Below are 144,179 nucleotides of genomic sequence, written 5' to 3' on the forward strand. Positions count from 1 at the left end.
GATCCTTGATTTAAAAGATGAAAATGTGAAAAATCTACTATTTCATAATGTTAAAGAAATTAAAAGAAATGCCTGGATACCCTTCGGATCCGGATTCCTCTACACATACAGACACTTAACATAAAAGTGTAAACGACTACAAAAGTACTGTGAGGGATCCTGATACAGAACTATTTATAGGTAATTCACTTTTGTCTTGTTTTTGTATTTCAGCGTAGTGTTAAACTATGCTACAATTAAAGAAAACACAAATTGTCATGTCTTTAAGTTGTCGTGTGACCCTCGGATGCCATAACGTGTCTTAATCACCAACGACATGCTTAATTCTGCGTGAACATGCACCAGAGACGAGGACGTACCAACTGCAGTCTGCCGGCAGACAGGTGTAATGTCTTCACTGCTACGGCCTTTACAGTCTGTCACTCTGCCAAACGCAGCGGCCCGTAACCTCAATCAGCCTCGGCTCACACACAGCTTATGGCTGTTGACAGATGTAAACCACTTTTTTCTCTTACCGGTTTCTGAAAACCTGCTAGAAGCCCAAAGGGTCATGAAACACACATAGCCCAACGGCAGCCGTGCAAAAACTTTAAATCCAAGCGAGGAGAAAGCTCCCTGAAATTCAGTCGGACATATTTCTGTGACAGCTGCATTATTCTGCTGGACAGCGCGTTAGAGGGAAACCTCCGAGTCATCACTTATGAGCTGTCACTCACAGGCGAACATAGGGTTTTCAGTCATTCATTATCTAAACCTGAAGCAGTGCAACACCTTTTTCTCACAGGGGAAATCAATCCCCCCCGCTCTCATGTAGTGTCTGCCATTGTAATGATGACCATGCATCACTGTCAAGCACACCAGCATGTATTGGCTAGTTTAGCAATTAAGCCCGTGGAAGCTCAATTAGCCCTGAGCTGGTGAGAGGCAATGCCCGTTTCTCTGGTTAATTAATGACTGAATAAGAAAAGTAAGCCTTGGTTTCACTAAGTTGCATTTTGGATGGAGACTCCAGAGGGAAGCTTTTCTTGCCGCTGCCGCCATCGCCACCCCCCCGCTCAGTCTCGGTGTTTCTTCCTAATTCACCCCCGGTCCCATGATTTGAAGTCATAATCCCACTTTAATCTGGCGTAATTATTTCCTCTATTAAGCATCACAGAGATCCTGAGAACATGGGCAGGCCTAAGCTTGTATGTTAACATCAAGGTGATGTTCAGGCTGAACTCATGCTGCAAAAAAACTACTGTTATTAGGATTTATATTATTCTATTGATGGCATTTTATTTGTTTATTCATTTTTACTTTCATTTCATCTTCCTGATCATCAACTATAGGTCTATTCTAGTTTGTGAATTAATAAAATGACTCAAGATTTAACGACCAGCCTTCCTTAAAAAGGCTTAGAAACACCAAGAAACATCATAATCATTATTATAATTATTATTTTATTACACAGCGGTTGGGGAGGGGGGGTGATTGGCGGTGGGAGTGGCCCTGCTGACGGCCACTGAAGTGGAGCGAGGGCGAGAACAGCAGCTCCTGTGCAGCGCTGACATGAGGGCGACAGGGTGCGACCGGGTGAGCCATCAGACTGGAGGGCGCACAGGTAGTGATCTTTCACTTTCTCACACAAAGACACACACAAACGCAAACCTGCGCACACTTCATGCAACACAAAGACAGATCAAATGTCACCACCACTGTTGGGACTAGTACAGCTTTATAAATGGTTAATAGAAAGTTTATAGATGCTTTATTTATCAGTTTCTGGTGCTGATCCTCTTTATTTCTTAATGGAGCGTTTAAGGATCCGGCAAATCAAACATCATTCTTCTTAATGGCTTATAACTGATCTACAAAGGGCTTATAAACCGTAACGAGTTACAACTAATAATACATTTTCATTCAATAATCAACTTTTGGGTTGCCAGGTTGTGAAAAGTATAAAGTTTATTCTAAACTCTTGACATTTTATCAGGGACTATTAAATGATCTTGTGTGGCTTCCACAAAGTAAGTAGTCACTTAAATCTCTCTGATATACATTAGATATAAATTAAGTTCACTTCCTGGCGATGCAAACACTATTATTACTGTTTTATTACTTAGTTTCAAAGTAATAATACAAATTTGATTAGCATCACCATTAGTTTAAACTGTATAACCATTATAAAGAAGCTGAAGCATGTTTCAAAATGCTATACACTTTTTTTGGTGAAAGATAAAACACACAAACAGTGCAAACTTGCATCTGCACACAAATTCTGTAAAGCACACAATGGAAGACATTTTCCTGAGTGGACATGGTTACTTACACACCGGCAGATCCAAGCAAACACACAAACACACAAACACACACAACCTGGATTTGTTCTTTTACCTCGATCCTAAGAGCACTGCCTACCTGGAGCATCTCTGCTCCATTAGATGTACCTGACTCACATGAATGCATTTCTGCATCAACATGTGGACAGTATGATAGTTTCCTCCCCAAATACAAGTGTACAACTGATATCTCAGCCGCAGACGAGATACACTGACGCTGACAGCAGCTCAAACTGAGAGTGTTGGAAAAGTTCAAACTTTGAATAACTTTCCCCGAGGGGGGGGTGGGGGGGAGGTTCAGTAAGTGGTCTGCGTATAGGGCGTTCATCACGGCTGCGTTATGCATGTTCGGAAAGATGCAATGCAATATTTAAAGCATGACAAGACATAAAATAAGGTTGTTAATACTTCAGAACTTGGCACCAAATGGGTCTTCGAGCTACTTGTTGGTCACTGACTTTCATACAGTGTCCATGACTGCTACATCTTGTACCTATGTCTCGACTTCATTCCAGTACGACTGCACACGTGTACACGCCTCGCTGCTTGTCCAGAGCGCCTCCCTGGGGGGTCACAGTGGCAAGGAGAGGGGGATTTCACGCTTGACCTTCCCCTCACAGCTTGGTGAGCCCCTGCACTCTCGCCTTGATTCTCTTGACCTACTTGGTCATCCTGGAGCAAGCCACTTTTAATACCTACATCTAACTGAGCAGCACGCTCTTCCCCTCTATCTCTCTCGCTCTCTCCCCTCTCATGCACGCACATACACATCTGTCTCGCACATCTGTCTGTTGGTTTCTCCCTCCGCGGGGCTCTGGCTGTGCCCTCCGACTGTGACTGATGCAAACGTTTGGAGATAAAGGTTTAATCCCTTTGTGCCAAATAATGTTTTTGAATTCTGGGAAAACGCATTTCCCCAGCTCTCTCCGGTCCTTTTGTTTGTATTTTAATCTAAATCTCTCGGGATCTCTCATGTGTGGAGACAACAAGTACACACACACACGTTATTCCTAACAATTCTGCAGCTTTTATTTCCTGGAGAGGATGTCATCGTTTTCAAGCGTTAATTTGTTGCTTTAGAAAAATTCGTAGAATATCACCACAAGTGTCTCAGTGTGTAAGACTCCACTGATCACAGTGCAGGCTCTCTTTGTGCCTAACACAGGAGATTCCCCTCCTCTTCCTCATCCTTTCTCACACTCCCTCACCCCCAGAGGTGGTGGCTGGAGCGTAGGTAGCACTCAGCAGAATCCAGAGCGCCAGTGTCTCCCCCCTACGAGCACCACTTAAGGCCTCCTGTCTCACACTGCAGCCCCACCGCTAGTTGGGAACCATTTTCTACTCAGATGGGGGGAAACAAAGACATGCAAGTGCAGGAGGAAGAGGAGGAGGAGGAGGCTGTCGGTGTGTTTGGTAAACAGCGAGAAAGCCGAAAGGGAGCAGCCACTTGGGAGGAGAGGAGAGGAGAAGGGGAAGTGGAGGAGAGGGAAGGCAACAAAAAGGGGGATCGAATGCTGAGGACTGACTGAGTCGGAAGCCGGTAAAGAGTTGAGCGAAGGAAATTGCAGGGGCTTCCATGTCACAATCCACAGAAGGGCTGATCACAAAGGAAGGGGAGGGCACACCTGGCACTGGACAAACACGTGTGTGTACGCAGACACACAGCTGGAACTGTACATGCTGTCCTCCGTGTTGTGGATGCATCCTCCTGCACATACAATGCAAAGCGTCACAGATTAGAAAGGGCAATCATTCATTCCAGCTCATTCAGGCATTGCTCCTGCAACTATAACACACTCCAGAGAGAGTGCGCCCCCTCCTCAACACCACACAACACTCTGTGAGTACTTCAGTGTTACCCTGAGCCTCGCACTATTTGTGGGTATGAGGGTCAAACCCGTAGATGACAAAGTCCTCATATCAAAGCCCACACACTCCCAGTTGACCCAGCGCTTCCCCCTGACCCTGTTGTTTTATTTGAGCCCTAATAACTCTCCTAATTAAAGCCCCTTCCTATTATTTTTCCCTCCACTCCCCTGTAAAAGGCCTGGGTTTCAAAGTGCTAATAAAATAAACTGGAGGGGGCCCGTTTCTTTATTTGTATGTGTGTGAAGAGTGTGTGGGAGAAGAAGGCAGGGAAAAGAGGGGGGTGGTTGGAAGGACAGAGGTTCTGGGTTCAGAGGGGGGTAAAAGAAACAGAGGTCAATGGAAACAAAGGGGAGTGAGACCCCGGGGTCAAGCTGCCTGGTGTCCAGTCACCGGGCTGGCGTTGTTGCAGGGCAAATGGTCCCGCTTGTATAATCGCCGGGGTATGTTTTGTCCACGCAGCGTAGGATAGAATATATCACGGCGCTGACAGACGAACAATAGATCACGTTTTGTGGAAGTCCGAGTGGAGCCTTCACAGCTCCTTTGAGTGAGACTGGTACATCTGGAAGAGCCGGGCTTATCCGTGGGTTTACTGGCCTCGCGTATTGCTGACCCCTTTGACCCGGGCTGCAGTCCAAACAATATCGCTTATGGGTTAATATTGGACTGAAAGACGCCCTTTAGAGGGGGCATCCGTGAATCATCCCCTCAGGAACAAATGGGAGAGAACCATTACAAGAGCGTTGCGTGTTGTTGGGGGATTACGAACAATTGGCTATTTTCAGACAGAGAGAAAGTGAAAGAATTCACTCATCTCATGTTGGAGGCTTTGTCCAACAATTTCTATTCAATTAATTTCTCAGAAACCAACAATCATTCACAAACACATTTCCCTCCTTGATTTGTCGGCTGTGCAGAGGTCAGAGAGTGAAAGGTTGGTAGAACAAAAAAATATAAAATAAAAATGTTTGTACCAAAATCCATGCTAATCCATTGAGCAGACTTTGAGATATTTCCATACCAGTAAAAACCTCCACCTGCAATTAGGACTAGGAAAAAGTCGTTAAGGTTCAACCTCTGTAGAACATGACTTTTCCTTCCATAAAACCAAAAGCATTGATAAAACCTGAGAAATGATATCTAACACAACTATTCAAGCGTGTCATTTAATACTGCGGGGCAGCAGGTGCAAAGTGACACCGATGACCACACGAGAAAACATGATGCTAATCAATTTTTTTATGATATTTGAAGCTCAGCCATAAACATGCTCAATCTCTGTTAACTCTCCCTTTGGTTTTATGATGATAAACATGTCGGAGTGGAGGTTTATGACTGTGGCCGGGTCTGTGTGCAGCGACTATAAAAGCAGCTATGTGAATATCATCTGCTCTGTGGGTCCGCTGCAGGGTCCTGTGTGCTGGCTGTCATTCAAACCCCACAAAATAATCTAAACATGGGTGTTTGAATAACTTAAAACCTCCTGACTAAAACATCAGCCCTGAGTAATACCCATGGGGAGAAGCAATAACATAATATGGCGATATGATAGTAGCTTCAGCCTGTGCATGAGATATAAACGTGATCATATTTGGTGTTGAGTGCTCCAGGGGGTTAAGTGAATGTAATCCTTCTTGAGACACAATGCCAAAGCAGGAGGGGAAAGTGGAGGCAGAGAAAGTCATGTGTCAGGGTTCAGCCGCGATGGAGCCCGAGAGGCTGAGGGAAACTTCGGGGGAATCAGGAAACCGAGAGGAAACACGGAGCACGTTCAGCTCAGCTACACAGAGAACAAGCTGTTTAACAAGTTGCATGAAAGTGGATAAAGAGAGGTCAAAAGAAGTTTATGATGAAAGTGTGCAAACTGAGTCATGGCTTGCACAGAAAAATGATTGACAGGAAGGGGGAGAAGGAGGGCGGGGGCACCGTGGGGTGTGGGAGGTGTTTTAAAGGGGGCTGGCTCTTCTAAGGGTCTGTGACTGACACTCTAGAAATGATCAGAACATTTGGAAATGTTTTTGACAAAAGGTAAACATAGAAAAAAGCCAGTGCATTGACCGGTCTTGTCACTTTGCATTAGGAGCCAGGGTCTGTGGGGATTTCTTTAAGGGCCAATTATCAACCACCCGCTTGGAAAGGGCCGTTTGTTCGGCATTCTGTACATGAGTCATGACATTTAATTAAATATTTTTTACCAGTAAATTCAATTTAAACTGTATAACGTGGCCTGGAGGACTTTTTCCATAGGGGGAATCGGTCTTGCATCACACCAGGGGTTCCCATTTGTTGGTGGCGTGGTGGGGCCCAACGTGATATGTTTTCACGGGCCCCGAAATGTCTGCCGGCGCCCCTGATGGAGGGGGTGCACCAGGAATGAGACACAGGTTCAAAGCTAGTGAGCAGGATTGGAGAGATCACAGGGGTTGAGCATAAAGGTTGAGAGGGAGTTGAAAGAGGGTAAAGAGGGAGCCCAGAGAAGGCCTTGAAAGAGTCTTATCTGTGACCCATCTGTCTTGACATGCACACTCCTCTGGTTAGTGCCCTGGAGGGGAGGGAAGGGAAGCTGCATGCGTGTCAGTAACTGAGTGTGCAGGGCTTAGGGCTAAGGCCTTGGCCTGTGCCTGTGCACTCTGGCCCGCGAACCAGCCTAACCAGCCCCATACCTTAACACCCCCCAGGAGAAACTCCCATGACTTACTGCTGCGATCATGTGATAGACTGAGCTGCGCCAGGGGAAACAAAAAACACACATTAACAAAAAAGGGGCTGACACACATCAGTGCAGGTACAGATGTTGCTTTCTTTGACTATTCATTTTTTCATCCTTGCTGTCAGCTGACTTGTCACAAAGCTCGTCAGTAGTCTAATTCCTCTTTGGTCTTTTGGGGAAAGAGACCGGAGATCACCAGGTCTGAGGCAGGATGATGACCACATGGGAATTTAGGGAATTTCTTGCATTGAAAAGGGTGAAAACAAAAGATCAGTGTTTGAGATATCATCAATTTTGATTATGTTACTGAGATAAAAACAAACTACATAATCGATTAAAGCTCTAATTAGAGATATTTCTTGTTCACCTTGAATTACTTTCACAATTTTGTCCTCGCTTGGGGAAACACTTACTTTCATTTAAAAAAAAAAAACTAATAGCACATAGAGCTCATATCAGTTGCCTGAAATACCCTGATTTGGTCATTAAGATCTACTAATTATTTCCATGGAAACTATGAAAAAGTTACCAAGTTATGTGGAAATCTATGCAGTTGTTTTTGTGTAATCTTGTTTAGAATCCACAAACAAATGAAAATGGATTACAACATAACTTCCCTGGAGGGGTTATACATAATTTCAGCAAGTGTCTAAGTTTGTAATCCCCAGTAAATGAGAAATATACTTTAATATATTTTTTTTTTTACTGGATTCCATCGTGTTTCATTTCTCTACAGTTTGTTGATCTTCACATTCAACCTTCCATCAATACAGAGTTCAGTCTAAGTGGAATCTATGTATCTTTATCTATACATGTAAAATCATTGAAAATTTGACTTTGGTGAAGGTGGAAAAGACACTTTTAAATACCTCAACGGCTCTACCTGTGATTCTTCTGCTTCTCTCCTCAGAGGATACTCACGATCGGTTTGAGCCCATTAGAGTGAACACAAAATAAAAGTAAGAACAACACCTCGGCTGTGATTAGGACTCGGTTTACGAGCTGCTGCCGTCCTCACTTTCCAAAGCAAATATCAGTCCCAAGTTGTTTTGCATCAAACTCCAACCTCCTAAGAAGTTTGACTTGACTCGCATGTACAGCACCTGGGAGATTTACCGTAATGAATACCTGATGTGGTGAAGCAGTTAATTCCGCCTATAAAATAACTCCCTTCCTCCTTCCTGTGGGCCCCGGCTGTTGTTTATCAAACGAGGTAACGTCCTGTCATGTGACCCCCCCCCCCCTCCTCCCAACTAGCAACCCACCTGTGTGGACTTTTCTCTTAATCCCCTCGACCCCCCCCCCCCCCCCCCCCCCCCCCCAGATTTTTTTTTTTTAGCTCTGAGCTTTGAATACTTAGACTACTGAGTGTAACTAATTCTCCCACACAAGGATATTGTCTTCTCCCTATCTCTGCCTTTGTCCTTCCCTTTCAAGCCGGCTATTCATTGATTTCATTAGTTGCTGGTGTGCTGAGAGAGAGAGAGAGAGATGGTGAAAGGATGGAGGAGAGAGAGAGAGGGGGGGGCTTTCCAATTAAAAGGCCTAATAGCCTATTACCATCACCTTAAGTTCAACTCATTTTTTTACAACATGAAACCTGCGAAACATTAATCACCAGAGCAGCAGGAGAGCTTTTAAAAGCTACTCTGTGATTATTTAACTGTAATTAGGACTGATGATTGTGAGCTGCCTTCCAGAGCGGCTTGGCCTTCACAGTGTGCAGCATGGAGAACTATTTAAATTAACTATAAAGGCTGCAAGTGACAAAGTGGTTCTACTTTGCCAAATGTTGTGAGTGAACATCAGGTTTAGCATTAAGAACAACGAACGTAAAGTCTGCTGCTGCTGCTGCTAGTGCTGGGGGGGGGGGGGGTAAATCCAATGTGTTTAACAGGCTCCTCTTCCGACACACATGCTGCACAGATCTTGCAGCTGACCAGGGGGCCAGAGGACGAAGCCAGTCCCCTGGGATCACCCAACCACCCTTTCTCAGACACCCATTTGTCCCACCCCGACCCCCCCTTCTCCTCCCTCCCGGTGGATGACCCCCGCAACCAGCAGGGGTCAGCTGCGCAGAAGGGCGCCTCCTGCACCTCGGCCCTCGGTCCGGAGCCGCGTAGCGTAAATCAGAGACTGTTCATCGCGGGAACCGTGCCCTGCCAGGGGTCCCAGCCCAGCCTGGCACCATCTGTCCCTGGGCCGTGACGCAGAAGCAGCGCAACCAAGGTGGGTTCCCACTGACTCCCTGTACCCTGCAGGTCATGTGGTCCAGACCTGGGAGACAGATCCATCACCACTGGAGTCTGGTTATGATAGAAGGACCCAGGGATCAACAATGCAGCAGTTCAGCTGTGTGTGGGTGTGTGAACACTGTGGACAAATTCATAAGTATTAAGTCTTAGCTGCTGTTTAATAATACACTGAATACGTGTATCAGTGTCTCTTTATGAATACAACATTTGGCTTTTTAACTGGATAGATTTAATTAGAATATATATACACGAGTCATATACTAAAATAATCCTTTTCCCATTACACAGATGCATCTTCATGGACTCCAGCTTGATTTCATCTGCATAAAAAAAAAATCAGGTACAAGTGAATAACTACTAGAATACTCTTAGCTGGTACATCAAACATTTTAAGAACATTACTTGGGACACAAGTAGAAGTATTTTTCCACGACAACTGAAGTTCAGGTAGAGAAGCAGTAACATCTGATCACTGTCCGAGGCCCCGAGTGGGATACAGATTATCATCACTTCATAAAGTCACCGAACTAGTGACCACGCTTTGTTTTGAGTTGTCTCAGGATATCTCTTTAAAGGGTCAAAAGAAATCTCCTGATCAGACCGGAGTTGTGCAGCTGCAGGCTCCTCTCAGATTCCCACTCCGCCTGCTTGTTGAGTGATCCACTTTGCAACAGCAACACCTATTCAAGTGAGAGCAGAAGGACTTCTTGGGGAATGTGAAAAATGGAAAAGAAAAAGCAACTCAATTGTGTTTTTTACCTGGGGAAACAAATACATCATCATATATTATGTTGACTTCACCGACTCTGTAATTTTGCTGTATAACTGCCACGGAGCGAATAGGTGCTGAACTACTCACATATGTAAAGCGGTCCAACCTTTTAAGTGCAAGACAAGTCGCTGCACTCCACCTTATCACCCTTTGACGACTGGAGGTCTTTTCCCTCTCCATCATAACGGCACCTGGAATTGTGACACGTAAATCTTATCGGCAGAGACAGTCTGCGGGTCCCCGGGCGGTGCAGCCCGGCTTATTGCTTTCTCCCACAGCCGCGGCCTTGCTTCTAGCCCCCTAAGGCCTGGTTCTAATGGGCGAGCGCGGGGTCATAAAGTGGTTTGCGTTAGTGTTTTCCTTTTTCCAAACCAGTGACACCAGTTGTTCGCCCTCCTCACCAGAGCCTTTTGTGAGACCTGACAACCTGTCAATTCCAGGCGGAGGATAATTGTAGAAGACGACATGCATTACCTTGAGGTGACACCACATTCCTCTGAAGGCCTGTCTTTATGAGCCAACAATAACTTTGAATAGCTCTGCAGCAAAGCATTAAAGATTGTGTTTGGCTCTGCGGAGCGCGTCTGGTGCCGTCTCTTTCTTGTATTGAATGAAATATAAACAAATATATTTAAAAATATCTGGAGGAAACTCATCTCGCAGATAGATGATAATCAGCGTAAATGACTATTGTTGATTTAGACTCCCACTAATTCTTTCTTTTGACGTATATTTTTCTGTCTTATCGCCCTTTCAGGCTTGAGAAGGATTTTTGGCTGTCGTCAGGGTTGAGGAAAGGACAAGAAGACCTTCACAGTGACATATACAACCCCCTCGACTAAAATAAACGCCCACACACACACACACACACACGTTTAAGAGTCAGTCATTCTGAGAACAAGAGGTTCTCATTTCTGAGAAGCTAAAATATAGTAAAGCCCTAATTTACTGAATCGTAACTTAGGTGTAAAAATACTTTCTTTTGTGAACCACTGGATAAATAGTTTGATTTTAAATTGATTGACATATTGGGTGGTTTCATTTCTATGAAGTTTGTCCTTACTCATGTTATTTAATTAGTAATTTGTGTTTTCCTCAGACTACATGTTCAACCCTATGGAGAAAATGACAGCTGGGTAATTGATGTTTAACTTAAAGTGTAATAATGAAGACATCTTGTTTTTATCAGCCCGCTCACCCGCTTAAATCCATCGTATAATTTGTGTACATACCGCCCTCCTGTGTCGAGTCGGTGGTACTGACATTTTACACGTGCATAGGTGTCTCATGTAATAATTAAATAACAATTAAATAACCTCAACCTCTCGGCATTACTTTCTAACTAATAAATAATACAATTTTATTTCCATTAGATTGATGTCTGAGATACTTAGGTGAACATTTTAACTTTATTATATATGAACATAATGATGTTGAATGATTATTGGAGACTTGAAGAAGAATGTTGGATAAGAGTTATTCTAAGAAAACACTAAATCAACTTGATCTTATTGTTTTTAAATAATACAATCCAATGTATACTTGTAAAATGCTAAGGATACCACAGGTGTTACAGGAAGGTTCATGGTCCATGTAGAACGATTTAAACAATCAATAACTTTATTATCAAGTGTTGCTCCTGCCTCCCACTAAGTTTCAGTTTCTATACACATAAAAATGTTTCAGTTTCAGTACATATCTTAACTGGTTAAATAATTTTAATTAAACCCTTTAAATCACAGATTTCAGAAATGTTTTCACAACTTTCCGAGGATTCTTGTTCTTGCATGAATGTGGAAATAAGACCTTTGCCCTCTGACTTTTGGTTTGTGACACTAAACAGACAAATAGTTTTTCACTCACACAAACCACAGAACAAAGACCTAGGATCTAAATGTCAGGGCTGTTTAGGCAATAGACTCATTCCTGTCAGTCATATTAGCCTTTTACTCCAAAAAGAAGTTTAGTGTAAGCACTGCAAGCGCAAGTTGCCATAAAGTCATAGTATTTACTTTCAGGGTTCATACACATTTTGACCAATGGATTTCCATGACATTTCCATAACATTAAACCAAATTTCCATGACTGGACATTTTGTCAAATATCGTTGAATACACGAAAAGTGACAAAATGTAGTAGTTATACTAACAATGAGAATTCCAAGGCATACAGTAAACACAAGCCTGCTTATATTTTGAGCGAATTTCTTTAAAAGCATATGAATTATTTAAAACTCAGCGTAAATAAACGACATGAAAATATGAATATAACAAATTTCCATGACTTTTCCAAAACTTTGGGGATTTTGTTTTTTCCATGACTTTTCCAGGACTAGAAAAACACATTTTAAATTCCATGACTTTTCCAGTTTTTTCATGACTGGAGGAACCCTGTACTTTAAGTGTTGTTGTTCTTGTTCATGTGGCACTTATAGATATTTTAAACTACCTCATAAATACAATTGCAAACAAAATATTTACAATAAGTGTTCACACAGTTTATTTTGCAATGAAACATGTGACTACCATTAAGACAAGAGGGGTGAATACTAATCTCTGTCCCCCTCTTACTGCATTCTTCACATTTCAGCAAAGCGCTGCTTCACTGTCCAACACATCAGTCTCTTCCAGCCTTCAACTTCTCCTCCACCGTGTGATCTCCCCTCGATCCTCCCATGCAGGGCGGACTCTTTGCCAGGTTGGGGTTACTTCCCCACTGCTCAGGGGTCTTTGTCTGTATGGCCAGTGCATGAACACAGCTACTCAACTCCTCCTTCAGGGCCTCATTGACCAGACGGTGGCGCTTTATCAGCGGCAGACCCTCGAACTGGGAGCTGACAACCAGCACACGGAAGTGGGATTCCGAGCCAGGGGGCACGGCGTGCATGTGGCTCTCATTGTGGACTTCTAGGTGGTCCGGCTGTAGTGCGTCGGTTAGTTTGGTTCTGATGGAGCTCTCAACGGGCCGGCTTGGGTCCGGGGCCATGTGCGGTCTGAAGTGGGCCAGAGGCCGGTGTAAGGGGAGACTGGTGGAGGCAGAGCGAGCACAGCGGAGGACACTGGGCAGCATCAAGAGGATGTGGCTAGAGACCACCTGAGAGAGGAAGATGAGAATAAGTACTAGAGCTCCTACGATGAAGGTTGATACAGATATTAAGGAGTAAAACAATTTCTATAACAACAAATCAATATTATGAAACAATGAATTGGCAAATTAAGTTTTCAAATGAATGTTCCTCGTCCTTCAGATGTAGGTGAACTGCTGAGATCTGACCTGAGGAGCTGGCTCTCCTGTGCTGTGCTTTGGGAAAGGGTTGTTTCCCCCATGTTCAGGTCTGTGTATCCCTCACTACATTCACCTGCATGTACTTCATTGCTCTGCTTGTGTCTGGGTGTTTCTGTCTTTGGGATGGACCAGTTTGTGCCTCGGTGAACTGTACTGGGATCTGGGTGTTTATTGACTGCTCTGCACATTTAGAAACCACACATGGTGCAATAACTATTCTCACACACTCCATACAGTTAAAGTTTGAGCGCCTTTGAATATATATAGTTTTTTGCTTTGCTTATTACTGCATATGACAAATAAAACTTGAAATCAGTTTTTCAGATACTTCTGGAACATATCAGGTGCCATCTTGACCTTGTGGGCACAGCCTGAGCCTGATGGTGCAGGGTTCTGATGGTGCAGGGTTCTGATGGTGCAGGGTTCTGATGGAGTGTATATTGATCTGTCTGTCTTCTATATAAACCTCAGTCTTATGTCATCCTTCACTGCACAGCCCAGGAAGGTCAGACCTCCACCATCTTCCATCCTCCCCAGAGAACCTGATGTTGCTGTGTGCTGTGGACTGACGAGCTGGAGCTGGTCAGCACCACCAGGCTCAGTCTGTTCCCACAAGGTCAGACACTGACACCCGCTGAATTAAACACACTGTCACACGTGCACACAAGTCGGTGACTCGACTTCAAGTCACGATGAAACCTCCGTTTTACCACATTTCGCTAAAAGTTACACAAACAGTTAAGCTAGGCTACAGCCAGGGGTTGTTTGCTAGCATTAGCAGTTAGCTTCCATGACAGAAACATGGCTAATATAAAAGCTAACGGAGTCTTTGCACCTCGCGGCTCCTCAAACCATTAAACACCAGTTCATGTTTGATTCTACAGCTTTAACAATAACAGAAGAAACAAGTTATTAATAAGGTACGAAGTGATTTTAGCTGCTTTTACCTGCGAGGAAGTCAGAGGAGTCTGTGGACCGGATGCAGAACGCTCACCGGAAGTGGAGAGGACGGGATTTGTAGTTTTAAACACTAGAGTTTTGCAGCAGCAACTACAAACCTTAAAGTTTTTATTGTTGATTGATTTCAGGTACGAATGAACAGTTTAGTATTATTTTATACAGACTATAGATGTTTATCCGTTCATATTAATATGTGCACATTGGTTTTCTATTTTACTATTTCCTCTAGGTAAACATTTTATAAAATATAAACTACAACTGTAATTTCATTTTAGATCACAAATAAGAAAAGAAAAATGTAAAATGTCTGTTAATTAAGTATTTGTTTAGGTGGTTCTTACGTAGGCTTTTTAATATCTGTTATTTAAAAATAAAAATGGTTAAAGATTCTAAAATAAAATTCAGGATGACTATTACGACATTCACAAAATTCAAAACTCTGAAGCCTGTTATGTTGCTACTCTATTTACTGCAGGAGAAAGCCATTATTTTAAATTCCTGTGTTTTCAATACTATTTGTATTGAAAAGGCATATATGGTATCAAGTTCCAATGTTTTCTATATTAAAAATAATAAGTATATTATACTTGGTGTTAGTGAAAAGGTAAAAACATTTACACACATAGACAAGAAATGACCAGGATTTGCTTCATAGATTTTTTTTCCCCATTTGTTTATTCTTCATGGTTCTTAGTTAATCATTGTGATTCCAAGGGGTCGGTTGCACAACAAAGTGCAAACCCCATCCAAAATCAACAATGAAGAAAATATAAGAAAAAAGTCTCACACACCTTTTTTAACAGAACTGGTGTCGTCACATTTAGGCTAACTATGGTCCATAACTGGTATGTCACATTGATGTATTTACTTATATTTCATTCTCATTTACAAAATGCACAAAATCAAAGACAACATACAGCATTGTTCATTTACACTTCCTTTTTTATAGCATTTTCTTTTGTATTTCGTGGTTCCACAAACGGTTTCTATACTCACAAACAGTCAACTACAGTTTCTACAGCACGATACAATGACAAAGGTGATAAATTGTTTTGTTACAGTTAATTAATGGCAATGCAATCTTATTGACAAAAGCCTCGGGACCCTTGGGTTGTTTTTCCAGAGTACACACGTTGAATGTCGGCTGTTTAGTCCATGTGTGATTATTGAATTTTTGTGGACAAGGCCAGCATGTAGTGACGTGCTCCAAGTCCCAAAATAGCTTTGGAGGAGAGAATAAGAGACAAATATCCAAACACTTATTGCTTTGTTAACTTTTTGCACTCGTCATTGACTGCTGCCCAGGCAAACAGTTAATTATACAAAAAAGACCCTGTAACATAAGCTCAGATATGTACCTACGAGAGACAATCTTGACTTGGACGGAGCCTGAACTGAGTCACTGAGACTGGATTAGCATTGTTTTAAACAGCTTTTCCATATTGAACGAAACACAACAGTTACCTTGACATCGTTGTTCTGAACTCCGTGGGTGATACAGGACAACACACAGAGAGTAGGACTGCCCGTTCCAGCTCATTACTTTTCTATTTGTACAGTTAATGAGCATTAAATATATATATATATATATATATACGACCGATGTGCTTTGAAGAGGGGATCTGGGCGAATTTAGTTTTATAAACAAGAGCATCTGGACTCTTAAAGACAAGTTTTCAGAGGAGTTATGAATAATAACGATTACAAGTCCAGCTGCTCTTGTCTCACACAAACGATAGTTGAAAACCTACAAAGACTGACTGTTATATAGTATATTCCCAGGGGTGAGAAGGTTTGAAGAGCTATCTTATTAGTTATAGTTATTATCTTTTTTATTCCTTTTTATTTACATATATTCATAGCTATTACAGAGAACTGATGGTGTGATGTGTAAACTCAGGCCATATATAAAATATTTGGCAATAATTCATGAGGTGGTGGAACTGATGACACACTCATAGATTATGGCTCTGGGGTGAAATTTGAGATTAGACGGTGGGATGTCAGGGGGCAGGTCATCAAAGCTCGAAGCACCTATGTTCACAACTGCACTCGCGTTCACTGAAGATCGTCATTCGGTAGATTTTGGTCTTTGTGCTCTTGCTGAACCCTCGACGTGGTTCGTCTTTAAAACCTCTCAGGACGTGTCCGGAAGAAGAACAAGGCATGACAACTGGGCCTTGAGCAAGGCATTCACAATTGTGCATGTACGACAGTGTACTCTTAGTGCAATGGGTTGTCTATTTGTTTTCAACTGTCTCGAGTCTATGTTATGGCTGCTATCCTACAAAATGGCAGTTTGGACAAAAACAGTTTAATTAATCAGACATTTCAATGATTGTTTTTTTTCTTGTCTCTTTCGTTGCAATTGTGAACATATCACGCTTACTTGTGTAGATAGGGGGGGGGGGGGGGGGTTATGTGGCGTTATTTTTTCTGCTGCCACTCTGTGCTGTTACCGGTGTGTGTTGGGGGGGGGGGGGGGGGGGTAAATATATGACAATCAGCCCTTGGCAATGGGTTCTCAAGGTGGATCTCATGTTGTCGCTACATATGTATTAAAAAAAAAAAAGAAGCACAAGAAAACACAAGGTCCAGATTCATACCCTCATCATCGGACTGATCGATTTCCACTGAGATTAACCACGATTCATTGTGTTAATAATTAGGTTTTTACTTTGGATGCAGTATTTTCCAACAATTTCCATATTTCCTCCCGCGCTGACACAGAGCGGCTCTAATCTTTAACCCTTGCATGTCCAGTAAGTGGTCGCACCATGATCGGTTGTCAGTCTGAGACAGCTCTACCCGGCGTTCCGTTAACCAGTAAATAAAAAACAAGATTGCCAGATGTGAAATTCTAAAAAGACACAGAAAAAATAAATTAACTAATAAATAGAATAAAAATCTCAATATTGCAGAGAGGTTCAATATTGCACCAAGAAGCACACTCACATTAATATAAACATTCAGTTCACACAAAGAATTCGATTTAGATCTTACACACTCACCACACGTTGGGCCGGCACCGAAACCACTCAAACTAAAGGTGTAGCTTTTCTGTGGAACTTGTTTTTAACGCTTTTTGATTGCTTCTATATATTTTTACTCTGATGTGAACCTATCTTGTGCAGTGTGCTCTGAGGAGAGAGAGGTGAGATTCATTATGGCCTCGCTGTTAGAATAAAAGCACTGTGCAGTCTCTTGTGGATCAGAAGTCGTATTGGAGATGTGAGCCAAACGCAACATGTTCTGAGATGCTGTTTACATGTTGTTCTCTCAGTTTAGGTTACACACATACTTCCATGCAGAACACCCTCCAAGAGACAAACACCCTCTGGGAGGAGAGGTACTAACAAAAAGGCTTTTCTCACAAAGGGAAACACAATATGACGGGGGAAATGAGAGATTCTGAACATTTTCATCACATAAGGAAAAATGTTCAGGACAGTAACTCTGGCTGATGGTTGTGCTTTAAGTGAGAATGTCAACAGAAAGCTTCACCTCTGTAATGAAATGGCAGATCACAGATTTGACTCAGCATGGTTTGATCTCAATGACCCCATGACAAGAGACGTGATCAAAAACAATGTTGTAAAGGGAAAACGGGGGGGGGCTCGACTTCTCTCCCTATCGCACCCAAACAACCCTGGAATGTTCTAAAATCTATAAAATGGCAGTCTGTTCCCCGACACGAGACCCTCGGGCGACAGAGGATGAGGACGGGTCTTTGTTAAAGAGGAAACCAAGTGAGGTGGCGTCTTGGTTTGGCCTCGTGAAGTCAACAATGCTTCAAATAAAAAGGCCTAAATGTCAAAACTTTTGGATTCTACGTCCACCAATGTCAAAGTACTGAAGATGTGAAAGGTTATTTGATGAATGGAGGTGAGAGAGAACTCTGCAACAATGGCTAGTGGTCATTTTTATAAGTCTATTTGCATGGCTCATTATCAAGAGCCCCCATGGCCTCACCTCCAACCCCAGCTGTGTGTACTTATATCAGGGGGGGTGGGGGGAGTTCAATCTAAAAGTACTGTTGTTTTCCACTGATATAAATGAATACACTCTAACCCAACACCATGTTTGCCTCATGTTTTTCATCTGCAGGGATAATAAACTATTTGTCTCGAGGCTTATTCAGGCATTGTAATGGTTTGTCCCAGCTGCACTTATCTTTATAACATGTAGGGGGCACAAACCGAATAATCACCAATCCTAAGTATTTACAGCTCAGCAGATCTACTGTATGTCGCTCTCCTCTGCTCGTGCACGGACGTTATAATTATGAGGGGGGGGGGGGGGGTCAGAAGGTGGGATCTGGGAGGGGGCTCTTGAGCGGTTCGCTTCACAGTGCGGCGAGAAACTCTTCGGCCCCCCCGGGAAAAGTTGCCGGAGCCACACTCACTACTGCAGCACTTGGCCCCGCGTCTCCGGTAGTTTGAGGGCCAGGAAGCTGCCCGCCGCCAGCGCCCCTGAGGCGAAGAGGATGGGCACCGCCTTGGTTATACCCACGAACGACGTGAAGATGCTGATGCCCAGCACGGCAGCTAATTTACAGAGGGCGTTCAGGAAGCCGAAAGCTGTGCATCTGGAAGAAGAAGGGAAGACAGAGTCAGATTTGTGTTCACAGTGAAACAAGGAACAATTGAAGCAGCAGATCCATCTTTTAATTTGGACTCCACGTATGTGGCAATTTTTTTTTACATCAAAGCTGAATTATCCCAGATATGAAAGCTGCCATTTTGCAGATTTGAGGCCAGTTTGCTGATTTGGCTGATTTGGCTTCACTTTTGGGAAGAAGCCACGTCACTAATCCTTATATACAGTCAGTGTACAGGATGTGGCAACTATATGTAACCACTGGATGGAGCTACATCTCCAAGTGAAAACAGAGGTGCATCACTAAAGATCCTGCTTTGGTTGGATTATTTATACTCCACTTAAATAACAATTTATTATGTCTCATGTAAGGCTACATTTTAATAAATGGGATTTAATAACTCTGCTATTCATGTAGGGAAGAGCACATCGTGGTTCAGCCATTAGGTGGCAACAAGCCCGCTCCATGTTTTACAGCACAATGGCCCTACAAATATTCATCCATCCCCCGCAAGCCAGCCAATGACAGTGGGGTAACTCTGGTGATATCATTGAACACGTCCATCGGCACCAGCTGCCATGTCTTCACCGTGTCAAGGAGATTTCGGGGGCATGCCTCAACGGCCTACCTCTTGTCAGAGGGGTAGAGCTCCACCGTCAGCACGTCCAGGGCGTTCCACGAGGCGATGCTGATTCCTCCGAACAGGCAGAGCAGAGCGATCATGGCCGACTCGCTGTTGCCAAAGGACAGGAAGAAACAGCTGATGCAAGATATCACACTGGAGCCCGCTGTGGATAGAAGGAGGGAGGGTGTTGAAAAAGGTGGTGGATGAAGACAAGGAGGAGATTATGCACAATTGACAATCAAGTGTTTTTTTTACATTTCTACAGATGGAGCATTAAAGACAGTGCAATAAAAAGGGTGAATTAGGTGCTTTGTGGATATTATGCAGAAAAACGAATAATTTTTATGTCCTAGAGCAAGAATGAACAATCCTCTCAACTGCAAAATTGTTACTTTTATCAAAAGTCTAATATATATTAAAAACAAATGGTGATTTGAATTGATGACAAATCCTTAAAGCAGATATTAAACTATATAATGATAAACTGAGGATGAAGCTGTGAGGCAGAAATGAGTTTTGAGTTGATAGATCCTGCAAACCGAGGGTAGCAGCCTCATTTCTGAATCCTCTATATGTCATTTAAACAATGTACATGTGAAAGAAGAGACCTTGCTGGCTTTAGGTCATTAATTATATCTCACCTGGGATTTTGATATAATATCTAGAAGCTAAATGGTGAGTGGGTCGTACGTTTGCGTTTTCATGCTGGCCGTTATTTGAAATAGTCAAATGCCCCAGGCTGTAATTAAAGGTCGCTGATTAACAGACTTCACCTCCCTCTATCCGTTCTGAGTGTTGTGCCCCCCCCCGCGTCCACATTACCTAACATCCTCAGTCGTCCAATCTTGTCCATGAGCAGCGCGGAGACAATGTTTCCTGGCAACACGGCCAAGGTGCCCAGGAAGCTGACGAAGTAAACCATGTAGGCGTTGTTGTCGTCGCTGACGTCGCTGAGCAGGCAGCCCTCCTTGTTGTGCAGGAACGTGCTGTTGAGGAGTTTGCAGTTGACCAACCGGTACTTGAAGAGATCTGGTGAGAGACGAGGAGAGGGGAGGAGGCGCAGAGGAGAGGAGGCAGAACGGGAGCGGGGTTAAAGGGGTTGATCCTTAGATATGTTGCCATGATGAAGAAGTTCACGTCTTGTTCGAGCAAAGGTTAAAAACTTTACAGTTGATGCTTGAAACACGGACTCATCAACTTTAAATAAGGCCAGGTCTGCGATTCTCTGTGTCATGAACTCTCCTTCACAGGTAAGAACAGCAGAGAGGAGGAGGCTGGAGGAGCAGAGGAGCAGGAGGTCCACTCCTTTCTGTGCCAGGACCTGAGAGTCACAGCGAGGTGCAGAGAGGTGTTCTCCTGCTCTGCTTCCCTTTGCTCAGTCTCATTATTGAAACAATGCCAATCAGTTCCTACTCTCTGTACATGAAACGGCTGTTTTAATATAAAAAGTCCTGTTGTTAAAAACCTAAAACATTGATTATTTCCCAAGTTTCGTAAAATCCTCCAACTCACTCATTCCAGGAAAGGTAATTTTGTACATGGTCTAGATTCATAAAGTGCTTTCATTCAAAACTCTTTACATTACAGTTTTGCAATTTACACATTCACACACAATCATACTGTGCATTTAAGTGCCGCACTTTCTCTAACACACATCCGTCAGGGTCAGCTTCTGGTACAGTATCTTGCCCAAGGACACTTTGACACTGGGGGAAACTGGGATCGAACCGCCGACCTTCTGATTAGTGGACGACCCTCTTTACAAAGCCTCAGGTCAATATGAATTGTTGTTTCTTGTAGAAACATTAGTCTCCAGAATATGTAAATAACAGTTCCTTCAGCCTCTGGATCAGAATATGAACATGAACTAACATGTGGCTAATTCCCATCGTGCCACACTGGGATAATAAGGTCTGCCATGGCAACCATCACTCAGCCTTTAATTCTGAACAGAACAAGCCGACAGTGAAATGAGGAACCTCCTGCTCGGCCCTGATAGCAGAGCTGAGTGATTGTTTGAACGTGTGTAAAGACACAACTAACAAAGCAAAGAGGAACCTGCGTCTGCCCAATGCTTCTTTTGTGTTTGTGTGTGTGCAGCTGCAGAGTCTATAGAGACCAGTGTACTATTTCTTAAAATGTACAGTCCTCATCAGGCCTTCTGCTGGTGACACACACAAAGCTACACAAAATAATAATCAATTGATAAATTCATTCTGGTTTGCTAGGAGACGTTGAAACTCTGCAATACTGCATCGGGTGTAGAACCATCCAGTCCGTGGAGGGGGAGGAGGAGGAGGGGGGAGGGTGGAGGTGGTTTTAATGGACGAGGATCATTTGTACAGAGATGACGACACGACACTGAACTCACAACACAAAGAGTGAAACTGTGCCAATCGGTCCACTTATTCATACAGAGATATTCAAAAGATCTATAAATAGCAATGAGAGAGAAGAAGGGCAGAGAGGAGGGGTGAGATCAAATCGCACTACAGCTTTCAAATATGTTCCACTTATAAGAAACAAGGTTTATTGACATGTTTCATGAATTTTAAGCAATTGAGGAAACAATTTGTCAGCTTCAGTCCTTCAGCCAGATGTTTCTCTTCCCTGACTTCCACTGTTTGTTCGGTTCCAGCTGTTTGCACCGTACAACCCCCCCCCCCATCTCCTCCTTCACGACATTACTCTATTTGTGTCTCTCCTTCGGTAGAGACAAATAAAACTTCTCCAGTTGTTGTTCATGAGAATTCTTGTTTTCATCCTCTCTTGAACAGATTTTAACCAATCAATCATCAATCAATCAATCCATCAATCCATCAATCCATCAATCCATCAATCCATCAATCCATCAATCCATTAATCAATCAATCAATCAATCCATCAATCAATCTAGCCACACATCCATTGTTACAATATGTAAGTTCATCCTCTAGGGGTCTCTCAGTCAAATCACTAACAAAAGCGCCAGTTTAATGAGGCTGTGAAGCAGTGGGATCAGTGGGATCATGGGAGTTGGGGTCTTCACCCCCTTCGCCAAAGAAAACCGACCTGACATGACTCAGGCTCACTTTTTGTAGCAAACTGCAATAAATGATTGTGTGTGTGTGTGAGTGTATGCGTGTGTGTGTGTGTGTGTGTGTGTGTGTGTGTGTGTGTGTGTGTGTGTGTGTGTGTGTGTTTGTGTCCTACCTGTGTTGTAGAAGAGGGTGGCAATGAAGGTGCAGTTCTTGAAGAAGGTGTTGCTGGAGGTGATGTCCTCGAAGTAACACTCCTCAAACAGCGAGTCCTCAAACACCATGGACCTCATTTTCAGGTTCATGAACCTGCACACCATTAAAGACAGAGACGGAGGAATGAAGACGAAGAAGGAAACGAATAGAGAGAGAAAAAGAAGGGATTTCAGAGAGATAGAAATAAAAGTTTTTGAGTTGCAGGGATATTAAACCATTAGACCGTTAGATATTCTATTACCATAATGTTTGAATTTGAACAACACAGAGAGGCGAGGTTGGGGCTGAAGGTCAGAGGAAGCATCAAACACAGGCTTGTTAAACATGAACAGCTCTGCAGGGCTTTCATTCAATCAAAGAAACATGCAGGATGAAATATTTTTGCAGCCTTATTCATATTTTCATCTGATTTGTTGTCATTTACCACAAATAATTTGCATATTGGGAATAAATTCATACATTAAGTACTGGAAAGGTAGAAAATATGAGAATCATCAAGATATCCTTGAAGTAGTGAGTTTGACTTCACATGAACGAGTGGGTTCAGCTCACTTGTCATTGAAGTACTCTCCCTGGCGGTGGATCTGGTTCTCCAGGGTGAAGTTAAAGGTCACATGTTCCACTTTCTCCTTGGCGAAAACCCTGGTGCGGGACCCGTACTCCTGCTTCTGCAGGTACTTGATCATGTCGGGGAACCACACTGTCAGACCGTAGTAGCTGGAGGAGGAGGAGGAGGAGGAGGAGGAGGAGGAAGAGAGAGAGAGAGTTATTACTTCTGTCACAAAAAGACAAACCTCTGTGTTAATGCCCTGTCGATAACAGATGACGTCTCCGTTGTAGAGGCACAGGAGCAGTGTTACTGTGGAGATGAATATTCCAGTATCACTGAAATATTTACACTATGTCTCTGGCCTATGGGTTTAAACTGTTTATAGCATAGACATGATGGCTCCCAAAAGTCAAGCTAAAGTGATGTGATCACCCCCTGGTGGCCTGCTGCAGTATAGGCCATACACCTCTTCCATGTTAGTAGATGGGACATTGACCAAACTAAAAAGTATACGTCAAAGACGATTTCTCTAATTTCAGGTCGTTCTATCACACTGATGTTTGTTCATGCATTATAATAATATATTAACAAGTTAATAGAGAATCTCTTATTAGCTCTATGACTCAGTACTCAGTAAATACTCCCACTACTGGAAGTCTCTTAAGCTTAAATCTTGTATTTTATTCCTTTTCACTCATTTTATTCTCTCCCACAACAAATGACCCTTGTGCATCATCTGCAGCGTCTGTAAAAACAATACATAAAGCAGTTTGCAGTAAGTGTCCCATCTAGAATCATGAACCTGACATGTGCTGCCTGGTCCTGAGTTCTGTGCTACATGTCAAACCAACACACAACAACACAGAGCTGCAGACATCCTCTCACACCAGCTCTTTTCAGATGCAGCACAGTAACACGCACTGGCTGCTGCTGGTGAAGTGTGAGTCACAAACTGACCCAGAAAAACCTGCAGTGGTGCATGATGATTCAACCGGATCCTACCTGAAGGACATGGAGAACCACACGGCCATCATCATGAAGGTGGTGCGGCGATACTCCGGGGAGAAAATGGTCAGGAAATTACTCCACACCTGAACGACAACACACACACGGAGAAAAATAAAATATATATCAGCAAACATACAGCACGTGTCTATGGAAACAAACTTCACTTCATCTGCTGCAAAAGAATAAACACCATGTCCCAGAATCCCTTTCCAGACGTAGAATCCACAAACAGAGACGGACAAGAAAGCACACACACGTCCCACAGACATCCACAGAGACACAAGTCACACAAACAGAGTCTGAGTTCAAATGTAGTTTATACTTTCACTGCAGGAACATAACACATTTTATGTAACCTTTGAATATTATAGATAAAAGCCTCCATTGATTATGAAATCCATCTGTGGACATTGGTGTCGATTGGTGGACAGTTACATTCCCAGTGCACATGATGACTCAGCCTGTTTGAAAGGTATTAAATGTGTACTTTGTGGAATACGTTAAATAAGAATATTAACACCTCTCTCAGGACACAGGAGTTTGCCTATTGCTCTGTTCAAAGTTTGAAAAAAACATGCTCACCGACATTAAATGATTTATATCTTCTTTCGTGTTGGTTTAATCTAAACACCCAGAGCTGTAAATGTGAGAATATTTGAAATGAATCTATTGTATGATTATCTTTGCTCAGCTGTGCTTTCCATGTTTTCAATGTTATCGGTTGTGTGTCCTGCAAACGTTGAGAGTCACCAGAGCTAAGAGTCTATTCCTTGTTTGCACGAACGTATTTGGCCAATAAAGCAGATTCTCATTGTGATGCTCAGACTGTTTGGGGGACCGGAGTCTCTGCTGATGACCTGCAGCCCCACAGATGTTAAGACTCCTGGAGGCCACTGGGATTGCTTCCAGGGAACCTGTCCTGCTTGTTTTTGTCACTCTGCGAAATTCTGTATGGAGCCAGGAGAACTTTTTCCTCCTCTTGATTCATATTCAGACCACAGACAAGAAAGCAGCAAATGTGGGTCCTTGTTGACAAGTCTATCTTCTCTTAAATATCTATATAATGCATATCAGTGAAGTGAAAGAAGAAGCTGCAGGTTCTCGTCACCTGATGGAAAAGTGAGGTGAGCCTCATCCTCCACTTCTGGTGCCAGGCAGCACTGTCGCCCAGGTCCACCAGCTCATCCATCTGCTTCACAGTTTTGATGGTGGTCACCTGATGGGAAAAGCACCAGCATTAATTCATCTTCAGATTTAAAAATATGTTATGTCTGTCTTTATGTATAGTTATTCAGATATTCATAGTTTTTCTATTCACATTTACTCAATTCACGAGGTAATTAAAATTATTTCACAGCTTTAAAATGTACTCAATAAATAAGTGATTCACCAAAAAACATCTAGTACATCGTAGTTTATAGTCGTAGTAGTAGTAGTGTAGTAAGACAAACTCTTATGTCCCCATATGTAATTTAAGTATTAATATATAACTCTTTATTCATTAAAAACATTACGAGATAACAGTAGCTTAGCTTATCGATATGCTAATTTATGCAGCACAAAACCTGCTGCACTGCTGCACACGCCTGCAGACAAACACATGCACAGTGAGAAGACGTTTATTTTTTCATTCAGACAACGATGCTGCTTTTATAATACATTTTTATATATGGGTGAGCGTGACTTACAGAGAAGACCCTCTCCGGGTAGCCTTTGGCCCTCATGTTGGTGTCGTGCACCTGCTTCAGGATCATCCACGCCTCATCATGTTTCCCGTTCTGCAGCGTAAACAAAAACATCATGCATGAGGTGAAGCCGGGTTTTTATTTCTGTTATGGTTCTAAACATCCAGACGAGGTCCGAGAGGCGGACTGACCTCCAGGAAGAAGCGGGGGCTCTCCGGCATGGTGGTGAGGGCACAGATGGCCGTCACAGAGGGGAAGGCACACACCAGAACAAAGACACGCCAGCTGTGGAACTGGTAGGCCGAGCCCATCTGGAAGCTCCAGCCTGCACCAGAGAGAGAGAGAGAGAGAGAGAGAGAGAGAGAGAGAGAGAGAGAGAGAGAGAGAGAGAGAGAGAGAGAGAGAGGAGTGGTCAGAGTAAACAAGATGCAGCTGCAACACTTGAATTCTGTGCACACCCATCTTCCTCTATATTCACACTGTTGTGTTCTGATTCTATGCATTTGATTTCAGCTGCATTGCGGCGAGTTGTCGAACACGCTTCATTCTGCCTGATGGCCAAACTGCCTTCCTTTTATATTTTCTCTTCTATGCAACGAGACTAATCCATAAAAAACGAAATCTCATTTCTTTCAGCACATGTGAAAATAGAAATATCACTGCTGTTGAAATTAATTTAGCTGCATTGTACAGAGTGTGTGCGTTCTGAACAGTTGCAAACTGTTTTTAAAACAGTTTTTTTTATGATTATCAAGTCTGCACAAGCAGATAAAGGATTTGTAAAACATTACACATCACAATATGTGACGGCAGTTGTATATTATTGTAGTATATTAATGTGGTAAAGGCACTTTGGAGTACATTACATAGTGTCATGAATAATTCACTTCTTATGAGTAAAACTAGAATTACCACCCTGCAGTTTTAAGCCTCCATGAAACCACAGGGTTTCTGTCCCTCCTGGTGTTCCTGACAAACTGAATTCCCAACAAAATGAGTATAATCTTATAGTCCAAAAACATGTTCACAATGCTAAAAATGGTTAGGGTTAGGGTTTTGTGAGGTCACAGAGACCTTAACATTTGACCTTTGACCTCAAAACTGTAATCAGTTCATCATTCATGAAAGTTTCTACCAAATTTGTGTGTATGTACGATCAAGAATGTAGAAAACGATAATCGTTCAGCTGCTAATTGTTTTGCTTTGGATTAAAGTGTCTGCTACATGCATTGATGTAAATGTGATATGAGGAAGATCAGGCCCCCCCCTCCTCTACCTCCTCCTCCTCCTCTCTTCTGCCGCTGGTGAAAACATTTTGACTATTATCAGATTCCTCACGCAAAGCAAGAACTGCAATTAACTTATCACTGTGCCTGCACGCTCTCTATTGGTCTTCTGCAGACGGGGGGGAAACCACTGATCAAATGATTGCACCTAACATTGTTAAGGAAGCTGCTTGAAGACACAAGAGGGAATTTAATCCACTCTCTCTTTTCAACCCACTTAAACACCCGGGGATATCTCTGCATCCTCGTTTGAAAAGCACTAACTTCATTTTCTGAAAAACACAACAGCTTCTTAGATTCACGTTACTCATGATGGAAAATGAAAGTCCATGTAATTAGGACGTTCAGCTAACTGACACAACTGTTTGCTTCTCTCACCGTAGTGGGGGATGATGGCCCAGGCCATGGCGGAGGCGTAGATGCCGCCGATCATCCAGAACATGCAGAGCCAGCTCAGGTGCTCTCCTCGCTTCTCCTGGGCCAGGAACTCGGAGTAGTAGGAAAACACGATGGGGATGGAGCCTCCGATGCTGTGGAGCAAACAGGGAGGACAGGGGTGTGCAGGGAGAGAGGATTAGAAGAGGAACAGGGGATGGGAGCCACGTGGAGAGGAGGCAAAAGGTGCAGGAGATAAGGAGGAAGAAGACGGTGGTAATTTAAAAAAAGGACGCGAACAGTAATGAGATGATACAAAGGGAAGGAGGGAGAAAAAAGCAGAGAGCTGAGAAAACAGATTACATTGAGAGAAAGAGATTTCAGCAGCAGGAGCGCGTGTGTGAGACTGAGAATTTAGCAGCTTCGCACCTGATTAAACATTAAGATTAAAGCTTTAAAAGCCACTGATAACAGTCGATCTCTACGGCCTTTGTGCGTGTTCCATTACAACTGGTCACAATCTGACGGGAACCTGTTCAGATTCAAACCCCTGCACTGATACAGGAGCAGTGATTGTTAAAACTCGTTTGGAAAAGTCTAAAGTTCACTTCCACTATGGATAAGACGCGGTGAGTATTTCACCAAAGACTGTCGGTGTTATTTTCAAATCGTGGAAGGTCAACTCTCTTTTCTGAAGGTGACACCATAGACCTGTTTATAAAGATGGACGCTGTGTCTTCACTTCCTCACATTATCCCAAATTCAAGCAAAAATATCCAAGATACGAATGCTGCCATCTTAAGCATTTGAAGCTTGACATTATTCTATTTGAAGTATACTTTGACTTTTTAGTTTGTTCCATGTCCCTACCATGGGGGGGGGGACATGTGGGGTTTAGGACCTGTACTGCAACCAGCCACCAGATGGCAGTTGAGACGCTTAGGCTTCACTTTAGGGAAGCCCAGGGGTGATCGCTGTTACACCTGAGGATTATGGGTAGTGTAGTTCTTCTCCTTGACATTGCTGTTGAGCTCTACACATGCACCAAATCAGTATCTGTCCTCTGCCATGCTTGTCAAGCTGCTGCTGCTGCTGCTGCGTCTGTCTCTGACTCATCGGCCTCCTTACCCCACACCGGAGAGCAGACGGCAGAAGAGGAAGGAGGTGTAGCCCTGGACGAAGGACGAGAAGAAGGCAAACACGCTGTTGATGGAGAGGGAGATGAGGAGCGTCTGCCGTCGGCCGATCCGGTCGGCGAGGCCTCCCCACACGAAAGCCCCGACCATCATCCCCAGGTAAACAATCAGACCTGGAGGGAGGAGGGAGGGAGAGAGAGGGGGGGAGGGTTGGTGTTTATGATGAGGATAATGAGGAGGGGAAGAAAGACAGAGGGCAGGATAATAAGTTATCAGAAAACTCATTGATATTACTTCCAGTCCTCATTTCCATTTTCATTAGACGTCCAGTGCCCAGTGAATTAGCTCATTTGGCAGCTTTACTGGATTAGACCAGGATTTTGCATAAAACACACAAAAACAAGAGGAACACAGTATAACATCAGGATCGAAACTGTAAACCACGGTTCAGAGAAGGTTCTTTTCTGTGCAGATCTTTTCATACGGTGCTTCGCATGTGGAAAAACACAAGAGAAACCATTTGGGTTTCTCTTGTGTTCAATTAAAGAATAAAACAGAAAACCTACTGTTAGATTTTATAAGCGATTCAAAAGAAACATTCTGTTCATATTAAGGTGCATGATGTTCATTTGGGTTATTACTTGAAAAGGGTCACACGCAGAACTTTCTGTCCATGGCTGCTGCTCCTCTTTTCAGCCTCTGTCTGAAACACTTGGTTTTAGCTCCCGTATCTTTAATATCTTTAAGCCCCACCCCCCCCAACCACTTCTGTCCCCTCTTGAGATTCAAGGCGCCAACATGACTCACACCCTGTGAGCTTTTTCAATTGGCCTGTTTCTCCTACTCTGCCACAGAGACAGTGCTCACACACGCGCACACGCACACACACACACACACACACACACACACACACACACACACACACACACACACACACACACACACACACACACACACACACACACACACACACACACACACACACACACACACACACACACACACACACACACACACACACACACACACACACACACACACACACACACACACACACACAGCCGTATTGACATCCTGTCAACAGGCTTCACTCCGCCCGAGTCGGCAGAGACACAGTTACTGGTGAGATCTCTCCGGAGGAATAGGGAGGACAGGGGCCGGTGGCTCGGCTTGACCTCTTCGTTTAAATCGTGTTGCCACCCAGCGTGTCCCATGAACCCTGCTCCACCTGCTCCACCTGCTCCACTCGGATCAGACCATCAACACAACGCCCCCCCCTTTTTCACAGCGGATGAGTAAATACTGTTAAATCATTTGAAGAGACACCATCTGAAGCAATTATGGATAAAAAGCCCTAAAAGTCCAACAGATTAATCCCAGTGGAGTCGGTGGTGCAGGGAAACAGAGGAGGAAGCCCACACAGGCTGTAAACAGTCGTTCATCACACAGTGCAGGAGACACACTGCTGGAACCAGTCGGTCGGACACACACTTAGCTCATCAGCTGTATTGATGAGGGAGATAAAGACGAGGCTCGCTGTGAGGATTGATGGAATAGTGTGAAAAGCAAATTCCTTATCTGTGAGATGAATAACATCGCGGGGTGTGTGTTTTGATTGTGTGTGTGTGTGTGTGTGTGTATGTGTGTGTGTGTGTGTGTGTGTGTGTGTGTGTTTGTGTCTCATTCCCTCTGTTGATCATACTGTGTAAACTCTGCAGTGCTGAATTGGGGAAGAAGGTGACTTTCACTTTCATTGTTAGATTGACGGCCGAGGATTCTTGTGTGCATATGGTGCCAATATGCTTTTGATTCTGTGTGTGTGTGTGTGTGTGTGTGTCTCTGGCACGGCACAGACACAGCTGGGAGCTTCTCCCTCTGACAATAAGAGCTGTAACAATGAGGCAGAGATGATAACTGGGTTCAATAGCCTGACGCCGCATTGCAGCAGCTTCTCCGTGGACAGACAAGCTTGGTGACCAGGATTTGTCACAAGAAGGCGTCTCTTCAAATTTAAAGCTGAAGCAGTTTTCTGACATTGACAGAAACGTGTGAAGCTGTCTAACATAATGGACCCAGCTGAGACCACTACGTGCCCATCGATCCAGTGTAAAGGTTCTGTAACATGTCTGTATCGGCTCAGTCTGAACCAGAGGGAAAGTTTAAACTTTTACAGTCCACAGCATTTTTTAGGTTCACTCTCTCCGCTCTCATCATTTCAAGCCACAGCAGGTACTTGTGGATTTATGGGAAACAATGATTGTTGGTTCATTATAAAGCTGTCGTGTGCAAGAGGATGTCTGTCACCTCGGATTGTGATCTAATCGGATCTCAGTGCGTTTTATTATCTTTAAAACATACACTTCATATTCGGGGAAAGAGAGAAAAGGAGTAAAAACTGTCTCGATGCTGTGGTGAGGGCAGGCAAATCCCATTTGACATTCAAGGAAGGTTACCACCACTGCATCAGCTTGAAAACCAGCTTCAAACCAGTTTATGTCACATCTCACTTTTTCCTGTTTTCAATGTGATGAAATCAGCAGCTTAGAGAATCCGAGGTTTGATGGTGACACACATTCTGGAGACAATGATTCTGCTAATTTCAGATTTATTTATCTGGATATTTTCTTACAGAAACTCAGCTTGTACATTTTGTACAGTTAAATCATTTTCATATTGCATTTTGCTCAATCTTAATGTTATTCCAATGTGTTTTTTTATGAGTTTTTTTATCAGGTTCAAGATCTTAAGTCTAATATTTATTTGCGCCGACTTACACTGAGTAAAATATTGTATTTTGCATCATCATAATAAGGTGCTGTGCATGTTCCATTCTTCTTCTTGCAGACAGACTCAATATGAGATTTATAAATGACAGACGAGCAGGACGACAGGTTTAAGGAAAGGGAGGAGAAGCAGGAGTCTGCTGACAGCTGGGCATCTCGTCTCTCTGGAGAGAAAATGGAGGAGGAGGGTGGAGAGAGAGAGAGAGAGAGAGAGAGAGAGAGAGAGAGAGAGAGAGAGAGCACAAAAAAGGAAAGAGGAGGAAGGGGATTGGACGACGGTGCACCATGACAGAACTCCCAAAGGCTCCAGGGTAGTGTATGTGTGTGGTGCATGTGTTGTTGAACACAGAGAGGGGAAAAAAGATTGTGTCCCTCTAGTGTGTGTGTGTGTGTGTGTGTGTGTGTGTGTGTGTGTGTGTGTGTGTGAAGGAGGGGGCAGGGCAGGGGCCACTATTAATAGCCAGTTTTTCCCTTTTCTGCCAGAGTACACTGGGCTTTCTGAGCCGGGGGCCGAGGCTCGTCAGCACTGGAGGAGAACGCGGTTTCTCATCAGCTGAATTCAGACACACACGCACACACACACACACACACACACACTTCCCACTGCTCACTACTTAGAGCACCGTCGCCTCTCAGCACGACAGAGGAACGATAATTGTTTTGAAAGTCTCCACAGCCAATAGACGACCTTCAGCACAATAACACAGCTCTGATTGGTGGAAATCACTCTTGAATTGAGCTGCTTGTTTGAAACATTACCTGCATCCACATGAACCAATCCAATCCATCTTCACTATAAAACTTTAAAATCTATTGATATTGTTTTGATGGAGTGACCCCTTGAGACTGAAGCTACTGCTCTTCTAAAGGATAAGCGATAGATGGAGTTATTATTTTACATTTAACAATATAACAGGGATTCATCGTTCACTGCAGCTCATTGGCTGATATCATTTCCAGATGATCGCTGAATATTCACACTGTGGTGGAGTACGAATGATGTGTAACAAATTCCTTTGCTATAAATAGGTAGTTGTATCAAACCGGCTGCAGCCTGTGTTGTCTGCCAGCATCTCCCTCGGGAGTCGGGCCTCCCCCCCCCGTTCTCTCCTCACCCTTCATCCTTCATCTCAGCGCCTGATGTTGTGTTCGTTAAAAGGCCAAAGAGGCATCATGAAAGACAAAGGTTCCCTACAGCCTCGGGGAAGAATCGTGCACTAGCTTCTCAATAAATACAGGTTAAAGGTCACGTAGCCATGATGATCAGAGGTTGTGTAGTTTCTAACTCCTCTTGAAAACTGTGTATTTAACTGAAGCAGGGCTGGAAATATACTAAATACCCCGAATCTTATCTCCTTGACATTCAAGCTACTTGCTTATCCAGCACCTTTCCGACAGAAATCCACTTCCTGTGAAGCTGCTGCATGTGACAAACCCGTTTCATCTTCATCAAGGACAAATCAACGACAGCCCGTCTGTGCTGCTCTGCTGCCTGAAAGCTTCTGCTGGAGGTTATTGTGCAAAAACACTTCACCACAAGCATCAGTGCTGTCATTTCAAATCCTCACTCTGGTTAATGTGCTGTATGTTTCCTCTACTTGTTTAAGATGCTCGTGTTTCTGGACGATGAGATATTTAATGCTTTTTTTCCATTTGCGACTAAAGCTGCGAGTCTGTTACGTCCCGTGACCAACCACAACAGAGAGGAGTGGCTGACCAATCACAGTAGACTTGACTTCATCAGCATGGCGGCATTAAAGTGTTTCAGACAGAGGCTGAAAGAGGAGCTGCAGCAATGGACATTCTGAGGAGTGTTTTCTGAACATTAGAACATGGAAACATTTCCAAGTGATGACACAAATTCAAATAATGAATCTGAATATGAGAAGAATATGTCAGAATATCATGCATACAAAAAACACAAACACACACACTTGATGATCCTGCCACAATGCGTCAAGCTAAAGTGGCCGACACACGCGAGCAAAGCAGGAGGAAGCTCTGTTCTGAGTGTAGAGAATGAAAAGGCTGAGTGTGGGGGTGGGGGTGGGGAAGAGGATACTAGGAACCATGGGATGCAGAGAGGCACGAGCAGAAGAGGCTCACTAGCATGAGTCAGGCGTGTTGCGTAACAGGGAGAGGGGGGAGGGAACCGAGGCTGGTCGTGTCTCCCTACTGGCTCCCCCCTGGCATGACACAAACCCAGTCAGAAAGGGGGGGGGGGGTCTACTGAGGTACTTATACTTTACTTAAAGTATCTCTAACACTTTTTACTTTTACTACTTTTGGATCCTAGAGGGAAATACTGGAGTTCTTGTTCCAAACATATTTATACATTTATCTGGCAGCTGCAGTGACCAGTTTATTTCGACCTCATGAAATATTTATGAAAACAAAATTGCTTTTCTCCTCTCAGTCCTTTTCCTTTCCTACGGCACCACATGAAGTTCATGTGGCAGCAGCAGAAACCCAAGCTGGGTCTCAACTCAGCAGCCACATCCTGTGTTGGCCGAACAGAACTAAGACGTTCTGCTCTTCCTATTCAGCTCATGTCTGAAAGCAGCTTGTACATTTAAATCATAGAATTTGGAGATCTGTATTATATCAACTTGTTTTTAGGTTGTGTGGATTTCACAAAAAGACATTCAGTCAGATAGTGAGATACACGGCATCTGCTACATTCTCCGAAACAGCTTTCAGCAACCCGCAGAGAATGGGTACAAGCTTTGCATGCTGGGAAACGATTCACATCAATGCTTGATGTCTATTTTCAACTGGAAACTCTAACGTCCTCTTAATGGAATATCTCAGTGTGACAGCACACAGCAGTTTATCCACTGGAAAAACACAAACAACGTCTCTGTGTCTCTCTGTGGAGAAGAGTTTCCCTGCGTAGCTCCTGACATGTTGGCTTATAACATATATGTACGTTCTTTACATGAATTAAACCCCGTCATCTTACCCCCTTGCTCCAACATTTTGAAAGAACTCACAATCCCGTCAGCACCCAGACACACAAACAGGCCAGAGAGCAAACACCTGAATTGAATCGGAGAACATTGTGTTCGGATTGGCTGGAGTTGGTTTGATTCAAAACACTGCTGCTGCTCAGCGGCTGCACGGGCAGTTGAATCTTAAACGGCTGTAGCTCCTCGGCCAAATAGGCTGAAGAAAGGCAATTACTGCTGAGTAAGCTGCGAAGGTAACAGCCGAGATGAGACAGAGATTAAATGCAAAGGGGAGCAATAAAAGCCCACTGGAGCCACTGGGATGAAAATAAACAGAGAGAACGCACAGAAAGCAGCAGATGAGTGAGTTTTTATGGTGTTGTTTGCTGTAGCTGGATGCAAGGGAGTAATGTCTGGAGATCTTACCCAGCATGCCCTTGTTCGGCTCAGATAGACACATGTCTACCTGAGCACTGGGCAGCACGAAGCCGACCACGAAGATCTCCACGCCATCTGCCATCAGAGCCAGCCCCAGGACGAAGTAGAGCGTCCACTGGAACCTCCCGTGGCCACACTCCTGCAGGATGGTCTCGTACTGCTCGGCCAGCTCCTCCTGGTCTTTCCTCCGCTCGCTCTCGTAGGCCGACCGATCCCTGAACTGCTGCTCCTGGGCGACCGTCGGCCCGTCCAAGCCGCCGGCCTTGCCCGACTCGGCCCTCGGGATGCCCTGGTACTCGCCCTCGTAGATCTCGTCATCCTCGTCGTGTCCTTCAGTGGAGTCACTGTGGCCTTCCTCGTCATTGGCCCGGCTGTCGTTGCGGTAATGTCCATCATCGTTGCCTGCCACGCCCGCGTAGTCGTCATCGTCTTCCTCCTCGAAGCGCTTATAGGAGCGCTTCGTGTACTCGTCGCCCATTTTGTCCACGCCGCGCCCCACCTTCTTGCCGACCTGCTTCTTGGCCACTTTGGCGATGTCCTTGGCGCCGCGAAGGAAGTCTGAGCGGCTATCTCTGTAGCGCCCGTCGTCGTCCATCTTGGATGTGTCGCGGTGGCGGTCAGTTGCTGCTGAATCAGGAGGATCAGGAGCGGCCAAAGCACATGAGTGTGTGACGGGGATTTCTGTGAGCTGGTGAATTCAGCACCGCGGACAGCTCCCTGCTCCACTGCACTGTCTGAGCCTGAGGAGAGAGAGAGAGAGAGTTAGAGGGATTCAAAACAACAAAACTTTAAAACTGAGGCCGAGACGTCTCACACAAACACTTACACAACTGCAAAAGTGACAACACAACTGCAAAATACTTTTTTAACCCACAAACAACGGCTCACTTGACCACAGAAAGTAACTCTGACCATTTCATTCTCATCATACGTTGTCACTTACTTCTATTGTGTTTATGTTACCATTGTGCGGTTTTTACAGTTGTGCTGTTTCTTTTGCCATTGTGTTGTGGCTTCTTCAGCCATGATGTTGCCATTGCATCGTTGTTATGGCAGTTTTAGTTGTGGCTTTTGCGGTTGTGTTACGGCTTTTGCTTTTGTGTTTTCCATTAAAGCCCTTGTGTGAGTCGTCGCCGCACTCTAATGCATGTGAAGAGGAAGCATCTGTTGACACAATCTACAAACCAAGGCACTTAAAACTGAAACACCACCAAGGACCGCTGACATTCCCGTGGCGTTGACATTATCTGGCTCAGCACTAATGGCTGTAAAGCAAAAAAAGGACACGGCAGCTTTAAGGAGCACACGTCTGAGTGCAGGAGCTCCGTGGCCTCTACCGACTGAAGCACAGTCACTTCACATCTCTCTCCTGAGCACAAGGCAGAGTAGTGTGGCATTTACAGCAGCGCACCGCAGAGCCGACATATAATGGACCGTGCCGCGACACGTGAACGTGTAATTCACAAGCTGGGCTGCGATGTGGAGGGATAGAGGTCATTGTATATGAAAGGTAGAGACACTGATAAGGATAGTTTGAGGATTACAATCTGTTGAGTCTGATATTCATTACGAAGTCTATAGTTAGCTACACAGTAATTTAATAGTCATTTTAGGAAAGTATGAAATTAATCATTTCTGTTCTTTTAAAAGATCCTGCCATTGTTCTCGTATTATGCGTATTGATCTATAGATCTGTGTTTATCTATATCTATAGATCTACAGACATGTTTTACATCCATTTCTGCATCATTCTTTCTCATCTCCACCACCTCTATTCCTAATGTCCTCACTATATTTCCTACATCCCTTCAGTCTGTTCATTATCCTCATCGAGTGGAGGAGAGAGGAGAAAAAGCTTGATCCGAACAAAAAGAGGCCATCATGAATCTATCAGCGGGAAACCTGCTCTTTTCACCGACGCCTCCGTCACTGTGATGCTGCCTGTGTCTGGTTCACTGACGGGAACACGCTGCGCAGAGGAAAAGGCTGCGAGGACAACAAGTGGGAAAAACAAACTCAGCAGGGGAACGTCATGAGTTTCTGTGAGCGACTCACACGCTATCAATTGTTGATTCAAACTACAAATCACCTGGAGATGAAAAATGCAGTTTACTCCAAAAAATACACCTAAGGAGAACTCTATTATTTGGGGAAATACTCGTGTTTGTTTTCTTTATAAAGGACAAGGAAACAACTCTTGTTTCTGTTTGATAGATACGCAGGAAACAGTTAGCTTAGCTTAGCTTAATGACTGGAAAAAGAGGGAAACAGCTAGCATGACTTCATGCAATGGTAGTAAAATCTGCGATCCAGCACCTCTGAAGCTCATAAATTCATCCAGGGTATATTAAGTGTTCAACTCAGTGAACATTTTAAACATACTGGTGGTGAATAATAGTTTTCAATATTTATGCTACAGATGGATTTTGGTATTGACCCAATATACCACAGTCCACGGGTTGACATATTTCACTGGTTGCCACATGACAAAAAGTTATGAAGAAGAAATTGTTAAATCTTTGTCTTTTTCTTTTTCTTAATACTGAAAACATTCTTATCTTTAATCCTTAAAGAAGAACTGAACATCTGCTCATTAAACACTTCTCCTGTAGCTGCAGTGATGCGCAGATGCACGCAAAGCTGTGAAATATCCATTTCAGACGTGAACTGTGACTGGTTTACAAGCAGAGGGAACCACTTTCCCAATTCTGAACCAGAACTTCTACAGGCTCTCTACCAGGAGCCATTGTCTACTCCTCGTCTGCAACAACAACACACCTCCAGCATGCATGTGCTCAGGAGACCAAGCAGAGACGATGTGCCTCTGGAAATCAAATCTCTGGGGCTGCAGCTGCAGCTGTAGCCAAGTATTCTCGGAGCTTCCCACAGTCTGTGTAAAGAGAGCAGCAGCAGCTCAGCAGGGAAGAGAGAAGGAGAACATGTTCATTCTGAAGGAGCCGGCAGCACACAACCCCCCCCCCCCCCCCACTGACTGAATACACTGCAGAATACTGACAAAGACAACAGCAGCGTGCAACCCTGTCTGACAGACTGCTCTATTTGTTGTACATTCAAAATATAGTGTTAAAAATGTAGGTGTAAGCAGATGTAGATATTTATTCAGTTCCTCCCACTGTACAAAAATGAAGCTCAATTCCTCTGGGTACACGTAGTGACATTTTGTGGCAATGATGTCATTGGGCGTCTGTGCAGAAGTGATGACAACGTGGAGCTGTGGTTTAGACCTATCACGACTCAGTCTCTGCTGTAAATTACAACATTTCATTTCCTTTTTAATAGCATCAAATAATTTATTAAATCCAAACTCATCGGAAACATGAACACTCTGAGAAATGGTGTGAGAAGAACAACCTCTAATGACAGAACCAATCTTTGGGAAAAAGATATTGGAATTTTTAGTTTGGTCCATATCCCATCTTCTGACGAAGGAGACAGGATTTGTGACCTGTGCTGCAGCCAGCCACCAGGGGGCGATCAATATGATTTTCTTCACACACAGTCTATTGGAAATATATATCCAAAGTAGATGAACCCTGTTTTGCAGCTTAATGTCAAATGTAGTGTTTTTTCCAATGAGAAAATACTTGAAAAAAACATGATGACGGACAGATGTGTTTGACATTTTGTGTAAAACTCAAAAGGTTGTTGAGCCAAACCTGCAAACCACTGGTTCAATTAAAAACTACAGCTCTTCATCCACTTTCCATTCATTTTCTTCCGTTTCTTTTTCCCATTTTCCTTCTCTGCTTGTTTTATATTCCACTAGTGTTTTAAATGTCTTCAGTGTGGCTCAGGGAGGATCCATTAAAACTCTTTCAAGGAGAGAAGCTGCCCAAACGAATCTTGTTTCCGTTTAAAATGAAAACGCATGAGACAAACCACTCAATCTTTCCTGAACGTGTCTAACATGGTGGTGTCCACATGTGCTCTGTGTTCTTTGCTGTCTGGACGTGGAGGAAGTGATCAGACTGTCCTGACTCTGCACCAATCAATAGATCAATGAGCCATGTAATTAATATTGGTCACAATGGAGAGGCGGTGTTAAATTACACTGGATAACCGCCAGAGTAACCTTGTTGACACTTTTACTGTCGTTGTTCCTGGTCGTTAAAATGTTTCTAAACCTGTTCGCGAAAGTGCACCGAGATTTAATTACAGCAGGGAGACAACAGCAGGAGTCACAGGTAGAGAGGAGGAGGCAGAGGGGGGGAACTCTGAAAGCTTCCTGTGTCGCCTCGGGGCCGTCGGGCAGACACACACTTTACTGCCGAGCCAACATCACACGACCCAAAGGTCCTCTCCTCCGGGACATCTGACTTTCTAAGAACGTGTTCGCTGAAACTAAGACCCAAGAAGAACAGAGAACATTCTGCTGGGGGGTCTCTGCTGATCAGGAAAACACGATACGATAAATACAGAAGTTAACGAGAATGATAGGTATTTAGTCGTAAATCAAAGTATGTGACAAGTTAAACATTTAACATGTTGGGGTAAAAAAACTCAATAAAGTTCAGGCTGAATCACAGAAACAAGCATCCGGAGCTAAATCAATTTCTTCTGTTCACTGGTGATAAGAGCCTCAGTGAGTTTCTAAGTGCTCCGACCAAAGTGACTGCTATAAACCTGTTAAATGCTATTTACGAGAGTTTTTATTTTCAGCCTCACAAACGTGCCTCAGGCTTTGGATTAGATTTGGATTCAAATGCTCCAGGCCCAAGGGAGGCTGCATCGTTCCTACCATTGTAGATCTGACATAATTTGATTATCTTCACTTATCCAATCTATTATCCCTTATTTTGTGGTCATGTTATAAAAACTAGTTGTGTAGCTCTTTTGTTTCCACAGCTTCATGCCGTCACAGGCGCCATCACGAGCGAATGTGGTGAAAGACATTTGGAGCTTTGTCATCAGAGCCTCTTCCTCCGAGCTGCTCACTTCAGTTCCACTCAGGGACCAGTTCCCTGGAGTGGTTTCTTGTTTCAGGTCATTTTGTCCAGTGAGGCTCCAGCTCCACCTCCTCCACCTCCTCCACCTCCTCCACCTCCTCCACCTCCTCCTCCTGCTCCACCTCCTCCACCTGCTCCTCCTGCTCTGTGTTCCTCTCTCTGACTCTAACACGTTGTCTACATCCATCTCCGCACAGTGACCCAATCAAATCTCTGTCCCTCTCTGTGGAGCCCGGCGATTGGTCGATGCTCATTCGTCACCGTGGTCACGACCTTTACACCGGGAGACTCTTGAAGCCAATCTGAAAGCAATGCAGCAGCCCAACCCCGTCTGATTGGCCTTTCACAACCCACAGCTACTGAGAGGGGAGGGGCTGTGGGTTGACTCTGTGCCTCTGAATAACAAACACTTGACATGCAGGGAACCTGTGCAGCCAAATATCACCAAGATCACATATTCTCATACTTTCATGTTATATGAACAATGTCTTTAAATGGAACCGGTCCAATGAAGACCAGATGCTTCCGTAGAGTAATAAGAAAAGATGAGCTCAGATTGTCTTTTCCAAACTGCTCTGGCGTCTGTAATGAAGTGTGAATTGATAATAAATTAATAGTCGACGGGGGGGGCTGGCGGGTTGTTTATGCTGCTGATGAAAATACTGAATTATGTAATCCCATTTTCTTCTGGTGAGCAGAGAAGACGCCGGAGGGATGGGAAGACACAACACACACTCAGACACTAATGCAACACACAATGTGGCAGGCTAAAAGCATGCTAACAAAAGAGAGCTGGTGCAAATGTGTGGGAACAAAATGAATTACAATGTCCTGCAGCTGCCTTTAAGTTCACACTACCGAAGATTCACACAGATTTACAGAATTTAACAAGATCCAATTAGCAGACTACACAGTGTAGTAGAAACAATGGTATCAAACAAGCAAAACTCAAAAACGAGACCAACGAAACAAAACCATGAATAGGAAACATGAGGGAACAAGGAGCACTGTGAGGAAACGTCAGGGAACCGAACAGATGAAGCGATAAAGAAGACAGAGACTAAACAAACTAGGAAAGCAGAGGATTGGTCACACGTTGCATCAGTGGGAGAAGTCCAGCCCACAGTGGTGGTGGATTAAATAATGAGAAGGTACGACTCTATCACTGGTTGTTCTTTAAGTTGGAAGCTCATTCATCTTCTACACATTCTGACTCTTTGATGAAGAGTCTGTCCACATCTCAAGGATCCACCTCAGAGGAGCAGTGCAGGTTTCCAGCTGCCACTAACAGAGTCGTAACCACATTAGTCGGACTCGGACAAGACGTGTTCTTTCACACACCGGAGAATATTAACCTCGGTTCATAACTCGGGCTTAGGGCCGTCAGCATCTATCTTTACTGCACCATGAAAACGTTAAGAGCATCTGCTGAACTATCTCTACATTTCCTCTTCCACCTCAGGCCTGGATAACAGCAGCGGGACATTTCATTTAGTGGAAAACACCAGAACCGTTCAGCGGTGGACAGTTTTTTGGCAGCGAAAAGGACGAGTCGGTTACCGGCCCAGCGAAGATGGATGAGGAGAAACCACTCTCTGAATAAACTGGCTTTGATGGAATCCCAGCACACTCACAGCTCCATTTGTTCTCCTGACAGCAGGAGCTACACACAGGTAATGTCCTCTCTCCTCCCAAAACACAACCGGGGTGAAACGTCATGTGTTTATTATCTGATGCAGTCACATGACACAGGAGGGAAAATCGCACGTCCACTTTGTGTAATGATCTCTTTCCACCAAGATGTGGTCTCAGCATCTTAAAGACCAGAGACACAATAAATCCAAACAATAAATCCCCCAAATAAAATATCACTATGTCATATGTCCACTGTACTGTACCGTTCTCTAACACCAAAATAACTTTGTGTCGGCAATAAATCAACTTTAATATGAGAAACACCAAGATTTAGATTATATTTTAAAATAATAGCTTAATAACAATTTTGATGGTACAGAGAATGGAGCCTCTTCATTCCTACTCTGCACCTCGAGTGGGTCTATTCCATGAGATTTGACTCAAACTGCAGGAATCTGGCCCAGGAACTTTAAGAGTGATGCCCAAACTGTTAATTAGTTAGAAAAGAGCCAAAATCATTTAAAACCGGAATTCATCTTCACTATTCCGCAAGGAAACGTTTATAATATACAGAATTCTAAACAGAGTTTGGTGTTTTGGGGGAAGAAGCCAGAGTACGTGGAGTAAAACACATGGTGAGAAGATGCAAACTCCACAGGGAAAGGTTCAGGGTTCAAGCCCAGAACCTTTTTACAGTGAGGCTAACCACTGTTCCACCATTCCACTTATATAGGGAAGATGGGACAGTCAAATATAATCTTGAGAAACCAACAAGTGCAGAACTACCGTTCGAGAAGGCGACATTGTGACTATGAGCTCATGTGTTTACAGAAGAGCTCGATCACTCAGGACGTTTTCTACTGGTGACACACACACACACACTTCTCTGGGTGTGGCCCCGGGACAGATGTTCCTCAGGTGAAGTTCGTGCTGTGCCCTCGCAGGCGGGTCGGACCACAGCTGGAGCAGTTTGTAGAAATAAACGCAGAATCAAACAGAGTTAAACACATTCATTTGAAGATGCATCCAATTAGCAGCCCGGCGTTTACCGTCAGGATGAGTCACTCCTGTCTCCAGATATAACCTCAGCTTTCATCACCACCACACATTCGCACAACCGCCCGTATATACACAACATGCCAACACAACCTTGTGCATTAATTATCACTCTCCCATTACGAAACAAATGATTATGGCCTAGAATAGGATGAAAACAAATTGTCTGTTAAAGTTTTGCAGATTCAAGGTGATGGGTTCACCTGTTTGTAGATAAATATAATCAGGTTACAAACATAGAAGCACAATGAAACCAGCAGATCTTCACACTGGAGAAGCTGAGACGATTAAGTTTGTAAAATTTATACGGACATTGATTGACATCTATAAGAATGTTTCATCAATTTGTATTTTATATAAATAAATGCAGGAATCCCCCAAATCATCCAAATGAAAGATCTCAGTTTGAGAGTATTTCTGCGCTTCCTGGGTATGAAGGGCTCACGCACCCGCTCTGTTTGACAACGTCCCCACAAGACTCAGTCAACAAACACCCACGCTGATGGTAAAACACACCGTCTGCTGCCGTGATGGAGTCAAACTGTGACGGAGGTTTGTGTGTCGACGCTCTCGTCTTTTCTCCACTTTCGTTTACGTGCTCAATTAAATCCCGATGCTCAGTCAACGGCACAGACGCTGCGAGATGTGAGGGTGTCTGAGAGCGTTTGGTGAGAGGGAACGTGAACGTGTGCCCCAGAGAATCAAAGAATAGAAAAAGTGTGTGTGTGTGTGTGTGTGTGTGTGTGTGTGTGTGTCTGTGTGTGTGTGAAGTGGGAATGATGAGGTCACTCGTGGATCCTCCTAGCTGCAGATGGCTGCTAATGTCATGCAGCGCTGAATTCATTTCACTTGACATCGTTGATAGCTCGCTGTGACGCACGCACTTCCTCCTCTGACAGATCTGATCTGTCTCTGAGTCTCAGCACAACCCTGACTCTGATAACCGAAAGAAGACGTGTAGAGAAAACAGGGAAATCAAATATGATGAATTAATTCCCGAAACACAACAAATCCATTTTGACACAGAAAAAACTGAAACAAAACACAATCGGCGTCAACATTTATCTAATATTCACTGTCTTTAAATATTAAGTAAGTTTTTATGTTAATTTTGTGAGCGTGTGAGTTTTTTTGAGACTCACTGTCGATTTGTGATTGTAGAACATTCTTATAGTTTCTTAGAAACACAAAGCACTGCTATCATCATGGTGAGAGATGTGTTCTTGGTCATGTGTCCTGTCTGAGGTCAACTAGAGCAAAAGCAATGGAGCTGCATCATATCTCTGACTTATCCTGCTAACGAACAAACAGAAACATGAATCTAGAACTCAGAGAGCGTGAACACAGTTCCCTCATGAAACCAGATTAAAACTCTCAAGAACTGGACTTTTATCTGGATCTGCAGCTAATTGCACGACTCATATATTTCCAGTTTCTCAGGGAAATCAACGAAGATGTCGCAGCAGCTTCCTTCATCTCACAATGTTGAAGACAGGGAAGAACTTTATACAATAATATCATCGACTCCACATCCTTCCACCCAGTTTCGTATAATCCTGCAAACTACACTGAAGAAAACACAACCTTCTTTACAAAAACTGTCTCACAACTGGCCTTTAGTTCAGTTTGATGTGCTTCTTCTTGTCCTACAGTCATTTTTCTCTTCACAGTCGCGACTGGAAACCAACAGGAGAGATTCCTGTTTATCTGTCTCCACTCACAATCCAACAAGAAGCACATAAAACACTCCTGAAGTCCACAGACGTCAATAAAAACCTGCTTGTTTTCCTGCTCGGCCTCAGTTGGAGCGTTTGTCTGCTCTCATGGGTGAAGCAGGAGCGTTGCATCCTGGGTCGGGTCAGCACGGCCCACGCACCCGCTCTGTTTGACGACCTCCGCACAAGACTCAGTCAACAGACACCCACGCTCATAATAACGCACGGAGTCCGCTGCCATGATGGAGTCAGACCACAGAGGGAGATTACATTCAGCCGTATGTTCGTTTAAGATCCGGCAGCAGCAGAGGGAGACGAGGCGGCTCATCGTCTTTATATGAAACATGAACTGATACAGGAGGACGAGGAAACTGCTGAGCAACAGGAAACAAGTCGATTTAACGTACTATATATGTGACTCGTTAATTCAATCTTATTGTTTATAGGGTTTTAAATCCCTGGTGAAATATCTCAACAACCACTGGAGTGATTTTTAGAAATGAAGACATGCAGATATTCAGGGGCCCCAGAGGATGAATCCCTCTTCCACCATCATGAGGTTGTGTGACTCTAACTGTTGGATGGATTGGATTTGGTGTAGGGTTCATGTTCCAGGGTTCTAACTTGATGATGTCTCGTTGGGAGGATTTTCACTGACTCAAGCTCTCTGCTCGTCTGAGGCATCAAATATTAAATCAATATCATCCATTATCAAAATAAGAGACGCTCTCTGGAGGAGGTGGTGTAGAAACGCCCCCCCTCGCTGGTTAAGTCACTGAAAAGCCCACTAAGCTGAGGGAGGTGGAACATTTTGTACTATTTCATTGTACAGTCACACGTTTATCATTCACTGGCTCTAACTCTCCATCCTGCCCTGAGCAAAGCCTTTTTCTGAATTTGTACCGTCCTCCATCATCATCATATATTTTTTCTCTCCGCTACTCTGGCCTGATCTTCAGGGTGACTCGTGCTGAGGTTGTGTGTGAAGGATTCATCAACTATTCATGTCTTGTTTTCTTTGCACAAGGACGGAGGTGGCAGAGTCGACTCGGTCCCTCAGCAGTGAAGTATTGACGCGATAAAATAAACCGTCCACTTCCTGCTCGTCTGCGCCAACCACAGCGTGACATCTGCACACAGCCGAGCGAGGAGGGACAGTTTTATTCTGCTGCAGCATGTTCCTTCATGGCTGGAGGCCCATACAGGCCAAGTGCATGAGCAGCCTGAGAGGAGGGCTTGACGATTGGCTGATAGACTCACTGGGTCATAGCTCTGTCCCGGCTGCACGTGCACGAGGCCCCGTTGGGAGAATCTGCAGCCGAGCGCGAGTCGCGTCATTGTTCCCCTGCTCGGGGCTCGCAGCGTGCACCGTCACCCTGGTGGCACCAGGGCGGCTGGCAACACCATGTCAAACACAGTGACGTCAGCTCTCTGCATCCATTTTGGCTTTGCACGCTGCAAAATGGACTGAAGAGGAGTCAGGCTGAGGGCAGCTGAGAGAACCTGCAGCACGGGGGATAGAGACACTGCAACACAGCTGTGTGCACAACCGTTCCCACCTCATGTCTCATTACTCTCGTGTTTTAATGTTCAAGTCATTAGAATTCAACGCCAGTGCAACGTTAATTGTGCCGGGAGCTGCAGTCGCTGCATAATGTGTTTCACACAGAAGGTGTGATTGAGCAGCTGAGCTGAAGCCATTGAAATTCATTGGACAAAATTCACAATCACAGCCTCGACAGCCACAAGCATCAGATAATAAAACCATTTACACCAGATTTAACAATTTCAAGATCAGTGAATCGTCTCCTGGGAAATCGATGATCCTTCCTCCAACATTCGTGGAAATCTGCGTAAAACAAAACCTCCTTGGCTCCTCAGGAAAGTCATTAGATCGGTTTTGAAATAGAACGAGAACCTGCACTGTGGTTCTTTGAGCTAATTGGTTAAAGAACAATTTGTTAAAGTACAAATTAGCACAATGCTATTTGCTGATTAGCACTAAACACAAGGAACTGCCACAAAATTACATTAATAACCAATTATGGCTCCAAAAGACAAGTTAGGGGAAAACAGAACTATTACAGTTCACCCTTGGATAGACATCCAGGTGATGATGAGCGTGCCTGAAGCCTGGTGTCGTCATAAACCAATCACAGCTTCCCTACTGTGGACACACAACTGAGCCGGCATCCGTGCCAATTAGCCACGCGAGCAGTGACACACAATCCTGAAGAGGAGCGCAGGAAATAATAATAAGCACCTCTTCATGTCAGGCAGGAGGTCCACGAGATTTGATTGGAAAAAATAAGTACAACAACACAAGCAAAGCAAAGCAACGGAACCACAATGTCATCTTGTAGATATGTTAGTGGCTCAGTGAAGAATTTGAGCTGCTGGTGGTGGTAAATTAAGATCTGGAGGGTTCATCATGTAGAGACCAGGGATGTCTGACACCAGTCCTTCCAGGAGGTGTTGAGATATTTCACTGTGGACGAACGTGAAGGAACAACTTGGATTATTTTGAAAAAAACGAATGAAGTCCTGACAATGATTCCAGGAGTGAAATCTTCCCACTGCTGCAGGGATTATAGAGACGGATTATAAAGCTTCTTCAGGAAAAAGTCACCACACAGATTGTGTTCGTGTTCGGCACTTTGCAGATGCTCTGCCGCAGCTCTTGTCTCCCTGTGAACAGTGGGGGTGATGGGTTTTTAAGGTTTTCTGAATCAGCTTTGCTCTGGCTTCCCTGGGCATCGGAGCCATTTGTGTTTCTGCTGGAGTGTGTGTGTGTGTCTGTCTGAGTGTGTCTGTGTGTGTCACCTCATTACTGTGTAAAGTAAGAAGTGAACACTATATTTTAAAGCAGAGCTGCAGAGAAGAGGAGATGCTTTATTTTACAGGCCCCATAACAATCGACTAGAAAGGGTCTAATTAAGAGTTTTTTGTAATTAGCCACTAATTGCAGGGAAGACGATGCTCTGAGTCAGAAGACACGTTAAAGGAATGGTTTCACATTTCAAAGAAAGGAGCTAATTAGCTTAGCTGGGCACAAACACTAACAGGGGAAACTATAGGCTATTGCATAGACCTGTTGTTAAAAATGGAGGATATGACTGCTCCCCCAAAAGACTTTTGAATTTGTCCCATGTCCCATCTACTAACACAGAGAAGGCGGAGTTCATGATTGCAGCCAGTCACCCGGTTTCAATCACGAGGATTTGGCTTCACTTTTAGAGAGATGACACGTGGTCTTATCTTTATACACAATCTGTGGCAAAATTAAGTTAAACCCAATTTGAATCTCTATATTTGCAGTATTGTATTGGATCCTGTAATGTACAACTATAGAGAAAGATAAGACCGAAATATGAGCGTTTCTCGAACATTAGGTGTGTTGGTTCAGGTCAAAGAATGTAAATTAAACTCAACTTTGAATCCATTTGCATTTTATATATAAATGTACCACATCATAAAGTCCTTTCCAGAAACCTTGCTAAGACATTGAAGCGCAGATAATTTATTTTCTCTAGAATAATGAACAAATTATCAGGAAAGTTTAAAATGAAACCTTAATTATTCCTGATCGATGTTATGTTATAAGTATTTTAATTAGAAGAAGGAAAAGTGCAGTTCTCTCTCCTAACCACATGTATTTGTTTGACGACGTCAGACATGTCTCGTGCCCTAAATGCACCATCTCTTGTTAATGGAGAGTTATCGCTGCTTTGACCCCCCCCTCCCCCGATCTGGAGACGAGAGGGGGAAAGGCCTTCACTTTGCTCCGTCACATAAATCCTCAGCTGAGAGGAATCTTCACCTGCAGCATCACAGGCTACAAAATAATAAAAAGGAGCTTCCTAGAAAAACGAAGCAGCACAAATGAAGCATCTCTGATCACATCTGTGCCACTCACTGATCCAGACGCCACCTGGATGAGGTGAAGTGGATCTCAGTGTTTCTTTTCTTTATTTCAGCTCCTTCACCCGAGCACCGGTGCTGCCAGCTGCAGAGAGAGGCGAGTTGTAACTTGTGACGGGGCGAATCTCTGTGGACGGACCGGAGCACGGTCCAATCAGCCGGAGTAACGGGCAGAAAATGAGAACACCAAACAGAGCAGCTCCCCTCGCTCCTCCTCCTGCTGTTGAAGGGTTCAGCTGTGTGAACACTCCTTTAAAAAGGGACTTTTAGTCTCTAGGCCACTAAATGTTTAATAACACACTGTGTCTGTGACTGTTGTGTTGTGCTGAGCGGTGGCTCATTTACGAAATAAAATCATGACGAATAAATTATCTTCCAAATCCAGCCCTTAAAGAGCATAGATACATGATCCACAGATACACTAACATGGACACAGCTATTCTGGATTAAGACAATTGTACGAATAAGGTCATTAGGTAACACAAATACACAAATGTGAGGCGAATATTGCTGATCTCAGTTACACTCTATGAGATGTGACGCTACAGGAAGTGACTCGCTTGCACAGATTGGAAGAGAACAGGAGGAGAAGGTTTGTCACAGAGACATTCGAGCTTATGTGACATAAACAATGAATAAACAATAACAATTAAGACATGTGGAGTGTTCTAACCTCAGTTGCTTTATTTGTAATTATCTTAACCTCATTACAAAGACATGGACATATGTTAGTTAGTAACTACTCAACCTGGACATAATGTTGATGTGAGGTACAATCAGACTACTCTCGGTAAGATGTAAACAATATCTATTATGTTCTTCATATTAAGTCAATAATAGAAAATATTGTCGGGAAGGTTGTGGGTTTTCCCTCCTTCTAAACTACACACAGGAAGAAACTGATTGCTGCATTACCCCAACACAAGAGCAGGAGAACCCGCCTCCTGAGGGATGAACTGGTGATTTCTGAGTGTCTCATTCAGGATCTGCTCACAAGCACCAGTTTAAAGCGAAGAAGAAAATCAGCACTCTCAGTGGGAAGCATTTGATTGTATTGAACTGGAGCCGTCACCATATTGTTGTTGCAGCCTAATAGAGACTAATTAAGAGGCTGAGAGGGCATCAGGCTTTGACTTGTACAATCAGACACTATAAATCACACACTGTCACGAGAGGAGGGCACAGTGTCCTGCAGCACACACACATACACACACACAGACACACACTGAGCTGCAGTGATGGCTGCCACAGGAGCATCACACATTTAAAGTTGTAAATCGCATCACCTCTAAAAGACATAATTGGACATGGATCCATTTCCTGCCGCTGAATCACCACCAGTTTAAAACCTTACAAAATCAAATATAAGAACACAATATCACACAATCAACACAAAGGGGGTTTTCAGTCTCACTGACAGAAAAACCACCGCACAGCAACACCACAGAATTGCTCATCACTCCTCCTCCGTCATATTCTCCCCGCTGGGTTTCTACAAGGTCATTGTGGCGCACGACGCACGACGGGACGCACCGGCTGCACCCGCACGTTCCAGATTCTCCTGGTGTCGAACGAATCAAATGTCACCGCACACAGAGAGGAAGACTTGTATTTAATAAGGTTAAGACGCATCTACAGATTAAGATCCGTGTAGTGGGAGGAAAAGGCGGAGCTGGAGCTGGAGAGGGACAAGGGCGCCGGTGCCAGAACCCATCAGCAAACACATAAACCTGGATGCATGATGGGAAACTGGAGATATGAGGTGTTAAAAGGTATTAAACCATCACAGGCTGCTACCTCCCTCTGTCTCTACCATCAGAGTGAATCCTCTAAACTGGGATGGCTGGAGGATGGTGATCGCTTCTAACGCACAAGACCTCCCAGCAACAACAAGAGGGACGCGCACCTTTTACGCCCCCACCCCAGCCCACACCACAGTGAGAATATCTTCAAAAATCCATTACTAATAATCGATATTTTTTTCCACTCCGGCTCCACTTGTGCCTCGGTTTCCTTCGGGCACAGGTTTAGGGGTCATTACGCAGCGCAGCAAAGGCCCATGAATCGTCTTTTAGTGGTAAATAAATGTCGAGTTTGACCATAAACATGAGGAAATATTCAGAAACGTCCTCCAGCTCCTGCTTGCCCACCGGAAAACGGACACAGCGGCGAAAATTGACGCTTTAAAATGGATGTTCAGGTAAAATTTACGCATTTAGAGGTGGTTTGATTTCCTACTCACCTCTTGAGGGGATCTCGTGTCAGGGGGACCGGAATTAGCTACTTCTTTTCTTTTTTTTTTGCCTTCCTGTGCAGGGAGTCACCCCGAGTCCTGGAAGAGGAAAAGGTCCTGTGCGCTCCTGTGATGTGCACTGACGTAGCAGCACAGAGCTGCACCCTCCTCCCCCTCCGCCCCCTTACGCACCATCCTTCCTGGATGGAGGGATGGAGACACCGCCCCCTCCTCTTCCACCTCCTCTTCCTCCTCTTCCTCCTCCTCCTCCATCCCTCTTTCAGCAGACACCACTCCTCTTAGGGAAAACATGGGGGGGGGGATTGCTTGCTTTACTTTGGTGACTCTGAACATTAGAAGGTCACACTGCGCACAGGACAAGTGGAACCCGGGCTCCGCGCGTCTCCCAGTCAGAGGCTCCATTTGCACCAGTGGGTTGGTGCAGTGAACTGTGCAAGACGAGCCTCTCCCTGCACGTGCTCCCGCTCGTGCCTCTAATTGGCCTCGTTAGACAGAAAGAGAAAACCCTGCACACTGATGCCCCTGGTGGGCAACCGCGGAAGTCCCATTCATCTTGTAAGGCTGGTGTTTATATATGTGTTTGTGTTTCCGTGACTTAGTCCAGAGGTTCAGAATCAGCCAAGGACCAAGTACAAGATAGAGAATAACACATGGACCTGTGGTATAATTACATTCAGCCTGTTTCATACACAAGAGAAATGCATTAGAAATATACTCAATACACCTAAATATAACTCAATAACCTTTGCATGTTGTCTGGCAAATTGTACACTTTGGTTTTTAGGTTTTAAGCCAGTTTTTGTTTTATATCTGTTATGTGTTTCATACTTTTAGTGTTTTATCATTAGAAGTGTTTTCAGGGCTCCACCGGCTGCTGAGGAATATTTCCAGCTGCTTCAGTTTGTTCCCTGAACTGTTTCTGAAATGATCTACAATATGTTTTAATAGAGGAGGTGGTGATCCAAACAGGCAAAGAGTTAGTTTTCCTAAAATGACTTAAAGACTGTTTAAAAATCATAGAAATCCTTCATTCATTCATCCTGGAAATCGAAATGCTTCTGTACTCAGGATGTAGATACTCTCACCTCCGATGAAGCTAAAACCACAAAGTGCCCCCCCGTGCCTCCATCAGGTCGTTCAGTCAGATCCACTCGGACTCTCCAGCTGTCGTATGACTGTCACCAGGATCTAATGAGCTCCGTCATCTCGCTCCAGGCCTCCAGCTGCTCTTGTCTCTGTGGGTCATCTATTGATCAGCTGCTATCTGCAGACAGCAGCTCCTCCACCCTCACTGATGAGTGGATGTTAAAAGGGTTAAAGTTTCATTAGCATCAACATGTTCCTGAAAACCACAGCAGCAACATTACTGTAATGTTTCATCACAGTTCTCCACTGGAACATGGAACATGGACACTACCTCGACCTGGAGGACACAAGGTCCAGTGTCCTGGACTCATTCATTACTGAAGACCAAGGAATGTCTCTGCACATGAATCCTAAAGTGTGGAATCGTCCCTGGATGATTTCTAGAGATACAGGGTTGTTGAAGGAACTAAAGCTTCATGTGTTAGGGTCTCTCTTGTGTCTCTCAGGTTTACCCATGATGCAACGTGATTCACTAGGTTGAGTATCAGTTCATGTTCCTGTGTATTAACTTTATGAAATTCAGCATCACAGCTGAACGTGAGGTAAATTCTTCAATGGTTGAAATATAATTCTTAGAATTAAATTAGGGAACAATGAATTGCTTCGGATTTTGAGCACCTGTCACCACCTGGAGGTCACTTCATGTATTACTGATGATAAAAACGTCATTAACCATGAAACCAGGCTTATATAGGTTATATATATATATACAAATTATCATTATTACTATTATTATATGATCTGCTGTTTAAATGTATGTATGACTAAAATAGCTATATATATATTTGTGTGCGTCTGATCGGTGCAAATGAAAGCGCCTCAGCTGCGCCCCCCTGCGTCGACAGTGTATATTTGCAGAGGAGGAGGAGACACTAAGAGAGAAACCATCGACAGATTCAAACACACACACACAGACACACACAGACATGAAGACAGAGCTGCGTTCACCTCCTGCACAGGCCTGCAGATGATGATGAAGATGAAGATAGTGATGATGATGAAGATGATGATGATGGCGGCGGCTCACCCTGTTCACTCGCACATGTGAGACCTTTGGAGCAGAAGGTGTGTTGCTCGCTCGGTTGTGCAGCTCGTTGTGGGTTTTGCTCCTGACACAGATTCAGCTGCAGCTCCGGTGTCGTGTTGATGGAATAAGATGGATCGGGAGGAAACGTGCGTGTGGCCATGAGAGCAGGAGGCGGCATGGATCTGCTCTGGAGGATCCTCGCTGCTCTCAGCTGCGACTGCTTCAAAGACTCCTCGTCCTCGAGGTGAGAGCTCATCGTTCAATTACTCAATTTACACCCGACGATCATCCACGAGGTGTCTTCACCTCTGAGGTTCCGATAACAAACAGGATTATTGATCTCTTGTCATAATCTGAATAATCCCCAGTTGTGTAATCCTCCCTGCGAATGACATCAGGCAAAAGCTGAATTGTTATTTTAATTTTGAAATCGAGGTCAGATTTTAAACCATGATTTCGCAGTTTTTAATTCAGATTTCTTTTTTTTATATTCTAAAGGTGAAATAATCTCCATCGCTGCCCAGTTGTTATGACAGCAGGTTTTCCTGAGTCATCATTGTTCTCGTTTTCTCAGTGAGATCAGATCCTGTTACACAACCTGTCTCCTCTGAGCTGAATATCACCACAAACCATTCAATAAGCCATATGGATATTTCACTATGGACTCAGTTTATCAGTGATGCAGGTTTCCACTGCAGCTGATGAACGAAGCACAGCAACAGGCTGAGATGTGACGATTCAGTGAACCTTCACCTCTACAGTTTTATTATTGAGCAACCACCACCTTAGCTCCACCTCAACTGTGCAGATTTCAGGTTTTACCAGTTATTAATTTACTGCCATGGACAAATCACATCTTGTTACTGCTGCTGCACAAACAAGCTGTGATTCTTGAGGATATTAATGAGTAGTATCATTATTGTTGGGATTATTCAGGGTTTGTGTCTTCAAACCGTTTTAGTAAGCTGAGTTTCTTTGCTAAAATATCAGAGCAAACAGGAATGGCATGAAAACACATTTTAATTTCACGAGATCCAGATTTTTATTTGTATCAGCACCATGTTCCACAATCTCCTAGATATCAGCTCCACTGGATATGTCTGATTTGTTTCCATTATCAATTATTCTCTGAGAAATTAAAGAAAATTAGGAGAAACGCCCCTATCTCAATAATAAATAAAATCCTGGATGCACTGCGTTCCCTGGAGCCATAGAAAAATGTAACAGGTTCTTTCATGTCCCATCTTTCCACCAAGTTCCATTGAAATCGATTCAGTGAGGAACGTACACGCCCACAGATTGACGGGGGTGAACGTGTAACCTTCTTCGCTGCCACAATAAAAGCAGCTCATCCTCCTCGTGTTTGAAAAGCTGGAACCAGAAAAGCTTCAGAACATAGAGCAGCTCTCAGTAGAGCTCAGAAAGTCACCGAGGCCCAAAGGCTCCTTCAAATTCCATCAAGCTCCATCTCACACACTCAGATATCAGTCTACTGGACGGGCCTGGTTCCATCAAGATCCATAAATCATCAAATGTCAAAATCAAACATGTTAAAGAAGAAGTGATCTAGATCTGAATTTATGTTCTTAAAGTTTGAGTTCTTTCTGGGTCCATCCTTCCAACAAGTTTAATGTTTTGACAGTAAATCAAAGATCTGGATGAAACCAATCAGGAATATTTAGGAATCTGATATTTATATATGAAAATATAAACCTGGATTGAGTGTATTTAAATCTGTTTTCACGAGGGGACTCTAAGTTTAGTCTAGTTAGTCATTCTAGTAGATTATGATTGAATTACATTTCAATTTGTTTTATGTATTTTAGTATTAATTGAATCAAATCAATAAAACAATATCAACCCAGAATAACAAACCTCTAGCTCCTCCAGAGGAATAGATTATTAAAGTTCCATTCTTCCATTGATTGACAATGTCATGATTCGTTTCATCTCCTGTGTCTGGTCCTTCACATCCTAACTGTCCTGGTCCCTCAGGTCTCCCACCAAGCTGAGCTCCAGTCAGGCCGGCAGCCTGGAGAGCAGCTCCCTGACCGGCTCCCTGTCGCTGGGCCCCGACCACCCTCACTGCCAGTGCTGCATCACCTACGAGACGCGTCTGAAGCGCCTCTCCTGCGGCCACTTGTACTGTGACCCCTGCTGCGACCAGATCGTCAACCTGGCCTTCGAGGACATCGAGGGCCTGTCCGACTACCCCTGCCCCGTGTGCAAGTCCATCCGCCAGCTGGGGGGGCTGGGGCCCTCCACCTCCGGGTACCTGTGTGGACCCTACAGCCTCCTGCAGGAGCCGCAGTGCACGGGGAAGGAGCAGGGGAGTCGCTGGTGGTGAACTTTCAGATGTTGGACTCCTCGTCTCTGACCTGGTTGATTTTTTTTTAATGCTCTGCTTTGAAGACCACGTGGAGACCTTGGAACTTTAGACAAAAGGTCGTCTCTCTCTGCTCGGTCGTCTGTGGTCATCAGGTGAAACATGACGATGCATGACGCAGGTTCAAAGTGCATGTCAATAAAACAAAGGATGGAAGAAGGTTCCGTTATGTTTTGGTCTATTTTATCTCAAAATACAGCAACGCAATGATCGTTCCTACTTTTAACAGCAGGCCGGTTTTCTACCGACTAACGTCTGAAACCAGTGAAGTTCATTCCCCTGAATGTAATGTGTGGAAGTGGAGCGACTGTGAGTGTTTTGTATCTTTAGTGGTTCCTGTCAGGACCTTGTTCTTACTCTGTACGTTTCCTGTTCGTGTGTTGAGCATTTTGCACATCGACTCTCAGACTGTTTTACTCTGACTGGACATATCATGCAGGACGCTTGGATTTTAAAATATTTAATCCTACTGTACATTTCCACGCTGCTTTTTAAATGTTTCAGATAATGTTTTAAATATTTATTTTGTTAAAAAATAAAGATTGTGAGATGTGTACGAGAAGGGGACGTTTTTTTTATTCAAATTCTGGAGACACAGGTGAGAGTTTATGAAGCGATAACACTTTTTATTCATCAGGATGAAATCATGCTGATACAAAAAATATGTACATCTGGCAAATTGAAGTGAAGCTCGTACCAAAAACACATGACATCATACAAAGACACAGACAGACGGGTGGAAGGTTGAGATCGAGTGAACGATTCTAATTAACAGGTCGATGAGCTTGTGGGTTTGAATCACACCTGGAAACATCTGGAACTGTATGATATGAACATTGATGCATATTTACAAGTGAATAATTCGTAGTGCTTTTAAAGTGAGGTACCTTCAGACGTGAGAGAAGCTCAATCCTGCTTTACACCATCTAGAAAAACATGCTTATTTAAATACACAATAACCAAACACCATTCGTCCGTGATGGTGATGACGCCGGTGCATCGACTCCACATCACGCCAACTACAACCTGTTTTGATTTAAAGGCGCAGGAGCCGACAGTGAATTAAACACAGACAGACACGTCCAAGTCCTTGACCTAAATGTCGGCTGCATACTAATACACCACTAGAGGGGGGGGGGCTTCTCTTTGCTTCCAACACTAACGTTCTCATGGTAAAGTCTCATTTTCAATTCCAATGACAGACAAATGTCTCAATAAATACTAAATCTGGCCGGTAATCGCACATGACATCAAATATTGACCAATTACTCTGATCAGAAATACTTCATTGTTTACAGAGGATTATATAACTAGAGCCCTGACGTGATCCCGTCCAGACACACAGAGGTTAACCACTGAACTGAATACAGGCCTCTCCCTGCAGGAGGACAGATATGAGAGCAGAACCAAAATAGCTCTCATGCCCTAAATTCCTCGGTGAAGTCGCAGGTCGCAGCTGCTGCTCCAAAAAGAAGAGGCTTTTCAGGAATTATTGTTTTTCCAGAAACGATATTCAGCTTCTCAACGAGCTGAAGACAAGAAATGATGGTGAAAAAGACGAAGCCTGGTGGTCACACGGGTCGAAGGTGAAACCAGTGTAAAGCTTGTGTCCAGTCACTGGGTTGAGTTCTGTCAAACTGGCCTCAGCCACCACCCGACTCCACTATCTCATGTCTCTGGAACACTTTCAGGATAAGATGCTTAAAATGGACACGAGCCGTCTTTCTGTCTCGAGGCGTGATGTGACGATCACAGAGCTTCAGATCCTGCAGTTTGCTTATGAACAGTTTGTCTTAGTCGTTATTATTATTAAGCATCTTCTTTCTGCTTGTCTGCAGTTGGTTATATATTTAATTAGAGGAGAAACCTAACACCGTGTTTTGTTTCTATAAAATAAAAAACAGTTGTCACATTTCTTAAATACAGTACAGACGATAAATAGCAGAGTAAAGGGCTCTAGCGGGTTTCCTCCTCCTGCACTGGGCTGCCCCCCTGGAGTTTATTAAAATGGTGTTTGACAGGAAACACACGCCTGTGTCACCTCAGGTCTCGAGGGTCACTTTTGTTTGGGTGTCGTGTTGTGCAGACAGGAAGTGCAATGGTCTGTATCGCATGTGGGAACAGTGAAGACGAGGGTCATCAGGAAGCTATCGACCCGTTGCTCTTTGGCAGCTTGGCGTTACTGGGCACTGGGTAGTACCGCTGGTCGGGACGGGTCTCCGCTGAGGAGGAGTGTCCGAACAGGAAGGTGTGCTTGCTGCTGCCGCCACTATTGTCCCTGTGGCTTGGTCTGGAGGGTAGTGCTGCGGCTGGCGGAGGAGGAGGGGCCCTGGAGGTCTGGTGGTTGGTGGAGGTAGGAGGGGGCGCCGCCCGGGTCACCCCCGTGCCGTGAGGCCTCGAAGCCGGGAAGAGGAAGGTGCCGTTGTTGGCGTTTTGGTTCAGGTTGGTGTCGGGCCGCCGGCGCTCGGCTGGCTTGACGGGCGAGTTCTCCTCTGTGCTGGGGGACACTTGTGCCAGTTTGTCTTTGAGCAGCTGCACCTCCCGGGCGAGTCGCTCCACGGGGTGGGGGTGGTTGGCGGAGATGGGGTGGGAGAACGCCTGAGGATGGAGAGCAACACGGTCAGATTATCACTAAATCAAATCTCCAAGACCACTGGTGATGTTTGGTATTGTTTGTTGTTCCTACCTGTGCGTGGAGCGCCCCCCGGAGGTAGCACTCCCTCCACAGACCCATGCAGGGCCCCATGAGTAGGGGCAGCAACGGCTCGTAGGGGTCAAGTGGCCCTTGAGGTCCAGAGGTGGAAGCGGGGCCCTGGGGAGGCTCAGTCAGGGACCAGGACTTCAGCAGCCGCTCCAGGCCGGGCACGCTCTCGGAGGACGGCGCCCTCCGGTGGCTCTTCTTGTAGATGCCAGAGCTGCTGCTGCGCCAGGGAAGCAGGTTAGCAGGACAGGAGAAGGTTCCTCGAGAGAGGAGGACGACCGAGCCGGGGATGGTGTCAGCCAGCTGAGAGATGAGTCACGGGGGGGGGGGGGGATAAAAGGATTTAATTCAAGCAACTTACAGAAAGTAATTTCCTTCTTTCCTCCTTAAAAACTTTTGTCTTGTGGGTCTCTGACATGTTCTATAGAATGTGAGGTGTAAGAACTGCAAGGGTTAAATCTAAAATAAATATGTTGTTGATCTGCATTTCTCTAACCAGCTCAATCATGTACAGGACTGATGGTAAGTTACAGAACCATCAACCTGATTCCAAAGGGATCATCCTGAAGTAGATGGGTTTTGTTCTGTTTGGTTAAAGAGACAATTTCCCAGTAACACAAGTGGTCAGATACCGAAAACCCATTAAAATGAACTGACTATATTTTCAAACTTGTGCAATACAATGTGCTGATCTACACTAATATCTGTCAATGTACAAAACAGATCTCATGGCAGTGTCTGTTGAACTGACAGCTCCCAGTCACGGCCACCAGAGGGCGTGTTGCATCATGGGAAAGAAGGTCCCACCTTGTGTGTGTCTGGGTTTGTGTTGAGGTTTCCGTTGAGCAGCGGTTGCAGCGGTGGGGTCGGGTGGACCGGTTGAGTGAAGCAGTCTCTTCTGGGTTTGCTGTACTGCAGAGCCCAGTCCCACACGGGAGGCAGAGGAGGGTCTGAAGGGTCGGAGGAAGAGTCCGGGTGAAGCACGTCTCTCCAGCCGTTGACAGGCGTGTAGGACTGACCATTGTTCTGGGTAGAGCAGGGAAATAAATACAACTTTTAAATGTAGCAAAGAAAATGGGTTAGGGTTAAGGTTAGACCCCAAAGCCTGTGAGACCCCACAGCCCCTCTCGGGTGTTCAGTACCTGGGAGCGTTTGCATCTCTCCCGCTGGCAGTTGCCCAGGAAGCTGGTGAACAGAGGCAGGTGGATGCTGTCGTGCAGGGCCAACAGGAAGTCCTCCGTCAGCTGGAAGCGAGAGGGATGCTGGGACCACAGCTGCCAGACACAGTCCAGGAAGAGGAGGAAGACCGGAGCCTACAGGGAGGGAGAGACGGAGGTCAGAGGTCAGGTGGATGAGGTCGGGGTAGAGCCAGTTTGGTGTCTAAATGAACTGCCGTGCCCCCCAGTGGGAGGTGAGGCAGAGCGGTTGAAGGTGTCACAGGGAATCCAACACCGGACCGTGATGTCAGCGTCTCACCTCCTCTTTGTCGCTGTCGCGGTGGTAGTTGATGCGGCTGTAGAAGCGGTGGCCGGACATCACCCACTCCTTCTGCACCAGGCTCTGGAAGCCATACTGGGTCCGACAGTGGGGGTCGCACATCACCTGCACCAGGCTGGACACCACGCAGCTCATGTCCCGGTCGTCCGCCTCTGTGACAGCAAAACATGGAATAAAACCCATAAACTTCCAATATCAATATCAACCTGCCGGAGCCGTGGGAGCAGCCGGAGCGGCGACGTGTCAGGAACAATAACAGGAACACGTGGAGGTGAAAGTCGAAGGCCGGGTGGACCGGAGGTCACCTTCACCACATGTTGAGGTTTCAGTCCCTGTCACCTGATCCACCTGCTTATCAGCTGCTGATCAGCTGACACCTCGGCTCCACAACAAACAACAGCCGGCCTGCTCCTCTTCACAAGGGGGTTGAAGAGAGGAGACTTTCTTTCTCTGACAAAAGACACTCAGTGACACTACAGGGCAACTCCAGACCAGAAATACAAAGTCCAGCTCCTCTGCAGGAGTTTGATCTGAGTCATTTCTGTTTGAAGAACATCTAGTACCACTTTACCTTTTATTTACCAGAGAGGCAGCATTTCGTATCCAAAGAGCTAGTTCATGTAGCATCAGACCACTACTCACCCTGGAGGCTCATGGGCCCACTTGGCACCAACAGACCTTCAACAGTTCAAACCAGTTAAAACAAACTAAAAGCTTCATTCGACTTTTTCCTTATGTGCAAATGTCTCAAGATAAATTTATCACAATATGTTTTACTTCATGTTATCAACATGTTTTGTCCTAACTCTCATACTGACACCACCTCGTCTCTTATCGTGTTGCATGAAGGTCTATTGTCAGAGTGCATGTAGCCTGAGCGAGTGTGTGTGCGTGTCCCTGTTGCTACTTCAAGGCCAAAACCTAATGTGGGATTAATGGGAGGGACGCTCCATGAATAATGAATGGATTGAATAATATGAGCCGGGCTCTGTGGTCACGTGACTCACCTTGCAGTGCCACGGTCAGGTGACCGCCACGAAGCAAGCAGGCAACTTCTGATGCCTTCCTCAAACAGGACCTGGAGACAGAGGGCAGGTTGAAGAGATTATACATGATGGATCACATAACTGTACAAATTGTACAAACATACAAATAAGGATTTAACTATTAAGATACTATTAAAAAACAAAATACGGCAAATACTAATGTTAGAATTCTAGATGCTCAGCAACTTTAAAAACAATCTTAGTTAAAGGATCTAAATGTAGCCTCATTGGTTATTTTTACAATGCAAACATTTATAAACCAAATATCTGTTTCTGCATATTTAAAAAATTTTAAAAAGGTAATAATTACATAAAAAGTACCAGTACATATAAATAACAATTAAAGTTCAAGCTACAAAATCGATAAATGAAGGAAGTTTGGGGTATTTCTTACGACTGACATGTATAATGTTAAACTATTTAACTCCAGTTAGTTCTTAAAACGTTTTCAGGTTTCATGGTTTATTAGTTATTGTATTTTCAAGGATTTCTGGACCTGACATCACAGTTTTTCATCAGTCTGAGATGAAAACTTTCAAATAAAACTGCAAGTCATGGACAGAGCTGTTACCTTGTGTAGTCCAGCCAGTGGGTGCTCTCCAGGGTAGACAACCATTTGTCATCGGGCACCGACACAGATGTGGAGATATCTACAAGTCAAAACATGAATAAAACAGATCATATTCAGACATTATTACAACAAGAGCATGAGACATATGAGAAGAAGGAATGTGTGGATAAAAGATGACCCGACCACAGACACAACAATGAGATGAGATCTGGATGAATACATGGGACAGACCTTTAGAAATAGAGCAGGTCGACTGTGACAATACTCCAGTGAAGATCTGTGCTGTTGTGTTCCAGACATTAAAAAGATCCTTTTTCCAAAAGTCGTGTGCAAATTTGTAAGAAATACTATCAGTCAGTCAATAATAACATGTGACACTCACTATTGTCATTTTATATCTAAATCAGAACATTTAAATATGAAACCCTGCAGTTTCCTTCTTGTGAAAGAGCAGCATTCATCTATTTAACCACATCAAATCAGCGAACTTCATTAACGTCTTAAATGGAGCCCAACATGTAAAGTCATAATCATTTTGTCTTTAGCTGCTTTGAAGATACAAAACCCACCGAGTCATCACTAAAGACACCAAAACATCTGTGTGAACAATCCACTGAGCCATGAAGCGCTCGGCCACGACAGACACAGCACAGAGCTGACAAATGTGTGAACTGTGATAATCAGTGACTTATCCTGTGTGTGCGTGTGTGTCTGTGTGTGTGTGTGTGTGTGTGTGTGTGTGGGTGTGTGTGTGAAAGAGAGATGGGTCAGCATTTCAGTCCCAGGGCCAGTGGTTGTAGACAATCGTGGGTTTTGTAATCTTTGTTCTTACGTGACCCTGGAATTTGCCGTCACGACAAAAACAACAATAAAGTCTGAATCACAAACCCTGTTGTTGTGAGCTTTCACTAAGCCACCAAGACCCTAAACAACTATTTTAAAGTAATGTAATTACTTTTAAAATGTGTGTGTGACTTGAGGTAAAACAGCACATTATGACGTGCAACTTAAAACCGGTTGAGTTGTGTGTTCTGTATGTTTCCATGGGTGTTGTGTGTGTGTGTGTGTGTGTGTGTTGATGTTCTGAGCTCATGTGTTGTCCCCACCTCCCAGACAGAGGGCGCGCAGGCGGCTGTGAGCGAGCTGGATGTCGGCAGGCGATGGCAGCTCCTCTCCCAGCTCCACCACCACACACAGAGACGACTGGCAGCCGAACAGGATCATCTCCAGGTTCCTACAGAGAGCGGCACATCCAGCTGTCAACATCTGCAACCAGCCTGGGTAACTCTGAGATCTAGAGCTGTCTCGTACATGTTGTTCAGCTGCTTTTTTAGTTTATCTCTAAAGTCTGACGTTTAATTCAGAGCACATTTCCCTGATTAAACTGAAATACTGAAATACAAACTCATTAGTGAACGTTTACTTTTCTGAGGCCAACTGCAGTTTTATTGATTCATGATGAACGAGCTTCACGAGTTTCTTCTATAAAAGCTCCATCTCATGATTCAGGCTGGGATCATAACTATATTTGAACGTTTTCCAAAGTCACAGCGATTAAGGCCAAAGAATAAGTGTTCAAACGTTAATGTTACCTCTGCAATCCACATGTAAACATTCAAATAAAAGCACCAACCTGATGTCATCTTTCTCGTGATAAATGTTGTTCTGGAAACTGGCCATTCGCAGTAGATCACTGCCTCGGGGGTGTCGCCAACACCAGCGCTGCAACATGAACAAACGGCTTCAGGCTCCATGTTATTTCCCCTGAAGGAATTCATCTTGTAATTTGTGTCACAGGAACGTTAATAAGAGAGAAAAACAGTGTGGGAGAGGATTGAAGCCGAGAAAGCTTGATACTATAAAACATAATAATACACACTTAGGGAAGGATGAGTGTTTATTTGGAGAAGAAGATTTTCTCAGGTCACAACATTAAGAATCAGAATGTGTTAATCTCCCTTCAATCAAATCAGTGCTACAGCAAAGTTCCAAAGCACGAAAACCAGGAGTCAAACTTGTTTTCGAGCTTTTAGGCGCTAACAAGGTTTGTTCTATCTTTGTCCACTGTGACCTAGAAACTGTGTTTGATGCAGAAAATCCAATTGGGTGCTCTCTAATGCACTTTCAGTGGGTTTTCTGAGAAGCACAACCTTTTATAGCAAAAGGTAGAAGAAGTTCTTATCAAATACAGGAATGAGACAAACTTAAGCCTAATTTCTAAAACCCAGGACCGTATAGAAAAGAGAAATATGTCATTGTGGCTGTGAGCCAGTGTCAAAATGAAAGGTGGTAAATTGGTTGTCAGGCTGAATCAGTATGTGGAAGCTAAGTGCACTCACAGGGATTCGACCTTCGTTGAAGTGGGCGAAGCTTTTCTTCAGCTCGGTGTCCAGCACCTTGTGAGGAACCACGAGGAACCTCGGCAGGCTGAGGGGAAACAAGATGCTCGGTTTGAATCATGAAGGAGAAACAGAACAGATGTGAGAGACGCTTTGTTAATGTAACACCGACAACTGGGAGCTTTCAGAGCACATTAACTCAGAGTGGTCTCATTTGTGTTGTTTCTTCAAGACTGTTCTTGGCTCTGCCGAAAATTCGGGAACATTTGGGAAGCAAATATAAGCATCCACACATTTCTTTAAAAAACTGTTTTGTCGGTGGATATAATGTGACTCATAATTTCTAATGTTTGCCTGTTTGCTTAGGATGCAGCACATAAACCAGAAGAAGAGATCCTTTAAAACTTCATATTCAGTCACCTTCCACCTCGGGCTGAATTTACCTGGTGGACATCTCGAAGCGGTCGTTCACCGAGCTGACCCTCCAGCCACTGGTCCCACAGCGCTCCAGCTCCTGCTCCCAGTCCGAGGCCGACTCCAACCAGTTCATGTGGGCGTCTCGACGTCGGTTGCTTAGAAACTGCTTCATTTCTAGGGAACGGGAAATTATTCAAACACGTCGTTTTTTTCAGATGAATAAAACATCTTGTGCAAATACTGTTCTGGCTGTTCCTATGCAGAGGCGGCACAGCCCAGTTCATGATGATACTGTTTTTCATCATACTTCATATGAAACAGAATGCAGCTATTCTGGGAAGACGCACTCACGACACTCTGGACAAACTTGACCCGTAGGGCAGAGTTGAACTATAGGTTATCTAACAGCTTGCATTATTTATCCAGCAGCTGACAGTGAGTCCACCACAGCCTGATCAGCTTTAACATAGCATGATGTATTGTGCAGACAGGCTCGTATTTCCCACTATAGGTTGAAGAGAGGAGCCGGTGGAGTTCCTGCTACGTACAGCGTGTCCTATTCGTTGAAATAGATTCGGACTGATTCCACAACATTACATTTAACTACCGAGCCTTAATCTTCACCCAATCACTGTGGAGATCAGCCCTGGAAACCCTGAGTGAGCCTCTGTCTCAAACCACATCTCACATCTGGACATGGTTTCAAAGACACTGTTTTCATTGCGTCATCACCCGAGAGAATGTGTCTGGACTGCCAACGAGAGGATGTGAGCTTTATATGTCATTATGGGCTGCAAAGAAACCAGGATGTTTCCTGTTTAATATTCTCCACAGTATTAAAAGATAGCTGAGGGTTTTTAAGTTTGCAGGAAAAGAACAGCAGAGGGAAGTGAGTAGAAGTCAGGGCGAAACGGTGGACCCAGTTTCTTTGGGTACATTCTGTTCATTCTGGAGCTGGACTCAGTGACAATCTGAATGTGAGCAGACTTGGTGAAAAACAGGCTCTAACACATTCATGCTGTGTTCCAGAGTCGACTGGGCACGTGGCTTTCACTTCCACTGAGCGGTTATTTCATGAATATTCATCGCAGGAAAATATGCACGGAAAAAAACAACAACAGAATGATGGCGGGATTGAACGGCAAATATTTGAGTTCCTCAACCCACCATCATTTAATTTTCATAAACATCCAAACAGACACGGAGGGTATAGAGCACAAATAATAATAACATTCCTTATGGAGTTGTACCGATATATCTGCCGATTCCAAGTACTGATCGATACCAGTGCATTTAAAAAATAAGATCTTATAAAATGTATTTATCTAGCTGGATCTGTATCTAACAGTTATATGCTTCTAAGCCTGTATAGAAGTGATGATCATTTTTAAAGGCCTGACTCAGGTTTAACCCTTAAAAAAACAAATACATAAAGAGACTGAATACCCATAGCACTTTGAAAAAAATACATTTAAGAATATAAAAGAAGTACTTCCTTTATATAGATAGTAAAGTGCAACAACACTCGAAACTGATGTCTTGCATGCAGTTCATATCTCCGAGAAATAATGCCAAAGTGCTGATATTATTTTACTGGCTGAAGCGACACTACCGTAAATCTCTTCCTCTTCACCACTCTTCATCACTTTCGCAGCATCAGAGGCATTTTTTATTCTGGCATCTGTATCGAAACATCTCACATCATCTGTCAAATCGTGTAACCATCTGCTTTTTACAGAATATTGGTAGATCAGGATCAGAGTGTAGAGCTGACTGACTGATAAGGTTTTGTGTGAGAGCCAGACCAGGACTGGGTGGTTGTAAACATGTGGCTCCAAACATCACTGCACTCACCTACACTGCCCAGAGCAGCGTTCTGGAAAGATAAGACCGACCCTGGCTTCAGAGGCTGGTAGGTCTTGGCGATGGTGTAGGTTATCTGAGGAGGGAGACGACAGAGAGCGCATCAACATGACAAAGGTCGTCAGCTTTCAAACATGGAGGGCACCGCATCAGATCTGTGGCACAGATCGGCTTCTCGAGGCAAATGTCTTCAGGCTCTGAAATAACTGATGCACAGTGGGACAGTAACCAGAGCCTGGGATCGAAGCCAATACACACACACAGACACACACTCAGCCTGGGTTGTTAACAAATTCCTCCATGCGTTAGTTCTATATTTATCAGCTTGTGTTACAACTGCAATGATTTCCCTACATTCCTAGGTATAAGCCGTCGGGGGGGACACACACCTCTAGGACCTGAGCGTCAGGAGTGAGGCGGTCAAACAGGAAGCAGACGACTCGCATGTCCCGACAGTAAAGCACCAGCTCCTCCGGGGTGAACTTCAGAGAGGAGTGAGGGGTCACCAGCTTCGTCCTGTTGGGTCCCACTGCAACACACGGGAGAGACAGGTTTTAAACAAACAGACTCAAAGAGATTTATATTATTTAGCTTATATACTAACTGAATTAGCTTGTCCCTTATTATTAAACGTTTTAGCCGTAGCATTATTCCAGCAGAAAGCATAATATACTGCGCACGCCTCTGTGACTGAACCCACACAGGGAGTGTCACATAGTCGATAAATCCTGAGTCACAGCACAAATGAAAACACTTTCTTTCGGTTCCCAGTGAAATCATGGTCACATGGTTTTACTCACCAACCACAACCTTCTCTATCGACGCCAAAGCCACATCGTGATCTCCTAAAAGCACCGGGTCTGCATTGTCCTGCAGCAAGATTATATACAGAATCGACTTTTACAACATTCTCTTCACTTCTGAACGTTTACACATGAATTTCTTTAGGATTAAACTGTAAAACTATGTGTGTGTGTGTGTGTGTCTGTGTGTTGACTCACATCGGGCTTAGGAGCGTCCTGGGGCACGAAGGCCACTCTGAAGTGAGTGCAAAAGAGAGTCCCAGAGAGCCAACCTCTCCCTTCCCTGGCACTGAGCTTCTTCCTCACCATCACAGCTCTCTGGAGAACACACTCGCCTACAGTGAGGACAAAGGGCAGATGTAGATCAGAGGCTTTATGGGTAATGCACGTGAGGAAAGGGGTTTTAGTTTTCAGGCCCTGTCTACTTGTTTGTAAGCAAGATTATGCAAAAACAACTCAATAAATCAACATGAAAACTGGTGAGAGGATGCGGTCTGCATCAAGGAAGAACCAAATTAAGTTTGTGTGGACCCAGGAATTTTTTAACAATGTATTTTCCAAAACTGAAATTGATTTAATGGGTCTTGATGAAAAAAACAGGCATATTTAAGGGACTGATTTCTATGAGTTTGTGGAATTAGGTGCAGATCCAAATAAAATATCAGATCTGGAGAATTTAATCGCGGTTTCATAAGGGGCTCGGCTGGCCTGGGCCCAGAGTGCCATAAGAATTATGACTATGTTTGACCTCTCATCTTGCATAGATGAGTGTGTATCGGAGGTGGGCGGGGTAAATTCTGGTGAGTGGGAAATAACAGGAAGTGTACAGACAGAGAAACAACAGGCAGTGGAAGTTCACCGAGCGCAGGCTGGAGGGAGTGGGTGGAACAAGCCCCCATAAATAAAAAGACGTGTCCTCCTGTTGTTGCTCATTGTTGTAAGTCCTCAGGCCTCAGTGGACAGGTAGGGAGGAGCAAGAGGAGCAACAAACGCACAACATGACAGGAAGTGTTGGGTCTGAATTACATAACAGATGAGTTGTTGTCAAAAAGCCACAAATACATCAGTGGAAAACAAATTCAAACTGCCTCTGTGTTTCAAATTTGCATCTGAATATCAACACAAGACACAAAAAGAACCACATCTTCTAAAGTTCAGAAATGTGATCTAATAGGTTGTGACCTTCAAAATTTAATTCAGTGGATATTTTGGAAAAAAGTTAACAACATTAACTTGTGTTGTGTTGTGTAAGCAAAGATCAATGACAGTAAACACACAGCGGGTCCCCTCGGTCGAGAGCAGGAAGGAAGTGGATGAGTCAGATGACAATCAGCTTCTGTGTGACAGCAACTTCAAATGGAACTTTAAATATACAGATCTTCACACCTGAACAAACTTATTTTAGCTCAACTTTGGAATGCGACAACAATCTGAAAAATATGTATTGTACACGTGAAGGACTTTATTAGTGATGTACAGATACTGTGAGAAAACAAGCAACTGAAATTCCACAACTAAGATTCCCAAAAGACAAATCTTACACACAAACACAGACGTTCAATTAATCCTCTCAAAGAAAAACAAGAAGGAAAACTATAACACCGAAGCCCTGACCCACTGACACTGTGCACACAGCAGTGAGACGGCACATTTACAAAAGACTCTTACTGGGATACAAAGCCTAGGCCCAGTAGAGAGTGGGTTTCCATGGTAGCAGAGTCTGGGCTAGAGTGAACAAAAATAAAGAAGGAGTTTTTGTCAGCGTGAAGCTAAGAGCAGCAGTTTGGCCTGACCCACGGTGAGGAAGATGATTTTTATTCCATTTCGAACAACAGGACCACTGATTCCTCTAAAAAGGAAAAAGTAACATTCTGAGGAAACAACACAATCTTCAGATTCCAATGCGGAGTCGTCTCGGCCCTAGAATCCTAAACGACAGCAGAGCCGCTGTGGGGGGGCTGAGCCCAGTCTCTGCAGAACTCTTTAAGCCTAATGACTGTTTTGGGGGATACCGACGCACAAACAGGAAACAACCGTTTTTACACATGAAACAGTTGCTGTGTAATCTGAGCGCGAAGGAGGAAGAGGAGACTTCACTTCCAACTCCAGAATTCGCTCATTGCACAAGAGGAGTTTGGGTCTGTTGGGCTCGGCCTGTTATGTTTTTTACCCTTTAACTCACGGATCAAAACCTGAGGTTGGACTTATGAATTAAACCTGACCACACATGATCCAGCAACAGAGATTTGAGATGTGAACACAAGTGAACTCTTGTTGAGAGTTTGGGTTTTAAAAGGACAATCTGTGGCCTCGAGTGCGTCATCTTTAACAACTTCCCAGGGTGCAACAGGGCACATAACAATCCTCTGGCCTGGAGATTTAAGAGCAGGAGGAGAAAGGGAGAGGAAGCCACGGGACAGAGGCCGCTGGTCCTGTTTGCATTCTTCAGGGAGAGTTAGAAATCTACGAGTCAGCTGAATAATTGAAGGTGTTTGATGTCCTGAATAAATAAAATGTTTTATGTTCTTTCTGCAGAGCTCCAGTTAGAGTGCTGCACTAACAACGCATGAGCGACCTTTAGAGTTTTGATTTGCTGCACATCAGAGAAAAGAAAATAAGAAGAAAGAAGGAAATTGTTTTATTTTTACACATTTATTGATTTCTTGTCTTTGATAAACAAGGTCTCACGTGAAGCAACAATAAGGGGTCTGACAGGTACAGCTCCAGTTACTCTTCAAGAATAATAAATCAATTTGAGTTTTTAGAGAAGAACTGGTTTAATAAGCTCCTTTGTATTATATGTGTACATTTATATAATATTTTGTTCCCACAGTTTCAGCTGTTTCTGTTGACGTTGTGGTCACAGAATCGGAGGAGAGGCGAGAGCGACCTGGAGGATCAGCCTGAGAAAATACATCTGAGAGACATGTGAACCACAGCCTCTGTTTTATTTGTTTTCATCCACATTTGTTCCTCATTTTGAACTAGAATGCGTGCAGAGCGAACGGTCTCCCTCCTCCTCAATCCTCCACTGGGATGAAGAGGAAAGAGCAGGAACATCTTGCAGTGTATGTTAAATCTAAAGGGATACAGTACACAGTCAGTAGAGAGAAACCACGTTCACTGTGTGCTCTCAGATCCAAACAGTTATCATCTGGAGATACAATCCCAGTTAATATTCCCACCAGGTTTAGAATAAATCCATCGACGTGTTTTTGTGTTATTTTGTACACAAACACACAGTCAGGGGTGACAACAACACGGTGCATGCTGGTACAGCCGGGAGCAATAGATAAAACCCTCAGTGTCAGTTGTGTTATAAACAGCACAACATTTAAAGAAGACAATACGAAACAGAGAATCCAACAAACTCCATTTATTGCAACAGTTTGAAGTTCCTGTATTGATTATCGAATACATATGTAGATATCTGCCAAATAACATTTCTAAGTCCCATGAACAACAAAGAATTAAATATCTTTTTCCATATCAAGATCGAGATCTATGTCAATGCTCTCTTGTCTGTTGTCCATCACTCAACGAGGTATAATGCTGATTGACAGCTGATAAATCCCACAGTAACATTAGCCTGTGGATCAGGGGATGGGGGAGTTGCTCTGAAGGGGTCCGGGCCTCTTGGCTTTGTGTGTGAATGACCAGCCCCTTTCCCCACTCAGCACTGGAAAGGTACACGATCTACTTATGGCTGCTGGAGCTGTCCTGACCTGATCGCCCTCCCGTAGGCCGGCTCGGTTTCTGCAGTCCTGTGTCTGTGTGTCACATGAGAGCGCCACGGATCCCTGAGCCCTGAGCCCTGAGCCCTGCCTGTTAACTACTGTCAGTACGGGACGACTTCTGCAAACATATTACTGAATCGTCATCCAAGTGGTTTCACAACTTGTCACCGCTTCTCGTTTGAGGCCGCATGACTTTAATTTAATCCTTAACACGACCTAAGTGGCTGTGACTATTGATATGAGAGCAACCCTATTCTGTTTTGACAGTTAGTTGGAGAGAAGACACCTTTTGCAGAGAGTGTGCATGTGTGTGTGTTTGAGAGAGGAAGGGAGTCCGCAGGTGTAATGTGAGCTCCTTCACTCAAAACGACAACCCTGACTAGAAAGGGAAATTGTTCTCACAAATTGTCTCAACACTTAACACTGCAGTGGGAGCACGGAGCCAGGTTCCCTGCTCCAGAATGTGAATCCACTTTTTTGGAAAGAAACGCCTCATATCCTGCCGTGAGTAACTTGAGCTCAGAGTGGAGCTAGTACAGCAAATGACGAAAGAGTCTAAAAGAGAAGAAACGTGCAGCCAGTACACAGCTGTCCTCTTCTTGCTCCTAATGTTCAACAGGTCCTCGTGGACAGCTGTGTTTATAATCTGCCTGGAATGGAGGTGGAGAGAGGAAAGAATGAGAGGGCAAAGAGAAGTGTACAGTGTTGTTGGAGATGGAGATGAAGCTGAACGCCGGCAGGGGGAAAATATGTGAAGTAGAGACAGTAGACATTTCACAGTGAAATGTTAACGGCTAAGAATAGGATCAGTGTGAGGGGCTGTGGAGCTGCAGCAGCGTCTGGAAAGTATTTGATAAAAACACACGGCTGGAAAACAAATTAGACTAAGTCAATGGAATAAGAAAGGAAGTGTGTTTGTGTGTGTGTGTGTGTTTGTTCAGACAGGAAAATGTGTGAAAGTGTGATATTAGTGCATATGTTGGAGTGTCAACAATTCCCACTATGCATCATCTAATACACAAACACTGAGATGCTAAAAATCCAGCATCACTCTGCAAGAAAACTTATTTATTGAATAAATAAAAGACAAAACATATTTTTTCCGTACGTCATAAACTTGCCTCACACATGTTTACAGGTTATTTCCTCCAGTACGAATCAGTGCACTACAGCTCCTCCACACACAATGAACAAGAATGTCTCCCAGTAGAGCTAATACCTGCAACTGGGCCCAACCGGCTCCTCAAATTCAATCACGCTGCACCACATTGCACAGACTCATAGATATCACTCCCCTAATGGCTGCAATTCATGATTCATGCATAGCTCGTTGGAGAAGGCTCACACTGCTGAGTGAGGAGAGGTTCATGGATCCGCCTCAGCAGATGATTTCTCATCTCAAAGTGCAGCACAGTGACATTCCTGCTCCAGGTGTGGCTTGTTAACCAAAGTCCAAACTGCAAGGTGTTGTATTATTCAGCACCTTTACAGCCCTCGTGTGCTTGATTGGCCTCGATGTCGGCTACAGACTTGATTTGTCAGAAGCACAGGTTTATAAATGATGAAGGCACGATCTTACCTGGAAGGCAGCGCAGTCCAAACACATCCCGGCTCCTCGCGCTCACCCCGCTCTGACTCAGCATCCTCTCCTGCAAGAGAAACACACATCTGACATTCAGCGTCGGGTTTCCAAAGCAACTGTCTTTACTTTACATATCACTGACATCAACAGACGGGAGAGGTGAGGTGCTTAGATCTGTTATTTTAGGAACATTTTAGAAGCTGCTTATTACTTTTCATGTTGTGTTTCGGATGAGAACATCAATAACACATGATCGTCTGCACATAAAAGACGAAGCTGGAATAAGTTACAACAGGTTTTGCTTTTTCCTTTGGACTGAGCCAGGACTCACTGTTTCCAATCTGAACCAAGCAACTAAATAATAAAACGAAATTGACCCTTTCATTCAACTCTCGAAAAAGAAACCAAAAAATCTTCCATCATGTCGTTAGCTACCTCACACCCTGAATGTGAAAGCAGTGTTCATTTGACACAACAGACCTTTTAACCTGTGCTATTTGTTTGCACAGGAAATACACACGTTGACTACCCAGCACACACTGGGGCCCACGGACAGAGCCTCGCGTCACCTTTGGTCTCTATTTCATTATATTTAAATTATAGCTGCTTCTGCTTCTGTCAGCAAAGCCCGGCTCGTCTCAGTGGACTCATTCTGAAAAGACAAAGAAACAAAGCAAACCGCACAAGGCTCCGTGATTCTTAGTTTCCATGTTGTTGTTTGCTCTGTTTGTTCCTGCTCTTTCTATATAAAGCCCTAAAGTCCTGCGTACTGGAGTCTGTGCAGCTCCACAGAGCCGCAGAGGTTTCTATAACCAGACTGCTGTGAGCTCACTGGCACATATGCTTCCACTTAGCTTTGCCTCTAACCCCCTCTTACGAAGGCCATTTACATTTATCGGCTAGAGAACCCCGTAACGTGCCAACCCCCTGCAACGTGAGACGAGGATTTGATTATACAGGTGGTGAACAAGCTGTATATTAACACAGAAATAGAGTTGGAGCCTTGAGTCGGCATCCAAAAAGAAAACTATACATTTCACAGCCTCATCCTTTTCTCCGTGTGTCCCACAATGAGACCATTATTCATTGTTGCGTTGAAGGCACCGGCTTTATCCCGAAACATCAGAGTTTCTTTGAGTCAGCAGGGACGTGTGAACAATAACAGCGAATCCACTGAGTCGCCAGTTCTGGGCTCACGATTCTGCAGCGTGGGGAGTTCTGTGTTAGCAGCCCTGCTCGTGAAAACCTGACACTTTAAGCTCGTGGCCCTCCTTGAAAACACACAGGGAACATTTAACAAAGACGACCTTTGCTCCCCGTGAAGGCAGCGAAATCACACTTATTCATACCAGGTTGTTTTCAGTGCATGTGAAGGCATCTGACTGTTTCATTGAGGGATGGAGAGATTCCACTGTTGTAAAACTTTACATGTAAAGCAAAGTGTGTTTTAAACTATTAACTGACCTTTGCCAAAATTCCTATAACACAAAATAAGACTTTAAACTGTTCAAATAGATTCAAACTCAAAGATCGTGATGTCATAAGCAGAAATAAACAAGTTAACACAACAAAACTAAGAAGCTGATTTTTCAGACATGCGTTGAAGACTTAAACTTTCCAGAGCTTGTGATGACAACAACGTTAGAGTCCATGTGAAATTACAAAAAGAAAATTTCCCATAAACTCACAGCGAGCGAGTGGACGTAAAATTGGAAGAATACAAATATTACAGAACTTGGAAAGACACAAAACTAGGAATAAGCTCATAGTATGGGCTTCTCTCCTACATATACTTCTAGGCTTTGTTTGTTTAAATAACTTCAATATATGTTTACAGTTCCAACACTTTAACTGACCGAGTTAAAAGGCAGAAATCTTTGTCAGCAGAAACCACCAGGGCTTTTGTTCCACCAAAAGGGAGGACACTAAAATCTTTACAAGACTCAGTTTCTGCCAGAGCATTGTTCTTTTATTGTTTTTCATATGGTTTTAAAATGTGTCCTGCTTTCTCTCCATCTCTCCATCAACACCCACAGAAAAACCCATGGCTGAATTCCTTTTCTTCCCTTTTAAGGACTCTCAGATCTGGTTTTATTATTCCTCTCGTGCCTCCAGTCAGTTAGCTCCGTCCTCTAAAGCTTGTCGAGAGTGACAAACCTGCACCTCAGGGTCTGGTGAGGCAAGTAGATAACACTGCCACTCACAAGGTGAAGTGCTACCGGCACTCGGTGCAGACCGGGATATGTACATAACGTGATTAAGGGAGATATGAATGGCTCCCCCTCCGGTAAACAAGCCCAGACTAGATTAATGGATGCTGTGAATGTGACAGTTTAATAAGAGCTACTGCAAAGGCAGTAATTTGTGGATCGCAGGCATTTCTGCTTTGCTTGCGATTTTTTTTTGCTTGAGAGGTAAAGTGGGCAAAAGAGATAAGGAAAATGGGAATGAGATAATGTCTTGGCATTAACTTAAATATAGTGTGGTTAAAGTAAGACTGCACTAGAGTCGCTGAGTCACAGGACTGTGTTTTTCGCTGACGTTTCACTTTCACCGGCTTCAGCGTCCCCACAATATCACTTTCGGTGCCACTCTCTCCCTCCTTCTGCCTCTCTGCCCCACTTCTGTCCTTCCCTTGTAATCCCCAGGGACAATAGCCAAGGTTTACTGCAGTTTCCATCGCTCGTGGCTTCCCTCTTTGCTACTGTGGCCGGACAGGCTTCTGCAGTGAGCAAGCTTGTTTCTGCGTCTGGAACAAATTTCTCTTTCCCCAAAGAACAGGCGAAACTCACAAGAAGACACTGAACTTCAGTTGGGACCCTGAAGAAGCCTCAGTATCTCTCTTTATCCCTTAAATGCAAATCTATTGTGGCTACAAACCTTTTTTTACGTGGACTTATAAAGGCTCTGCAGCAGCAACACAATCAACAACAATCTTAACCCTCACGCAACACAGCAAAACAATAGGATTCTCTCCAAACAAGGCTCAATTAATGCACTTATAATGATGTCCCAAAAAACAAAGAGGACCATCATCTGTTGTTCCGAGAGAAAAATCTAATTCTGAGTTAAAAGCTCCTCCTTGTATAAAAATGAGCTTAAACCCACTATTCACTGAACTAAATGTGAAACAGCCAGACTATTTGTGTTGTCCTTGTCATTTCCTCACTTGAATGGAGACAGTCTTGCAGCAGTGTGAACTGGCTTTGAAGCAAACTGAGGGCTATGAGGTTGTGTAGCTAAATGTGGCTCACTTTGAAGCATTTCCTATTCTTCCACTTAGAAGAATGTTCGAGTTACCTCACACGTCTCTGCCGTGCGCAGTCGGGCCTTTGCCTTCATTCCTCGTCCTTACTTTAGCTACAGACCAGCAGTGATAAACTTTATTAGCTGCTAATGAAACAGAAGACACGCACTGAAACAAAACAGCCAAGGGCAAAGCAAAAATGAACAGAAAAATGCATTGGATGATATCAGAAGTCCTACAAAAGGTGAATATCGGCCTATGAGGAAACTCAGAAATTACAGAAGAGATCCCAGTTTTTAGGATAAAATAACAAACTCATGTTTCATGAGTCGGGAATTCTGGTGGTTAATATTTAACGTCACAATTCCTGCTTCAAACTAAAGTGAAAATCTAACTCCATCATTTTCCTGCTAAACACTGCAGCAACTAACACAGCAGCATCAGTCTAGACTTCTAGACGCACAACAAACGGGTCATTACTGGCTTTCTTTAATTGGAGTCCCTACTGATTTGCAATGCAAAAATAGACTGATGTTAGTACAGCTGATGGTGCATTGTATGGTCACTACAGAAGGGTTCAAAGGTCACCTTGAGCTAAATAAAGCTGTGTTTGAACAAGATTAAGACTATTTACATCAAACATTAAAGTGTGTCTCATCTGCACAGGTCCAAAAAAAGATAGAAACGGGAGAATAGACTCCATAGCTTAGGAGTGAGGAGAGGGCGGTTGTGTGTTTACTGACAAACCCTGTGCACATACTGCCATTTGTCTCGCCCCTTCGTCATCCTCATTACCTCTTCGTCTTCTAAAAACGTGCGGCTGCTTGAAAGGAAACATCGAAGTCATCAAAAGCTGAACTCTCAGGAAAAGAGAAGGCTGCACTCGAGCAAAGGCCTCGAACAACGCGCCATTATTCAAAATCAATAAGTCCTATCGGAGAAAGACTTTACCGAACACATGGGTATCTTTTTTATGGGTTAGAGTTAAGAAATGGGATCATATGGAATCATGTTACACTAATTTGCTCCTTCTCAAAATTAACACTAGACCCAATAGAGACACGGCAATGGAGAACTTAAGTTTAAAATATGGATAGAGCCAAATGTTTAGCTCTGAGAGATGTCATAGTGACCTTCCTGCGAAGCTAATGAGTTTTACTACAGTTTGATAAAAAAATCCTGTAGGACAACCTCTATTTGTGGCTTTCAGAGGAGTTTAGAAACAACAAGTAGCTGAAGATCTGTCCTGCGCCACTCTCGCTCTAAATGGGCGAGAGACCTTGACTCCCATTCATTTCTTCCCGCTGTGTTTGGTGAGCAAACTGTTTGGCAAATGTCTTAGAAAAAGGGAGAGCACACCATTTTGGACCGACCGCACATTTTGATGTTTTTTCTGTGCATGAACGTGCATGGGCACACATAATAACAGTGCTGCATTAGAGGGGAGGGTGTCTTTATGGCTTGGGTAATGAAAACGATGAATCTTGAACATTCTAAGTGGCACATAATCCATCCATCAATTATCTATATCACTCCTCCTTTGGAAGGTCCCGGGCGGGGCGGGAGCCAATCCCAGCTCACGTTTGGAGAAAGGCGGGGTCACAGCCAGCCTATCGCAGCCAGACAAACAACCATTCACTCTCACATTCACACCTACGACCTATTTAGTCTCCAATCTACCTAGCCCCCCCCCCCCGCCATTATGATGACAGTAATCTGCTCTGACAGCTCGGCTCCCACGAGGAGAAATGACCAGAACCAGTCTATACACACTGAAAACCAGACAAACAGCAGAGACTCTCCAGACACGGCTCCTTCACTGGTGAATGGTGCCACCGGTTAATTATCACCCACTGCCAGATCGATGCAGCCGCTAATAGAACCATAAATCTGCTCCGGTTTTAAGAGGAGTCCATTGTTGTGTTCCCTTTTTAAAAGGCTCCAGCGGTTCAGTGGCTGCTGGTGAATGTGCCGCCTGGATCCTGTGGGAGTGGGAGTGGGAGACTGGGCCGCTGTGGCTGCTCACTACTATCAGCCTCAGATCTGCAGCTACTCTGAATAGAGCTCAGATGATCCCTCCTCTGGCATTTTTGCTTCTGTGGAGCTTTGTGCTGCAGTGCCTTTCATGCTGGCTGCCTCCAAGCTGGGAGATGCAGATAGAGTGAACTCGGGGGGGGGGGGGGGGGGGGGGCAGAGTAATCCTGTATAATAATAAGCCTTATGTAACATTTATGTACTGCTGTCCTTTTGTTCATATGAAACGAGTCTGTAAAATATTTAACAAAAATCTGAAAGCATTTCAAAGTTAAAAATTAACCATTCCAAAGATTATCTGGTTTTCTAATGTAAATGTTTAGATCTTTTTAGATTTACTGGAATTTGAAGATTTTGCCTTCTGATTCTGAAAACTGACAAATTACCTTTAGTTTGATGGCACACTGAATTGTAATAGGGAGCATGTTACTGCTTTCATCCACCACCCCCCACCCTGAATATCTGGTGAACAGTCAGAATCAGGTCCATCGTGTCGAAAACCAGCTTTATCTCAAATATTCAACCAGAAAACCTTTAAATTAAGAAGAATTTTGAGTAGTTTTGTTACAGCAACGGCTGTTCTGCTTCAGGAAGCAGAGGATCATGAGTTATCTCCATTGCTTAGTGGTGTTTCAGTTCTGCTACACACTCAGAGTCCAACAGAATCAATCACCACCTGGGATTGCTGAGTGGAGTAAACGTTACAAATAACCGCGTTGCATTGAAATAAATTAACTAATTAAAAAAAAAGTATAATTGGTCATATTTGATAGCAATCCAAAATAGCTTGAGTGGCTTAAACTGCTGAAGGAGAAGATTCACGGCCATCTGGTGCCAATTCAGCCCGTGATTGGATGTGATTTTCTAAGTGTTCAGTCCTAACACATGCTTATGGAAGTGAAACCCACAGGATGGTGTGGGTGGCCTCTTCACGTAACCTACACAGCCTCCTGTTCCACATCACCAGCTCTGAGCCTCACACACATTCTGATACAGACACACACACACACATGGGATTCCTCTGGTGAGCACCTGTGGGGATTTCTCTGCACCTCATTCTGAGGTTATCGAATTCAAACGCCTCTGACTCTCAACGGCTGTCTCCATGGTGACAGCCAGATGTTGGGCAGCGCACATCAACATCCCCCTCCCCCCCCACGAACGCCTTGCCCGAGGGCAGAGTAACGAGGCATCTGTGACTGTTTCCCCCTGTGGCTGCTGAAAATAACCAGGAGGGAAACGAACAGCCAGGCAACACAGAGCGGAGCCAGGAGGCGGCTCCTGAGAGAACCAGGCGGCTCCTGAGCACCTTCATGTCTGTGGATCCGCTGCTTTGTGCCGTCTATCAAACCAACCAGTGCTGCTGGCCTCTGTCCTCTGGGGCACGTCGAGAGGGACCGGTCCTCTCTGATCATTACCCTCCATCATGGCAGTAAGGTTTTCATCCTGGTCTGTTGTTTCTGTTAGACTACAAGACAGATTCCCATGAAACTCAGTGGACGGATGAGATATGGGCAGAGAACGAACCCATTCAATTTGGGAAGGCATCACTTTCTTTCTCTCTTAACATTGAGTCATTTTCAACAAATTTCAGGGGAATAATTCATGAATCCTGATGAAACGATAGTGTGTGTAATAAGGTGCAGTTTGATTGTTGAGCCTTAGCAGAGGTATTTATCTATTGTGTCACTCTAGGTTGAAATGAAGCAACACATCACCAACACCTGAAAGCAAATGAAAGTAGCACCTCTGGAAATTAGAAGCAGAGGAAACAGGCTAACACCATTAGGTGCTGTTCACCGTCTGTGCCAGACAGTCTGTGAATCCTCTATGAGGGACCCCCCCTTCCCCTGCCTGGAGCGGTGATTAAGATTCACCGGCTATTCTCTGGCCTCTTTAAGACGTGCAGCAACACAGACAACAAGGTTTTTCCAATCCAGCAGGAGCTGTATATTTATAGTTCAGCAAGGTGAATGATGGTCCGGTGTTTCCTGCATCATGACAGTGTCAGCTTCCTGACCTCGTGGTGTTTCATCACGTGAGGAGAGGGGATGAGGTCAGCCACAACACTGGTGGATGTGAGGTAAACACAGAATAAGGTCTGAACCTTTTCTCCGGTGTGAGACTCGTACAATACTGCCGTCGGCCCTTATCACCAAAAGTGAAATCTTCGTCGCTAATTCGGACATTATCAGGAGTTTCTACTCTTCTACTGCTCTTCTCCCATAGAGCCCCCGTGGACAATGTCAGGAGATCATCTGGAGTTTAGTGCAGAACTCAGACCTTCAACTGCACGATGTGAAAACCATAAATCAACTGCATGATCTCCCTCGATCTATGATTGTATATCTGTGCAACTCAAAGGGCTCAGGTGCGATCCACCACACTCTTCTCCTTATATTCATATTTCATTGCATTTATATTGAATGTTTACTTTTATATTACCTATACCATGTGCATTTGTTGCTGTGCTGCTGCAACACAACCTTGGGACAAATAAGGATCATCTCATCTTATCTTCTCAAACTGAAGCTGGCAAATCCCTCAACAGAAAAATATGGAAAAAAATAAAAGGTCCACAAAAGATGTTAATCCGTCTTATCTTAACTTATCAAATATTACTTTATCGCCACTTCTCATACTGAAGCTTGGAAGTCACAGAACAGAAACCGACTGAAAACAACATGGATCCAAAGTGATAAACCTTTCTTTAGCTGCATCTTATCTGAACCGAGCTCCTCCAGGTTCTTTCTCCTCAAAGTCCCAGAGCACAACCAGGAGGAACCATGAAGGCTGCTCGCTGCCTGGTTCCTCCTCTGAAGGAAACTCAGCAGGAACCTGAAGCTCCGGGTTCGAACCGTGAACAAGCAGCTGCTCTACCTCTGGACCCGAGGAGAAGCGGGCAGCTCGTGGGTCTGATGCCGGGTCTCCACGGAGCTAGTTAGCCGCTAACTTACCCTGATGTCCGGGATCATCTGCCTCACTTTGAACGTGGTCTTGGATCCGGTCAACATGTTTGCACGACGACGACGACGACGACTCGGCTCCGCGGCCACGAGCGGAATCGAACTCACGGAGAGACGCGTCCAAACAAAAGGCGCGTTGTCGGTGGTTGTTGTCGGCTAACGATTGGGTTAGCGCCCCGCTCCGCTCGCTTCCTTCAGCCGGGGACAGCCCGGTGCACACGGCGGACAGGGAGCTCCGGTTCCCGCTGCGGTTCTGTGTCACCGGCCGCGGAGGACGAGAGCAACTCTTCTGGGTCTGTTCATCTCAGACAGCGGCTCGAGTCCCGGCCCCTCACACGCCCATCGGCGGCAGAGCCCACCCCGCTGGAGAGGGTCCTCCTCCGGCCACAGTCACACAAACACAGCTACTGACGGTGGGTGTTGTTGTTAACTGACGGATATGTCACACACACAGACACACAACTACTGACTGTGGGTGTTGTTGTTAACTGAGTGACGAAGAGATGTCACACACATAAAGTGTAACACACACAAACACACTCAGTCAGTGACGGTGTTGTGTTCTCACACACATACACGCAGTAACACACTCAGCGATACACACAGTGTAACACACACACTGAGTGAAACACTCACAGTGAAACAAACCCATAGACACACACACTCACAGTCAAACAGAGTGAAACACACACAGTGTAACACACTCACAGTCAAACATAGTGAAACACACACAGTGTAACACACTCACAGTCAAACAGAGTGAAACACACACAGTGTAACACACTCACAGTCAAACACACTGAGTGAAACATACACACACACTCAGTCAAACTCAGAGTGAAACACACACTCAGTCAAACTCAGAGTGAAACACACACGCACACACGCACACACTCAAGTCAAACAGAGTGAAACACACACACACACACACATACAGTGTAACAGTCACACGCACACAAACTGACAGTCAAACACACTGAGCGAAACACACAGTAAAACACACACACTCAAAGTCAAACTCAGAGTGAAACACACACTCAGTCAAACTCAGAGTGAAACACACACGCACACACACACACACACACACACACACACACGGTGTAACACACATACACTCACAAGTCAAACACAGAGTGAAACACACACACACATACAGTGTAACAGTCACACACACACAAACTGACAGTCAAACACACTGAGCGAAACACACACAGTCAAACACACACACTCACAGTCAAACACAGAGTGAAACAAACACACAAAATATCCACAGTGAAGTGAAATGAAAGATTGAAAATTCCTAAAGACAATTGAAACAAAAACACAAAAACACTACAGATGCTTTTAGTCTCTTTCAGCTTGAGGCTCCTCTGCAGTGAAGCTGATTTCACCTGCATACTGTTAAATATAAAGTGAGTCACATTCCATGAAGAAATATGTTCTGAACACATTTAGTTAAATCCCACTTTGATCCTCTTCAGTGAGAATGAATGAGATGAGTTCTTTCTCCTCAGACTTTGTGTTCTTGTTCTCACAGGTTTTTAAAACGAAGCGGCAGCAGTCAATCGTCCAGTTTCCATAAAACCACTGAACCCTCGACCCTCTGGGGTTTCAAACCCAACAACCTGGTGAAAAACAGAAGTGAGCCTGAGAAACGACCTCCAGCCGGTTTCTGTTCTGCAGTACCTTGCTTGTGGATCCTCCGGCGGCTCGGTGTGGGGAGCGGCTCCTCGTCTCTCTCATCCAAAACTCGTGGAAATAAAACGAGCAGTAACTCTCTTTCCTGAGAAAACCCAGCCGGCGACCTCAGGAGAGATTCCTCCCAGTCTGGACAGCCTCCTGGGACTGGTGGTGCTGGGCAGGTGGAGAGACGGCGTCCTTCTGAACGATAATAGAGAGAGGTCTGGATTTTTCGACCCCATGGGAAACTGTTCAATATTACATAAGGGTCTCCAGTTTCTCTAATACATAAAACAGCCCCAGACACAGGACCTTGCATCATCTGAGCTTATTCATGGATGTATAATGCAACAAGGTTAGAGCTAATGCAGAACGACAGGAGTCTGACTAAGCTTCTTTTATCTATTGATTTTATTTCTATCCCCCTGAAATGTCTCCAGGTTTATAATCCAATCTGTGGCTCCACTTTAATATTATAATAGTTTGAGGCTTAAGAGCTTTTAGTTTCTCTTGACCTGTGTGATAAAAAACGTACAAGCTGAGAGTTAAAAGTAGATTTAAAATTAATGATTTTGATTATTCATTATTCATCTGCTAGTTTTTGCTTGGTTTGCAAAACGTCTATAAAATATGAAAAACTATTACTCAGTTTACAGAAACATAAGTAAATGAAATGCAACTAATAATTCTTGCATCAAAATTAATTTCATTTTGGATAACGTGTACTCAGTCTGCTTTGTATAGACTCTATATAACAGGAGAGAAGATGAAAGTGTGATTTGATTTTTGGATTATAAATTAATACTTAATATACAAATTTCAATACATTTTTAGTTCAATCTGTCATTTGACAAAGACTTTCAGCTCTAATTCATCACATTATATACAAGCACACTATATGTCTGGATCAAATTCAAAGTTGTGTAACACTTTGTTATATATAAATGCATACCCTGACTCATGTGTGTCTCAGAAATCAGGCGACGACAAAAGGTTTTGATTTGAAACACAAAAGAGAGAATCAGCAGTGTTCTTGAAATACAATGAGAATTTATTCAAACGGTGCAAAAAATTAATAATATAATAATAATAATAATAATAACAACCTAACATAAAATCTGATGTTCTTTCTATCCAGATTGCACTGTCACACAGCCTCGGGAGACTCTCCTCTCAAAGACAAAACATTCAAAAGATAAAAAAATAAGATGAAACAAAATGAAATAATTAAAAAAAATAAACAAGATCAAAATACCAGGACATCTGAAATCAAGTTGAAATAATGCACAAATTTGGTAAAAAATGAATTGCGGTTTGCATGCAACAGTTCCAGTCCCATGCAACTCTTAAGTTTTCCATGTCAATGTCACCGATGATGAATATTCTGTTCCCACAGAAATGACAGTGTTTTTACAATATAATATATAAAAATATACTCGGGTCAGTTGTGTTGCAAAACTAATTCTGAGCCGTTTCTCTTCCGGTTCGGAGGAAACGCGCCGGGTCGCCCAGAGCGCTCCCGTCACGTTTCAGCATAGCATGGGTCGGTTTGGTAGGAGAGAGAAAAATAAAAGATAAAAAAACGGAAATGAAATGTACAAATCAAAATGCAACAAATAAAAAGCTAGACTGCTATGACAATTAGCCATGTGAGAAAGAACATCCTAACTCGCCTTAACTAAACATTCCACAAGGAAACCTATTAAAAAAATCTCACTATAAATATATATATTCTCAAATGGTATCTCGTTAGGTCAGCGTTAAGGAAATTAGTTTGCAACGAGGGAGCCGTCTGGGAGTCGCCTTCAACAACAGTTCTACCCCGGCTCGTACATGCTCATCGTCCGTCCCTGCTTCAGTATCCAACAATATACATTCTTACCATTTCTTTTTAAAAACACTGTAAAACTTTGGGCTTTTACAAAAATAACATGGAACATACTCGTACAACCTCTCATTGTTTTTTTTTAATCTTAAATACAAAAGAAGTCTAGCCTGTGGAGTCCGATGTTTTTAAACACGGTTCTGAGGCATCCGTTTGCGTTGCAAAAATAAAAATAAGAAATGGATTCATCAAGCTAGTTATTACTTTGGAGGGAGGACATACACTTTTCTTTTTCTTTGTTGAACAGGCATCACTTTCCCATAGGAAGAGAACATTTGATGGGATTTTTTAAATGCTAGTGCTTGAACACATCAACACACAAACACAGCAAATGTTTTCTTGGGAAACAGTGTTTTAATTGTCCTTAATGCATGGCAAAAAAAAAAAAAAAGCCTCCCTCCTTCATTTAATAGCATCTGCATTGTTGGAAAATACCTAAACATATTGTTATAGTGTTAAATTAGTACGCGTGAGATTTATTCCTCTGACATTTTGGTCATTTGTTTTTGTAGTTTGGGTTTTCAAGCAACGAGGGCAAACTCCAAATACTGGGTTCAAAGAAAAAACCATCTAAATCAAGGGCGCCCTCAACTGGGCAAGGCAGTGACTTGCATACTAAATTGTGCTTTTCTACTGGACTTCATGCCGGAGGAGTGGAGCAGCGAGTGTCACTCCACCATGGCTTATCATAAGGGAGATTATTCAGTATTTAAGTAGTCATTTTGACATTTGCACAACAAAAACAGCCTTAAAATGATAACAAGGAAAACTCAAAGACAGAACATCAGCTGGTATCAACTCAGTGATACTTTCTGCCGGGCTGAAAAGAGAATAATGGCATTATTTCAAAAGCGTCAACACAAATTAAAATAATATTAATATGTTAAAATTTAGGGGGCAGTAGTCGTCAGAACTGCAGGCGATGAAGCAAGCAGCAGATTATTTGATTTAGGTCATTTTTTTCTTTTCTGAAGAAATACATGGTGATGCCGCGAGGACAAATGTCAAAAAAGGCAACTAGGAAATTGAGTTAGATGGTGACACTGGCACCGAAATGCTGTAGCTCTACAGTAACTGAATCCTTTGGAGAAAAACCCCTCAGGCCCCTAATTTCCCATGAACAGAGGTGGCAGTGTCTGCAGAGATGAACACAGGACGACAGTCAGGCCACTTCCGAAAACAGCAAAACATACGGTATCGACGGACATCAGGAAAGTGCTTGACTTTGTGCAAAAAAAGAGAGAGAGATCAGGTTTCGGGGCGAGAGAAATGCCAGGAGAAACCGCCTTCAGTAGAACTTTGAAACGTTTGCAGTGGGCGACCGAGCCAATGAGGAGTGAGCTGTCCCCTCCGTGGGTGTGACGTTAACCTTTAGCGTGACGAGGAGAAACGTTTTTTTTCTAAAAGCAGCAGCAGAGTGTCGAGGGTTTGTCGTGACGTTCGGAACCAGAGTTTGTCAGTGCAATGTGAATTATTAGTTTTGAGCATCAACATCCAACGAATGTGAAGCAGCATCACAGAAACAGAAATTGGAGACAATTACAACTACAGACGGTTAAATTAACAAATCTCGTCTTTTACTGTCCAGAAACTTTGACCCGTCTGAAATCCAAAATGTATTGCATGGCATTTTAAACAAACCTTATTTAAAACGCTATATTGACACACATCTCCAATTTCTGCTGGTCTGGATGTGACATCTTCACCTTGTAGTGTTTTGTGTATTGCATAACCTGCGTCGGCCACAATAAGCAAACGCCCCAACACCATCCATTCTAACAGAACCAGGACGACCCGATAGAGAAACATTCCAACCACATGTGAAACCCTCTCAATCAGGCTCTGGGATCAGCTTCTTACTATTGACCTATGTTGCTATGTGTTCTTGTTCTACGACGCCGGGTCAATAATGAGACCGACTGCTGACATCTTCAAAATCCAATGTATAGATAAATGACTTGGACAAAATGTATAGTTTGTTTCAGCCGGAGAGATACTAGTAACGATGCAGGACAGTGGTGTGTTGGATGCGTGAACATTAGCGTTTTTTTTCCACCTGGAACATTAGCACCACAGCAGCCTACAGAACGCTTAACGATTAGCATTGCACGGTAGTTTGCAATTTTGCGTTATGCAAATTTTGACCGACAAAAAAAAAAGCATTAACTCTGTTGCTGTTTCCCGAGGTACGTGTGATGCAAGCATCTAGTAACAGTAGTGTGAAATGAAATCACTGATATCACCCTCCTAGGGATGTGACTTCAAAATGCTCAAACGTCCCTTAGTTCACCACCCGAACATCACCACGGACCACAAATGGAGAGGAGACACTCGTGCCTTTTTGTTTGTGCTTGCATCGCTGTTTGTGTGGTGTGAGTCTGACTTGGTGTGTATGTGTGCATGCACTGTGTGTCGATAAGTGTTATGTACGGCCCCTGCCACATACATTCCCTCCACTAGGAGGAGACAATAGCAAGGCGTTTAAAATCTGATAAAGGAGGAGAGCCTGCAACTCTCACACACACACACACACACACACACACACACACACACACACACACACACACACACACACACACACACACACACACACACACACACACACACACACACACACACACACACACACACACACACACACACACACACACACACACACACACACACACACACACACACACTCAGACTCAGACTCAGACTCAGACTCAGACACGACACCTGCATAAGAGCCACAGCAAAATGTAACAGAAGTGCAGTTAGTTTATCCTATCGTCTAATACCATCTCCCCTGCAGTCAGACGCCACCCTGCTCATTCAGTGATGGAGTCGACTCTCCGTCACGCTCTGAGGTGGAGGTGACACCGCTGAGAGGGGGGGGGGGGGGGAGCTGTCCGGCGCTCATCTTGTCCGTACAGAGGCTGATCCGCCCCAGCCGTCACTTTAACTGAAAAGGCCACTCAACGAATTCAGGCCATAAGCAAGGTCCGCTCAGAACCTGTGGATTGCCGGCTCCGGCTCCCTCTTCTTCAGCTCCTCCCGGTAGCAGTAGGAGCAGTAGTTGCCCGTCTCGGGGTGTCCGAAGTAGGTGCAGCTGGGTGTCCGACAGCGGCTGGACGGCAGGCCGGCCAAACCCCCGGCGCTGCCCAGCGAGTAGTGTCTGACGGGTGGTTGCCCACTCCGAGAGTCTAGGTTGGGGTGGATGTCCCGGAAGCCGTTGGTGTAGCTCCCAGCAGCAGCAGGTTCAGACACGGGATAATCTGGTGGGACGAGCTCTGGGGGGTATGAGGGCACGAGGCGGGAGGGACTGAGGGAGGAGGGGCCTTGTGGGATATACTGTGGGTGCGAGGGTCCCTGTGTTGAGGGGCAGTGTCGCGGAAGTGTGGCATACGAGGGGAGGCCAGGGTAGGAGGTAACTGGGGAGCCACCAGCTAGCTGGCGCCGATTCTCCTTGTAGCCGTGCATGTGAAGATGCTGGGTGAGGGGTGCGGCAGCAGGAGTCTGATCTATGAAGGAGGGCCGGGGGATGGGAATGACCCCAGAGTACATAGAGGGGCTCAAAGGAGAGGATTTGAGAGGGTTGAAGGAAGGGGACGAGTTCTCTGACAGCACCTCTTTGGCCTCATAAGGCCGGTAGCTCAGCTCTGTACCAACAACCACCTCCTTCTTGGATGGCGGGATGCCATTGGTGACGCCCTTCCTCTCTACATCACGACGCTGCTGCTCCTGCTCAGCCCGAAAACGCTCCTCTGCGTCGGTCAAGTAGCGCTGGATCATCTCCTCCTGGAAGGGCTGCCTGTTGCTCGTGGTGAGGAGGCTGGAGAAGATCAACTTTCTCTCACCCTGCATGGCGGCTCGGAGGATGCCCAGGCTAACCTTCACATCTGCACTGTACTTGTAGGTCTCGTTCTCGATACTGCTCCCACCACTGCTGCTCATACTGCTTCCTGTTCCGTTGAGACGCTCGCTACCTGAGGAAGGGGAACCTTTCCCAGAATCCTCTGAGGCCTGGGCTGAAGGCGAGCTATCCTTGCTGCCCTTCCTCCCCCTAAATGAGCCCTTTTTCTTCTCCCCGCCCTCCTGCTTGGCACCTCCAGCTCCAGCGTTCTTTCCCGTCATCAGGCCGCCCACGTTCTTTTTCAGCTTGCTGCCCAGGCTCTTGCCAAAACTGCCGAGCTTATTTGCCACAGAGTCTGCCCTCTTCTTGTCTTTATCCTTGTCCTTCTTGGTTTTGTCCTTCCCTGCTGTTCCTGTCCCTGCCGACCCTGTGCTAGAGGAACTAGATGAGGACGAGGAGCTGTTCTTGGCCAAGGACCCGCCTCCAAAGGTCGTTGATCCCGTGGTTGTGTCACAGTTGCCGTTGGAGCTGCTGCTGACTGACTCCTTGTCCGACTCGCCTGAGTCAGGAGGCGTGCGTGTATCCTCTCCTGCCGATGCAGTGGGAGACTCGGGCTGTGCCAGAGGCGCTTGCTGCAGAGAAACAGAGCAGAAGCACAAGCTGGAAAAATACTGTAGATGTGTATGAGGAAAATGTACATCACCTCCAACCAAATGGAAACTAAAAATATGTACAATTTATAAGAAATGGAGGTTACTAGTAGTTCAGATTCAGTGTCCTGCAATCCTTAGGGTTAGGGTTAGGTGTTAACTAATAAAGAATTCTTTATGTGGTGATGACATAGTGGTGCAGTATTCTGATCCCAAACCAGGAGCAGTTACAGTCTCACAGCAATAAAACCCATCACACAGCTATTTTGTGGCAGCATTGACAAACAGAGTGAGCCCCTGATTCCTGCACTGCCCAAATCTCTGCAGCTCAACCATGAAACTGCTCTAAACGTGTCCCTCAGAGCTGCCTGGTGTTAGCATGTAGCTCACAAGAGGACCTTTGTCGTGGTGTTTGTGTGGTCGTGATGTTATGACCTGAAAAGGTTCAGTAAATTGGCTTTTCACAAATTGTTTGTACAGCAGTCAGCTGCTCCTATGTCTTAGGGAAACTAAAACTCTTGCCCCGGTTTATAATGAGTGTGGAAAATGAACACTAATCACAAGCGGCTGAAACACTTGAAGTCAACAAACGACCTTGGCAACAGCGTGATTATCACATAACAAGGTGGGGCTTTTTATTCCAAAACTCAATTTGGATGGTAAAACACTGAGTGAGTCTTTGGAACACTCTGCTGACTTCATGGTTAGTTGAAAAATAATTCACTATTCTTTTTTACAGAAGGTCTAATAACACATATGATTAAACTTGTTTACAGAGCAGGTCCTTATACAGCTCTGTAAACATGGCTGTGGATGAATGTGTGGACTTGGATCTGTACCTCGCAGGGCAGAGGCAGCCAGGTGACCGTCATGTAGCTGTGTAACATCTGGAGCTTGGCCTCCAAAGAAAGAGCCACACTGGAAGGAAAAGGGAGAGAGAGAGAGAGAGAGTGAGTGAGCGGGAGAGAACGAGAGATAAACTTCAAAGAGATGAGAGCATCATAGAAAATTATGTTGATCTTACTTTATTGTCAAGAAGTATAACAGTATCCTTTCTTTAGACAGTACTGCGCAGTGTTTGTGACCTGGATTCTAAAACAATATACTATGATTAAATGTGAGGTATGTGCAGCCACAAAGTAGATCCAGATGTGGTGGCAGGCGGGCTGGGCGATTAAACAATCTTCATAATTAATATGGAATAAACAACGAGCAAATTACAATTACCAGTACCAGTTTAGCACGAACCTCCTCCACACAATAATGATATTGGACAACAGTATTTCAAACCTGACGTGTCTATGGCCAAAGCAAAGGGAAAAAAACCTCATACACATCGTTGGAAACTTAGCAACAGTGAGAAGAGTCAGACGTCTGCACGAGACGAGGAAACTGTGGTGGAAAAGAGTCACAGAAAAACCTGTGATTTCGAAACGGCTTCTATTTATAGAACTGGCTAAGACAGGCAAACTGGTGTCAACAAGGACAGGAAACACACCAAATGTTTTCCACCATTTGAAAAAATTACCATCCCACAAAATTTGCAGAGACACAAAGACTGCAGTCCCAAACTGCCAACAAGATACTGGTGGTGATGTTCGTTCAGACCAAGAGGTGATGGTCGTGATGTCACCCTTCAGTTTGTGAACTGCTGTATTGATGGCTCCAATTTTTCACCTAAACCGACGTTATACATCAAGTGAGAAGTAAAGTCATTGTTTTTTATTATTTTTATTTGCCTTTATTTAACCAGGTCGGTCCCGTTGAGATACAATGACCTCTTTTGCAAGGGAAGCCTGGCCAAGACAGCAGCATACAAAATGTCAAACAGTCACAAGACACACACAAATCACATAACACAGATCAAACAAGATAAGTTCCCTGTTCCCTTAAGATAAGGCAACAGGACTAAAGCTCCGGATTCCCACCAAAACAAGAACAAGTGTGGTATGAAGCCGCTCCAATTTCTCTCACACGAGTCTTCAAAGTGTCAAGGTTTATGAGCTCCTTTGTCTCATAGACTTTTATAGAAACTGACTTATTTTTGCAACTAGTGGAGTCACCACCATTCCAGAGGAAAGCGGTTTCGGGTCCATATCGGCTTCACTTTATGCACCCGGGGTCTACGTCCATTTTTCTATATAGTCCATGATTCAAACGAGCTCAACCAAGCGAGCTCAGGTTGGAGAAATGTCTGAGAGTCATCACAATGTTGAAACTATTTTCCATCTCTATTCTGGAAGGTTACAGTAAAGGTTGTTAAATTGCTAAAAACAAAATACCAGTTGTCTTCTTTAATTTAGTAAAACTGCAGGTTCAGTTTCCACACTGGTGGTATTTTGGCTCCGAATGATACAGTAAATGGCAAAAACACTAAAAGTCTCTCGCTGCTGTTATGATTTCTTGTCCTGCAATAAATACCCTTTTAACTCGATGACCTTTTCCAAACAACGTTAACAGCCACTCGTGTAATATCATCTCCTTCCACCATTTCCTCTAAATTAGATATCCACTGTGTCACAAGCTGACGGAACAAGGTGCAGGATTTTTTTTTCTTACTGAGAGGCTATTTTGGGTGCTCCTTCTCCTGCTCCATTCATAGAAGGTATTTAGAGCTAATCTTATGGTCACCGGCAGTGAGTGTGGCTAATCTGGAGTCAGGGGTCAATCCCCACACACCGACACACTGCTGCCTGTAACACTGTACACATGCAGGTGTCACTCTCGGTTTTCATCCGTATCCTTTGAGACCCTGTGCCGGCACTTGAGACAAATCATTCTGTGAAAATCACTGAATGCATAAATTGAATCTGACAAAAATCACAATGCAAATGGATGAAGTCCTCCTTTGAAAGACCGTACCTTGCAAGCATCACATTGTCTGAGTCATCCTTGCCCCACTCCCAGTCTTTCCCAGGATCCACAGCGAAGTGCAGAGGCAGCATTTTGTGCTCCGAGTCCGTGAGAGGGATCACAACTGCGGGTAGAGATGGGGAGGATGGGATAAATTAGTTTTTATTCAGCACTCTGGATTCTCTACAGACAGAAGCGATAATAAATGTTCCACTCTCTGTAGCCTACTCCGTCTGAGCAGTATTGTTTGTGGATGCTCCAAGCGGTTTGTTTATGAGCTGATATGAATTCAATGTCCGAGCAGCATCTTGAACTTTAAGGATAATCTTGCAAATTGTGCACAAGAATGTCAGCATGGTTTATTGGTTAAGTTTTGTTATCGACGCTGCTTCTATGGTTTCATTATCTTTGTACTCTTTCCTCTTCTAAAGAAGCCTGCTTTAGGCTGGGCATGTAATGTGCACTACACGATCATAAAAATCTATCAATAAATCCTCATTTAACTTGAACACTAACAGGTGGCTCACTTGCTCCTTTGCTCTTGAGCTACAGAAGTCACTGGACACACTCCAAAGCTCATGGGCCATTAGTCATCATTCTCAAATAAACTTCTTAGGTCAATATTAAAAAAAGACTGAACCATCAAGCACCAGGTGCTAAACGAGAAAAGAAGCACGTAGCGATAATACCTTTGGTTATAAACCCTCTGAATTAATATTAAATATTCAGCAAACCTAAGGAACAATTAATGTAAAAATGTTATGCACTTTATTGACGTCATTAAATATCAGCTCCTCACTAAAAGGCTGTTAAATAGAATGATGATGCCTAAGTTTACCTTGCTCTTTGGAGCTGTGCTTCTGCTCCATCGAGACCAGCGCTGAGAAGTGCGCCTGGTCATACGCCAGGACCAGCGGCGAGCGATGGCACTTAGCAGCTGGCACCTCCAGCGGTAGGTATATGCCTCCGAACGGGATGGGAGCAAAGGCTGCGGAGGAGCAACAAGGACATTAACCTTCAGAAAAACACGACTTAAGCAATATTCACAGACGTCTAGAGCAGAGTGGGAGAAGGAGAGGGTCTTAAGAGTGTTAACAAAGCAAAGCATATCAAAAGCTATGACAACAATCAAACTATTAGTTAGGCAGTGGTTTTAGTTTCCTCACAGGACAGCAGGATGTGGCATCCTGCTGTTAGAGATTAAAGCGGGTTGTAATGGGGCGAGAGGGGGCAGCACTTCGGCGTGGAACGGGTCAGTGGGGCTCGATTACATGTGCCCTCTGCTGCGTGGCGCTTTTGCATTAGTCCAGGTTGTAAACACACATTAGAGGGTCGTTAACAGAGAGACAGGGCCGGTAAGAACTTTATAGATTGTTTTACGGTCCATTGGTTGACCCTATTGTCCCGATACGCCCGGAGCTGGACCTCATCCTGACCTTCCTGCTCGCGGGCCCCCTCCTACTTGACCCACGAGCCATTTGCCATTTTGACCTGACAGCTACAATCCTCCCTCCTTTAAAACTGTTTACTCCATCTGCCAGTATCAGAATCTGTTGACCTATGCAGAGCACTACACTAAGTTTATCAAACTGATCTATAGAACCCTATAGAAAGTCTATAGAATCTAATCTGTGAGATAAGCGAATATTGGCATTAACGTATATAAAATATAGAAAACTTCAGGCTCTGCAGCTTAGTGGGTAACAATGCTTCATCTCCTCTACTTACAAACTGAGGCATAGCAGCTATAAATTATATATAACAATATTATGATTAATCTTATCTATCCCGATGCATCTGACCCATTTATACTGGCTCTCCCAGATTTATTTTTATACATTTTCAAACATAACACACGACTTACACTCCATAGTATCCTTATTGCCCAGTATGCGCAACTAATACATATTTTAAATTGAATCAATAGTCAATCCATTTCTTTCTATCTTGCATTTATACAGAGAACTCAACATTGACAGAGACCATACAGAATTATGGTCATGCATTAAAAACTATGTGTGAATTTATGAGAATTGCACCATGCATTCATATAGTGTCTTGCCTGGTACCACAAAGGTTGCTGCTGTGAAGGGTGAGTTTCATTTGATGCACATGCACATGAATACATGTTCACGGATGATTTGTTCATCTTGTCCAGGCTGTGGTGTGTAAACGCTGTTGCCAGTTTGCGTTTATCAAGTGTACTAGTTGTATTTCACTCCCGCTCTTTTGTTTAAAGGGCACAAAGTCACAGAGCCGGGTTCTGGACGTGGCCGATGACGCACTGCCCGGCGACGTGAGCGAGACAGACAGAGAGCGATGCACTGCAAGCTAGCGCGTCATTTCAAGTGTTACTTGCTGACGTCAAACTCGGAGAGGAGAGAACAAGGTTATCAGATTGTTGTTCCAGCAACTCACTCTCATAGTGGTTTTTTATTCTCTTTCTGCTTCATCCTCCCATTGAAGTTTGACACTAGTGGGAGAATGGCCCTTGTGGAATTAGAATTGTGTAGTGAGGAAATAGATGCCATTGGGCTTCAGGTAAATTCAATGGTTTACCATCAGTTTTCATGTAATAAGGGTTGAGGCAGCTGAGAAAAAGCCGGACACATCCTGCCGCTGAACTCAATATGTCACAACCCCCTCTTTTTTACTAATTGACAGACATATTGATGGATAACTACAATCCCTGAGTACAAGGCTTTTTGTGTGTTCCTGAAAATGTATGCGTGTATGCACAGAAATGGGTCAGTGGTAGTAGTTCATACATTACTACTTCAATAACTCAAACTCGATCAATGTCAGTCCTTCACATCACACCACACGCACTAGTGATGCCGGGCTCTCCGAATATTTACCCTCTCCTCCAGAGTCCCTGAGCATGGTGTCGGCCACCACCACTATGGGTCGTCTGAGAACGTGAGCCAGCACAAAGACGTGAAACTCCTCCAAACTCTCATAAACTGGTTCATCCGAAGACTCCGCCCTGAGGACAACAGCAACACAGCTTCTGGTTTAGACACGCCCACAAATGTGTATTTGAAGTGAATGTAAATTGATTATTCTTGTAGGAGTTTATAAGTAAAAATAAAAAAATTTGACTCTTTGATGGCCACAAAAACAAGAAGAACATTGAGACTTGTCTGTATTTAAAGTGGATTTGAGTATAAAAATGACAGAATTTGGATTTCAAAACGTTCAAACTGAAATTGTTAACTCACATAGTTATTTATAATACAGTAAATTGCAGTTGAACTAAATCAGGGCCAGTCGCTCAGTTCTGATTGTGAGTGCAGTTGTTTGTTCATGAATAAAAACATGAGTGCCACCAGGTATGCAGTGGTTTAACAGCCTCAGCTTTGTCTGGGGCAGACTTTACCCGTTGGTGCCGTTGGTGCTGTAGTGTATTCTGGGCTCACTGGAGGCTAACTTCAACAGTTCATTCCACTCCTTCTGCCACTCCTCCTCCGTGTACACCAGACCAGACTGAGGAGAGAGGAAACACACAAACACACATTTAGAGAGCGAGTGTCAGATGTCACAAAAGCATGCGGTGCGTTATGGCATCTAACCACAAGGTTGCATGCTGACAATTGAGAGAAGGGATTAAACCATAGCGTTAAAGACCTCCCGTGTCATTTTACCAGAGGCATTAGGAGCCTCATCAACATCCTGATTTTAACCACCATATATGGATAAGAAGAAAACTTTGGTTCCCCTTCTCACACATTCACACAAAACAGCTTCCCAGTGCAGCCACAGTCATCTGCCGCTGCCCACAGAGCAGCTCCTCTAGAACATTTCTTGGTTTCAGTAGTTTTCTTGAGGACACCTCAAAGATACAGTAGCTGTTGACGAACTGCTGAGCATCAGGCAGTCATGCGCGTGGCTCGTCCTCTGTGGGCGTCTGTACACTGTGTGCAGCCGCTGTGGAAAACAAACTTAACCTCTGCTCACACCTCTTATGTGTGTCTTGTGTGATCTGATCACAAGTGGGCCGCTCACAGTACGTAGGTTCAGACTCGGCATTAGAACGCGTCTCCATATGTGTGACCACTTGTGATTGGATCTCACCTCCCCCCTCTCTCTCTGCAAATAAACACGTACAGGCAGGCAGCCTTTGAAATACCTGTTTACACACCGAATGGCCATTTTATTAGGTACACCTGTGGACTCTAAAGCAATTCAACTGCCAAAAAATAACCTTTCATCAGCTTTTTACTTTTCTTATTATTATTGTAACAGAGTTTGAGATATTATAGAGGTGTTAATTGAAATAAATACTTAGAAGGTGAGATCATAGTTGGCGGCTGTGTACCAGAGGTGTGTCTCACACTCTGGCCTCCTTACATAAGGGAAAGAAACACCTCACAACATAATGTATTAGAGCTGTTGAATTGAACTGCAGTAGCTTTTACAGATGGAGCTGATAAAGGGGACAATGTTTGCAAAGCTCCATGTTTACATAATGAAGCATCAGAAGAAATAAGCTTTTCATATCTAATACAAAAATGTCTTCCTATACCTGATATACTAAAAGCTTCAAATATTACACTGCTACAGAATGAGTATTATGTAAGTGATGTCATGGGACTGTTGTGCCACATCAGTGTTTTGTCTCTGGTGTTGTTTCCTCTTGTCTCTGTGTTTTAAAAGGAGCTGGAGGCGCACAAAGGCCCTTATTTGTTCATTCTCTCTCTGTGAGGTCAACTACATCCAACAAGCAGCATTCTGATCAAACGCTCGCCACATTCTCTCTGCTTTGGACCCTTGGCTTTGCCCCCTACACAGTCGGCACAGAGCTACAAAGATGACCCAGAGAAAAGTGCAGCCTACAAAACAGACCTCTTTGTTCTGCTGGGTCTGCTGCCACCTCCACCTGCGCTTCAGTGCCTCTCTCTCCAGCCCGTGATCCATCAGCGCGTAGAGCGACTTACGCAGCATCAGGTCCCGGTCATGAAAGCCCCACATGCCTGTGTTACAAACCAAAATGATTGAATTTAACAAAACATCTGCAGACTGCACTTAAAATGATAAAGAGAAGCAGGTTTTTATTTTTACTGTTGTGGCGCTGACATGTTGACATTGTGTTTGCCTCTTGAAAGACCAATATAAATTTAACATTTATTTTCCAGTAAATGAAAAGCTGAATTAGTTACTATTTTCGGATTTAAATACTTTTAAACTAATATTACTTTCACATATACTATCCAGGAGATGCACTATAAGACATGGAACAATGCCTGCACATTAGCTGAAGCATTATTAATTTTCAGGACAAGGGCTCCTAAGTGGGCCACAAAGGCTAAGTGAGTGTGCAGTGCAACATTGTAAAACGCAATTAGTGCTTCCGCTAACAATGGCGCTCTCTTAATGAACGTTAATAGAGTGTGAAACCAGCACAGTACTGGGGTCTCGTCTGAAAGGTCTGTGATACTCACCCAGCGAGGCTGCGTGTAACAGGCAATTTCCATCTCCGCTCGTGGCCAGCGGAAGCAGATTCTGACAGTTTGAAACTACTTTTGTCCACCAGTTCAGTCGACCTGCAGGCGAACGGCAAAACAACTTGACTCATCGGTTGGAATTACAAATATGGCGCAGTGCTAAAGTGCAAATGTTTGAGTCATTTACAAAGAAAACTGTTGGTATAAGAGCTAAACTGGGTGTGGAAATGAATGTGGAGAAATATTTGGGATAACTTCCAAATGTCCAAAGCCGAGCCCCAAAGAGTTATAGTGCCAGGAATGACAAAGGAAACAGGCAAGTCACGTCAGGACTGTGACAGCTGAGCCATTCAATAAACAGTGTTATCTATTGCGACTGGTGTTGGAGTGACCTGCAAGCTAACAAAGTATAATCCTGAAGTCAGACTTTTCAAACCAACCGGCCCAAAGCTTTGAAAATCCACAGGGGATTCTCTCTGAAAGCAGAGATAGTATTTGGTCGAGCCTTGGTGGCTAGAAACCTTGTGGGCCTGTGTTCAGGCTTCTCTCACCTGCATGCTCCAAGGCCACCATCATTGACTGCTCTATAAGATCCCTCTCGATGAAACCACGGAAGTCATCCTGGTACACGGTGAGGTCTGGTAGTTGGAAAGTGCACAGGGGCGTGTCCAGAAGCGGCTCATTGCTGCTGCCGCCGGTGCTGGAGACATGAGAACGAGCCAGGGACACGATGGTTGAACTGGCGTGGGAAATACCCCTGGATAGCCGCTTCTCTGTGGCTGTAATAAAAACAGACAAGCAGAGGATGAGGAGGAAGATCTTTGCTAACGGGCAATATAAGCTTGTTTCCCGGGAACTTTAGGCCTGCCAGCCCTCTAGAAAAATTTCCAGAAAATGTCAGACGGAGCCCATGTGAGAAAACCAAAGAATGTCTCAGAATGAAAAAGAGCTGCCATAAATTTAAGAGCATTTGCTGATAAGATGCCTGCGCTGGTGTCAAACAAAAACTGCATACAAACTCCAGAAACCCACATTTCTACAGTTTATCACTGAACACAGCTTTAGGAAATACTAGGAAAAAATTAGTTAAGAAATGAGGTCATTTTACATTGGTTACCGATGGTTTACATAAATATATTTGCTTACTGATTCACAGAGTACATCTCCATGTTAAACTCTGTTATCAGATGTTATACAAACATCTCACTTGCCTGTGGCCTCACCTTGCACCACCTCGTCCTGTCGGTGGAGGATGGGCCGTCCTACCCTCGCCATCTCCTTTTCCAGAGGCAGGTACGTTCTATCCTCTGCGAAAGAATACGTCAGGTTCCCAGCATGCACCTGTCGAAGCTGCTCGAAGTCACTGAGTGCAGCAGTGAAATCCCAGTTCTTGCCTACGGAGAGAGGGAGGGGAGGGGGAGGGGTTGAGCAAACAGGTCCAGTGTGACAACCTAAATCTTGTTTCCATTTCATCCTTAATGAGTTTAAACCATAGGCTGCATTATCTTACGTAAAGGTCACCAGCACATTCCTTTGCTTGGATGAATATGAGAATGTGAAGCACGACTTCTCTCGCTGCTGTTCTCTGTCTGTCGTTGAATTTTTAACCCATGTTCTTATCTGCAACATGTGTTGCTGCTAGGCAACAGGAGCCTATTGAGCTATAGCTTCTTTCTGTTCGAGTACGATAACCTGATCAACGGTGACAAGGCAGCAGCACCATCTAAGACCCTTGCTCGGATAAAGAATGATTTTATATTTATCTCTTCAAGTTCTCCAAGTGTGAGATGTTGTTGTGAGAAATTATTGTGTAATATTAGTGCTGGACAATAAAGTAGAGTATTTTATTGAGGGTCTCAGGAAGGCCAGTGGATAATAATAAAATACTCCAACTCACCCTCTAGCAAATCTCTGGCCAATCCCGGTTCAGCTCCAGTGGAACGGACAAAGTCGGATAGGACTGCGTCCATATCCACGGTCATGTGATCATGAAGTCACAAGTTGGAGGGTTGCTTCCGGGCAGAAAAAGAAAAAACAAACAAAACGAGGACACTGCTCTCCTCCTTGAAAGGGCACCAGGGGGGAGGGGGTGAGGGGGGAGAGACCCTCTATCTCGAGCTGCTCTACCAGCCACACCTGAAACGAGAGGACAGACAAGAGGAAGATTAACAACTCAGGTATTAACTCATCAGAAGTTCAACATTGTCCGGAAAGATTAGGAAAAGCTTACATTGGATTGAATGAAGTTTCACTGCTTGAATGTTTACAACAGTGACTGAGAAGCAAATTGATATAATGACCCTGTTTAATCCCTTTTCCAACACGGCCCGGCCGCTTTTGAACTTGACACCTTTGCAGTCACTTGACCCCCCCATGACAACAGCTGGGACAAACAAAGTGTTTCACAAAAGACCATATTTGCATTGAAACCGATAAAACCCATATGACAACATATCGTGAGGGCAATTTCGCTTTTTGGCTACAGATTAGATCCTGTTTTTACAGACACTTCTCGATTAGGATTACTTTTTATTAAATTGTTGTGAATTCAGAATGAAAAACACTCAATAACTATAGTGGAGACTGTGACTTTTAAATATTGAATGTGAAGTATTCATCACACAGTCCAAATAAACGTTGGTTTCCCTCCAGAAGTTCGAGATCAGATACTGAAAATAAAAGCCAATATTTGTCTTTTTTCATAGCAAAATGTATATATTCATGACAGGGGAGAAAATGTGCCTCAATGTCCTATAAATCCTCAGTAGATGTGTACATCTCTTTTAAAGTCATATTCATTTGAACGGTGTGATACGAGGGAACAGTGTGTCTTAAAGAAGTCCCTCTGATAACAATTAGCATCAGTTGGGCACCAAAAATCAATCCAGAAACATTATTGAGAGAGAGAGAGAGAGAGAGAGAGAGAGAGAGAGAGAGAGAGAGAGAGAGAGAGAGAGAGAGAGAGAGAGAGAGAGAGAGAGAGAGAGAGAGAGAGAGAGAGAGAGAGAGAGAGAGAGAGAGAGAGAGAGAGAGAGAGAGAGAGAGAGACGTCAGTCTCAATCGGGCCGTTGACACAAAGGATGAAGACGGCGATCAATACCAGACAAAAGGACTGAATCGAAGTAGCTCTGGCTCAAAAGAAGTACTTTGGGGAACTAAAGCTAAAAGCCCTTATTTGACCAGGAAAGATGTTGAAAGCGAACACTCACATCAGCAGTTCTCGAAACCACATCTCGACAGTTACAAGCCCTGCTCTGTATTATCTGTCCTTCTCAAGCACTTTGCTGTAAGTTAGTATACGACAAACTAGAACCTGACTGACGTGCGTTTCTGAAGCTGATATCAGGGAGTAAAGTAAAAAAAACAAAATGGAAATGATTCCTAAGATGATGTTGTCAAACTCACAGAAATGTAGTGGAGGCTTGATACTTAACCCGTAAATGTAACAATAGATACAACAAATACAATTAAATAAATGGAGCTTGAAAATTATTTAAACGGTAAATGGGTTTGTATTTATATAGCCGTCATAAATAAAACATAATCCAATACGCAGAACTTAAACATAAATATAAAATAATACAAATAGTGATCTGTCTGCTCATATCAGCAAACTGATGTACTGGTTGGGCTCGACTGTAAATTCAGCTTTTCAGTCATTTTAAACATGTGGTTCTGATCAATGCAGGTTAGAAAGCAAAACAAATATTTAATCTGAGACCTGAACACTGGAAGCAAATCTCAGCTACCCGCAGTATGCTAATTATACCCCAAGTCGTATGCATGATTATCAATCACTAGCATTAGTCTTAGGAATAGAGGACTTCCTTTCAGCATATGATTTACATATCTACCATGTAGTACACAAAGGTAATTACACTGATCTGTGCATATTTATAACACCGCTGTGCACAACTCTAAAACTCTGCTGTCACTACGTTTCCTTGAAGTTCACAAACTGCCTAATCTAGTTTTGACTGACCTTTCATTTGTATTTCTTTAAATCTACCTACAGTCATCTATTCCCATCCGTCCCCTGGCTCATCCACCACCCGATGTTCCTGCCTCATCTCTGACTCAGTGAACTCTATTCCACTGTGGCTGATGAGTCACGAGTTTACTCTTCTTACACCTCTCTCTGTCTCTCTCTCTCTCTCTCCATCGTTCCCTCGCTTCACGCTCTCTCCCTGCCTCCCTCAGATTCTCCATCATTATTAAAAGCCGGGCAGGCTGGCAGGCATGCAGAGGAGGAACAGACTTCAGCACAAAAGGCCTTTCTCAGCCAGCGGAGTAATTCCAGAGCATTCTCTGCAAAGTCAGGCATTCAGCAGTCTCCCCCTGCAGGGTCTCTTCGTTTTCTTGCAGTCTTTCAATTCTGTTGCGTTCGGGTTCACTAATCACAACATGCGTACGAGTTCAGAGATGTGAGACGGGGGCCGGTCAATCATTTCAAACCACAGGGTATCTGAACAGCCTCCGGCTGTATTCGGACTGAAACAATTGCGGGTTTCACTGGGTTCTGACCGACAATAATACTCCAACAAACAAAGAACAAAGAAAAGGCAGGGGTTGTGATGGAGGGAGTGTGTTGTTATATAAGCATTGACTTGTGACACCAGACTCATGTGAAGCGATGCCTCCATGACAGAAAGTTTCCAGAGCTGTTGACTCAGTTCTGTTTCCATCATGGACAAAAAATTAAGTAAAAATCCCCAAAGAACAAAGAAAGAAAAACATGAGTCTGAGATTAAAAAATTACTTGAAGAATGTCTAATCAATACAAAAGTCTCATTATTGATGTGTTATAATAGGCTAGCAGAAATATCAATGCTGGACAATCAATGCATTCCAACCTGCATTTATAATATTTGGGGTTCAGCCCGATCTCCACTGAATCTGATAACTTAAGCCTCTGCTCTGGACCTTAGAAGTACTTAGTATAGCCTTTAATTTGTTTACTTTACTGCAACCCTTAAAGCTCATTCAATGGCTGAAAGAATAATCCCCGTGGTTTGTCTGTAAATACAAGCATATCAACTGACAGCAAGGCACTGACAGCCAGGAAACAACCCACAACAGTGAAAGGGTGATAAACGTGAAGGGCTGTGGACAGAATGTACCAACAGAGATCAACAAAAGGCCGGCTGTTGTCACCGTGGGCCTGAAACATCGGCCATTCCTGTGAGCCCACTACGACCAAGTTGATGTAATGTCACGTAGGCCTTCTTCAGAAAAAATAGAAAGAGTCTGTAATCTTAGTCATACTGAGTCCCACAAGGCCTCTGGTGCTACAACGCAATATCATCTTTCTAAATGGTTTAGGTAAATCTGTATTCATTAGAATCATTAATTCAGTTAAACCATGAACGTATATAGATAAATAACTCTAAATAAATATAAAAAAAAGAAAACTCAAATTCAACCAAATACATAAAACTTGAATTAGGAAAACTGTCTATTTTTTATTATTGCATATACATATATTTTCTTAATCGCTTATTCTGAAAAATAATACAAGTTTTCATATCAGAAAAAGGTAAACGCTGGGACTGATTTGCATGTGGAAGGCTCGTATCAGCTGATTTAATTAACAAAACAATATGTCAATCAGATTTCAGAATGCATAATGTTAACAAAATATCTTCTTTTCATGTATATATTGGATCAGACTCAAGGATATTAGCAAGTCAAATTTGTCTAAACAAGTCAAGTATTATTAAAACTGTAACTTGATTACTTCTTACACCATGATGCCTTTTAACATTTGCGCAATATAAAGATGACATAAGATTATTGCACAAATGGTATCTCACAATAGCAGATGTGACATAACATACAGATGTTAAGATTTATGACATCAAAGTTGATGGAGGCTGTGAGTTTAAATTCATCAAATGAGATAAACTGTGCTGATGCAATTTTACTATTCTGTAAAAAAAGTCAGATACTGCACCTCATGATTTACGATTGTTGTCAGTAGTTAAAGTTTTTATTGTTTTTAAAGTGTGGCCATGAAAGTTAAGCTGACGTTCACTTCTAATGTCAAGACAGCTGATGCATTGCGATCACATAATAACTTTAAAAATGATACGTATTCCCAGTCAAAATACCTTTTTATACTTTTTATGACCGAAATCCATACCATAAAGACTCACTGGCTAACGCTAACAGCGCGGCTGCCAACGCGGGGCAGTCAGTGATTTGTGTCTGGGATGGCTGAGCTTTTGTCTGGCAGGAGGGCTTACGTAACAGAAGCTGCTGACAACACGTGGGTGCTGAGCTGAGGGCTGGGAGAATGGCTTGGATCACCGACGGACAGGGAGGTCGGCCCCTGCACCACCGAGAGGGTCAACGCACTGCCGGGGCATCACGGACACCGATTGTTTTGGTAGCCTTCGGATTATTTATGGAGTAAATAGTTTCATACTCTCCTTACGGAATATGTACGACCACATTCGTGACCTTACTCACAGTCTCGGCGGGAGAAATAGCTGAGTGTGGCCACTGGGTTTCCACTGTTGACCTATGAGCAGCTGAACTGGAGGAGCTTAAGGGGCATGATCATCCTGACAGCAGTGGGAGTACGGGGAGTTGTTTATCCAGCTCTTAGCTTGAGGGGTTCAAGAAGCCGGAATCTTTAAAGCTGAGCACAGAATAAATGACTCTGTTAAACTGGCAATTTCCTTTTTGGATGCAGGAAATTATATGACGACACTGATCAGTGAGTTAAGGGGAAAATAACACACCGGCCAAATGGTGTCTTTCTTAGGATCTTCCACAGAAATCGGGTCTGGTTTCAGACATTTGATTCACTGCACACTTTGACAGACTTTTCCTTTTTTACAAAACACATGAAATGTCAATCAATGCTCTTGCGCCCTGTCCATACTAATATGGATATTTGACAAAACAAACATTTTCCCTGGCGTTTGAGGCTTTTCAAAAACTCTCAAAACTCTGTGTATCATTGTGTACATGTAAATAGTGTTAGAAAACGAATATGTCACAGCTTACTTCTCACATGCCCACTGCGCCAGAAACAACAACTTCTTTATACTGATTTCTAAAAGTTTGGTTTGCACTGCATGGTCTAATTAAGTTTCCAGCGAAATGAAGCATTACTGCACCACAGACGTGTGCCAGGCCCGATAGTAATTGGACCACAGTGTTCTTCTCTGGTATTTGACGGATCTTTGAGGTAGACTTTATCCCCCCCCTAATGTCCCGGCATGCATGTTTATAGTGTTTGGCGTCTTTTGTGTTCTCGCTTGAATGGAGATATTCTGTTAAATGGATTTTTAAAACGAATTGAAAAACAGAAAAATTATCAGTTTAAAAAAATGATCTGCAGTAGTATAGATGAGGCATTTATATAGAACAATCCATTTTCTAGGTCTACAAGTATTGAATCCATAAAGCACCTTAAAATAACAAATCAAACATTTTGTACTAGGCCTCGAGTCTCGAGGCAAAAGGTGCCTGTGTACTCTGAATGCTTCATCATGCTCCACTGCATAGGTTACTTATGCAAGGTCACTCAATATGGCACGACTTGAATTATGAAAACACCATGAAGCACATATTGTACGAGGAGAATCTGTGGCAACTGACCTTTTAATAACACCGGAAAGATTGGTACGTAACCGAAACATTTTAAAGAATGTTTGCAATTTGTTTGTCTATATAGACTGTAAGGACGTTAACATGCTTTGGTAAAAGAGTGGGTTACAGAAGGCATACGGACGAACGGATGGATGAAAGGACAGACGGACGAAAGGACAGACAGACAGAGGCTCAGGCTATTTTTTGTCTGAACCATTCAAGCCCAGCCCAAACGGACATTTTGTACTTGAGTCTGAACCCAACCCAAGAAGGGTACGTGCTGTCTAAAAATCTGATAGAAAGCCCCGCCAACGAGACCAACCCAACCTGAATATAATTTCAAAAATGTTGTCTCAACCCTACTGACCATCAGGTAAACAGTGCACCCTCTAGCAGAAAGAGAGAGAGACACACACACACAAAGCTCACTGTGTTGACAATCAGTGTGGGTGTGAAATCATGCTCCAATCCTGTGTTTCCACTTTGAGTAGTGCAGTTTGTTTACTTGATCCACACGCTTGTTAAGGTCTCATTGAAAAGGAGATTAAGGGTCATGGACTACAACCGGTTTAAAAGAGGAAGATTTTAGGTGTTGTGTTTTACTTACTGATGTTACATTCATTATGTGATATATGAGGAATGTTGCTGCACAAGTTGGGGTCAAAGAACAAGCACGGAAAACTACACCTGAATAGATACTTAACAATGACCCAGAATGGTTTTATTATCTCATCAGTCTGTGGTCTGTTAACTCAAGAGGATGACTGAGTTGATTGGTTTAGTGGTCAAGACAGAACCAATGACCCGTCTAGAAACGTGTCTGTTCCGTTTCATTTTAATCACATCAATCTTTCCTGTGATCTCAGTGAATGGAGCACACCCTCTCCGCCCATACGAGTAAGTAAAGAGGGGAAGGCAACGTGACTGGTGGGAGCTGGAGCAGGATGGTAACTGTGACCTCAGTGCTTCATCTCCAGTCCACAGTGACGATGGGACAGAATAGAAAACCTTTCAGTATTTGGACACAGCGGCAAGCTATGACAGCTTGAACCAGACCGACAAACCAGGCAGATACTATAATTCATGTATTATATTGATGCATAGGTCCCGAGCTGGTTACTCCATATCTTTTGCTTTTTGCAATTTTTGGTGCATGTTGTAATAACCTGATTTCCCACAAAATAGATATTTAACACATCACACAGCCATAACTGAAAAACTCATCACAATTAACACAGATGGACATGTTAACTGGAAAAAGGCATAAATGCGAACAAAATCTGATTAACTAAAAATCCAGATTAATCCTATTTTATCTAGCACCACTAAATGATTAATCAAGAAAATAATATGTAGATTAGTCGATCAAGTAAAGTTACAGCTCAACAAGTCAAGAAACAAGTCAAAGGGATGCCTATCAAGACTGTTTACAACCAGTTTATTACCAGATGGTTTAAATATATCTGTATCAGCCTCAAAGATCCAATATTAATCAAGCTATACTGACAGCCAGTAAAGAGGAGGCTGGAGAGATAAGGTAGGGAAAACATACTGTGACTTAAATCAGATCAATATTGCCAGAGTTGTCAGTAAGTGCTCTAAATGTCTGTGATAGGCGTGTCATACTGTCCTTAAAACCACAGACACAGGCCAAAAACTGTGTGGGAGGTAGCAGAGCATAAGCTTCCTTGTTAATCTATTTCTCAGTGAGTTATAGGCCTGTGTTTGGATTTTCTGTCAGAAACAGGGCTGGGCTTACTGTGAACAATCCACTACAGTAAACACTATTCCACTGAAATAAACCAGGGAAGGAGGTAAAACAAAGGTGTGGTGAGATGACTGCCCTTCAGCTGTCTTTATCTGTGGAGTGCTGTAATCTGGTTACTGACTGAGCCCAGTCAGCCTACACTGACTCATTATATAACATGAGAGCCACAACTGGGAAAGAAGCTGATTGATTCTTGGCTAAGGAGCGGAGGAAGCCATATGCACATTTCTTCATATAGGGCTGAACATTCAATAAATAGTATACTGTTGATCACAGCAGCAACATACCATCATAAATGAAGCGTTGTGGTGTTATAGAGATACTCCAGCACAAAATGCATATACTCCAGATTTACTGGATGCTTGTTTGGTAAAGACCCCAGCACCTGACTTGTGCTGGGGTTGATATTAGAGCTTAAACCAGCTTGATTTTATTTGAACCAACTCATGTTTCTGACTGTGGTTGTGGTTAAATAAAAGTAGTTCACATCAGCAACCTGTGCCGACAGCGTTACAGCACTAAATCCAAGTTGTTGTGCATTAGCAAAGCAATATAATGTGATTAGCATAACATTATGAACATATTATGAACACATGAATATTTATGAACACATACTGAAACACTAGTGTCTGAAAAGCCGTGAGCTATTTCCTGCCAACCCAAGAGCGGCAACATGGAGGAGATCAAATCCAAGTGGCAAGGGGGACAGATCCGCTTAGAGGAGAATCGCTAGCAAAATGTGGACAGGAGCTGGGAGGCAGAGTACGAGTGGGTCTTCCTTTCCGCTGCCACAGGTCTGCTGCTACTTATCAAATGGATAAACAAAAGCAATGTGGCGATATTTACAAGATGGTTTCATCTACACTCAGATTCACTGGAGAGCCCTGCAGGACCTTTAGGGATCGGACAGAGATCAAGAAGTGATTCGACCGGAGCTGTGATGCTGTGGCACCACGACTCTGGGAGACAAGATAAATGTTGTGGTGGTAAAGTTCTTACTCAGTCTCAGTATATCATTACTCCTGGGCCATTCTTTACTGATAACATTGCAGTTGTGTTGACAAACACAGGAATTGTAATTACATCCAATACAGCACAGAATAAAAAAAATTGCTATAGCATAGGCAATTCTGTAATTTTCTGCAACATCAGGTTTCTTCAAGGGCAACTGGATGCATTCTATGAAAAGACACATGATTTACCAACGGCTTGAATAATGCCTATGATTACATATATTGCATCCTAAATATCCCCTCATACAGCTAATCTAAGGCTGTTGCCCTTCTTCCTTCATCAATGACAAATAATTAATTTATAAAATCACCTTTCAACTAATAAAGAAAAAGATTCACCTTAAAGTGATTGCAAACAACACTAAACTCTTATTATGTTTAGCATGTTGTCACTATCTATTACTTCCTGTTCTCCTGCTGCCTCACCAATTCTCCCTTGACCACTACAGGGGGAGGGGACTGATCATTTCAGTCGCTATAGGTTTACATCTCAGAAATCAATACAGTAAATTACTGTGGGGCCAATTCCCTGGACAAAAGCGACTATGCTAGAAAGCTGGTCATTGGAGAAAAATCAATGAAACCCACTGAACTGCAGCAAAGCAGAATGTCCACACAGCTGTTGACATGTTAATTATAGGAACGAGTGAACCGCTTCAGCTCTATTAGCTTAAAAAAACGCTTCTTCATTGGAGTCCAAGAAAGCTTTTGTCTTAAGTGGAGCACAGAGTCCTGGTGTAGCTGCAGTGAGGAGCAGCCAGCGTGCCTCGGCCTACATTGTAAGTTTCAATACCATAGACTGTATATAAGATGGGTGAGACATCTCCTCCCACTGCACAGAAATGAAGCCAAAATAACCTGGATGCCATCGCTGCTTTTTGTGGATCCACACAAACATTCAATCGGCTCTTCCCTGACCCTTACAGCATTCGTCCACCAGGGTTTGTGGAATTCTGTCTCGTATTTTTTCCATTCACTTGCTTAGAAACAAATGAACAGGGGTGAAAACATAACCTCCATGGCAGAGGTAATAAAAACCATAGCTATCTGAAAAAATTACACTTGAACATACATCAGTGTATTGAGAACTAACATGACAGAAAAAGATGAATGATACGCCTCCATACAAGGAAATGTCATGTTTCAGAAAAGTCCTGAAGCAAGTCAATGATATTACAATAAGAAGAAAGCGTTTATAAACATGTAACAAGCACATTCTGACCGCCAGCTGTGTGTGTGTGGGTGTGTGTGTGTGTGTGTGTGTGTGTGTGTGTGTGAACTGCGTAAGACAACACCAGCCTGAATCAGACATAGCTGATGTCAGAGATTCCACACCGTGCCTGCCCTCTCGGAGGCCATGCCACTGGAGCTGGTCGAGTCCAAAAGCTGTCCAGTCATCACACAAAAATCTGCCAGGTCTAAACTTCCCTCCCGCGGCCTCCCTGTCCTGCTTGCTGGCGCAGAAACATCCAAACCTGATCCTTGTGAACTCAGCAGCCAGCCCCCCTTTTCTCTGCGAGAGCTCAAGGCAAAGAAAAGAGAGGACAACAAGATCTACTTACAGATAATGAATTTCACCTCAGTTTAAGTGTTGGTGGCATGTAAATAGTGAACAGATGTGTCAACCACAGGATGCAGTGGTTCTGAACTTAATGTTTGAGCTACTGCAACCGAATAAAGTTATTCTGATCATAGCTTAAAGAATAGCAATTATCAGCTTTTCATGATTGCAGATATGAAAACTTTTAATTTAAAGAAAACCAACACAGAAAAAAATGTATATTTGTGTTTCTATTTTATATATATATTTGTTTATGTTAATTGTATGATTCAATTTATTTGTGAAAGTTATTGATAACTGTTTAAATATCACAGTTCCGTCACAAGTGTTTGAAAACCACATCTAAGGACTCACGGCAAATATCACCACTCCCAAATCCATATCGGTTGGGCTTCTGTCTTCATTTTAAGCTGGCTGCTCTGATCCTTGCGTGTTCAACTGCAGTGTGCACAACCAAAGAACCAACTTATAAAAGAGAATTTCCACCTAATCTCTGAGTTTCCAGAATTAGAGCAACCTCCGGTTTCAGATTGCCTAAAAATAATCTACTATGATCACAGTTCAAACATAGAGACTCTGCACTGTGCAGAGATCAAAAACAGCCGGCAACTAAACATCTGAACGCATCAGGGACAACGTGCCCTGGTGAACGCCTAATGGCATAACAAGGCCTTATATTCATCAACACAAAGAGAGCTATGCCTGAGGCCAAACTGTTCTCGACTACGCCAAGCCTCACGTTGTTGACTTAACCTGGACACATTATAGCAAGTAGATTTCAGCTGGTTCAGACAGGCTGAGAACAAAAGAAGGTTAGAAATGACTCATCAACCTCATCATGCCATGTGCCTAATATTTAGATGACGAGGTGTATCTCCAGTTCAGGAAAGGGGACAAACACCTTCAGAACAAACAGTGGGAAAACTTTGGATGGTTTCATAGTGGGTTTCCTGCAGTCTGATATGGACTCTTGCTGATATCCACAAGTTCAGCCAACTGAAATGGGCAGCGTTTGTGTCTGAGCGCAAGTGTTTATCAAAGTGTCTGAGAGATGATGTCATGGTGAAGCAGAGCATGTGGCAGAGATCTCTGAACTCACTTAGCCCGCTGCTGCCTGAAGTCCTGCGTGCCACAACATGAAGGAAAATAAGCTTACATTGTTGTTTTGTAGACAAAAAGTTGTCTGACATTTGAACTTGAGTGAAAACAACTTCATCCCATGTCCAGGGGTCAACTTCTCCACATGGATACAGTGGCAAAAACTATTTATAACCAGGCTGGCCCAGACGTCTTCCTCTTGAACAGGATGTCTCATTTGACAGCAGCTTGCGATTTATGGACCATAGTTTCTATGATTCAGCTTGAGATAGCTGGAGGTAAATAAATAAATGATAATATATTAAATATAACCAGTTAGCACAAGTTGAACAGTTAAACACTATTCACTAGTCACTATGGGCTGAGAGAATTTATGATACTGACATTTTACACACCAAATTATATAATTCACCAATATTGAAAGTAGAGCCAAACTGTTAAATTGAATCAAGTTGCACGCAACTGCACACACACACTCTTGGGTATCATTCCCCTGAGAGTGCCAGATACATTTTTTATACCCAAGATCCATGAATTAAAAAGGTTCCTGGATCTACCTCTCCGTCTGGATCCCAAATCCAAACTATAATGGGTTCTTTCATGACTCATATCGCATCCTTCCACCAAGTTCTGGGGAAATCAGTTGAACAGTTTTTGAAAATCACCAGCCAGAAAGATGTGAAAACACAGCCTCCTTTGGTAGAGGTCAGGATCATGAGATGAAGTCTAAAAGGATTTTTGAATTTGTGTAGTGAATATTGTGTAAGGTAGGAAAAACACGGTGATATTATCATGAATATAAACATTGTCCATGCACCCAAGGTTTTATTTTATTGTCTGTCCCTCTGTTTAGAAAGTTTATTATTCGGTCTATTAAAGTCGACCTCAGAGGTTCCAAGCTTGTGCCCGGGGCAAACCGACCGCAGCCAGTCCCAGTAATGACCAGTCAAGGAGTGCTAATTAACAGCCGCACAAAGCAAGCCGCTTCAGGGAGGCTTGTATGGGACCATAAGTGACATTCCTACATTCCTCAGAGACCACACTACATTGTGCACAGTGTCAGGAGGGTGGGTTAGCCTGAAACAGCAAAAAAAAACGTAATGAGGGTATCAGTGACAGCTGCGGAGCATGTAGTGAGAGGGGTTGTTCTGACAGCAGCACAGAGCTACAGCCAGGTCCCAGCGTACGACTTCCAGACCACAGAACTCTGAGAATATTGGGCATGGGTTTTGGTATTCCCGAAACCTGCCAACCTAAACTCCAGACTCTGCGGGTGAGAAGTCCACATATGGCCCTGATGGCCTCACTTGATCGATTTCTAAGCCTTAGTGAAGAAATACAAGCCTCTGTGTCCATTTGAGCATGACCCACATATTTATTAGCAAAGAGTGAGGACATTTAAGAGCAAGTTACAACATTTGAAGGACGCTTTTGATTATAAAGTTGATTTAAAAAAAAAAAAAATGTGTAGTAAAGTGCGAATAATGCTAGAATAACTCTAAACCCACAAAGGTCACAATGTTTCTTGTCAGATTATATTCAACATTTTGGTTAAAGGCATCTACACAGGGATTTGTGATGGACGGCAACTGACAGGCAACCACAAGATTTTAATATAAGTTTGGAAAGCCTTTTCATGCAGCTATTTTAAAGAGTCGTGTTTTTCAAAATCAAACTACTGGCAAATAAATCTTGACCTTAATGGAACTATTCTAACAGATGTGAAAAGGCAGACTGACATAAATAAATTAGTTAAAAAACAGTGGACATTTATAAAGCTGCTAAACTTTACCTTTCACTTTGTTCTTGGGCGTATTTCAACATTAAACTGGCAACAAAGAACGTTTCAGGATTAGCAATGATGCCAAAATATCCTGTTTGCTTAGTGTACAAACAATGTTCTTGATATTACATAATTCACATTTGGATGGTTACATGACTTCTGCTTTAAAATGAATATCAACCCCCTGAGAAAACTAAGACATGTCTTAGACATCAACTTGATATTAGGCCACACTGTTATAGAATTTATTGATTTTGTTCAACTCCTGCAAAAATAATAGACCTAAGAGAGAGAGCACAACTCATATTAAAAATAAAATGGATCTGTGACTTCGTTGAAGGTTCAAGATCAACTCCTGGTAAGTCAGCCTGAATGTGAAGCCAACTAAGTCCGGCTAAAGCCAGTGGCTAAACAAGCACCACGCTCTGCAGGCGCGCAGCACTAATGCTCATGCGAGTCCCCACGTGCTGCAGGCCAGAGCCCGTACACAGCAGGGCGACTTCACGTCACTCCCCGTGTGATGTCATCCTGGGTGACAGGCTCCTCATCAGAGCTGTGTGTGGGATTACTCCTGCTGTCCTGGATCAACAGGGCAGGGCGGGAACGACTGACGGCTTCTAGTCTTTGCAGGAAAATACACTCCTGTAGTCATGTCAAAGTGGAATCTACGATTTCATTATTCACCTGCTATAATACATTGAAATAAGCATCACTTACTATAACTGAATTTATCAAATGATTTGTTAGTTCTAAGAAAGACGGCACATTGATTTATGAATCTGTTGCAACAAGTCACAAACTAACAGAGCTCCAAAGAGATAATTTGTTTAGGAATGAACTGTACTATATTGTTCATGATAATATCGTTAACATTTTTATGAGATAAATAATTGTTATGTCAGGGTCATATGATTGCAATTTCTATTTATTGAATCAAAACTGAAGAAAGTTAACATTCTTTGACCATGTATTTTGGGAAGGACATGGTAAATTTGTTTAGATTATTGCTATATGAATAAAGTTATTGTTATATCATTATAATAAACTGAATTTCTTCGAGTTTTTATATATCAATGATATTGAAAAATGCCTCGACATAAAAGACCAATAGGAACAAAGCAAAAGTACAAATTCCATCAATATTAACTCAAAATTACCGTCCAATATTTGGGCTTTTAAATACATTTTAGGGCAAATTATCCATTCCTATAGGAATTGCATTGATCAAACACAACCAAATTATTTAAACACAAGAGAAAAGGTGTTCATATTAACAACATATATGCCAAAACATGTGTGTTTGATTATTTGTATTTAAATTATGTAATTATATCATTTTAAAGCTGTAAAATGAGGTAAAATTCTGATAGGGCAGATAGGACTGTGAGGTTTTGGATTGTGGACTGTATAACCATTACTTCCCCGCCCTGTCCTGTATGTGGAGGAAGAAAAGGTGACGACTATAAAGTAACTGATACAGCAACTGAAACAGCAGCTCTCATTTCCATAGCGTCCCTTCGTAGGAGTGGCGCCTGGTGCTGAATGGTATAACGTCTGCTCCGTTCATTGGGCTATATCTTTTCTCATGTTACCAACCAACTTTACAGCCGCTTGTATTGTAGAGCAACTTTTGGAAATATCTGAATCTAATCCCAAAGACATTCTGTGAGGGTCTCCTCTGCACGGCATGCTGTTCGAATTCAAGCAGCTGCTGTCACCCAGGTAGATGTCCAAGTTCACCGTCCCTCCACCCGGACACACACAGTCCCGGGCAGTGGCTGGGTGCTGTGTCACAAGACTGGCAGGCAACCAGCCGTGCTGGAGGAGGGTGGGTCTGCAAAGAGTTTTATGAGTCGCAGTCTGGACACAGTGGCCTCTCGGAGACAAGCCACCTATTGATCCCCGTCGCACGGTAGCAAGGTAGTTTCCGCCTTCGTATCACATCTGTTCCTGTCTTTACGACCAGTTAGAGATTAGAGCGCAAATGCACGACTGTATAGATGTGTTTTTTTATTATGTCAATTTATTCATGTTGACAATTAGTGAGGTGGTAAGTGCTAGTAGTACTTATTCCTGCTTTCGTGCATATTCTAGGGCTAAGCAAATACACTGCAACATTAAATGGAGCATGTTCACTTCATGCAAATGTCATGTGTTTGTACTACTAACCTGAAGAAGCACGCATCTACTTACTTATTAATCTGACCGTGTTTCAAACATCCTATGGGAATACCTCCTTGGCCATATGAGCCCGGCTCCGAAACTGACACTGGATCCCTGAACTACACAGGCACTCACTCACTCACAGTAACAGCTGTTTGGGGGAGCCCAGAAAGAGATGAATTTAAAATTTCATACCGTCTGTGTTGCTGAAGCAGCATGGTTACCCTATGAAACCCTATATCCACTGAGGCAGTCTAAACAGTCACAGCCGGCCAGCACAAAAATACTTAGGAATCCATGTTAAAGATATTAAGGATATGAAAGATAGTTTAGATAGTAACACAAAACCCGTAAGACGAAGAAGTAATATTGCGGACTAAATATTTCCACCCTGAAATGATTAACCAACTGCAAGCTTTAGGAAATTATAAAGTGAGGCAAGCATTAGTTTATAGCTGCTCTGCCCTCCATTGTGTTACTGGATGACTCTGCTATGCGCCACAGCCAAACAGTTTGCCAACAAGCACATTGCCACCAGGTCTTTCAACTTTCCAACTTCAGGATGACAGATCTATGACAAACCCTTTTTCACAGGGTGTACATGTGACTTCATGGCGCTGATGAGGGGTGGAACAGTACCAGTACTTTGGCAGGCGAGACGAATACCATTGAAATTATGAATCGCTACATGTAGTCAGAGGGCAAGTATATGTAGTTTAAACTGAACAACCACGTCACCTTCATCATGTTTAATGGTAAACTTTACATGTTGATAGACTGCCTATTACCTTTTTGAGGACCTGGATCACAACATGAGATCCAGTTTTCTCTGTTTCAGGAGCTGCTGTTAGTTCTTACATTTGTTTGAAATACTCTGGTGTTAAATTGTCTTTAACTGATCAGTGACGATACCCCTGATACACAACAACTCTTGGCACACAGAGCAGACCTGTTGAATGACTAAATAATGTTGCTATCAATGCATTTATTGTCTCTGTTTTTCAGCCCAATTCTTTATAGATTTCTGATCACTTTGTGTGGGGGGGGAAAGTACGGACTAAATTACCAGTTCATAGACATTAAATCCAGCACTCTCATCGTATTTCCTTGTGAAACGAATTCAACTGTGGAGTCTTACTTCCTCTCTACATGTTTCTAGTTACCAGCATCATGGCTCGGTTTGACATAACTGTCACGCAACTCACAGTCGTCAGAAAAACATGTCAACATCAATAGGAGGAATTGATCGCTTGGAGGAATACGCAGTCTAATGGTTAAGGCAACTGGTTATCGACTCCTATCTCTACCTGTCACTTTCTAACCACTTGCTGCCATCATTAAAAGTGTTATCGTGCAGTTCCACGACATTCCTCTAACTAATCAGTTAAGATAATTCAAAAACAATGAAAACCCTTCACTCTTCTCAAAGATATATCATCTCATCCATATCCTTTTCAACCGAGACTACTGCGAATAGTAAAACCACAGATTTGCATTTGAACCAACAAACAAAATCAAAGGGCAACAACTTGGAAAGTCAACACGCACTTTTAAAAACAAACCTGCCCGGTTCTGTGCCATTCAACGCTGGTGGAGAATTGATTTATCTTGTGCTGTTTAGTGCAATGACCGTTAGAACCATTCAAGCATTCACACACTGGCTTCTAATATCTGAATACTTAGAAAGCGGCTGACCCATGTTTTTGTATTTTTAAATGGTGGAAAAATGATTTTCATCTACTGATATTTTTTCCGCATGCATCCTGCCAGTTTGGAATCTGAACTGCATTAGGAAGGATGCTGCACCCGCCTCTACTTAAAATATTTGCCTGGGGTGCTATCTGTGCTGCTGTGTGCATTAATATGTTCCTTGAAGTGTTGAGGACTCGCGTAATGACGCCTGACAGTGCAACCCAAACACACACACACCCCCTCACAAGGACTACGCCGCCGGGTATGAAGATCTTTCTCATCTTCTAGCCTAACTTGCACAGTGGATCCCACAGCTGACAGGCAACTTGAAATGGATTAATCATCTGGAGGGGTACAATAACGCAGAAGCCAAGTGAGTGACGGATCAAAGTTTAAATCCATCGCTCGTATTTAGTAGCATCAGAGTGATAGTTTGCGCAAAATTCCCACACTTGTGATCAAAAGTCTCCTTTGCAACTGTCAGGCATCAAGCTGCACAGTCACTGGAATGCATGACTACAGGCAGGTGTCCAGGATGCTTTACTTCACCCTTCTACACAACACCAAGTTTTCCTGCAACACGAGGTTCCTACTGTCTGCTGCATGCCTTTCCAGCAGCGTCACAACAACATCAACAGTCTCCCCAGGCCAAACCTGAGAACTTGTACCTATGTCCTACTTTTCATGTTGATGGTCTGCCCTGGTGTCATGGCAAACAAAGGGGCCCACAAATACAAGACCTGAATAATTCAAGGCAAAAGTGTAAGGCTACCCCAGCCCTCTCCCACAACATATCCCCAGTCCCGGGTTCAAAACCTGCCTCCCTGGTCAAGCCAGCTAAAAAGGAGTAGTCACACATGTCTGGCTGCAGGGTTTGGGCAGAAGAAGCCTTGACTCACTCCATCACTTAATGATGGCCTAATGAGACCATTTGCTTTGGGTTGGGAGAAGTTAGACAACACACACACACACACACACATACGAGGGACTGTGAACACTGGGCTGCTGCTTTAAGGAAAATGTTACATCACACATGCACCTTCAGTACAAACCAGCTCTGATGATCTGGATCGTGACTGTCCAGCCCTGAGACTGGCTGGTGTGAACGCAACAGAAAAAGAACATGGTGTTAATAGAGGGAGAGAGAGAGAGAGAAGACGAGGACGCATCTCTCCTTTAAATGCACAACTTTAAATGTGATGATCACGCCGCACAGCTGACAGCTCGAAGCTAACGTTCAGCCAGCGACATGCTCCCACACACACAGACACACACATGCACATCCCGAGCTGCTGGAGATGTCTTCCCCCTGGAACGTTCACTCACGAACCGGCTCTTGCGGCTGCGACTATTCCCTGAAACCAAAATATCTACGCACAATACACACGCTTACATAAACGCATCTGAGGCGTAGAAACGCATGGGGCTCCGTGCACCGCTCACTCACGAGCACAACTACTTTATTTCCCCACAACAAGCCGCCATTGGCTCCTGCGTTTAAATCCCCCCCTGCATTACATGTGTTGTGCATCCCCCTTCCGGGATAAGTGCGGTGGGCATTTTTTGTGGTTGGTCACCGAACCGTTACTAGCAAGTGGGGCTACCTCCAGCCCAGGCTAATCAGCGATGCTAACGCTAGCTAGCGTAGGGGGGCTAGCAGCCCCAGTATCCCTGCACCTCTTACCTTGAACGGCCGCGCAGAGGTTGTTCCCGTCGTCCCATGGAGTTTTCCGGCGAGAACCTCCTCGCAAACCACGCGAACGTCTCCCGCGGCGACAATCCCTAACTTTTTAGCATCTTCGTGCGCGGAGCCGAGCGTTAAAATCCCAAAGCGGACCAGCGCCGACAAAGTAATTTCTCCAGCACTTACAACAACAACGTCAACCCGATGGGGTGAGATCCGGCCCCCTGAGCCGAAGCCGGCCAATCGCAGGGGAGCGCCCGCGTGAGTGACCTGCGTCGCAGCCAATGGGCGCTTGGCGTGGCGCTGAGTGACGCTCGCCACTCGAGTAAGCACCAAATGAGGGCGAGCGAGCACAAAACGTCCGGTTGCCAATTGGCTGCGGGGGAGCCGGGGGCCAGGGGTTTTGTCCGAGGAGCCTATGAGTGGTGCACGGTGCGGAGTGACAGGTGCTCCGGAGTTCAGTGAAGAGCCGGGGCGTCACCGCTGCCCGGGTGAGGTCATCCGGGATGATGTAAACCCTACGTCATCAGCACGGCTAAAACGGGACGAATAACACCAGGCGACACGTTTGGCTTTTTTTTTAAAGTTTAATTTTCTCAATGATACAAAATAAAAACACCCCAGCACAATAAAAATGCACGTAACAATAGGCAAAACTGAAAGATCTTGATTTGAGTAATGAAAACCCACAAACATGAATTAGTTTGTTATATTACGAGCTGGTTGTCGAAAGGAAAAACACAATTTTGCAGATGTAACTGAATGGATGTTCTGTTGTGAAGCAACATCAGCAATTTACAGTACGATAAAAATGCAAATGATGCCATCAGACAGTTTATTCAGCTCTGAAGAGCAAGTCCTTGCCTCAGTGTTGGAAATCGCACATGCCATACAAATGTTACTGGAAATATCGTACAAAAATCCCGGAACTAGCATCGTATGAGAAGATGAGCAGATCATAAACCGCATGTCAGAGTGACAGCAGAGCCCTCTTCGGCCGATGACACCTGCCAAACTCAACGCCGCCTCCTGTCTGGACTCCTGCTGCGTCGCCGTCCACCAGTCCTGGTGAGAAAGAAATGTCAGATTAAAAAAAATAGGAAATACAGTTTAATCATTTTTTGGAATAGGATTTGTTTCCTTGGGCAAAAGTGTGATTTAAGATAAACACACATGGCTGCAAGCAAGAGAACCATCACGTAGAAATGGCTGTAGCCAATCTATGGAGCTCAAGACGACTGGATTACTGTTGTTAATTTAATAAACTGTATGGAAATACTGACAAGACAAAATGGACAACATATACTGAATTTCAATTAGGCTCCTGTCCAAGCAAATCTATTTGTTTTGCATTATCATATCAATTAATTGGGGTAAAACAAAGACAATACTTCTATTTAATTATATTTAAAAAGTGAAAATATAATTTAAATACATGTAGATAAATACATTCAGCATTAATCTTTTCAAACACCAAACAACTTGGTGATCCAAGAAACAAAGAAGAAAAGAATAAACTAAGAATATAACAATATTTTTTGGCAAAGTGCAGCTTTGATGACTAGTTGGTGACGTGTTGTTGACACTCCTTTTAGCAGCAACATCAGGCAAAGACAGATAATCTCAAACCACCCTCACCTCCTCTTGTTCTTGGGGGGCCCTCTGACGAATCCCCAGTCAACGCTGATAGGCTGGCCCATCATGTCTTGAGCGTTGAGCCCTTCCATGGCGGCCTGGGCCTCTTTATACGTCTCATACTCCACCAGTGCGTACCCCTGGAGACAGTTAATTTGGACATTGTATGTTATAACAAGATACTTTGAAATTTGGTAACATGTTACATAAAAAGCAAATAGAAACAGGGTTAAAGATATCTATCAGATAACATTTCTCAAACTAACTCAAGTAACTGCCTGGCTGAAACCAGTGTTTACCAAGCAAATTGATTCTCTATAATTTCCTGAAGTGACTCTACAAAAAGGTTCAGACCAAAGATGCTTAATTCTTACTTCACACTCGAAACAATGCTGCCATCTTGTGGTTTAGAAGAACGTTGACACAACCTGGACAGTAAATGGGCCAATGTGTGAGCCTGCGGGTGTCTTTACCAATAAGACGTGTCTAACAACAGCCATCAACAATTAGATGTTTAACAATGTTAGGATACCGACGTCGAAAAAGCAAGACCTGTATCAAACAGATTTTTTTTTATGTCTTGGTTCGAGCATACACCAAATGGCTTCTATACTGAGGATGAAGTAAAATATATTTTTAAGTTAGAAATTTAAATCAAATGTATACTGTTCTAACTACTTTCCCTTTGGAAAGAACTGATCACTGAGCAATTGGGCTGAATCAGAGAAACTAGGGCAGTTGTTATACGCTCTGGATGAGTCAACAAGATATTTGGATCCCCTCTCAGTGTATTTCCAGCCTCATTAGATCGTATAAACGGCCAAATTAGTTGTACTGCCAAATGTTTCAGCAAACTCCTGACACAACCAGACACAAATCTTTTATAGAAAACGCACTTATTGTTCTTCAGTCTTCATTCTTTTGATACCGCATTTGGCTTTTCTGACATTTGCTTTTAATTATCAGACTAACAGCGTAGCATCTCAGGTGACTAGATTTAGTTGTTTGGAAAAAATAGATGCAAAATAAATCATTTATTTTTAAAATACCAGAAAAGGCAAATGGCCCAGAGTCGACCGATTAAAAAAACAACAGTAAAAGGTCTGCATTTGGGCGAATGAAAACTTCTTACCCACCAACATGACAAATACTTATATATCTCACCTTGAGGTAGCCTGTCCTGCGGTCAAGGTTGAGGTGCAGATTCTTGATTTCTCCAAACTCTGAAAATTTGTCATGGATGTCTTCCTCAGTGGCCTCTTCATGTACACCTGTCACAAACAGGATCCATCCCTCCACAGCTGTAACAAGACAAAGACAAGAAAATCCATCAGGGACCAGAAGACAAACCAAGCAGCCTTTTAGCCAGCTCAACTTATATAACAAGTGCAGTTCACGAGATTAATGAAGTCTGAGCACTGGATATCAGAGCTCAAGGATTATGGAACATGAACTCCATCTGAAGTTTTAATTATGCAACTGGTAAATTATAACCCTGCTTTTAAAAAAAGGTAATACGGAGATCAAATTCTACTGACTTTACTTAAGCTCACATTCTGAGTGAATGTACTTATAATCACTGGATAAACCAATAAGACGCTTTGTTTTGTCTGCGCGTTACAAGCGGACTTCATCAAAAGCTATTAAGAATAATTTAAAAACCAGCAAACTATGTCCAGAGCACAACATTCGACTGCTCTCTTTCTTCGTCGTCTCATATACATACTTTATGCCCTTTCCTATTAAATAAACATTGCTTATGCAAAAATGACTTATGTTATTTCCAGATATCTGGATAGGAAACAAAGACTAAACTATGGACACACTCAGCAGACAGTCATGTATGTGCACAACATTTAGCATATAGTTGAGGAAATTGTCTGGCTGGTCACACAAAACCGATTTCATTGCTTTAGTCATGAGAATTGCTGCTAAATAAAAGAAAAGTTAAGGAAAACTGTCGCTTGGACTTCATATGATCAGCACACATTGCATTTGCAATATGAGCAGCAGCACTTACATCTCTGAGGACCTGGCTCGTCACCGTCCTGTTCCACGGTATCATAGTCCTCCTTGATTCTGGACCTGGCTCCTTCCTCTGTAAACAGTAACACAGGGGAATGAACACATCTGGCTTTACTAAGAAACCATCTAAAACTCTATTTGTATTTAATAACACAATCCAACAGTGGTTACACACCTGAACCGAAGCCTCGTCCTTTCCTCTTCTTGGCTTTCTCCTTCAGCTTGTGGATGCTTTCTGCGGAGGGAGACGTGATCCAATCAAAACAATGCAATACAAGCCACTTTAAAGTGCTGCAAAATATTTAATACCACAACAACACTAAACACCATAAATACACGCGTTTAAAAACTATATGTCTATGTTCTGTACAGATTAATGAGGGTAACTTCAAGGTAGCCATTAGCTTTATGTGGACACAACTAGCATGCTAGCGTCGGCTAATAACACTCGCAGTTTTACAGTTTGCATCTTCACGCTGAAGTCAAAATAAACGTTAGCACAAAGCAACATGTTCCAAATCGACAATTCTATTAAAAGTGTCCGTTAGCAATAACTTCGACCCAGCTAGCGCGCAAAACGCGTTTGAATGAGTGTTCACTGCGTTGTTAGCTTGCCGTTAGCTTGTTAGCATTTTTTCAGGGCCTAGCACCACGCAGGCTGCGTTTGTAGCCGCGACCTTTTTCAGGCGTGGATTTTCAATGTGCTCGCAGGACTTTAACCGCTGCAGCTTTAATGTGTCGCTAACGAGTGTTAATTAAATGTGTAACATCACCATCCTCATCCATAGGAAAGTCCTCTCCTCCCGCTTCGTGAAGATCCAACACGTCCGCCATGATGTCTCTCTGTGTGTGTGTGTGTGTGACCGGGTGAGTTACGCAATGTGCGTACGGAGGAAGAGTGTGACGAGAGGCGGATGTTGACAATCGGCGTAGCACTACGTGAAGAAGATGAAGGTACGGAAGCTTATAGGGGACAAATGTAAAGATGAGGAAGATTAGGTTTTTTACTTTTGAATTATAGCGAATAAAGTCGATCTAAATTAGAGGATTGTCGAATGTTATATTGAATGAATAAGGTTAAAATGTCGAGAATAAAGTCAAATAAAAGATTTGGTATTTTTTTATATATCATAGATAAAAGTCAAAATGGTGAGTGTAAAGTCACTCTTAATCAGTGAAGGATCTTTTTTTTATGACAATTATATAATGTATACATGTAAATATTAGATGTTATATATGACAACAGTAATTATATTAATAGTGGTATATACTTCCAGAATTAAGCGATTCACAGATATGTTATTGTTCCATCTTTCCATGTTTTGTGTGGTTTCTTTTTCTTAACAGACAGATTAGTCTTCAACGTCCTAATATTGATTGACACATTGTGTTTGTGTTCTGAAACTGATTCTGAAGTACAATTCCACTTATTCATTTGGACAAGACATTTTGAATTGCCAGTCTTCACAATTGTTTTTTTTTCTTCAATATTTATCTCTATTCCCCAAATTCAAAATAAAGAAAAATATCTGATTTACCTTTATTATTGATATTCACAATGAAAGTCATTGACAGTCATTTTCTTATGATTTACCCTCATGCTGGACCCTTTACGCCTCCATGGGAAGGGCTCTGTTTTCATTCTAAAGGACCCAAGTGGAAGACAGAAAAAGTAAATAAAAGGAAGTATGACCACTGATAAGATCAATGCTTCGATCATGTGAGAATAATAGCAGACGTTGCCAGTTATGAGTTTCTTTGGTCACAAGATTTAAGGCACTGAATAATGGCTTGAAATCATGAGTGAGAAACGGTGTGTTCAACACATGGGGGCAGCATTCAGGCTCCACTCTGCAACTTCTCATGACTGCTCCTGCTCTGCCTCAGAAAGTTGTCCTCTAGTGGCCAACTCCAGAAAGATCACATCTCCAACCTGTCCAGAAGTTCCCTGTTAACCCGTGCCCTGTTTTCTGTGCAACACAAAAGCACAGAAACAACACGGTTTATGGATGAATCAGTGGTGATCTTTCTTGTGCATTAATAACCGTGTTGCACTTACAGCAGAATCCGATATGTGTGGTGAGTTCAACCGAAGTGAACTCAGTATATTACTACATTAGTGAAAGAGAATCCGACATCAAAGAGCAACATTTTGAGAAATACACTCACTTGACCTCAGCCTTACTTTATTTGTATGGATGTTGAATGTATAAATATCCTGCCTGTAACATCAGGTAACAAAAAAAATAGAATTTAAAGAAATATCACTAATAACCTGACACAAATCTATCAAACAGTGAAACATGTGTCACTTAATTCTGAATTTGGAGGAGATTATTTTTCATATTTTGTAATATTTTCCTAAATCTGTGTTCATTCTCATTAGGAATTCAGTAGTCGGGTGAGTAACTTTAGTCCATCCTCACACATGACTGTATATGCCACAATATATGATGTTTATAATGTATATTACACATTATATCTGGACACCATTAAGAGAAAAGTGCCTCACATACTCCCTTCTCTCTCCGAGGTCAGGTTATAGATAAAGGACAAATCAACACTGTCGATGCTCAAGGTCTTTCATATCTAACTCACATGCCCCAGACAGAGAGGCACCAACTTCAACTCTTCAAGACATCAGGACAATATGATTTAAGAATTCATACTTTAGGCTTAACTATCCAGTAGGTTGCAAACACCTACAGAGTGACAGCAATTCTAACCATACATGGATATGCTGCTGGAATGGGAGACACAAGTAAGGGGAGATATACTGGGAGGCTGTGGGAGACATCTTCAGTCTTGGGGGTGACAATTGCTCTTGTTATTCTGTTAGGGTTTGTAAATTGTTCCACCTTTCGGTTCTCCTTGTTGCATCAACATTAAAATCTTCTCCATGAGACATCAGCTGCTGCCTGAATTCTACTTTCACCAGCTTCCAGAAAACCTCCAAAACACTTTCTATTCAGATTTAAACTACAGTTATGAGTCATCCAGTTATTTTGACCTCACAGCTCCCTACAAACTCAACGCTCTAGTTTTTTTTAACTCTTTTAAATCGGCTTGAGAGGCAGATTTCAGGATTGCACTCAAAAAACTGACAGTTTGTGCTTATTTTCAAGTGGCTTTCCCATTCAATGTTTACGAACAAGGTGTCCTGTGCAAAATCAAGAGGCAAAAAATAAAAAAAAACAGACTGATACTAAAGTAACAAATGACTTGATTGAGAAATCAAGAATCTGCACCTCAACCTTGACCGCAGGACAGGCTACCTCAAGGTGAGACAATGGGGACAGTCAAATTTCCCCACTGTGGGACTATTAAAGGATTCTGATTCTGATTCTGAACAATGCATGCATACAATGTTTAGTCTTGCCTGTAACAATGCAGTGAATGATACATTTAAATATAAAGAATCAAACTGATTTAAAATCACAGAAAATAACTATTTGAAGATTCTTAGAAACTTTATTCACTGACATTAAGTGTGATGGTTTATATCAGGTGACCCGCTGCAGTATCATCTGTGATAAGTTTATCGGGAGCCAGTTTCTTGGTCAGCTGCGTGAAATATACAGTACAGAGCAGCTGTTAATAGCACTGAGTGAATCATGAGCAATGTCAGCAGGATGGAGAAACTGTGTCTCATCAACTGACCCTCCAGCAAAATAAAGAAATACAGGGCACTTCTGTGCCAATTTGAAAAAAAGCTCACACAAAAACTTTTAAAGCTTTAGGATGTATTCTGATCATTTTCATTCTTTTTATTTATTTCAACTGATATATTCTTGAATGATTTATCCCCACGCAATGGTAACTTCCAGCTGTTACAGAAAGATATACCTTAAAATGCATTTAGTAATACTATATACTACTTCTACTACTAATACTATTACTGCTAATACCAATAATGATAATAAACATTACATGTTATTAATATATTGAATGACACATTTTATTAAATAGCAATTTTAACAACCCTCAAGATACAATATAGGTTAAAGATAAAGGAAGCAAATAACTAACATAATCACACAGTAAACGCAGTTATGTAGAGGTGACTTTAATACATTTAAGTATAAAAAATTTAAGTATTCACAATGCAGGCAGAGTAGTCAGTGCAATATGGTATTTCTGTACTTTTAACGTTGATATTGCATACGCAGAATCTTTTGTTTTGGTTGAATTTAAAGTAATTATTATACTTTAGTAGTTTAATTGATAACATAATTTATTTTGTGTATTAAAGCTTAACCTTGAAAGTAACCTCAACTTAAATTGTCAGATAAATGGAATGGAATACAAATACAACATTTTCCTTTGAAATGTAGTGAGGTGTGGTACAAATAGGTCACCTCCAACATGAGTTATTATTGCACTAATTTCAAAATAAGAGGTCAGCACTTCAGGAATTCTCCTGTTTCCAACTCATGCCACACACAGAGCGGACTTTGTGTCTTTCAGGTGACAGCTTTCAAGAAACAAGGCCGAGCCAACACAATGATCATCTTGTGAGGTCACGCTTCTACGTTGGAGGTGATTAAATCATGATTAGCCGTGATTAGCTCATCCTGTGGAGCTACAAAAGCCTCAGCTCCCTGACAGGAGTTACCATTTGTTCCAAGAACCCCAGGAGTTTGAAGTAGGTCTCCTGCTGCTGCTTCACTTCTTCACACAATTCTTCAGAAACTTCTTGTTGCATGTTTACGGCATTTCCAAAGTTCTTTAAAAGTTTTTTCTTTCTTTTTCTTCAGGTTCATCTCGCTAATTTGCAGTCATGAAATTCTCCCTGGTTGCCGCTCTTGTTGTTCTGCTGGCTGTTGCCCACGGTAAGTTGCATTTCCACTGACTCAGAATTTGTACAGGATAAGAATTCCCTGTACTCATAGAGGACCATGACAGTTTTAGACTTAGAGGCTTGTACCACAGCTGCTGGGAACCAGTGCTTATCAAATCGCTTCAGTGTGCTTGATCCCCTTCACTGGCTCATCTTCCAGTCCTGCAGTATATCGAGTTGTTATATTTAGCAGATTTGAATGAAGATGATTCAATGTGTGTTTGCAGGCTCTGAGGCTGTGTCACTGGTGAAGCGTGACGTCCAGTCTGAGGTGGACAAGATCACCGACTTCCTAAAGGAGATGTCTGCCAGCATCACCAGCTCAACCCAGGACGTGCTGGAGAGGATGAAGGCTCTCGATGTGACCAACACTGCTCAGTAAGTAACAACCAACACAAGAAATCCACCTTTTCTCTTTCTTTTTCTTCATCCTGTGTTCTGTGTTAACTCCAGCTGAACATCGCTGCGCTGCTCTCACTCTGTCATGATTGTTTTATGGATAAAATATTGATCTATCTCATCATTTGATGCATTAATATCTAGATTAAAACTTAATGTTTCAATGTGATGCAAAGTTATTAAGGCATGCATATAAATGGGCAGGGCACGGTGATACAATGAGCAATTGAGGACAAAATGAAAAGTTCCAGATGGAATGATTTTCAATTTGTATGTATGATAATTATAATTGTTGTAAATCCACATGCAGTAAATCCTTATTTATTTGATGTTAAATATACAGAAAATAGAAATTGTCATATCTATGGTGCCAAACTACAAACAAAACATAAAAGTAAAGTGTAATCACTTCATTAGGCTGTAAATGGGTTGTATTGAGTTAAAATTAATATTATCTTCAACACATGCCACGTCTCATGATTAAAGTGGTGTATCAGCAAATTATAGATTTACAGGCATTTTTTTTAAAGCACATTTCTCTTTATTAAAATAAGAGTCAGACCCAGCAGCAGAGTTTAACTGACTAATATCACCCCCTCTGCCTCCATCAGGACTTACATTAAGGACAGCCAGGCCAAGATCCAGCCCCTGGTTGACAACGTCCAGGCCGAAGCCACCAAGCTGCAGGAGCAGGTCCAGCCCTTCATCACCAACATCAACGATCAGATCAAGCCCCTGACCGACAACTTGCATGACCAGGTCAAGCCTCTGACAGACATGATGCTGAACTTCTTCCAGCAGGTGGTGAACCAGACCAATGCCCTGCTCCCCCCTCAGTAAAGCTCCAGCCTCAATAACACCCGAGAGCTTGGGCTCATGTTTCCCTTGTGTTTGTCCGTCACTTTATCTTGAATGTCATTAAAGGGGTTTGAACGTCATCATATTTGACTGACTCATTCTTTATCTTTTCCTTATGTGAGCACTATATCACACTTTGCATTCAGAGCACACAGGGGTTAATTTATGAAAAGCCAAAGGGCAGGTAATAAACTGGAAATGAAATAAATTGTAGCAGAATCAGACGAGAGTAGCTCATTGCGGAAAATGTCAATATCAACTTCACCTCTAACCTTTGTGTCATTGGAGGTTTCCATCATTTGTGGGTCAATATTCAGATGTACAGGCTGCGGAAGAGTCCAGGTTACATGTGTGGATAGAACCAGGCTGATGAGATTAACCCAAATTCACACATGTATTGACCCCGAGACAATAATGAACCCGATACACAACCAGAATGACAACAACGCTGTCCACATGAAGTCACACTTTGTCTCTGGAAATCGTTTTTTTAAGCAATCAGAAGCATTGGGGTGAAAAAGATAAAATAAAACAACATTTGTTAAAAATTATCCCGATTCTTAACTTTACATTTTTTAAGAAACACACCTTTCATCTGGTTTCTCATTATAAACCTGCTCTGAACAATCATCTGCATGAACAGAATTAGTTAACACTGCTGGGTTATTTCTTATTTCTCTTTCCAGCACGGAGAAAACTTCATTATATTGAAATACCACGAAATCACTAAATAATTTCTCTGCATTTAATGTCACAACAAAAAGACGTTTTTTCACCACTTCAAATTCAAAGACTTTCTTCAAGGCCGTCGTCTCACACACCACTTAGTACCGAACCTTGCAGACAAGAGCCTGGAGTTATTATAAGTCGATTTAAACACTTAAAGCCTCACGAAACCTGTTTAAAAAGATTTCCATAATAGACCTACAATGATTTTTAAACATAGTTAAAGGTAATATCTTCGTTACCAGTGTCATTAACTCCTCAGATTTAGAAATACATTTTAAAGCAGCTTTAATTGACCCAATGTTTCATTGAAAATAAGATGTCAATAAATTCACAGTTTAATTTTGCAAGCTCTCTCCGGGTGAATCTAAAATTTATCCAGATTAGTCCATTTTGCACAAAAGCAACACATCAGGCTGAAATGAAGGTTTATCACTTTTCTTTTTATTATTGTTTTTAAAGTTTTCACACAGGTCATTATTCTCTTATAATAAAAATCAGTGACACTGAGGGAGTTGAGTGTCAAATCCTCGGCCACAGTTCAAGCTTGTGTCTCAGAGCAGTGAGGGAGACAATGACTTGTTGTCAGTTTAACCACAAAACAACAAAATCACTAGTCTTCCAAGCCGCTGTGGACCATGGCATGTGTTTGTGTCTCTTAACTTAGCATTATAACCTATTGTCCCTCCAGCTTCACCCACAAAATGAAAAAATATTCATGCCGAACATCCACAATAACTCCATTAAATCATTAGAATATACACAACAGCTTGAACAAATGCATTCCCCTCGTCACCGCCTGCTTCCTCTCAGCTCCGTTGCCAGGATACCAGCCGTACTCAAGGTGGCCTCCTTGAGCTGATGTACGATCTGAACCCCCCCCCCCCCCTTGGAGACGATACAAGGGAGGGCTGAAGGAGCTGTTTGCACTGAACCCCCCACGACGCTCCTTCAGAACGTTCCTCAGAACCCCTCCACACTTCTCCGACTGAAGGCCGGAGCCTGTTCCCCGGCGGCACTGCTCGTCCCGAGCGACCTTCTCTTTGTGCTCTCAGGGGGGGGAAGTGAAACCGTTTGGCGGCCTGTCAAGAGACCATCTGTAAAAAGAAAGAAATAGAAATTCTTGAAAGAAACACACCGCAGGTTATTACTTCAATTGCTGCAATTATCTCTGTGCGGCTGCTGCGCCACCTCCATCCAGAATCTTTCACATGTGAAAACAGGAATCATCTTGCAGCTCCACTGACTTGTATTGGATATTTTGTCCACCCTTGTCGGCACATTGTGTTAATAAATACAGATATTTACTTTTCTATTTGACACAAAATGCAAAACATGCAGTTTCCCCTTCTTGGAAACATGAAACAGTTTCAACCCGTGTGGGACGGCCTCTTGTTCTGCACAAGGACAAGGCCGAGGAGATGGATGAAGGATGAAGCAAGGGGAGGGGAGGGGGGGGGGGGGCGTGCAGAGGTCAGCGGCGGGGGTTATCTGCCGGGACAAACTGTGAGATCCAAGGCTCGGTACAACAAGTGACAGCCCTGAACACAGGAGCAGAGAGAAAACACCGGCTGATAAGCTGCCGGTCACCGCGCTGTGTGCCAACGCTCTGACGTCACTCTGATTGAGCCGTCAGTCAGAAACCCCCACTGCAATAAGTGAGGGGAACGGTGGAGAGAAAAGCTCCTGTGAGCTCGTTCATGTCCTCCTCTAAGTTCTCCACTCCCTTTAGAAATAAATACAATCTCTCAATGTTCTCATTTGCTCATATTCTCATATGCTACACTTAGAGATTTGCTTTTATTTCAGTTTTTTGCATCAGAACAATGTGATATTGTTAAAAGGAGAAATGCAACATGAAAAACTGCATTTATTTTGATAATCATTTACATGTTTCAAGCATTTTTCAAGCAAACATGATGATTCTAAGTTCTCAAATGTGAGAATCTCTTGCTTTTCTTATAGTTAATGTAATATTTTTGAGTTTCTATGGTACAAATGCAATATTTGAAGTGTATTTGTCACATTTCCTTTAAATCTTTTCTGATAATGACTATTTGCAGCCCCTGTGAAAAGGAATAGCAGTGGATGAGAGACTGCCTGGAATATGAAGTATCAAATCAATGAAGCTGGGGACCCATTTGTTCAGTTGATGATATTTCTCCTCCTTTATGATTCACTCATTGACAGAAGCTACCAGACGCTGCACTAATCAGTTATTCAAATGTAAAAGTAAAATGTTTTTTTCCCATGAAACATCTCCCACTGAGTCCTCCCAACCTCTGTGCTGCTGAAAACTGCTTTTTTAATTTTCACATTTCTGCAGACGTGCTCGCACTGTGCTCCACTGTGAATAGAACCTACAGGTTCCACTGGTAATGAGGTTTTCATGTCGTCAATAATGATCAATAATTTAACATTAATAACAGTGTTTTGGCACAAGTCAGCTTTTGAGTGAGGATGTACAGTCAGTTGTTTCCCACTGGCTCTTTGCCATTTTGTTAATGCTTCAGCCGGACACATGTTACACTGATGGACACTTATTATAGTGATGGGCAAATATTACTGTGAGGAAATGAAACTTTACATTAGATGCCTGATATATATCAGAAATGGAAAATGTTATTTCAACTTTAAAAGGTATATTAACATTCATATTACGAATACTAGATGATTATTGTCAATAGAAGTCAAGCAGTTCTATCAAATAAAGACATCTTTTTTTCTACCAGAAGATAAATCTATGTCACTCCTGCAAAAGTGAACAATTATTTCTGTGCTCTAACGATTTGTGTAACATTTCATCGCCTGAAACTTATTGCTGCTGAATTTAGAGAATGATGTGAGTATTTACTGAAACTTGATCTCACAGAGCTGCAATCTCTGCGGACCCTCCACACAGACAAACCCTGCGTGAGTGTGTGAGCCTGTGTGTTGCTGCACAGACACAATGAAACCTGATCTGCGTCTGTGTGTGTGTCTGTGTGTGTGCATACTCCTACAGTATGTCAGTGTGGTGTGTGGTGTGTGTGTGTGTGTGTTCCAGTCTAAGCTGTGCATATCTGTAGATATCTGCCTCTGTGTGTGTGTTTCAATCAAAAATGTGTGTGTTTTCAATGCTTTTCATTAATAATTCAGAGCAACCAGTTCTATCTGGATGTCACATCTGTGTGCAGCAATGTGATGTTAAACGCAGTCATGCGGCGACAGAATGGACCAGATGCACAACTGGAAAATCAATAAGAGAAAGAGAGTGACACTGACAGACGACGACAGGAGAATCACGGTTTATATGGAAAAACGTTTTTCTTCTGTTTAGCTGAAATGCTGCAACAAACAAGTGGAAAACAACAAACAGTCAATATTTAAAAGGTGAAACAGATATTCTCGCTGCCTCTCAGTCAAAACGACCAAAGGATTAAACAGGATAACGAGAGTCATGGATTTATCTGAGGGTGAAATTATCGGCACTTACCAGTTCTTCTGAATCAGGCGCCCGGGAGGTCATCCACGAGGGCGTCAAATTGCAGGCGCACAAAAAAAAAAAAGAGAGAGAGAATAGGGTTTTTAGTTAAAAAATCTAAACTCACTTGATTCCTTTCGCAAAAAGAGCAAAGGAGAATGTTCTTAGGCTCAAAGAAAAGATGCTAAAATGATTCGGGGGTTGAGAAAGCGGAGGGGCCAATCTCTAATTCTAACAGAGAGCGATGAAGAGCCCGGTCGCCGCCGGCCTCGCAGCAGAGACAGGACCCGGTGTGTCTCCATTGGCCGGTGGAGAACACTGAGAGATATGTTTTTGCTGGCATGGGTTATGTTTTTACTCAGAACTGACAGACAGCCCCCCTGCACACAGGTGCTATTCAAAGAAACTGTGTAAAAGTGACGTCACGGAGAAAAATCGAGCCCACAAACCTTTTCAACACTCAAGCCCCTCCCACCACATGTTGCTCTCTTCATATTCTTTCCCATTTTCTCCTTCTATCTCTCTCTCTCTCTCTTTCTTCTCTGTATCTCCACTTATTTCTCTCTCTCTCTCTCTCTCTTCACTCTTTTGTTCACCTGTCTTTGCAGATTTCTCTCCCTCCATCAGTGTCTCAGTTCATGAAGTGCATTTCAGCAAACTATACACTGTGTGTGAAGCCGTATAGACGCACACATCTGCTGCAAACTCACAAAAAGAACCTTGCAGGCTTCAATGTCGTCTCTTCACCCTCTGTTTCAGACCCTATCTCTCTCTCTCTCACCCACACACACACACACACACACACACATGCACGGCGAGCCATAGGTAGAATACACAACGCTACACAAATTGCCTTGTGTTTGTTTTCCTCTCTTTTCATCACAATACGCTGTTGAACATCTTTGCCTCGCCGCTGTTTGTGTGAGCTTTTTATCATTTTATATTTTTTTCTTTGCAAATGCACGCAGCTCTAAATGAAGCTTCCCCCGCTTTTCATAGCCGTCCAATTTTAAAGCATGGTCGTTCTCTCTCTCTTTCTCTCTCTCCTCTCTCTCTCTCTCTCAGTCTCTCAGTCTCTCTCTCTCTCTAATGCTGAAACACCACTTTGTGAAATTACAGAACAATTTTGAAAAGTAGAAACAGAGCAACAGGCAGTCGGCAATTCAGGTGCTCAGCCTCGGCAACAATGGAGTGCTGGCCTTGGTGCATGGTTGCTAGGCGATGGAGGAAACACAATGGCTTCCTCTGAAACCAAAGGCCCTTAAGTGGACTGTCAGGAGTGAAGGCACACACAGACACACACACACACACACACACACACACACACACACACACACACTCAAAATAGAGCGATGCAGGGAACAGTAGAGTGCAAGTGCAAGCTGTGCACCTTTGTGTGCAGAGTCTCGACCAAAATATTACAGTTTCTGTTTGGAACATGTGTGTGTGTGTGTGTGTGTGGGGGGGGGGTTCTCTTTTTGGACAGAACACACAAGAAACTAGCACAAAATACAAAATTCAGCAGTTTGGTCCTGGACGTGTGAAAAGCTGCTTTGGATACACAAGTCGTGTGTGCGGGGGGGTCTTTTTTGTTTTGGCAGATGACTTGGGGGAAAAAACCTGATGGCGGCAGATAATGTTTCAGACGGAGCAATGTATTGACCAATCAGATGATCGATAGAACAACAATCAGTCTGGCAGGCTGTCTGCCGCTCCATCTGCACAGATGAGCGTCTCTCGGCCGCCCATCGCCACGAGCATCCATCTGTCAGGCCGGCCAATCAACAGCCTAATGAATCACTAATGTAAACAGAGTGTGCACCAGTTTAAACACAGACAGGTGCTCACACTGGGCAGAGGAAAACACAAAGTAAAAATATAACCAGAGATAAGTGTTTAGATTGTAATTATATGCATTTTTGTAACTCTGGAATCAATAAAATCTTAGAGTTAATCGCCAACTGGGGTTAAAAATAACTGAGTACATTAAAAGTACTTTAATTAAGACTGTTTTGGTCCCAGGGGGAAATGTTACAAGCTGTCAAGGCATTAAAGGGTATAAATAAGTAAAAAACTAACCTCATCTTTACAACAATTTTATATTCATTACTCAGAAATGCACTAAATTTTCAGTAGGTTTCATTATTAATCTTTCAGCAAATTAAATTAATGAATTAACGAATTTGACTATTTTTACTTAGCTACAAATCCTCCACCTCTGACATGTGGTCAGACTGTGAAAAGAAGTAAAGCCATATAAAAAGATATTAATTATATACGAAATATACATATAGTTTTTGATTATGCTGTCAATCAAATATACAAAATCCAGCTGAAAATCACATTAACTCATGCACAAGTAATATCAATAATATTTTATTGTGTCATTTTTTCTCCTGATGTTTGTTTGGTGGCTGATCAACAAGTGGCTGCAGGAGGAGACGTGTGCACATGCTCCTGCAGCAGAGGATGGACTGTGTCAGGAGAGTGAATGTGGTCTGTTGTTCAGAGTCTGTGGTGCAGGCGTCTGTGTGAGAGCCCAAACGTTTCACTCACTCTCATGTAATGGGCTTTAGTTTGACACAGACTCTGATTGAGGCAACACTGTGGTGGAAAGGTTTGCAATTACTCCTCAATAAAACATAGGGCCTGATTTTCGTGCACCATGACGGTGCGCATTTGGCATTTTGTGTATTTTTCTCATTCCCACGACTTAAATTTTCGTTCCCATGCGTAATTATTTCATGGCCACGCAATCTCCTTCCTCGAAATGTCACCAGACGGGCTCCGCAAAAAAACAAATGAGATTTCCACCTCTTCTTGTCTGAACGCGTGGGCACCAGAGATTTGTTTTTGATTTAAGTTTTAGAAGGTGGAATGATCTCCTGCTGTGTTCACTCATCGGCTCTTATGGTGTCTCTGTGGATTTGATACTCGGGGGGGGGGGGCAGGTGGAGAGAGACCACAGAAACTCCTCAGGCTGTCACTCGGACATCTCCGGTCACACAAATCTCCCCTCAGGGGAAACTGCGGAGGATCTGCTGAGTTCAGTGCATGTCTGAAACCAGCGTTAATTATCAATTATCATGTGTTTACACAGAACAGAATTATGAATATCATCCTCTACACTACACCTTTCATTTGAATGAGCACTGCACTTTGCATGGAGGTGTTTGACTGAAATAACAACACGACATATAAAGAATACATTATGGTGATTCCTCTCCCTTTCTCTGTGACGCTCTTATTCTGTAGGAGGAACCTGAATGCACCAGTGCAAAGAACCTTATTAAATGTCCCTTGTGTGAGGGGACGTCACACGTGTTGCAGTGAAATTATCTGTATTAAGGCGACAAAGGGGGTATTCAAGAATGCATCAAGACCAATGGTAATGTCTTTATTTCATTAACAATGGCCATCACAATTTGGAGGCGCAGTTTGGATAATTACAGCCTGGCGCTTTTGGGCTTCCTGGCCGCGGCGTAAACAACGCACAGCGAAATGAGTCGCCAGGCACACGCTGACCTTTTGAGACATTTTTAACAATGCAGGAAAAAAATACTACGAAGGGCAGTATCTCCCTGAAGTACTCCCATTCCCCTTCAATCTCATTTCCACCCTACACATCTCCCTCATCTGCGGGAGAGAGACTGAAGCACCACTTCAGGCCAGCGCTATTATTTGCTCCTTTCGGGGCCCGGCCCCTGAAGCACTGCACTCAGTTAGGACCTGTAATGTAGATTCCATTTCAGGTGCTATTAGGCCTCATTCGTTATATTAGACCTGCCTGTCCGCTACTCCTCCGCTGCTCTCTCCATCCTCCATGACTCACATCCACACGTGACCATTCCCCCCCCTCTCCCTTGTGTTTTTCTTCTGCCATCCCTCCACTCATCCTCTCATTCCTGCTCGCTCCTCCATCCATCCGTCCCCCACTATCCCATCCCTCTCTCTCTCTCTCTCTCTCTCTCTCTCCACTCCGGCACTCATCTGACCACCCCGGTTTCCTCCCTCCTCTTCCTCCATCCACTCCACTCCACTCCACTCCCATCCCCAGCCTTGCCCCCAGGGGAGCCCTGCAAACTGCTTATTCAACAATCGGCCGCCATAAAGATATGTAATGACATTTTCGAAGGCAAAGAGGCCTGTGTGGTTTTTAATTCATATTTAATGGCTGTCAGGCTAAATAGCCCACTATCCTAAATGGGAGAGTGGCTGCTGCTCTTCCACTTAAGACTGAGAGCCGTCTGCTTGTGGATATCTGCTGGCTGTCCAGAGATGCTGCTGCTGCGGCTGCTGACCCGTTCTGTTCCTTCTCCTTTTGGAAAATCACTCAATACGAAACTCAGGCTCCTGCTGCAGCAGAGCGACGCTTCAACAGGAATTATTTTGCAACAAGTCGATTAAAGATCAGCTTATTCTTTAGGGTTTATATTACATATATTGATAAAGTGACAGGGGCAGTGTGGCAGGTACATTCATCTGTTAAAGCCACATGATGAGCAGCAATGAAAGTCCAGGGTTCAGATTCTTTTACTTGGTTAAATCAAGCAAATCCTAAATTTAAAAGCATTTGTGACAAGTCTTGCATTTAATCATGTAGAGATTAAAGTAGAGAAATAAATTAAGCTCTTTTATTTCATAAAATAATGACAAGTCACTACACAGCAGAGTTTCTCCTGTCAAGGTTATTTTATTAGATACTAGCCACTATTATTATAATTATTATAGATGATTATTGTAATATTTACAATAATGCCTGAGCAATATCTCAGAAATGTACCGGTGCAGGGTTAGAACTAATGATTCCTTTCATTATTGATTATTTTAATCTCTTGTAATTATTTTTAATTAACAGTTTTTGTCTACATAACCAATATATATTGACAACTATACATTACAGGCTGGAATGATTTGCTGGACATTTGTTGTTGCAGATATATCTACAGTTTTTAAATAAATGACTTAAACAACATTACTCACATTTATGCAGTTTAAGCCATATCACATGCAACATATTTAATTAACTCATTGTAGGTTTTGTGTGTAAAATGTTAACCTGTAAAGTAAAACTATAGCATTATTATTGTAAATATAGTGTTGTATTAATTGTATCCTGTAGTGTGAGTGAGTAAATGTACCACTTCTCTGTGAGCAGTAGTTTAAACTTCCCCTGAAATCAAATGGAGACGCAGAACGAACTCATAATGGTCACAATCGTTATCTTGGCATTTACTATTCGCTCTTATTGACAAACAGTAACGAGCAGGGAGTTGTTTGGTTTCAGAATTCAACAGGAAGTCTGGCTGCTCAGTCTGGATCTGTTTTACTTTCTGGGTTTTTCTCCTCGTGAAAACTATTTGTCATCCTTCATAGGCTCTTCTCTGACATCACATTCCTCTGTGTAGAAGCTTAATTTCTGCAATGCTCTACGTTTCAACATCCTTTCTGGTTTTGTTCCTTTATAGAAAGCTGTGCAGGTATTAACTGGTGGTTAATTAAAGGTCTCATGCAGCTACTCTACCTTACATGGGTTTGCATTTAGTCAGATTAAAGCTCACACATGTTTTTTCTGTCATTATTCTACTCGCTGGTCTAAATTGCTCTCCGCTCTCCACCCGACAGCTGCTGCTCAGTCGACGCCTGGCGCTAACCTCCATCCCGGCAGAAGTCCAGAGGTTTCACACGTGGGTGTCTGTGCAGACAATCATGTGGATACCCGACGAGTCACACCGAGTTCAGACACATTTTTTAAACAATAATCAGATTTTGTTCAGGTTTGGTCCCGTTGGCCGGGGGCTACACGCTGCAGGTGCCTGTAATCGAGGAAAACATCAGTCCAAGCTGCTCTCTGTACCATAGCTGCTCAAATGCACGGCAGCTGTGGAGACGATCTTTCTGGTTCTACCGAAAAAATGTGGTGAATCTTCTCAGAACAATACAAAAAAGCAGCAAATTAACACCATGCACTCAAAGAGGCGGAGTGAAGGTTGAGGAAAAACGTGGCATTTGGGGCTGATTTGAAGTAATTACACAGTCGGCACAAATTAATTCTCGAGGGTCGTTTATAATTCTAGATTAAACAATCGGTCTAATATTGGGCTCAGCGGGGCTGATCAAATAAAAAAAAACTTTTAGAAAAATGTGACAGCCCTGCCATTTGGAAGTGACTTGAGAGTAATCATAGTGGTGCAACAACGGCGTGCTCACTTCATCGCCGTAATGCAATCAAGTTTGTGAAATAGCGATTGATTAAGTGTAAGTTAAAAGTAAATTACAGACAAAGAAAAAAAAAAAGGACTCTCAGCCCCCCCCCCCCCCCCTCCCTTTGAAAATGTCCATTTAAAACCAATTTCATCCAGAGACGTGTAGTTGCAGGATGGAAGATAAGAGCCACCTGTGTCCGTCCCAGCCAATGAGGGAGCAGAGCATCATCACATCATCACCAGCAGCAGCAGCAGCATCGTGAAACAGAAGAGCTGTAGGAGGAGGGAGGGAGGGTGGGTGGGGGGGCAGTTAGGTAAAAGAGGATCATCGCTACTACAAAATATTGATGCCCTGGCTGCCTCGTATCATTTTTTTCTGAGTGGGGTCCAGGCGCTGAAATGTAAATAAATCTATCGGGCCGAGGAGCTGGGGGCTCCGGTTACCACTCCGAACAATCAAGAGGCTTTTCATGCTGCCCTGGAGGGCCATTCCTGTAACGCTAGCACACTGGAGACAGCCACAAATCATCGCCCTCCCTCCTGCTGCTGCTTCTCCTCCCCCTGGACTCTGCTCTTTTCTTTCTTTCTCTCTTTCTGTCTCTTCTCTCTCTTCCCCTCACACATATGGACACGCTGATGCCCTCCTCCGTCCTCCTCCATCCTCGTCCTCCTCTCCTTCCAGCACCGCTCTCTTCCTCTCAATGCTCTTCATCTTCCTCGTGCTCACCCACAGCTCCGTCTTCATGTCGTCACTCCTACTCTTGGTTCTCCAGAGGTTTTTTCAAAGTGAGAGACACAATCGTCAACATCTCAAACATCATCAAGCTTTTTGTAAGATTACTCTTGTCTCAGAAACCACAGATCAACATGACATGTATGAGCATTAATATACTGGAGTGTGAAGGGAAAAGCTAATCCGTCCATGTTCCTCTGTTTCTGTCTGCACTTCAAGAACTGTGACAAATATTAAAGTTCATTTTGACTTTATATTTATACATTTATGTTTCCGTCTGAAGAAATTTGCAAAAATGTCACAAAATGCCCAAATCGTTAAATGTTTAGGACATTTTAGAAAAAGCTCCTTTATTGAATCTGCTCCTTTGATCAGTTGATTAGTTTTTGTGTATCCTGCAAACAGAAGCACAAAACAAACATAAACAAAAGAAACAAACAAAAAAGTAAACCCCTTGACAAATATGGTGTTTGTGTTTATCCTTCAGATGAATACCAGTCGTTTGTTCGTGTCCTCCAAACAACGAAGCGAGCAGAATAAAACATCGCAGTTTGGATTGAAACGTCCATTGACGACGACCTTTGTCGTTGCAATAACAACCACATGGTTACATTTTATTACGAGGCCGAAACTCTTGATGACACTAATGTGCACATCTGAGGTTATGTCAAGACCTTCAAACGCACAAGGGATATTAACCTCCTGGTCCTATACTCTAAAATAAAATAAAAAGAAGGAGAATAATTTACCGGCATAATTAAATGTCCTGTGTGAGTTTGATTTGCTCTTCTGTGGTGGAGAAATGGATTTGCTTTTAACGCCGGCTGCGCTTTTGATTAAACGTCAGGAAACTGGGCTGAATTTGCAGGTGCAGGTAAAGAGGGGAGAAGGTAAAGAGGGGAGAACAGGGACGTCTTCACAGCCTCTGAGTTATTGATCAACAATCCTGAAACCACCTCTGCACATTAAATGACTTACTGCACATTTAAGCCTTATTAAGACGTGCTAGTGTCTTACGTCCGGCCTCCACGTGAGCTGCTTCCCGCTGACTGACGATGTCGTCCTCTGATCAATGATGGACCGAGCAGGACATCGATCCGTCTGGCTGAGGCTCGAGACTCGGCCTGTTCTGACCCACAGAGGCCGGCCGGGTCACACAGGTTAATGCACGCCGGGGTAAACACGACAACAAGACACCAGGAGAGACGGGACATGTAGCTCCTCTTTGATTTTTATGAAAATCAATCGATAAGGAATAAGAGGCTTTGCTTATTTGTCGCCGTATTACATTGGTTTTACAACTTCAAAATAATGAGGTACAACATAATGTTTTGTAATAATTTCAAAGCATTCATTTTCTTTTTTAAATCTTTCTCTCCATGTCTGCAGCCAGACATTGCAACAACAAAAAAATCATCTCCCTGATCAATAAGTCGGAGGATATGTTTTCAGGAGTGAGCTCCCGCCCTGGGTAATAATTTCATCCTCACTCAGAGCGTAACTTCTCTGTTCTCCTCTTCCTGGGTAAGTAACTAAATCTCATCTCTGCTCCTCAACTGTGATTTCCCTGAGTGCCCACTTAGGTATCAAGCTGGTGACAGTCCAGAAAAATGGGTCACGATTGTGAACATGTAGATAAATCGTGATTTATATTAAACATGGCCGATTGGCGATGGATGATGGCATCCGAAGAGTTTAAAGTCTTCCAGTGTGTCGGTGAATCCTCAATCATTATACTTTCAAATATGAAAGTGAAATATTGAAGTCAACTCTGACGGAAGCACGGCATAGGATCTCTTTACAAACATTTAACCAAAACCACAGCCATTTCCCAATCTTACCCAAAGTTGATTTCCTGAATCTGAATATGCTTGGGAGACAGGATGTAATAAACTCCAGTCGACAGCGTGCATTTCACAGAACAGCTACTTGAATGAAAGAGAATCATTTACAGGAAGAGGAAAACAAACACATCGTGTCAACACTCTAATGAATAACGTGAACAAAGGTTCAGGCTCATTTTTTATTATCAGTTTGCGTCATGAAAATCAAAGCTTCATACAAGATGATGAAGAATCTGTTTTAGAAATGCTTCAGCTGAAAGTCGAAGACTGAATGTGGAAATTGATTAATCAACTGCAGTTATTTTCCAGTAGGTTTTCAAGCACTTTATAAAGGACGTGACACAAACTGGACTTCAGCTGGGAGGTAATCTGGTGACAGCGACGTGTGACTTGTTTCCACTGGTCCTTCATCCAAGTTTCAGGCTGATGTTGAAATTTGACCCAGAAAACCATCCACCATCAATTTGCTCCAATTACGGCAAGGCCTCTGGTGGGCCACCTCTCCCAGCACCGCTTACTGGTCCCAATCCATCTTGCCAAAATGGCAGATTTATAGCCTCCTTCCAGGGCGGCCTTCAGTCGGCCAATGGGACGGGACAAGTCTCAGCCTGAATGAGGGGCCAATGAAGGGAGACGCCTGGTTGATGAATTATGATGTTGCCCAAAGGGTTGTTGGTTCTGTTCCTGGTCAGTAAACTCACCAATTAAGTAATTATCCAGCACTGATCGATGCTGCTCAGCCTCGGTCTCTCCTCACTTATTCTATTAAGGACGTTGTTAATTGTCTCGGTGATAAGAGAGTTTAAAAACTGTTTCGTTGCTTTGTTGGCATATCTGGCCGTTTGCATTCTTTGATATGCTCGCTATATATACAGTATATCTAGAAACCCAAAAGTCACACAGACAAATTAACACAAGCAAAGGATTTGATTGGATTGGATTACTTACAAACCTCTGTTCTTAAATAACCAAATAATAACCTTCCTCTTCTTTATGACCAACTGTTATAATCATGGTCATAATATCAAATATGTCTGAATGGGAATGAAGAACTGAATATTGGGGTCGAGATGCTCACTGTGTCAGATTCGAAACAGAGAAAACAAGCTGTTCCCGGACCAGTCACCATCTGCCATCTTTAAGGGTCAGGATGGGAAAGGAAGCAGTTGTGACTGACTTCTGGAGACAAGGCGTAAAAAACCAACATGGTGTCTGACTGGTTTTGTAAGACACTGGTTTGTCCTGAGAAAAACCTAAAGACCTTCAGTGTCACAGCTGCACCCTAAGACACAAACATCATCATTTCATGTATTTCTCAAATGGGCTCAGACAATTCACTAGGTGGCTTTCACATGTCGGACAGCTTGTGCTATATACTTAATGCTACAGTGCTTATAAACTATACTGACTGTCATCTTTTTTAAATGTTGAAATGTTTAATCGATGTGGTCTTTTGGAAGTCTTATAATCAGCGTGATCCAAAACCAGCGTGGACACGGTCGATAGGTTTTAGAAAACAGAATCCTGTTGTACTTCCTATGAGAGCGGGGAGTGTGTGTCTGTTGTGGTAGGAAGGTTGAGAAACAGCCTTTCTTCAGCATGAACAAAATACTTCACTTCAAATGCAAGTTTTCTCTCACGAGGCAAAGTGCACTTGAGACGTTTTTCTAAAATACAGAGAGACTTCTTTTTTTAACCCAATGCAGCTCCTGTTGCTTTGCTCCTGGAGGCACGCTGACATACCATTAACTGGAGCCGCAGGCCACTGTGCACTTTTTTAGATTTATTCATGTATCCCGCTGGATATCTGGAGGTGTTCGTTTGATTTTACCAAGTTGAACGAAAGTTGGATTTCTGTGGGTTGACATCAATAAAAAGGTTTTTTTTTGTTGAACTTTCTGACTCAACAATCGGACTCACGAAAGGAAGATGTTCGTCTGTGTCTCCAGAACCGATGAAGGTGGTCAGCGGTGAATCATGAGGAAGATATTAGGCTTTGTGTTACTGAACGTTCTGATTCTCTGATGAGACAGAAGCACAGCTGTGTTTCTATAGCGTCTCAGACACGATGAAAGGATAGTTCACCCAAAAAATGAAAATTCCCCATTATCTCCTCACCACTGTGATGATGGAGCTGAGTGGAGTGTTTTTTGGGTGAACTATCCGTCTAAGTCAGTCCTTACAGAATGTTACGCAAACTCCACCCAATTTAATCCAAAGGAACGTCTATTAACCGATTTTGCATGTGAATAAACCTCATGAGAAATACTGAGCTGGTGTGGACTCTACAGGGAACGGATGAGTCTTGACCCGGATGTCTGCTGTCTACACCAAAAGCCCCAAAATGTCGGCCATGGCCTCCAGAGGCTTATTTGTCGCGATGGGATCCGGGATTGATTCCAAAGATACTGGTCCGACCGGGAAAGCCTGTGTGACGAAGCTCCCAGAGCCGAGGTTTCAGTGCGGATGTTTTTTTGTTCTTTTCCTGGAACACGTGAGGTGAAAAAGAACCAGAAGCTGTAATTAGAACATAGAACAGCTTTGTTTTTCTCCCTCACTCACAGTGGAAGTAACGGTAACATCAGGATCATTCTTCAGAGAGAGATATTTCACCTCATTTCTCAGAAAAAAACACATTAATACTCAGAGTGCACATGAAGAAAGTCAACGTGAGCTAATGTACAGTAACTAAAGAGCCATGTTCCAGCGGTGGAATCACAGATATAATGTGGCTGCTTCAGTAATAACTCCGAAATGCGGTCAACTGCCTCCGAGTGCTGTTGTTTCTCCGCGCCTCACACTGCTCTATATCTGAACTCTATTTTCCACTAATAACTCGTAGCATCACGGAACGAGAGCTGTACTCGACTATAATGTCCCCGCTGTGTGATATATTGACTCCCCCCCCCCCCCCCCGAGCTGCACAACACATATTCTATAAAGCTCTTCATTACAGGCGGACCTGGATGTAGAACATGTAGCGTATGAGCCACAAAATGCATCAGTGCTTATACAACCAACAACTCTGGAAGGTTCTGGGAAGTTTGTGTGTGTGTGTGTGTGTGTGATTGTGTGTGTGTGTAATGAGAGGGGACTCACGAAAATGATTAGAACCAAATTAACCATCTCGACATCATTCTGCACGTGTGAGTGGATGTTTTGTCGGCTCGTGGGTATTTTTTTTTCTACCTCATTGATAAAATAAATCCGATATGAAAACAGGCCTGAACTGTTTACTCTGTCATCTCGGCACAGAAACTAAAGATTTGTCTTTGCCGGCTGTGGATGAATTGTAGTGGATGAGATGAATACTGGGGTTAACGGCCGTGTGTTGACAATAAAGTGCCACTTTACTCTCATTTTTCAATTAGGATAATGGAGAGCAGCTCTTTATAAACATGGATATGAGCTGGAGATGTGGAGGGAGGGAGGGAGGCAGGCAGGCAGGGAGGGAGGGAGGAAGGGAGGGAGGGAGGGAGGCAAAGCGACAGTCACACAACAAGAGGACGAAAAGGAGGAACCTACTCCATCTTTTATTTAATTAGGTTGTATAATTGCCAAAGGTTTGGTTTGAATAATAAAGAAGGAAAGCATTTTTACGCAAATTTAGTTTTTTCATTTTCATTTAAAAATCTCTCAATGTTGATTTTAAGTATGAAGAGCTTTAAATATGGATTTAAAGATCAAAAATATAAAAATATGCTCCCGAAAGGTGAAGCAGAATCAGCTTGAGCACCCCCTTGTGGCTGGCTGCAGTACATGTCTTATACCCCGCCTCCTCCATGTTTGCAGATGGGACATGAGCCAAACTAAAGAGTCACACATTTTCTCAAAGATGGTATTTGACATTGAAGACGGTTCTTATCACACTGATATATATTTGGTTATAATTTGTTATTTGATGCAATACAATTGGGGCTAAACGTTATGATTGACAGCTGGGAGTGACTCACGATTGGTTGAGCTGGTGTATGGGCGGTACCAGATGGCACAAGATGGCAGCGCCCATATCCAGAACATGTTGGCTTCACTTTTATACACTGGGCGGAGGTGGAGTCACGTCCTCCATCTTTATGTACAGTCTCTGAAGTGATCAGAAGCTCTCGTGCTCAATCCAGTAAACTGAGGTTTACTGACGTGACGCTACAGGATGTCTGCAGGTTTTGAATCCAGAACCCGTGGGCTCACTCGATTCCCTCTTTACGTTCCCTCTGTTCCTTCTCTGCATCTCTTGTCACCGGTGGCCAGGTCTCCTGCTCTTGACCTGTAACAGAGAACATTTCTGACGCCGCTGTGAGAAGGAATAATTGCCGGCGACGGGGGTGACTGCACTGAATCTAACGCCGTGCTGTAAGAAAGAAGCAGGAATGCAGGGGGCTCTATTAATTTGAATTATTTTCTGCCCAGGTCCTTTTATAATATGGCTGCACCTTATGAACCGTCACTCAACCTTAGCATGCGACTAACACCGAGTGTGTTGAAGTGCCTGAGAAGTGCTAATGGAAACAGGAAGGTAGGTGGAGAGATAAAGACGCTGGGAGAAGGACTGAGAGAGGAAATAATTGCATCCAAGAAAAACCTTGAACTGTTCAGCTGCTTAAATTTAGACCATGAAATAATCCGACTAACACACTGTCGAATCACTTTCTGATACGAAGTGCTCATTGGTATGTTAAGTTATGTACGGCTGTAAATAAATGAGTCAAACTCAAAAGGCACTCAAGAGGACACAGACATTTGATTTGATTGGACTGAGGCACAACAAGGGGCTGGTTAATTCCTGTAAACAGATTATTCCTGTGAATGTAGAGAATCTGTGGGCGAGAGACTAGATTTTGGGACCAGAAGCCGACTGGTTTCCGTTTCCAGTTCAACTAATCAGGCTTGAGCAGGTTTCGGTCCCAGTCTGTTTGGCGAGCGGAGGAGGCGGAGCAATCTGACAGAAATGTGCTGCTCATGAGCCCTGTCAGAACAGGAAGGTGATCTGTGA

General features: G+C 43.3%; 6 protein-coding genes and 1 long non-coding RNA gene across 7 annotated transcripts; 2 read left to right on the forward strand and 5 right to left on the reverse strand.

The window, feature by feature from the left end:
• Positions 1 to 12,409: 12,409 nt before the first annotated feature.
• On the reverse strand, positions 12,410 to 14,214 carry bola1 (bolA family member 1). The gene is made up of 2 exons (XM_062400128.1): positions 14,160 to 14,214; positions 12,410 to 13,020 (listed from the first exon to the last, which is right to left on the reverse strand). The coding sequence occupies exon 2, from the start codon at positions 12,994 to 12,996 to the stop codon at positions 12,544 to 12,546; it is 453 nt and encodes a 150-aa protein (XP_062256112.1). The 5' UTR covers positions 12,997 to 13,020; positions 14,160 to 14,214; the 3' UTR covers positions 12,410 to 12,543.
• A 4,257-nt stretch (positions 14,215 to 18,471) lies between these two features.
• On the reverse strand, positions 18,472 to 50,496 carry sv2a (synaptic vesicle glycoprotein 2A). Its single transcript, XM_062400168.1, has 13 exons — positions 50,376 to 50,496; positions 34,828 to 35,579; positions 28,663 to 28,843; positions 27,538 to 27,689; positions 26,065 to 26,198; positions 25,877 to 25,966; positions 25,297 to 25,404; positions 24,183 to 24,271; positions 23,183 to 23,347; positions 22,590 to 22,723; positions 20,220 to 20,426; positions 19,401 to 19,560; positions 18,472 to 18,760 (listed from the first exon to the last, which is right to left on the reverse strand). Exons 2-13 carry the CDS (start codon positions 35,432 to 35,434, stop codon positions 18,577 to 18,579), a joined length of 2,211 nt encoding a protein of 736 aa, XP_062256152.1. The 5' UTR covers positions 35,435 to 35,579; positions 50,376 to 50,496; the 3' UTR covers positions 18,472 to 18,576.
• LOC133965558 (uncharacterized) lies at positions 28,697 to 48,590 on the forward strand. Its single transcript, XR_009923878.1, has 3 exons — positions 28,697 to 28,829; positions 41,269 to 41,479; positions 48,190 to 48,590. It is a non-coding gene; the product is annotated as an uncharacterized LOC133965558 (long non-coding RNA).
• Positions 50,497 to 55,545: 5,049 nt separating the features above from the next.
• Positions 55,546 to 80,170, reverse strand: mtmr11 (myotubularin related protein 11). Its single transcript, XM_062398721.1, has 17 exons — positions 79,741 to 80,170; positions 71,500 to 71,569; positions 66,382 to 66,518; positions 66,181 to 66,250; positions 65,770 to 65,909; positions 65,372 to 65,456; positions 63,544 to 63,691; positions 63,101 to 63,188; positions 62,395 to 62,483; positions 61,868 to 61,995; positions 60,762 to 60,840; positions 60,152 to 60,222; positions 59,124 to 59,296; positions 58,790 to 58,960; positions 58,455 to 58,673; positions 57,633 to 57,950; positions 55,546 to 57,544 (listed from the first exon to the last, which is right to left on the reverse strand). Exons 1-17 carry the CDS (start codon positions 79,795 to 79,797, stop codon positions 57,086 to 57,088), a joined length of 2,502 nt encoding a protein of 833 aa, XP_062254705.1. The 5' UTR covers positions 79,798 to 80,170; the 3' UTR covers positions 55,546 to 57,085.
• Positions 80,171 to 82,457: 2,287 nt separating this feature from the next.
• Positions 82,458 to 116,655, reverse strand: otud7b (OTU deubiquitinase 7B). Its single transcript, XM_062398722.1, has 12 exons — positions 116,461 to 116,655; positions 97,994 to 98,232; positions 97,320 to 97,490; positions 96,648 to 96,875; positions 96,094 to 96,195; positions 95,498 to 95,625; positions 94,032 to 94,138; positions 93,511 to 93,638; positions 91,491 to 91,640; positions 90,662 to 90,776; positions 88,639 to 88,717; positions 82,458 to 87,781 (listed from the first exon to the last, which is right to left on the reverse strand). The coding sequence occupies exons 2-12, from the start codon at positions 98,076 to 98,078 to the stop codon at positions 86,303 to 86,305; spliced, it is 2,772 nt and encodes a 923-aa protein (XP_062254706.1). The 5' UTR covers positions 98,079 to 98,232; positions 116,461 to 116,655; the 3' UTR covers positions 82,458 to 86,302.
• A 626-nt stretch (positions 116,656 to 117,281) lies between these two features.
• On the reverse strand, positions 117,282 to 121,021 carry rbm8a (RNA binding motif protein 8A). Its single transcript, XM_062399735.1, has 6 exons — positions 120,894 to 121,021; positions 120,296 to 120,355; positions 120,116 to 120,193; positions 119,260 to 119,396; positions 118,099 to 118,235; positions 117,282 to 117,525 (listed from the first exon to the last, which is right to left on the reverse strand). Exons 1-6 carry the CDS (start codon positions 120,952 to 120,954, stop codon positions 117,477 to 117,479), a joined length of 522 nt encoding a protein of 173 aa, XP_062255719.1. The 5' UTR covers positions 120,955 to 121,021; the 3' UTR covers positions 117,282 to 117,476.
• Positions 121,022 to 124,900: 3,879 nt separating this feature from the next.
• Positions 124,901 to 126,247, forward strand: afp4 (antifreeze protein type IV). Its single transcript, XM_062400183.1, has 3 exons — positions 124,901 to 124,952; positions 125,188 to 125,338; positions 125,971 to 126,247. Exons 1-3 carry the CDS (start codon positions 124,901 to 124,903, stop codon positions 126,197 to 126,199), a joined length of 432 nt encoding a protein of 143 aa, XP_062256167.1. The 3' UTR covers positions 126,200 to 126,247.
• Positions 126,248 to 144,179: the final 17,932 nt, after the last annotated feature.

Source organism: Platichthys flesus, chromosome 11 (assembly GCF_949316205.1).
Source record: "Platichthys flesus chromosome 11, fPlaFle2.1, whole genome shotgun sequence".
In the NCBI taxonomy this organism is placed as follows: domain Eukaryota; kingdom Metazoa; phylum Chordata; class Actinopteri; order Pleuronectiformes; family Pleuronectidae; genus Platichthys; species Platichthys flesus.

Excerpts from the sequence above, each read along its gene's own strand:
- bola1 (XM_062400128.1), bottom strand. The coding sequence starts at position 12,996 with ATGCTGCCCAGTGTCCTCCGCTGTGCTCGCTCTGCCTCCACCAGTCTC.
- sv2a (XM_062400168.1), bottom strand. The coding sequence starts at position 35,434 with ATGGACGACGACGGGCGCTACAGAGATAGCCGCTCAGACTTCCTTCGC. Across the intron at positions 25,405-25,876 it reads ACCCGGAGAGGGTCTTCTCT|GTGACCACCATCAAAACTGT; the intron begins GTAAGTCACGCT and ends TTTTCCCATCAG. Across the intron at positions 23,348-24,182 it reads TGGTTCTCCATGTCCTTCAG|CTACTACGGTCTGACAGTGT; the intron begins GTAGGATCCGGT and ends CTCCTCCTCCAG.
- mtmr11 (XM_062398721.1), bottom strand. The coding sequence starts at position 79,797 with ATGTTGACCGGATCCAAGACCACGTTCAAAGTGAGGCAGATGATCCCG. Across the intron at positions 71,570-79,740 it reads AGATGATCCCGGACATCAGG|GAGAGGATGCTGAGTCAGAG; the intron begins GTAAGTTAGCGG and ends TTTCTCTTGCAG. Across the intron at positions 59,297-60,151 it reads CCTGACCGTGGCACTGCAAG|AGGCGGACGACCGGGACATG; the intron begins GTGAGTCACGTG and ends TTGCTGTCACAG.
- otud7b (XM_062398722.1), bottom strand. The coding sequence starts at position 98,078 with ATGACCGTGGATATGGACGCAGTCCTATCCGACTTTGTCCGTTCCACT. Across the intron at positions 93,639-94,031 it reads AGCACCAACGGCACCAACGG|GGCGGAGTCTTCGGATGAAC; the intron begins GTAAAGTCTGCC and ends TGTTGTCCTCAG. Across the intron at positions 90,777-91,490 it reads GCACAGCTCCAAAGAGCAAG|TTGTGATCCCTCTCACGGAC; the intron begins GTAAACTTAGGC and ends CTCTACCCGCAG.
- rbm8a (XM_062399735.1), bottom strand. The coding sequence starts at position 120,954 with ATGGCGGACGTGTTGGATCTTCACGAAGCGGGAGGAGAGGACTTTCCT. Across the intron at positions 120,356-120,893 it reads CTTTCCTATGGATGAGGATG|AAAGCATCCACAAGCTGAAG; the intron begins GTGATGTTACAC and ends CTCCCTCCGCAG. Across the intron at positions 118,236-119,259 it reads GCAGGACAGGCTACCTCAAG|GGGTACGCACTGGTGGAGTA; the intron begins GTGAGATATATA and ends AACTGTCTCCAG.
- afp4 (XM_062400183.1), top strand. The coding sequence starts at position 124,901 with ATGAAATTCTCCCTGGTTGCCGCTCTTGTTGTTCTGCTGGCTGTTGCC. Across the intron at positions 124,953-125,187 it reads TCTGCTGGCTGTTGCCCACG|GCTCTGAGGCTGTGTCACTG; the intron begins GTAAGTTGCATT and ends GTGTGTTTGCAG. Across the intron at positions 125,339-125,970 it reads GATGTGACCAACACTGCTCA|GACTTACATTAAGGACAGCC; the intron begins GTAAGTAACAAC and ends TGCCTCCATCAG.